Source organism: Nyctereutes procyonoides, unplaced genomic scaffold (assembly GCF_905146905.1).
Source record: "Nyctereutes procyonoides isolate TBG_1078 unplaced genomic scaffold, NYPRO_anot_genome, whole genome shotgun sequence".
NCBI lineage: Eukaryota > Metazoa > Chordata > Mammalia > Carnivora > Canidae > Nyctereutes > Nyctereutes procyonoides.
The window spans coordinates 49,454,608-49,563,232 of record NW_026575131.1 but is presented as its reverse complement, the minus strand read 5'-3'; the positions used below and the strand labels follow the sequence as shown (position 1 = coordinate 49,563,232).

The following is a 108,625-nucleotide window of genomic DNA, read 5'->3' as shown; positions in this document are numbered from 1 at the left end:
GGAAACATCACCCAAACAAATCATAAATCTTCAGAAATCAACGCCAAGGAAACAGGCTTCAGAATTAGTAGACAAAGAATTTAAAATAATACTCATGGGGCACCTGCAGGCCTCAGTTGGTTAAGTGTCCCAACTCTTGATTTTGGCTCAGGGTCATGAGATCAAGCCCTATATCAGGCATGGAGTCTGCTTAAGATATGCTCTGCCCCTGCCCCCACTCACACATGCGCACACTCTAAAGTAAGTAAAATTAAAAATACTCCTAAGTGTTTAAAAGGAAAATAATGTTAAGAGAATAGATGAAAAATTTTGAGAATGGGATTCCTGGGTGGCACAGCGGTTTGGTGCCTGCCTTTGGCCCGGGGCGCGATCCTGGAGACCCGGGATCGAATCCCACGTCGGGCTCCCGGTGCATGGAGCCTGCTTCTCCCTCTGCCTGTGTCTCTGCCTCTCTCTCTCTCACTTGTGCCTATCATAAATAAAAAAATAAAAATTAAAAAAATAATTTTGAGAATATCAAAGAGAAATGATTTTTAAAATAAAAATTGAGGGATGCCTGGGTGGCTCAGCGGTTGAGCATCGGTCTTCTACTTAGGGCGTGATCCCGGAGTCCTGGAATTGAGTCCCACAGCAGGCTCCCTGCAAGAAGCCTGCTTCCCCCTCTGCCTATGTCTCTGCCTCTCTCTGTGTGTGTCTCTCACGAATAAATAAATATTTTTTAAAAATTGAAAATAGTCACTAGGGTGATCAAGAGCAGATTTGAACATGCAGAAGAAACAATCTCTGAACTCAAAAACAGGTCATTTGAAATTATAAGTCTGAAGAGCAGAGAAAAAAAAATAAAGTAAGCCAAGGAACGTCTGGAATACCATTAAGCCAATTAATGTGCACATTATGGGAATCCCAGAGGGTGAAAAGGGAGAGAAAGGGGCAGAGAACTTACTTGAAACAACAATGGTGGAATAACCTCCATTCTCTGTCTTCTCTGTTTGTTATTCCCATTATGCAGATGTGTTCCACATTTTCCAAAGGCTCTTTTCTTTTTTCTTCATTCTTACCTGTTCTCTAGATTGCATAATCTCTATCCATCTATAACTTCTTGTTGCTGATATTTTTTTAAAATTTTTATTTATTTATTATAGCCACACACAGAGAGAGAGAGAGGCAGAGACACAGGGAGAGGGAGAAGCAGGCTCCATGCACCGGGAGCCCAACGTGGGATTCGATCCAGGGTCTTCAGGATCGCGCCCTGGGCCAAAGGCAGGCGCTAAACCGCTGCGCCACCCAGGGATCCTGCTGATACTCTTTAATGTAAATATTATCATACCCTCCTTTAAATATGGTTTCCCTTAGTTCTTTGAACATATTTAAAATGGCTGCCCTGAAGTCTTTGTTAAATCTGTCATCTAGACCATCTCACAGACAGTTGTTTGCCTTTTGTAAGTTAATCCTGCCCATTTATTTACATGTATTGTACATTTTTGGTTGAAAATTTGACATTCTAGATCATATACTTTTCAGGACTGTTGTTTTATTTGTTTAGTGATTAGCTGAATGACATTTTGGTGACATCTTTTTTTCTGCATGTGAGCCCCTGCCCTGTTGCTCTTCGGAGGGCACAGCCTTGGGCTTGCTTACAGTTACAATGGCTTGACTGTTTTTGACAGGGCTCTCATTGACTGTCTCTTTCTCTGATCACACTGTATGGTGGGCTGCTTGCTTTATTAACAGTTCCCTGGGACATAAATTGCTCCAGAGCCTGACCCAATTTCATCCCTACCCCTTTGTAGAAGTAGTTTTTGAGGTCTGTTCTTATCCCAAGAGGGCTTTCCTTATCTGTCTCTTTACCTGGTTCTTTGGTAAACTAACTGGCCTACTTGTTTCATATATTGATCTATGCCTGCCTCCTCTAAGTGGCTTGCCATCAAAACTTTCATCATCTTTGAGTACCCTTAGTCTTGAACTTCCACACATTTGTTTAAAATAAGTTTAACCCCTTTGGAAAGAGCTTTGGAGCTATATGCTCTTAGGGCCCGCTTCTGCCTGTGAACAAAATCTTTGAGCCAGGGTGCTTGAGTGGCTCAGTTGGTTAAGCATCTGCCTTTGGCTCAGATCATGATCCCAAGGTCTCTGCTACACGCTCAGTGAGGAGCCTGCTTCTCCCTCTCCCTCTGTCCCTTCCCCCACTCATGTTTGCTCTCTGTCAAATAAAATCTTAAAAAAAAATCCTTGAGCCACAGCTCTGGAATAATGGGTGGGAATGTTGGCCTGTCTTTCTCTGAATAATCCCCCCTCCTTTGAAAGATATTTTATTCATTCATTCATTCATTCATTCATTCAAGAGACAGCACATGAGCAGTCTGACAAGCAGACTCCATGCTGAGTCGTACAGGTAGCCCAGTGAAGGGCTGGAACCTAAGACCCCAAGATCATGACCTGAGCTGAAGTCTGACACTAAACTGATTACCTGAGCCACCCAGATCCCCCTGAATAACTCCCTTTTATAAAAAAGACACTAGGTGTGGTTGGCAGCCTCTTGACTTGCCTCTTGGCATAGAACTTCTGCCCTATAAATGAGCTAGGAGAGGGCAATTGGGACTCTAGTATTCTTAACATGCCACGTCTGAAGTGGAGTCTCCACCCCTATCATCAGCCAAGTGGAAATGAGCCTCTGCAATATGTAGCTGGGAGAGGATGGCAAATGCTGGGAGGGCACTCCCAGGAAGATAGATCCCTGGACTAGGAGCAGGGTTAGGGGAAGTCTTGTGTTCTTGGCTGCCTGTCTGGACTGGTGTTTGCATCATTGAAATGAGAGGGGCAGAAAGCAAGTTGTGGTTTCAATAACACAGACTCTCACTCCTCTTAGGTTTTATTGAATTTACTTAGGTTTTGTTATATCCTATTATGCTACTTTCCAGAGCCTTAAAATAATTGGAATTTTAAAGTGACTCTTGACATTTCTATTTGTTTTGCTGGGGAGAGAGTCCAAGAGCTAGCTCATGCTGCCATCCCAGAGTAGTGATTTTTGCTTTTGATACTATGGTGAATGGAATTTTCTTAATTTCAGTTTTGGGTTTTCCATTACTAGTATATAGCAATAAGTCAATTCTTAGATATTCTTCTATCCTATGGCCTTGCTATTCTAAGTCTTTTCCCCCCTTAGATTTAGTAGTTATTTTTATAATCAAGATTGTGTCATCTGCAAATAAGTTTTGCTTCTTTCTTTCTAATCTTTCTTCCTTTGAGTTTTCCTCCTTGCCTTGCATTAGCTAGGTGTTCCAGGACAATTTTAAATAGAAATAGTGGAATAGGGCACTTGTTTTGTTTCCAGTCTGAGGGGGAATGCATTCAGTCTTACACCTTTAAGTAGGATATTATCTGTAAGTTTGTCATATATTTCATCAGATTGAAGTTTCCTTCTAGATAACATTCGATGAGAATTTGTATAGTGAATGTATTTTGGATTTTTCTGTTTTTTTTTTTCCCTCTGTGGAGAGTGTCATTACTTTTTCTTTAGTCTTTTATTATCTTTCATTGGTTTTCAGATGTTAAATCCACTCTTCCCTTCTTGGACAAACTCCACTTTGCCATAGTGTGTAAACCTTTATATGCATTGCCATATTTCATTTCCCAATGTTCTGTTAAAAGGTTTTATGTTTGTGAAGGTCATTCATCTAATTGTTGGTTCTTTCCACTCTCTTTTTTTCAGTCTACCCAAAATCACTTCTGTTTCAGTGTTCTTTTTTCCCCTCCAGGTTTATTGAGGTATAATTGACAAAATATATTTTAAATGTACATCAGTGATTTGATACAAGTATACAGTGTGAAAGGATTCCTGCCATTTTTTTTCTTGTAATATCTTTGTCTAGATTTGATAAAATGATTTTTAATGTAGTTCCTCCTCTTTTATTAGTGCAGTACTGGTATTTCTTCATGAAAGTATGTTTGAATTCCACAGTGAGGCTATCTGGCCCATGGCTCTTCTTGGTGTGAAGATTTTTTTTGTGTTCTGTGTGTTTGTGAAGATTTTTACCTACTACTTCAATTTCTTAACTTGATAGACCTATTCATATTTTGTCTTTATTTCTTCTTGAGTTGATTAATAGGTGTGAATATAGCTAGGAATTGTCCATTTCAAATAAATTTTCCAATCTTTTGGCATAAAATAGTTCATATGATTCCTTTATAGCTTTAAAAATCTCAGGTATGTTTGTAGGGTTTGTGATTTTTGTGGGGTTTATGTGGGTTTTTTTGTTTTTGGAGCGGGTATACTTGTTTGTTTTTCTATATATAATTTATGCCTTTTTCTTGGTTAGTGTGGCTTTAATTTAAAAAAAAATTTTTTTTAAGATTTTATTTATTTGTGACAGACACAGAAAGGGAGAGGCAGAGACAGGCAGAGGGAGAAGCAGGCTCCATGCAGGGAGCCTAACAATGGGACTCAATCCTGGGCCAAACCCCTGGGCCATCGGGGCTGCCCTAGTGTGGCTTTAATTTTATCAATTTTCTTGATCTTCTCAGAGAACCAACTTTTTGTTGATTTTCTCTATTGGTATTCTGGTATTGCATTTCATTGATGTCTGCTTCTATATTTTTTCTTCTATATTTTTTTTTTGCTTCTTAATATTTCCTTTTTTGAAAATTTTGCTTTTAATGAGCTTTTTTCTAGTGTACTGAAGTTGAAACTTAGATCATTGATGTTTGATCTTTCTTCCTTTCTAATGTATTTAAAACTATAATTTTGACCCTAAAATTTTTGCATGCCTTTTTAAAAGATTTATGTATGTATTCATGAGAGACAGAGAGAAGAGGCAGAGACTCAGGCAGAGAGAGCAGCAGACTCCATGCAGGGAGCCTGACATGGGACTCAATCCCAGGTCTCCAGGATCACACCCTGGGCTGAAGGCAGTGCTAAACCACTGAGCCACCCGGGCTGCCCTATTCTTTGATTTTAATTCCTTTTTGTGCGTGTGTGGTTTGAATTATTTGATTTCTTCTAGGATCCAAAGCAAGTTTTTAGGGTTAAGTTCTTTTCCTTCCATATAGTTAACATCTTTTCCATGAAAATCACTTACTATTTTGGTAGAAACTTCCATCTTGTTTTCATCAGTGCTGTGCAGCCAGAGATCACCAGGAACACAGTTATAGTAGAACATAGTTGAGTTACTGCCTCCTTATAATGGAGATCAAACACCACGAGGAACCATGATGCATCCCAGTAGAGGGTAATAGGAAGGTGGACTTACTCTGTGATATGGGCTTACTTAGTTGGTTGGCAGGTGGAGGGAGTTTAAGAAATTAGGATTTTGACTAATGATATCATTAGATCTAAAAACGGGGCTAAAACTAATGATGAAAAAATGAAAATCATTTGTGCCAGAAGAGTAAGACATTTGGTAATATTTGTGGCTTGGGCAATTTCCTTGTATAATCCAATTACAGACAAAATAGTGGCCTCATGTTGGTCTTGTTCCATCACAGAGAGTGAACCTGTGTAATTTTGGTTTTCTGTTAAGATAGTTTATGTTCAACATCAGAACAACATAGCCTTGTTACAACAGACAGGCTCACAGTTAGCAACAGCTATCTGGTACTACCTGTCCAGCTCTCGCCTTTTTTTTTTTAAGATTTTATTTATTTATTCATGCGAGACACAGAAGCAGAGACAGAGGCAGGAGAAGCAGGCTCCCACCTGAGCAGGGAGTCTGATGTGGAACTTGATCCCAGGACCCCAGGATCATGACCTGAGCCAAAGGCAGATGCTTAACTGAATGAATCACCAGGCACCCTTCCAGCGAGTGGCTCAGATTATCAAGTGGCCACTGGGGACCACCACCAGGCCTAGTGAGCCCACCCTTGGATCCCTCTATTTGACCCAGGATGGACCCTGCCACCACAGGGAAACATCCAAAGATTTGGGGGAAGTGTCCCAAGAATGGGCCCCACTGGAACTGCAGTGCCCCTGAGGCACAGCCCCCAGACTACCCTCCCTGGCTTTGCTGCCTTTCCCTTCTGAAGGGAAACTTTATTTTATTTTCTAAGATTTTATTTATTTGAGAGATAAAGAGAGATCACAAAAGGAGGGGGAAGGGCAGAGGGAAAAACAGATTCCCTGCTGAACAAGGAGCCTGACTTGGGGCTTGATCCCAGAACTCTGGGATCATGACCTGAGCCAAAGGCAGATGCTTAACCAACTGAGCCACCCAAGTGCCCCTGGAGGGAAACAAACATTTCTGAGAGGTGCATCCAGTAAAGAGACCCCAAGCAGGATGACAACTAGCCTGGGGTTCCCTCCTTGGGCCTCTCTGGTTCATCTCTTAATGGGGAGACTTAGAGAAAATTTCAAGAGGCACATCAAGCACCCAGGCCCCATCTGGGACCTTATCTAGGCTCCTAGTGCCCTCCTGGGGGTTTCCAGCTGCCCAGGGTCATGCCTGCCACCCTAAGCCAGACTTAAACATTTTTTCTCGAGGTGTATCTGACAATCAGGGGGTGCATGCATCCAAATATGGGCTGCAGATCAGCCTAGGATGCCTTCTTGACCATCATACTCCTTTAAGGGACCTGCATATGGCTGTCCTGACTAGAAGGGAAGTCACTTACTTTCAAGTCTAAACCACCAGTTTCATCCCAAAGTGTCCTTCCTCCATAAGAGACCCCAGAGCACACCAGGGCATGCTAGGCTTTCTGCCTGTTTCCTGTGAGCCCAACAGCTCTAGCCCACCTGTCCAAGGCCTCACTTTGGAACCTGGCTCCAATTCCAATCCCCAGTGGACATCCAGGATGTCCTAGTTTCCTTGCCCTCAGGGCCTGGCTCTCCCCCAAGACCAGGTCTGGAAAGGCCCGGGGTATGTCTGGTTCTCTGGGTCCATATCCAATGCAGGCCCACCCCTAGTAGCTTCTAGAGACAGCTGTGCCACAGCCTGAGTGGATGAAGGAGTGAAGTAGGAGTGGAAGGCAGGGTGGTGGGTGAGGGGGGTCTGAAATGTTGTGGTCTCCTGTGAAGATTCAGGCTGGTAAGTGACTTCCGTGAAAGGCCTCAGGTCAGCAGTCAGTGTTTGCTAGGTCATAAGTTAAATCTCCCCCCCCCCCAAAAAAAAACCCCACTCACACCTTGACTCAAGTCTTGGTAGTGGCATTTTAATGGCTTCCATTGGTGGCAACAGCAGCAGGAGGAGGAGAGTCTTCCTGCCCCTGGCATGGCTAGCCATGCTCTGTCCACTGGACCGAGGCCAGGAAAGTGCGGATTTCCATGGGCTCCAGCGTGATGGTGGTGGGGTCCAGCCGAGGGGGAGAGGGCTGGGCTGTAGGGCCTAGGGAGGTGCATGAGAGAAGTGAGGAGGGGTGCAGACTTCCTCTGCTTCACAGCCTCCTCATGCTCCTTCCCCTCAGCCTCCACAAAGCCATACATCCTCAAACCTGTCCCCAGGGCCTTATTCCCACAAGCATTTTAAACTGCCTCCCAGGCCCTGAATACCATCCCCAGATCCCCAAATCTGTCCCCAGTGTCTGGCCATCTCCCTTACGGTCTCAATCCTTACTTTAAAGGCCATCATGCCAATCCCAGGGGTGATGGGCACACTGGTCTCCACAAAACTAGATACCATGGAATTCTACCTCAACTCTCAAGACCACCGCTAGTTTGCTTATACCCACTTAAGACCCTTTATCCCCTAGCCTGGATCGGAACACTACCTCAGACTCTGGAGCTCTATCCCTGGGTCCTGGCCAACATTCCCACGCCTCCCACACAGCCCCCTGCACCCGGCTCCCAGGGCAGGCCCCCACCCGTGTTTGGTGTCCACTTGAGCCTGGAGGCGCTGGCCCGGGGCTGGTTGGCTGCCAGCGTGGTCTCCTGCAGGTACGTGATGGTGAAGGCGGAGAACAGGTCCTGTAGGCAGGGGATAGGCCTGGCTGAGTGGGGACAAAGCAGGGTTTCCCCCTCTCCCTTCTCTCTTTGCCTCCGTATTGTCTCCTCCCCGCTCCTCCCCTCCTCACCTTCAAATCCAAGGTCACCGGGGAGCTCAGGTTGCCAGAACCCTCCCCTACAGCGAACTGGTGCTCCAAGCGCAGCAGCAGCGTCGTCCGGTCCCAGCGGGCCAGTGTGAGCAGGTGTACGGAGGGAGGCAGCTCCCGGCGGAGCCCCGAGAACTGCAGGAAGGGGGCGGGGCTCAGGCGCAGGGGGCGTGGTTTGGCCGGGGGCGGGGCGGAGCCCGGGAGGGGCAGGACTGATCCGGCCTGAGACCCACGGACGGAGGGCGGGGATGAGGCTCAGGGGGTGGGGCGGGGCGGGCCCGAGCGTGGGACTGACTGGAGGTGGAGGGAGGGTGCGGCCCAGTGAGCCCGCCTCCAGGGAAGAAGGAGGTGCAGAGACCTGGTCCCGCGCGGCGCGAAGGGACCGAGCCAGGCGAGGCGACATCGGGGCTGTGCTGAGGGGGTGGGACGAGCTTATGGCCTCCCCAGGACGCGTTAGGGGCGGGCGGAGTGGGTCTCCCTGGGACCAGGAAAACGCTCCGCGGTTCGCCGGGGTCCTACCTGGTGGCCCCACCCCCCTCACCTGCTTGCGCGGGGCGACTCCCAGGTGGTAGGGGGCGCCGCCACCGGGGGCCAGCACCACCTGCGGGGCCAGCACCTCCTTCTCTGCTTGCAGCCGGTGCCCGGTGGCCGCGGTCTGAGCCTTGTCCAGCAGCACGAGGTGGCGCCCTCGCACCCACAGCCCCGACCCCTCCTCCAGCAGCGGCTCCCCCACTCCACGTCCATCGTCTTTCAGAAGCCTCCGGTGCACCTGTGGGGAGTGGCCAGGAGAGGGTAAGGGTCCCTCTGCCGATGTCTGGGCCAGAAATTGGGTACGGACTTGTGAACATTTCCAGGAAGAAACTAAAGAGTGAGAAGAACAGATGCGGAGAAAGACCTGCAGGGACTGCCCCAGGAAGCCGGTCCAGCCTAGCAAGGGGCTAGGACAGAGGGAGGGAGGGATCTAACGGGATAGGGCAGGGCAGGCCCTGGACGAGCTGGGGAGCTGGGGAGGGACTGAAGAAAAGCCTGGAGTAAACTTTCCACATAGGAATGAAGGTCTCAGCTTTGTGGGGACTACCAGCAGGGAACAGAAGCCGGCTTTCAAGGTCCAATAGGAGACCCGGGTGGGAACTGACTTGGAGCTCTGGCCACTCACCATGAGCTCCACGGAGCCGTCCCTCAGGCTGCTGCCCCCCTGGGAGCGGTCGGTCAGCACTGTCAGCTGCACGTGGCCATCCTGGAGGGTAGGGGGTGGCAAGGGGAGAGTGAGGGGCCCCACAGCCAGCAGGGCACCACAGGGCATGGTGGAGCCCACGGAGGGCAGCTGAGAGATGCTAGGAATGAGTGTGACCCCTACTCTGTGGAGGGATGCTAGGAAATGGGAGCAGGACACGGGGCGGGGGGGGGGGGTGTCGGTTACCCTGATGTAAATGCGGCTGTTGACCGGATAGTAGTTTCCTGCCACTGGCTCAGTCTGGTTCAGCTTCCAGGTGGGGCGATAGTCCCGCCTGGGGAGGGGTAGGCTTTGGTCAGGCCTGGGCTCCAGTCCTCCTTTCCTGGCTTATCCATTCCTCACGCCCCCTTCACCCCCTCCCTCCCATGCTACGTGGAGCAGCAGATGCTCCTTGCACACCGCAGACCACCCTTGGCTGCCCCTACGTGCCCCCACCTCCTTTCCAGGATCTCCCGGCCATTGCTGTCCGTGTAGAAAAGTCCTTTTGTCTCCAGCACAGTGTCAAAGCGGCTGATGACCTCCTTCCCCCAGCCGTCACTATACCCGAAGGGATGGCAAGATGGTGAGCTTTACCTACCAACTCTGCCCTTGCCCTCACGCCCCCAAGTCCCAGCTGGTGCTGCTCACCCCACAGGTATTGGTCCCACTGTCCACTCCAGCTCCAGGTGCCGCTGCCCTGGATACAGGCGGACCACCTGGGAACACCAGGCTGAGAAGTTCTGGTGCACTTCCTGCACCAAGGGTGTCTGTGGGCATATGGGGGTGGAGCAAGTCTAAGCCCACACCTGAGCACCCCTGCAGATACCCATCTCTGCTATAAACCTCACACAGGCCTACATCCAGGTCAACCCGACCAATGGCATGGGAAGCTGCTCCCCTACCTGCCTATGTGTGATGCCCACACTTGCCATGTCAAATGTTGCCACATAATTCTTGACTGTAGTATCTATGCTTGCTGCCCACCATTACCCTAACTTCCCTCCTGAGAAGAGGATTCTAGCTTGGCAAGTGGCTACCTGGAATAAAGACTATATTATCCTGTCTTCCCCGAGGCTAGATCAATAGCTGTGCGACCATGGTTTGCTCAATGGAAAATGATCAAAAAGGTGTACACAACATTCCCTGCCTCTTTCCCTCTCCCCCTGGCTCAGATGCAAACATGATGGCTGGAGCTTGCGCAGCCATCTTGGGCCATGAGTTAGAAGCTGAATGTTGAAGAAGGCAGAACAATGAAATAGAAGAGACTCTGAAATCACTCCCTGGATGGCCCAGCCAGACTTTCTGTTAGATGGAAAGCAATGTCTATCTTGTCTTAGGCATGATTAATTTTCACAACTGTTACTGCAGGCAAAACTATCTTAATGCAATGACCCACATATGCAGAAGTTCACCTCAAGGGGAATCATGTCAGATGCGAAATTTGCCATTGCCTGCCCCACCCCGACCCTAAGAGGAAATGTCAATGAGAGGTCCCAAGAAACCCCACAAGGGTGAGCTCCTATTCCCAGCCAGATGTACCCTCAGATATTCTAAGTGAGAATCACCCAAGTCCTATCCAAGTATGAACTCTCAAGTATCCACCTCAGATATAATCCCCTCCTCCCACAGATCCTTGGTGAACTCTTCAAGCAGCTATACCTGGTTCTCCCCATTCATGGACCATGTGGGAACACCTCACCCCCAGTTTCAAAAGCTAAGTATAACCCTGACACCCACAGCAGATGTGAAAAGCCTTCATACTTGCTCCCAAGGCCTGACTGTTACTCAACCAGCCATGAATACCAGCCCAGTGTGAAAATCCTTAATATTCCCCTCAGGCCTTAGCCCTCTTATCTGATGGAGATGTAAACCTGACTGGACATGACTCACCACCCTCCTAGGCTCCACACCTCTCCCGCAACTCCCCCCACCCACTCATCATACAAGGTTCCAGACCTTCACCACGCGGGTTTGAGCCCAGTGGCTCACGATCAATGGTTCCTGGCGGTTGGGTCTGAAGATGTAGGCACCTGAGACCTGGGTACTTAGGTTGTTGCCTATACTGGCGTTGTACCTGGGGCCGGAGCAGGTGAGAGTCAGGTAAGCTCTATTTACACCCCATCCCTGGCCTGACAGTCCCCCACTCACCAGTAAAAGGCTTGGCGAACAGGCAACAGGAGGTTCTGTTCCAGGTTTTCCAACTCCACCAGGAATCCCGTGTCAGGGTCAAACCTAGCCCGGATGTACTGGGTAGAAAAGGACAGACATGTTAATAACCATCATCTCAGCCAAGGATAGCTTCATTCTTCCTGGGGCTCAGGAGAAAACCCAGAAGCTACCTCCGCTCCTCTCTCTCTCTCCCTCTCTCTCTCTCCTCACACCTGGCCCTACTGACAAATCGCAATAGCTCTACCTTACACCTTCTCAATCTGATCACTTCTCACTATTTCCACCGCCTTCTGGGACAAGCACAGCCTACCCCTTCCAGGCTCGCTCCTCCAGTCAATTCCCCCCCACGGCCACCAGAGGGTGCCAGTGACACCCTAATGACCACCCTAAACTGTCCACTTGCCTGTTTGATGAATCCTAGTGCCATAACCCGTAACCCGGGAGACTTCTAAGGACCCACGGAAACATGTAAATTTTAATTTATTTTAGAATCAGAAGAAAATTTAAATGTAATAATAATGAATATATTATAACGAAGACTGCCTGGTTAATTCTCGTCTTTTACACCCACCTGCTCATGAAATACAATTTTTAACTTTTTTTTTTAAGTGGAAAAAAGGGACCTACGAAGGCAAAAGTGCTAGGGCCCATTACAGTCTTAATGCAGCCCTGTTCCTGACATGGCTCCTTCGAAGTAACAGCTGAAGTCTTTCCCTTGGTCCTCAAGTCCTGCAGAGTCTGACCTGTTACCCAACACCTGCCCTTTCAGCCCCAGTGGGCTCCTGGAACATTCAACACCCTTCTGCCTGAGGGCTTTTGTCTCTGCTGCTCCAGGCCTGCCTGGATTACTCTTCCCCCAAGTGGCCACGTGGCTCCCTCCCTCAAGTCTCTGACTTGCTTCATTTAATTTGCAAACCCCTACCACCATCAGCCCTTACATAACTGTCCAATGTCACCCACTGTCCTCACAGTCCAGGAAAAGACAGTGAGGCCCAAAGGGAGGTGGTCACTCACCAGAAGACACATTAACAGGAGACTGGTGACTAGGCCACAAACCTAAGACCCCCTGATCCAGAGTCCATGCAGCTCACCACAACTCAAATTTGTCACGGGGGAAGGGAAGGGAATCTGAACGGAGTCTCACCTCATTTTGGATGTCCAAGACACGGGACCAGGACTTCTGGGATCTCGGCTGGCGGCTGTGGGCATGGGGTCTCCGGCCAGGCACCTGGGTTACTGAGTAGATGCTGAAGCCCAGAGCAGGCACTGAAGCTGAGAAAAGCAGCTCCAAACCATCTGAGCTAGGAAGTATCACCACCTCGGGGAAGAGGGGGCGGAAACTGAGTCAAGAGGCTGTGAGCACACATAGTGAGCTGTATCTAAAGGGACCGGTCAAACTCCAGGAGGGAAAGGAGCCCCGGATGGGGAGGAGAAATGTAGGTGTTGCCCAAGAAGGATGGGGTGTCAAATAATGAGTTAAAAATTACAGAGAAAATGAATGAATGAATAAATAAATAAATATTACAGAGAAGATTCATGAAGTGGAGCGGGGTGGTGGAAATCATTTGGAGGGTGCAGAGGCTATGGGAGAAGGGGAAGTGAGGGAATAAGTGAGGAAGGAGATCCTTGAAGCAGAGGAATGAGGGAAAGGCAGATTCTGGGGGGAGGAGGAGATTCATAGGTAGAAGTCTTCTAGGATGAGGGAAATAAGGTAAACAATTTTTTTAAATTGGGGGCAACTGGTTGGATCAGTCGGTAGAGCATGTGACTCAACCTCGGTGTTGTACGTGGAAACCCCACATTGGACATTGGAGATTACTTTAAAAAATAAACTCTTTAAAAATACAATCTTTCGGAGCACCTGGGTGGCTCAGTTGGTTAAGCATCTGCCTTCCACTCAGGTCATGATCTCAGGGCCCTAGGATCAAGCCCCATATCTGGCTTCCTGCTCAGCAGGGAGCCTGCTTCTCCCTCTGTCTCTCCCCCTGCTCGTGCTTTCTCTCTAAAATAAATAAAATCTTTAAAAAATAAAATCCTAAAAAAAATTCCTGAGGAGACATTAAAAAGGGAGTGATTGCCCGAGAGGCTGGGGGGTGGGGGGTGGGGATAGGGGATGTTTCCAAGGATATATAATGTTAAGGGACAGAAAGAGAAAAGGTACTGGGCACAAGGTATTGATGGAGTGCGAAATATTTATGAAAAAGAATTACCCAAAAGAGGGAGGTATCTATGGGAGGAGGTATCCGTGGAGAGAGATGTATCTACAAGGTGGGGTCGGGTGGGGCAGCGGAGAAATGCCCAGGGGGAGGTGTCCAAGGCAGGAGATAATCATGGGGGGGTGGTTTTCACAGAAGTATTTGTCGAAAGAGCTTACATCGCTGGGCACAATCGTGCCATTCGGGTCCCTCACGTCAAAAACGCGTTTGCTGACCGGCAGCCGCACCATCCAATCCACATTCCGCCCCAAGGGGTTATAAATGGTCACTTGGAACTGGTGTGGGAGGGTCAGATTGGGGATGGGTCACAGTAGGCCTTCGCGAAACCCACCCCCCACACGCAGCAATGTCCTTGGGTGACCCAAGCCCCCTGGGGTGCTGTGGTCTCTGTCCTACCACAGCCTCACTGCCCTCCAAGTGATCGCGCCGCAGACGGATCCTCCAAGCCAATTCCACACCCGGCAGGTACCTGAGAGCCCCTCACCCGGAGCTCCGCCTCCTCCAGACCCCCCTCCTGCCCACCCCAACCTCACCCCCCTGCATCCCGGCCCCGCCCCCCGCCCGGAGGCCAGCTCACACTCTTTGCTGTCTGGGTGAGCGGACAGACACTGATGTTGAGGTCGCGGCAGTACGTGAAGTCCTCCTTGGAGCCGCTGAGCCGCGCCAGCGAATTGCTCAGGAGAACCTGTGGCAGAGGGAGCGTGAAGGTCCGCGGGCCAGCGCTGGGGCCGCCCAGGTCTCCTCTGGGTCCCTTCTCCGGCCCCGCCCCTTGCATGACCCCGCCCCTCGCACCAGGCCCCGCCCAGTAAAGCAATTCTAGACCCCACCCCAAGTCCTTGGCCACGCCTCTTCTGGTCTCCTCCCCTTGGTCCTATACCCGCCTCTCCCAGGCCCCGCCCTCTCCGCCCCACCCCGCGCACCTCGCAGGGCCCCCAGCCGGCCGCGAGCTGGCGCGCGTAGTCGTTGGCCACGTGCTGCCGGGAGGTGCCGCTGACCGCGTCGTGGTGCTGGAGCACGGCCATCGCCTCGTCTGCAGGCAGACGATGAACCGGGTGGGGGCTCTGCAGGACTCTCAGCCCAGACCCCAAGGAGACGGGAAAGGTCATGTGGGGAAGGGCAGGGTCCCCAGGAGCTTTATGAAGGGACAGTTGCCCGAGGGTGTTGTGTCCGGCTTCAGACGCTCCCGTCCCCTCACCGACTCAACACCTACTGAGGGGTGCACTGTCTCCTGAGCCATAGGGTCCCACGTTGGCCGCCGGACCCGCCAGTGCCTCCAGCTGGTTGCACACCTGGGGGACAGAAGGGGTGTAGTGGAGCCCTGCATCTGTTGGGACCCCTGGGTGCCCCCTTGAGCCCAGCGCCCACTCACCTGCAGAAAGTTGTAGCTGAGGCGCTCGTAGCGTTTGAGGGCCGGCCTGCTGGAGAAGTAACCAGTCCAGAACTTGTGAGGGCCGTCAGCATAGGGAAAGAAGTCGTCCTGTTTTACAGACCTGCAGCGGGAGAGTCATTGAGGCCAGGGTCATGACCCAAAGGGCATGCCAAGCCCCCCAAGCTCCCGTTTCCCCCTCAAATACCAGGTGAGGTTGGCCTTGTTCAGCTCCCAGAGGTAACAGGCGGGAGTAGAGTAGAGAACATTGACGCGGCTCCCGTTGGCCTGCTGCTGGGGGGAGGTGTCCTTGTGAGCCCTTGGGAGTCCACACCTTCCCAGGGGGCCCACAGGTGTGCACAGACATCCTCACACACGTGCACACCTTCACACATGCAGTGTGTTCAGATTCTCTTAGTACATATTTTGAGTGCAAAGCAAGGGCCAAGTAGTTATGCAGTAGGTGCTCATTAAACAGTTGAGTGACTGAAGGGAAGTGAGTAGGACTATATGCCCTTATGTGCATACACATGTCTACCCCTGCACACACAATCACATACAGTTAAACACACACACACACAGAGGATTCACTCAGCAAACAATCACTTGATTCTTCAATATACTCAGGATTTTGGACAATCTAGAAGCAGAGGCCAGCTCCACTCTTGTAGAATCCACAGCCAAGTGGGGGAAAGTTATTGAACAGATAGTTTGTTACAATCAGCCTGGATGTGGCCTCACAGATATTTGTGGGGACCTTGTGTACACAGAGGAAAGGCCAAGAGCTCCACCTGCGTTTGGTGAAGCCTTCCTGGAGGAGGCAGCATTGCAGCTTATGTGTTACAGGAAAAGCAGAAGGTTTTCAGCACCAAATAATAGTAATAAGCAACAACCATAATACGTGTTATTTACCTGGCCCTGTTCTATCGATCTGTATAAACGAATTCATTAAACCCTAAAAGCCTCATTAGTTGGGAGCCACCACTACGCCCGCAGAATGCTTAAGATGTCTCAAGGTCACAGAGCCAATAAGTGGCAAGCTACAGATTTGCAGTAAGGGGTCCATTTCCAATAGAATGGAGTGGGCCAAGGAGAGGTCAGGGGCAGGAAAAAAGCCAATGGCAGCCCAGGAACATGATCTTTACAGGAGTGATCAAGGCCTCCAGGGCCCTCAGGGGCACGGGAAGGACTGGGAAATGTCTTTTGGAAGGCTCTTGGTAATGTTTCTGAGAGTGTTTTTGATGAAACAGCAGGGCAGGGAGCAAGTGGAAGGTGAGACCATGGAGACTGCCAGTAGACAACCCTGAGGATGGACTGATGGGAAGGAACATTTCATACGTGAGCTCCAAGGATCCCTGAGTCCTGATTCCCAGAACCTGTCAGGTTACATGGCAAATGGAAATTAAGGTTGCAAATGGAGTTAAGGTTACTGATCAGCTGACCCTAAAATGGATTATCCTGGATGATCGTTAGGGCCCAATGGCATCATAGGTCTTTATTTTTTTTTTTTTTAATTTTTTTTTTTTTAATTTATTTATGATAGTCACACAGTGAGAGAGAGAGAGGCAGAGACACAGGCAGAGGGAGAAGCAGGCTCCATGCACCGGGAGCCCGACGTGGGATTCGATCCCCGGTCTCCAGGATTGCGCCCTGGGCCAAAGGCAAGCGCCAAACCGCTGCGCCACCCGGGGATCCCCGCATCATAGGTCTTTAAAAGTGGAAGAGGGGGGATCCCTGGGTGGCGCAGCGGTTTGGCGCCTGCCTTTGGCCCAGGGCGCGATCCTGGAGACCCCAGATCGAATCCCACGTCGGGCTCCCGGTGCATGGAGCTTGCTTCTCCCTCTGCCTGTGTCTCTGCCTTTCTCTCTCTCTCTCTCTCTCTCTCTCTCTCTCTGACTATCGTAAATAAATAAATAAATAAAAAGTGGAAGAGGGAGAAGGCTCCTGGTGGCTCAGTCGATTAAGCATCTGACTCTTGATTTCAGCTCAGGTCATGATTTCAGGGTTTTGAGATTGAGCCCCACATCTAAGCTAAGCGTGGAGCCTGCTTGAGATTCTCTCCCTCTGCCCCTCCCCACTCTGCTCACATGCACACTCTCTAAATAAATCAATAATTTTAAATAAACAAACAAACAAACAACTGGGCAGCTGGGGTGGCTCAGAGGTTTAGCGCCGCCTTCAGTCCAGGGTGTGATCCTGGAGACCTGGGATTGAGTCCCGCATCGGGCTCCCTGCATGGAACCTGCTTCCCCCTCTGCCTATGTCTCTGCCTCTCTCTGTCTCTGTGTCTCTTATGAATAAAAAAAAAAATTAAAAAAAAAAACCCGAGGGGGATCCCTGGGTGGCTCAGTGGCTTAGCACCTGCCTTCAGCCAAGGGCGTGATCCTGGAGACCCGGGATCGAGTCCCACGTCAGGCTCCCTGCATGGAGCCTGCTTCTTCTCCCTCTGCCTGTGTCTCTGCCTCTCTCTGTATCTCTCATGAATAAATAAATAAAATCTTAAAAAAAAAACTGGGAGAGAGAGTGAAAGTAAGAAAGAGATGTGATGACAGATGCAGGGGCACACAGCTGCTGTGTGACTGGCAAAAATGGGGGCGAGGGGCATGAGCCAAGGAATGTGGGCAGCTTCTAGAAGTTGGAGAAGGCAAGAGAACTCTCCTCGAGAGCTTCCAGAAGGAACCCAGGCCTGCTGACATCTTGATTTTTAACCCAGTGAAATGTTTTAATCCCATGATCCTGGGGTCCTAGGATTGAATCCCACATCAGGCTCCCCACAGGGAGCCTGCTTATCCCTCGGTCTGTGTCTCTGCCTCTCTCTCTGTGTCTCTCATGAATAAAAATAAAATATTTAAATAAACAAAAAACTGTAAGAGAATATATTTCTGTTGTTTTCAGCCACCACATTTGTTGGTAATTTGTTATAGTGGCAAGAGAAAACTATGAGAGCACCCACTGCTGTGCACAGGATCCAAGGCCAGGGACATAAGCACACTCATACACACGAGATGTTACGTTTACCTGAGCGTTGACCAGCTGGATGAGCCGGTCAAGGTTCTTGAACCACATGTTGGCATTCTCGTATTGGAAGTCTGAGCCCATGGTCATTATGGTGTGGTTGGTGCGGTAATGCTTGCTCTGCAGGTAAAATGAAGACTTCCTTGGGCCAGGGTGTCCTGTACACTGTGTACAGCTGTGTCTTGGTATACCCGTGGGTGTGGAGCACCTGCGTAGCTCGGTCAGTTAAGCATCTGACTCTTGGTTTTGGCTCAGGTCATGATCTCAGGTCCTGGGATCAAGCCCCACATTGGGCTCCGCAGCCAGCTGGGAGTCGGCTTGAGGATTCTCTCTCTCCCTCTCCCTCTGCCCCCCCTGCTCGTGTGCACTCACTGTCTCTCAAATAAATAAAATCTTTAAAAGATAATAATAAAATAAATAAATAAAATCTTTTAGAAAAAAGTATGGGTACACATAGAGGAGCTGAGGGGGAAGTGAAAGTGGGTCATGTGGGAGCATAGGGACACGGGTGAAAATAGCCACAAGCTGCTGAGTAACTTCTCTTGGGCCCACCACACAGATGAGGGCACTGAGGCACTGTGCCATGTTGTCTCATGACCTTCGTGAGCATCTGGGGCAGCAAAGGTGGTCTGCAATCTTTTAATTAGAAATGCACACAAATCTGGGAGGGGAGCTTGGTGATGGTGAATAGAATGCTACCTTCCTCTGAAGGTCCTGAGGAGGTCTTAAGGAATGCCCGGGCCGTGCAAAGGGCCCAGTGCATTATGAACACCAGTCTCAGGGGCTCTTAACAGTAGGGTTACCTGGGCAGTGGCCAACTGCAGGAAGTAATTGACCAGCTCCTTGGCATTGTACTCAGGACTGCGTGGGTCCTCCACAAAGGGCTTGTCAGCACACAGCGTGTCCCAGCACAGTTTCTCCGGTGGGTTGTACATATTGGGGAGCACACCTGCATGCCACACCAGGCTCAGTGCCCCAGACCTGCCCTGGGGTCAAAACCTCCCATGCCCACCCCCCAGAGAAGAGACCTCAGAATTTGCAGGGACCAGTGCAAAGTGCAAATGCTGGGTCCTTGTTTGTAAATTATTAAGAGTTTCAGGACAATGACAATAGAGTATAAAACCAAACCCAGGGCCCTGTCAGAGAGGTTCCAGGTCCCGTGCCCCTGGGGCCAGCCCTGCCCCCACCCCAGCCCCTTACTGGTAAAGAGGTCGGCCACTGGGGGCTTCAGGCTGGCGCTAGCCCGCCAAACCTGCTCCATTTGTAGCTTCTCCTGCCGCACACTCTTATCTTGATAATCCAGCCGCCCGAAGAAGAAGCCATCAAAGCCCATCTGGAGGTGGGGAGGGATGAGGACTGGGATCAGAGGGCAGGAGAAGGTGTCCAGTCCTCTCACCACAAACCACAGCCCCCTCAGCATGGGAGTGGTGGGTCAGAACACAGGTAGGAAAACCAGGTCTGAAATCAAGAAGTGTTCTAGTTCATTTTGAAACTTGGGTAAGGGTCAGATCACATGGTGGGAGAGCCAGGAGGAGCGGGTCCAACGGGAGAACAGACGTTCACCTTCCCCAGCTCGGAGAGGGGCCTAAGACTTTCCCACTTAAGCACCCTCAGAATGGAAGGGATCGGGGAATGGAAAGGGGACGGGGTCATGGCAAAGATTTTGAAGCCAGGGGAAAATCAGGGTAGGCCTCTACCTGACACCTGGCTTGGAGAGGAGCCAGGATCATAGCAAATGGATTGGGGCCCAGGAGGAGCCAGCTGGAGCGGGTCAGCCTGGGCTGAGGCAGAGCAGAGAGGCTGGGGGATGGGGGGTGGGGGCAGTAAATGGGATTCACAGTTTACCTAAGGGGCAGGGCCTCAAGGGGCCAGGGGGCCAGAGGGCCAGGGGACAGGGCCCCATCCAGGTGAGCTTAAAGGGAAGGGCGGGGCGTGAGTGGCCAAGGGAGGAGTCAGAGCTAATGGAGTAAGGTTGGGAAATCACCTGTGCAAACAGCGAGGCCTGCTCCCGAGAGTGACCGAAGGGGTCAATGTGCCAAGCCACACGGGGGCGCCCATCTTTGCCAAAGGTGTCTTCCAGAAAGCGCAACCCGAGCGTCATCTGGTCTATGATGGCTCCGTAGTGGGTGGCTGCCTCATCGTTCATCACCCAGCCACCATTGGCAAACTCCAGGCGTCCTGTGCCGGGAAGAGCAAAATCTAGGTCCACTGGAAGGGCCAGGACTGGGGCCAGGAGTGGCAATGCAAGGGATAAGAAGACACGCCTGCAAACCTAGGCCTCGAGGGGGGAAGAGGGGTCACTCCCGGGCCAATGTAGCCAGACATGGAACAGAGGGCCCCCTGAGGATCCCCTGGAGGTGGGGCCTTGTAGGATGCATAGGAGTTCTACACATAAAGGGAAATTCCAGGCAGGTGGAGTCACATGCACATAAAGGATGCACAGGACATGATAAAAATCTCAGAAGCTAGAGTGTCAGAAACAGTTGAGCTAGGCTTCCTCTTTTCACTTCCTTAGGACAGGCTCACCCTGGCGCACCAGGTTCCGCACGACTTCCTGTGTTGCATTTGTCTGCTGATGCCACCAACGGGAGAAGAAAGCAATCTCCACATAGATGAATCGGCGGGTGGGCTCCATCAGCAGGGACAAGATGACTGAATCTAGGATGTACTGCACACCTGCATGCTGGACATCATTCTGGACTGTGGGCACAGGGGTTGGTAGTCAGGGACAAACGAGCCAAGGGGCAACGTTCTCAGACACAGGAGTTTAAGCTGGGCAATGTTCCCACCCTAATGTCCAAGACCCAGAAAAGATCTGAAGGGCTCAAAGGGGCCACGGGAGTCCCGGGGGCAAATCCCCATGCTCTACTCACTGCCATAAAAGTACTGGTCCACAGTCTTGAGCCAGCCCACATCATCATGTGTGTGGGCCACCAGGTGCACGTTGAGCATATCCGGTTGTACTACAGGGCATGTCTGCACAGGGACCCCAAATACACCCATCCTGTCAGTTACCCCAAGGTTAAGAGGCAGTTGGGGGTAGGGGTAGGGGTGGGGCTGGGGGCACAAGGTAAATCTAGAGGTGAATGACAGACAAATGGGGCCAGGCCCTTCCAGAGAGGACACACGCAGAGTTGAGCATACAGATACAACTCCCACTTGACACAACCCGTCAGGGCAGCTCTCACTGACACCCTGGGAAAATGGTAATAGTAGTAGCTAATTTTTATTAAGCATTTGCCAATAGCAAGCAGCCACCCTGGGGGAAAGGGGGTTGGGCAATATTATCTCATTTTCGGATGAGAGCACTGAGGATCAGAGAGCAATTAAGTGACTTGCCCCAAGTCATGCAGCCAGGGAGTCAGAATGGAACTCCAGACTGGAACTCCGGGCAGGCTGACTCCAGAGTCCCAACTCTCAAGCAATCCCCGCTCCCCCCGCCCTCACACACACACCTATGTCCAATCACACAGTTCAGTGCATGCAAAGTCCAGGCAAGCCGACGCACAGAAGCACGGAGGCAGGTACAGAGCCCTATTCTCAGATTCACACAGCCAGACCTTTCAACGACGCAAAGCATGCCTTCGGCTCACACTGTCCTAGTACCAACCACTCCCTGGGCGCCGCAGAACAAACCCACCCATGCCTCCGGACCCTACTCGGGGCTTTCCTCCAGCTTGTGGACATTTCCGCTCGCGGGCCGCTCTCACCTCGTATCCCGCGGCCCGAGCGCCGGGCGCCGCCACCAACAACAAAAAGAGGAAGGAGAGAGGCGGGAGCGGTGGCTGCAGCGCGCGGGAGCTCGTCCCGGGCCCTGCCGAGCCCCGGCCGCCACCGCCAGCGCGGACCCCCGAAGGCCCCGCGTCGGCGCCCATGGCTCCGCCGCCGCCGCCACCGCAGCCGCCTCCAGGGGCTTCCCGGGCCAAGGAAAGGCAGGGCAGAGGCCCCGCCCCCAGAGTCCGACCTAGCCAATGGGTGCTGGCGGGGGCGGGGCTAGGACGGCCTGGCGAGTCACGGGACCGAGGCCTCAGCTCCGGCTAGCCCCTGCGGACACTAGGGGTGTAGGGAGGCGTTGGGCGTGTCCCACCATCGGGGGAGCCTTTAGTGTCTCACTGCCTCCGAATGGACTCGGAGTGTCCCTTTGTCCCCGCGGACGCGGAGACTTCAGATTTTCCTACGGGTGTAAGTTTGCTTAGGAGGTGGGAGTGTGTGCGTGGGATCCAAGGTTGTCCCGTTGATCTTCAGGGCTAGGGCTTGGAGGGACCTGGCTTGGCTAGAGGCAGGGGCTGATGGTGGTCCTGTTCTGTCCTGTGAGGATTATGCATAGAGGAACTGTCTCTGGGGTACTGAGAATGGGAAGTGCCCAGCTTGATTGGAAGAAATACCCCTGGGTACTCAGGTGAGGAGTGACACATGGGGGAGGACTCAGCCTTCCAGGCTTTTCCCAACCCCTATTAGTCCATCCAGTTCAGATATTACACGATTAGTCTGATAAGAAAATCAAAGCCCACATTCCTCAGGTTAGCAGAGCTCATCTGCTGAGTTGCCAGAGGACAAGGATCACTGTCCTGTCTCTGGCAGCTGACTTAAGTCACAAGGCTTGTGAAATAAGCAAGTGAACGACCAGAAGGCTCCAGGCTAGAGCCCCACCATAGGCCTGAATGAGTTGGAGGATCTGAAGCTCTTCCCCCACCAGGAAGAGCACCTACAAATGCACAGAAGAGAGAGGTCGCAAAGAACAGCCAGAATGCAAAATTTTATTATTAACTGGTTTAAACAACAACAAAAAAGACGAGTAGATACACGTAGAAACATAGACAGCATCTCCCCCAGCAGCAGGCAGGGTGGGGAAGGCAGGCAGGAGGGGTAGGCCTAAGGTATTCCCCTCTGCCCAGCAGAAGTAGAATCCCAGGGAAAGGGTCAGGTTCCCTCCATCCAGCTGCAAGCCCGGAGACTACCTCATTCAGGGGAGCCCAGGACAGCAGCTGAGGGCAGAGGCTGAGCAGCCAGGGGCCAGGCCTGGGGGAAGGTGTAGAGAGAAGTCCTAGGCTGACATCACCAGGGAGGTGTCATGGGCTGTGGGTTCTGCAGATATGACATGACCACAGCAGAGATAGACAGCCTGAAAAGGGAAAGAGGTGTCAGTCCAGGTAGGCTTGGGTCCCCCTCTCCAACTACTTAGGAGTCCTCCGTCTCTAGGCCTAGACTCACATGAAGCTACTCATCATTTGTTTAGTGTCCTCAGAGCTCCGGGAGTTGGCAAAGCTGATGAAGGAGCAGTAGACGGCCACCCACGCGCACCACTTCAGCTGGGGAAAGGAAGGTGGATGGGGGTATTTGGTCAGTGACAGGCACACTAATGAGCCTCCAGAGGGGTTCCAACCCCAGGCACAGGTTCCAACCCACTGATTCCGCCGGATGCAGCCTGGACCTCATTCCCAAGAATCCCTCAGTTCTATTCCCCGTAGCCTACTCCAGGTACCCAGTTTCTCGTCCTACTCTCTTGGCCTGCGTCTCTGACCCCAGCACATAACCTCAGGCCTAAGACTGGCCTGTGACATAACTTGTGATGCTAAGAACCCCATCCTTTCTCCAGGAGGCCCCTCCAAATTGCTTTAAAACCTGGCCCCGCCTTCAAACTGACCTCTCGGGTACCCACCCCTACCTTCCTTCCCTCCCGCGCTCCGGCTTTCTCCGCCCAGCAGCACCGAAGCCCCGCCCCCGGCCAGGCCCAAGCCCCGCCCCCTAGCGCCGGCCCCCGCTCGGTTCCGAATCCGCTGCCCCCACGGGCTTCGCTGTCAGGCGAAGCGATGCCGGAGGAAACCCGGTGCCGCCCACCTTGAGCATGAGGCCGCACATGCTGAAGATCATGCCGAGCAGGTTCATGTAGTCCGGCGTCGGGTCGTCCAAGGCAGGGTTACACTCGCTCGGCGGGGGCTTGTACCTGCGGCAGGCTCAAGGGTCAGAGGCACTCGAGTCCCGCCCCCGAAATGGACAAGCGCTTCCCTGGGCCTCGCCCCACAGCCCGAGCCCTGTTCCCATGACGTCGGGGTCCTCACCTGAGCACTTTGTTCGGCCTTCGCGGGTCCGACATGTTGTTAGTGGACATGGCAGGTCGGAGGTCGTGCCTCTTCCGCTGCGGGAGTTGCAGCTTCCGGCGCGGAAACGGAGGGTGGCTTTTGGAGTGACACCCTCGGTCTTCGAGCTTCCGTTCCTGGCGGCGGGGCCCAGGACTCCTCCAAGCCGGGGGACAGAATTAGAAGAGACCAAAAATGTTCCTTGAAAACAAGAAGTGGGGAAAGAAACCTGGGAGCTGGAATCAGACTTCGGTATTCCCAATATTATCCCGAAAAAGCCAAACCTTTGAACCGGAAGTGAGAAATAGGAAGTAGACTACGGAAGACAATAAGGTTACATCCTAGCGTGGGTTCCGAGGGTTCGGAAGCTCCGGGGCAAACCAATGTAAGGCGGCGACGAAGGGGTCCCGAAAACGATGGCTTTCCCTGAGCCAAGACCACGGGGCCCGGAGCTGCCGCAAAAACGGGTGAAGACCCTGGACTGCGGGCAGGGGGCAGTGCGAGCTGTAAGATTTAATGGTGAGCTCGCTCTTCATTCCGGGTTCTCCTGCCTTCTGAGGTCCGCAGCCCTCTGATCCCTTCCTGCTGTTCCCCAGTGGATGGCAATTACTGTCTGACGTGCGGCAGCGACAAGACCCTGAAGCTGTGGAATCCGTTGCGAGGGACGCTGCTGAGGACGTACAGTGGCCACGGCTACGAGGTGCTGGACGCGGCCGGGTGAGCCGTTGTGGCGGTGGGTGGGCGGCCAGGCCGCGTGATCCGGTGGAGAGGTCGGGATCTGAGGTCAGCACTGACCTTCCTTCCTCTGCCCTCTAGCTCCTTTGACAACAGTAGTCTCTGCTCCGGCGGCGGGGACAAGGCCGTGGTGCTGTGGGATGTGGCATCGGGGCAGGTCATTCGCAAGTTCCGGGGCCACGCGGGGGTGAGTACAAACAAGAAGAGCCCTCATTAGAGCCTTGATGGCAGAGAAGACCCGCATTATCGTGTAGGTGATGACAAAGACTCCTTCTACCCTGGGGATCCCTGGGTGGCGCAGCGGTTTGGCGCCTGCCTTTGGCCCAGGGCGCGATCCTGGAGACCGGGATCGAATCCCACGTCGGGCTCCCGGTGCATGGAGCCTGCTTCTCCCTCTGCCTCTGTCTCTGCCTCTCTCTCTCTCTCTCTCTCTCTCTACTATCATAAATAAATAAAAATTAAAAAAAAAAAAAAAGACTCCTTCCACCCCCACCTATTACAGAGCGAGGATCCTTTCCCGGTGGCCCAGCATGCAATTTCCCCAAAACCTTTCACCTCCCCTATCTCTCTCTCTCTCTCTTTTTTTTTTTTTTTTATTTGAGAGAGAACATGAGCAAGGGGGAACAACAGAGGTAAAGGGAGAAGCAGGCTCCCCACTGAGCAGGGAGCCCAACAGGGGACTCGATCCCAGAAACCTGAGCCAGGACCCTAGAAAGTGAGCCGAAGGCAGACACTTAACCAACTGAGCCACCCAGGCACCCCTCCTTTGCCCTTGCTTTATTTTTTATTTTTATTTTTTTTAAGTTTTGGCATTTTTATATCCAACGCCCCCACCCACCCACCCCCCAAGCCCTTGCTTTAACTTGCATCAGGAACCCTGCCTTTATCTCAGTTTTCCAAAGTCCAGCTTCCTCTGAGTGGCAATTCCTGTTTCTCAGAAGGTGAACACGGTCCAGTTTAATGAAGAGGCTACGGTCATCCTGTCTGGTGAGTCTGGGGCCTGGGCAGGGTACTGCCCCTGCTGCCCAAACCTGATTTCTACCTCATGCTGGTCCTCACAGGCTCTATTGATTCCAGCATACGATGCTGGGACTGCCGATCTCGGAGGCCTGAGCCGGTGCAGACACTGGACGAAGCCAGGGATGGCATATCCAGTGTGAAAGTGTCAGACCATGAGGTCCTGGCAGGGTGAGTGGAGCCAGGACCTCACCCCTCTGCTGGTGCCCCCGGAGATCACTGCTGCCTCTCTACTCAGATTAAAAGCAACTCTTCTCACCTTAGCTTACAAGGCCCTGCACAGTCTGGTCTCTGCCGATCTTTTAGCTTTTATTTAATCCAGGTCTCGTTTCTCTTAATATACTAATCATGCTCTCATCTCAGGACCTTTGCAATTGCTCTTCCTATACCTGGACTCCCTTTCTACTGAAAGTGTTTTTGAGCATCTCTTGCACACCACTTTTTTAGTCAGTGAACACACAGCAGTGGATAAAATAGGGAAAAATCTCTGCCCACATAGGGTTAATATTCTGGTTGCAAGAGGCAAATAATTAAAATTTCCAAAAAAGGCTGCCCTTTTGCTGCCACAACGCAAAGGAATGCCATTCCCACTAGTTTGGGCTGCCCAGTCTATTGCCTCATCTGTTCCCACACATCTCCTCCTGGACGAGACATGTTTGTCTCCTTATCAAGTCCCAGTTTAGAGGTCACCTCCTTGGGGTGACCTTCGTAGATGACTCTCAGTCAGCAAGGCTCTTTGATGGAAGAAAGTGTTCCTAGCTTTGTTGCAGCTGTGTCCCAAGGACTAGCACAGAGAGGATACTTAGTACATATCAGAAACAGATGGAGTAGGTCCCGATTGGCCCTGGGTATAAGTCTCAAAGCTAGTTCCCTGGAATTCCACTCATGAATTACTACCAATGCTTATTTTCCACGGCTAAGTCTTGAGTGTGAGCCTGACAGTGAAGAGTGCACCTGAAGGGCAAGCCCAGCACCTCCCCACCCTAAGGGTCCTGGCAGGGTCAGGGAGAGTACGGGGAGCCATGGACCTACTGCCCCCAGTTGATGCTTCAGGTGGATCCATCCTCTTGCAGCTCCGTGGACAGCCGGGTGAGGCGCTATGACCTGAGGATGGGGCAGCTCTTCTCAGACTATGTGGGCAGTGAGTATGGCGGGGTTGTGGGGCAGACAGGGCTGGGAGGGGGGCAACAAAGGGGGCCCCAGCCTCACCCACCTGCACTCCTCCCCACCCCTCAGGTCCTATCACTTGTACCTGCTTTAGCCGGGACGGGCAGTGCACCCTGGTGTCCAGCTTGGACTCCACGTTGCGGCTTCTAGACAAGGACACAGGGGAGCTGCTGGGCGAGTGAGTTCTCAGGGTCGTGGGGTCCCTCTCCAACCCCTGCTGAGATCCAAGCCCTCCTAACTCCACCTACCCACAGGTACACGGGCCACAAGAACCAGGAATACAAGCTGGACTGCTGCCTGAGCGAGCGTGACACACACGTGGTCAGCTGCTCCGAGGATGGAAAGGTGTACTTCTGGGACCTGGTAGAGGTGAGCCTCCTCATCCCAACTCCTCACCAGGGTGCCTGCCCTGTCTTTACCTTCACCACTCCCACACCTGCAAAAGGGAATGCTATTAGCACCAGAGGCTTGGAGGAGTGAGTGAGAGGACAAACAGGAAGGGCATGCCTGGCAGAGGGAACAGTGCGTACTAAGGCCTGGAGGTGTGGTACACTTTGGTCAGGAGACAGAAAGACGCTGGGACTGACCCTGGTGGAACAGGGCCAATAGCCACATTGGACCCCAGCTGAGATGGGGCGGCGGTTCAAGAAACCTAAGCTGCCTCTGAGCATCCCCGTGGTTTCTATTCCCAAGTCCTGTGAGCCCTGTCCTAATGTGTCTCAGCCTGGTGGGGATGTCAGGCTGGGAACAGATACTTCTAGCCTAATGGGGTAGGGCCAGGGCTTGGCCAGGGAAAGTAATCCTCCTAAGAGGATGGAGGAATCTGGGGGGGTGGGGGGGTGGCCTTGGAGACCTGAGGGGCCAGCTCTCTCTGGCAACTAAGAACATGCCAGAGTCCTGCATGCTTCTCAAGAGTCTACTAGACTAGAATCTACCCTGGAGGAGAGGGCACATGAAGGGACATTTTGAAGTGGGAAGAGAAATCTGGGGCCTGCTTGTGGGACAGACCATATGTGCTGAGTGGTGACTGCAAGGTGATGAAAGAGGTGAGCACGGAGGCAGCCCAGTGGCCTGTAGAGCCCGGATGGCAGCAGGTGTAGAGAGAAGCTGGGAACAGACACCACAGGATTGGAGCAAGTAGTGGCTTTGAATGTGGAGTCTGGATATGGTCTAAAGGCAGGGCCAGGGGGCACTTACTGATAAAGGGGTAGGAGGTATAAAAGAGGAAGACTCCCAAGATGATTGGCCTGAGCACCAGGGAGGGTGGAACAACTGCGGGGTTCATTTGGGGGCAGATCAAGTTTGTAGTGCCTGGGAAGCAATTAGAGGTGGGTGGCTAAAGGTCAGGGGAGAGACACACTATAACCACCCCCCACCCCTTCACTCCACAGGGTGCCTTGGCACTGGCCCTTCCTGTGGGTCCCGGCGTGGTACAGTCACTGGCCTACCACCCCACGGAGCCCTGCCTGCTGACTGCCATGGGGGGCAGCGTCCATTGCTGGCGGGAGGAGGCTTATGAGGCTGAGGGTGGCACAGGCTGAAGGTGGAGGACCTGTTGTTACCAAGGACACAGACGCAGACTCAGAAGGATGACTGAGACCATTTATTCTAGACACGCAGCTGACCAAGGAGTGAGGGAGGGACCAGGTGTGCAAGCTAATAAATAGAGGAGGGGAGACTTCCTGGAGCTGTAGCCATTCAGTCTTCATTCTTCTCAGGCATGAAGGCATCTCTTTTCTGGGCAAAGGTTTCAGCCACAAGCAGGGGAAAGACCAGGGTGGCATCGGCATAGACCTGCAGAGGGGTCCTGGGTGAACCACAGGATCTGTTGTTACACTCTGGGAGACCGCACCCTGGCCAGTTGACTGGCCCTCACCTTGACCGGCTGTGCATCCACCCGGATCTTGCCCCAAGAGACAGCTTCGTCAGGCCTGGCACCAGAGTCCGAGCCATCAAACTCCTGGGCCGTGTTGATGTAGACATCATAGTCAGCCCCATTCCGCTGTGGGGAGAGGCATGGTGAGCTGGTCAGCCAGTCACTGGAGACAGGAAAGGGGACAGCACTAGCTAGAGAGGCTGGGGGACGTGTCCTGCATGAACAAAGCTCATAGTGGCCCCTCACTCCATAGGAAGGGGGGCCCCACGCCAATGCAAGAGCAGTGCGAGGCTGGGGGTTGGTAGGGTCAATGGGCAAAGCCGCCCCAAAAGCACCAACCATGTAGCAACAACTCTCCCACATCTGCAGGGGCTGCCACCAAATACAAAGAAGACTCACTATCCTGGCCCCATCATTCCTTACCAAGACCTGCCATTTGTTCCCCCTATAGAAGCCAGGGTGCACCTATAAGCACCCAACTGGCAGCCCTAGAGGCCAGGCTCCTGCTGCTAATTGTCTCGGTCCCCTTCACTGGCCTGCTAACTGTCCCTTGATTTAATTCAGGCACCTCAGAGCCTTTGCACTGGCTGTTTTCTGTTTACAGGCTGTCTTTCCCAGAACTTCCCTTTTCTGAACAGCACTCCTTTCTCTTTCTCTTGTCATCCCTCATTTTTTTTCCCACAGCAGCTAACTGCCCCATGACATGCACATCACTTGTTTGCCACTTATCTCCCTGACTAGAACATCAGTCCAGGAGGACAGGGATCCTGGCCTATCTAGTCTACAGTTGTTGCCCTGGTACATGGCGTAGGCTTAGCACAGGTCTGTATGGCAAGCCCGAGTGCCACCCTCACTAGGAACCGGCTACTCTGTTCCCACTCACCATGAGGTTGGCATTGGCGATATGGTGCTTCACCACACCCCCGCCCAGGATGATCATCCCAGTGCGCTTGGCAAAGATGGCCTGTGTGTTGATGAGTCGCAGGTCTGGGAGAAGAGCATTGTGGTCAGGCAGTGGACACAGCCACCCCACCTCCCCTGCTCCTCTGTGGCCCTAGCACCTCACCCTCAACAATGTCCAGGACCAGGCCTGGGTTCTTGTAGGAATGGAAGAAGATCATGTCGCCCAAGGAGCCATCTGTGAGCGCTGGGCTCAACACGGGGATGTGGTTCTAGGGAACAGCAAGATGAGAGCAACGAGCTCAGAGCCCAGCAGAGGCAGACTGGCCCCCATCCCAGTGGCATCCCCTCCTCTCTGCCTGACTCTAGGCAGAATGCTTACTAAATTCTCTAGGCCTTAGCTTCTTCAACTGTAAAATGGAGACTGCAACAGCATCTCCATCACAGATGAAGCATATGTGATGAAACCAGACAAAATCAGTGGAGAATGGTAGCTCTCATTACTCCCACTGCTGGACCTCAGCCTCTGAGGAGTGTGGGACACTCACACTCAGTGATAACAGGATCACTCTCAGTGGCTGTGCAGCCTCAGACAAACATCTGTGTTGGCTTCCTCACCTAAGAGTGGAGATGATGAAATGGTTCTCCAGGTGTCTATGAAGGTGAAACAAGCTAACATGTGCCAAGGCCTGGTACCCTTGCCCTACCTAGTCCCTCACCTTCTGGGCCCAGTAATACACTGATTCTGGGTTGTTGATCTCCTTGCCCAGTCGGGCAATCATCTTGGAAGGTGTCCACTTCACACCCTAGGAGGAGACATTGACTTCAGCCAGCAGGGCCTCCTCAGTTCCACACCGACCCCCAGGGTGCTCCTGCCCCACCTCCGTGTTCTGCTCCAGCACCATTTGGTCCAGGATGGGCATCAACCAGTCCTCAAACTTACAGTAATTGTCATTGGGCACCAGTAGGTTTCCAATCCTGCGGAACATGAGGCATGTGGGCATCGGGCCCCAGGATCCTCAGCCCAGCTCCCTTGCCCAGCATCACTCAGGGCCCCGAACCTGTTGATCCCGTTCTCACGTAGCTCCTTCCCCCTGAGACTGAAATCGCCCAGGTACGTGGGTGCCAGGCACTTGATAAAATCTTCCTCCACACCGCCAGCTGTGGTTACTAAGACGTCCACCTGCAGCCACAAATCAGGTTGCCCAGGAAGAGGGGCCCTGCCCTCATGCCAGGTAGGGCTCCTCATTCCCAACACTAATCCAGTGACCCTTGGGAAAATCTCTACTGCAAAACAAAAGTAGATCCTGTTCCTCCGCTTAAAACAATCCTGTCTCCCTATGTCATTTAAGTGGCCAATAATTTTTATTGCCCATAAGACCTAGAGAGGCCAAGTCCACAACCCCGCCAGGTACCCACCATGTTGTGCTGCACGAGGTAACGGATGGTCTCACGGATGCCTGAACTGATGAGATTGGATGTGTAGCCCAGAAAAATGGTGCAGCCAGTAAGTGGACGGCGGCTCTGGGTCAGGTCTGCATGCTGGTCTTCATCCTGCGACAGCGGCTCTAGTTTCTTCTCTATCTAGGTGTAAGGGCAGAGTCAAGTTACCCTCTGGCCCCAAACTCTAGCCCGAGGGCTCCAAGTGGGTTTCAAGATCAGACTCCAGCCCCGGGGCCTGCCCACTCAGGGATAAGGAACCACTTCTACCTGGAATACCTGAAGCCAAGGAACGAATGCCCCCTGCACAGGCTCGGCCCCATTCACCGCCCAAATCTCAAGGCACGCGCTCAGGTTTTATCCCCCTTTCAAGGAACTGGAGAGCACTACCTCTGCAGGCCTGGTCACTTTCCCCTTTGGAAAAAGCAAATCTGAGCCCAGACCCCGCCCTGACTGAGGCTCCTCCTCAACCGCACCGTTCAGAACACTTCACTCCTTACCTACGATCCGCCTCCTATCTAGCATCAGTCCCAACCTCATCCTGATGGTAGGATGCTATGGAGATGGGGAGGCACAAGGTCCTCTCCCCAGCACGGAAACCGCTGCCCAGAATGGACCCTGCCTCTCTCCACCTATTGGGCCGCCCGACAAAGGACACGCCTCCTTCTCAAGGGAGCCCCGCCCCCCAATGCCGCATTGCCGCTACTGGAGGCCACACCCCCTCAACCCAGGAAGTTCCGCCCCAGGCTTCACCATGGCGTTGACTTGCTGCACTGCGCGCCCGAAGTTGGTGGCCTGGAAGCCAGTGGTGCCGAAGGCCTCCAGGAGCGCACGGTAGTCCACGCCGCGGCTGAAGTCGTAGCCTCGCACTTGGGAGCTCTCGGAGGGCAGCGCCGAGCTATGCTTCAGCACAGCGGCCAGCGCCGCCGCGGGTGCCTTCCCTTCCGGAAGACCCTCCATGCTCCTGCGGCCGCACTCTCAGATCACAGCCGCCCAGACCAGGCCTCCAGCGGCCTCGAAACGCACTAAGCCCCGGCACGCGCTTCTATATGACAGTGCAGGAAGTAGGGCTCTGGAAAACCTGCAGAAGGGGACGGGAAGTTGCTCAGTCACGTGACTCTCTGAGCCCCAGAATCCAGGGCGCGGCCATGTTTGCGCATGCGTTTCCGTAATATGGAAGCCGCGAGGAGCCGTTATTCCCTGTTTCGCGTCTTGTCAGCCCGAGATGAATGAAGAGTCCTGCTTTCACTGCCGCCTGCTGGAGACCCACCGCGTTGCGCGGCGCTTTCCCATTCGTTTCTGTCCCTTTGGGGAAGGAGGATGGCTTCTTAGATGTCGCCCTAGGACAGGATTCGAGTCATCAGGAAATGTCAGATAGTTTCTGGCCCTGAGCGTCTCTCATCAAATGGTGTAGTGATCGCTGTCCGTACCAGAGCCTCCACATACTGCGTAACCCTCTGGTCTTCCCCTGGTAGTTGCAGCCGTCACTTCTGGGAAGCCTTCCCTGACCGTCCTCTGGGTAAGGGACCTCCTCTGGGATCCAGGACTGACCTCTCTTTCCCTCCAGCAAGACTGTGAGACCCTCGAAGGTGAGGTCTGTATCTCACGGGTCCTCCTAGCCCTGCATAGGGTTTGGTCCAGGGGGAATCTTTTAACCAGGCACTTTATAATTTATGGAGTCTATACCATACGTTGGGCTCTGTGTTTGGCGACTCAGATTTATCAGTGAACAAGATGCAGACCCCGCCCTCCTGGAGTCCACAGTTTGATTGGGGAGCTAGTAAAGCTAACCACAATAGTGATTAGTGCTATTGAGGATTCAAACATGATGTGTTTTTGAGGTAGGGGTGGTTGAAGGGGTTGATGGCCTTATTTGCAGGGACAGGTGGTTAGGGAAGGACACCAAGGAGGTGACATTTGAGCCAAGGCCAGAAAGCCAAGAAAGGCCCCATATGTGCAGATTTGGGGAGGCCTTTCCCCCACCATCCCCCAATGGGAAAGAGAACTGCCAGTGCAAAAGTCCTGAGGTCAGAGATTAGCCCACTTAACTGGAGGAAGAGAACATCCTCCCTGACTTTTGACAGTCCCCACTTGGATCTCAAACTCACCATCTCAGCTCCCACTCCACTTAACGCTGATCTCCCTGAAGTCTTCCACATCTCATCAAAAAGCCCTCAACAAATAAGCCCTCCATGGACCTAGTAGGCCCAACACTGGAGAACTGAGCTTGACGTCTCCCCTTTGTTCTCACCCATCCCTCAGCACCTCCGACAAGTTCTGCCCACAAAATAGGTCCCAATTCCAGGTGTCTTTTTATTATTATTATTGAGATAAAATTAACATATTCTATTAGTTTTAGATGTACAACATTCTGTTTGGGTATTTGTATCCAGATGCTTCTCTCCATTCTCTCAGCCTCCACGCTGGGCTACCTTCCCTCCAATCCATCCCCCAGCTGTGGCCAGAGAGCTCATTAAACAGAAGCCAGATACATCATTCCTTTTAAAACTCTCTTATGGTGGCTTCTCCCTAGGAGTAAAACCTAAGGTCTTCTCCCTGGCCTGTGAAGATGCCTGCTCAATTCCCTCCATTCCCTCATCCCTCTCCACTGGCCCTCACTTCCTCCTCTCCAGCCACACTGGCCTCCTCGCTGTCCTAGAACCCGCCAAGCTCATCTCCTGACCAAGGGATGATGCACCTGCCACTCCCTCTGCCTGGAAACCCTCTTCTCCAGCTCCTTGTCCTCTGAGCCTCTGTCTAAATACTACCTCATCCAAGAGGCCTGCTCCAACCACCTGTTTCCATCCTTACCTTGCTTGTCATTGTCTTTTTTTTTTAAGATTTTATTTATTTATTCATGAGACACAGAGAGAGAGAGAGAGACAGAGACACAGGCAGAGGGAGAAGCAGACTCTATGCAGGGAGTCTGATGTGGGACTGGATCCCGGGTCTCCAGGATCATGCCCTGGGCCAAAGGCAGGCTCTAAACCGCTGAGCCACGCAGGCATCCCTTGTCATTGTCTTTCAAAGCACTTGATACATTTCGTTTGCTTTTGCGTGTCCCTCCCTGATTAGAAGGGCAGCTCCTTGTGGGCAGGATTGTCTGGTTTCACTGCTGTTTCTCTTACTCTATGCAGTGGCAAGCACATACTGTGATCTCAGCACATATGCTGAACAAATGAATGAGCCCACACGAGGGCATGAGGGTGATCCATGAGGAATGAAGGAAGGAAAGAGGTTGATCAATGAATTCGGGGGTGCCTGGCTGGCCCAGTCAGTGAAGCATGTGATTCTTGATCTCGAGGTTGTGACTTCAAGCCCCACATTGGGTGTAGAGGTGACTTAAAAATAAAACCTGTAAAAACAAAAAAGTGAATTCAGAGCAGATAGAAGGTCCTAGAGCAGAGTGCCCTCGGCTGTAGTAAGGAAAATGGCTTATTCTAAGAGGCTGGGAAACCATTGGAGAGTCTTAAAAAGGACTGAGACACTCCGATTTTTTTTCCAATTTTTAAAACTTGTCATTTTTTATTTTTTTAAAATAAAAAATATTTAAAATTAATTTTATTTACATACACATATATACACAATATGTATGTGTATGTGTATTTATATTTATATAAAACATAAAACTTATAACCATTTTATTGTTTTAAAGATTTTATTTATTTATTCATGAGAGAGAGAGAGAGACACACACACAGGGAGGGAGAGGAGAGGAGAGAGAGAAGCAGGCTCCATGCAGGGACCCTGACGTGGGACTTGATCCCAGGCCTCCAGGATCAGGCCCTGGGCCGAAGGTGGCACTAAACCACTGAGCCACCCAGGCTGCCCCATCATTATTTTAAAGTGTACAGTTCTATGGCATTAAGCACACTCATGTTGTTGTACAAACGTTACCACCATCCATCTCTGAAGTGTTTTCATCATCCCAAACTGAAACTGTCCCCATTAAACACTAAATCTCCCTCCCCTCCCTCTCCTAGTGCTGACCACCCCACCATCTACTTTCTGTCTCTCAATTTGACTCCTCTAGGGACTGCACATAGGATCGTAGGTTATTGGTCATTTTGTGGCTGGCTTGTTGTACTTAATATATGACCTCAAGGTTTATCCATGTTGTAAAGTGATTTCTTTTTTACCAGACCCCACTGGCTGCCTTGAGAATGGAGACAGTTGGGAAGGGCAGAGCAGGGGAGACGAGGGCAGAGGCGACTGCACTGGTCCCGGCCACAGAGGTGGGAGCAGGACCTAGGACATGCCAACAGACATGAAGTGACCAGACTGAGAACCTAATTTGAAGTCGATCTGATGGGTCCTGAGAAAGAATCAGACGTTGGGACCCCAGAAAGGGAGGATTGAAGGAGTTCAAGATTTGGGCCTCAGGGCATTTGAGTGGATGGTGATGAATTTGGGGGCGGGGCTGGAAGGGGTAGATAGTCCTGAGTTCAGCTGAGCTACCAGCAAACACCTGAGACACCAGGATGACAGACTGAGCAGGCAGGAAGTTCTTTGGGTGGATCTGAAATCGGGGAAGGTACTGGGATGGGGACAGAGGAAACCATCAGCATAAGCAAGTGGACAGAGTTATCTGTGGATAAGTGTAGATGGAGTGGAGAGGCAGGGCTGCACCTGAGCCAGGGTATACTCTGTATTGGCGGGGGTGGGGGGGCGCAGAGGCTGCCAAAAGGCTTATTGGGGCCCATTAGTTGAGGTTTAACCAGGGCAGTAAGAGGCTGGGGCCCCCTCCACTCCCCCAGCCAAGGTGACATGTGACACCAGGGCAGCCACTGGGCCCCCTGGGGCAGGGACCCCCTCAGCTGAGGCAGCTGCTGCTGCTGGTGACATTTCACTCCATGAGTGTCCTGGCTTCAAAGTCTCTGCGGGGGGAGGGGAGGAGGGAGCAGGAGAGGCCAGGCTGGCAGGGGAGGGAGCCAGAGCCGGGCTGCTGAAGGACTGAGCAGTCAGGAATCAGCCGGAGTCCTTAGCTGAAGTATGTGGTCCTGATGGGTTGGGGAACCACCACCCCTTTCCCACAGTCCCTGGGGGACACAGGAGGCAGTTAAGGGACTCTCAGTTAGCTGTATGGCTCAGGGTCTGGAATTGAACCTCATGCCTCTGACCCTGCTCACTCTCCCCACAGATGTCCAGCAAGGTGGCCATTGGCAGCGACATCGGGCAGGCCCGCCGGGCTGTGGAGCAGCTGCGGATGGAGGCAGGCATTGACCGCGTGAAGGTGAGGGCCAGGGTGGCATGGGCAGGTCCGGGTGAGGGGGCAGGTGGACAGCCCAGGCCCGACTGACCAGGCTGGCCTGCAGGTGTCCAAGGCGGCTGCCGACCTGCTGCAGTTCTGCACGGAGCAGGCCAAGAGTGACCCCTTCCTTGTGGGCATCCCAGCTGCCACCAACCCCTTCAAGGAGAAGAAGCCCTGCACCATCCTGTGACCTTCATGGCCCTGACTACCCAGACGGCCTCAATAAAAATGAAGTGAATGATCCTCAGGACGTGGCTTAGGCAGGCTTCAGTGGGGGCAGAGGGGGCCTGCAGACCCACGGGGGCCACCTGCATGCCTGGCACAGCCTCCCTTCCCCGCCTACCTTAGGGTTGTGGCCCCAGCAGCACACACATCCTGGCCCCCCCGGAGGGAAGAGCATGCACCTTCCCCACCCCTCTTCCTCCCACACCAATGGGGTAGGTTAGTAGATCCCCTGGCCCACTGCACAAACACAGCTAGGGTCAGAGTCCCAGTCTACTCTAGGGTAGAGTTCCGCCACACATCACACACCCCTCCATGTCACATGCAGGTGCCATTGTACAAATGTGCACACATCCTCAAGAGTCTCCTGCTTCCTCACACACACCCCCATCTACCAGCACACAGGGTTACTGTAACACACAGCCACATCCCCTCCCCAGTGAGACACACACGTGACCATGATAGCAGAAAGGCCCTCGAACAGGTACATTACACCTGGATGAAACAGCAGCTGCCACCGAGGTTTTTTTTTTTTCCACCAAGGTTTTTATGACTGTCCCATGGACACACGCCCCGCACATCCCAGTCCCAAGCAAGCACAGGCGGAGTCCTCAGGTGACAGCAGTACATCAGGTTTATTTCTCCTTCGCTCTCAAGGGAAAGCAGGTATCCAAACCTTAACAAAAACAGGGCCCAGGGGAGGGAGCCGTACCCTGGGTGGGCCTGAACAACCTCACCTTCCCTGGCGTGGGGCACAGTCCAAGGACCCTGCCTCACCATGGCCCGGACCCCATGTGCCTCAGGGCTTTGGGAGAAGGCAGAGACAGCACCAGCACAGGGGAAGGTCCCCCGAGAACAGAGGCCGCGGCCCAGCCTGTGGGCCGGCAGATCCACCGCCACCTCCACGTCTGGCAGCTCAGGCCTGCAGCCTCCAGACCTCCAGCGATAGGCCCCCGGAGGCAGCCACCACCAGGTTGCCCTCAGCGCAGATCTGGGAGGGCAGGGACATAGGTAGTCAGGGGCGTTCTGGGCAGCCAGGCGGGGGGCATAGGGCAGGGTCTTACCCCATTCAGCACATTGTTGTGGCTTCGCATGCAGATGGTCCTTGGTGGATCCGTGGGCACGTGCACCTGGCAAGGGCCAACAGGCAAAGGTCACGAGTGTACCTCAGCTGCCAGGGGTAGGGTAGGGTAGGGAGGCGCCTGTCTTAGGGGCCTCACCCGGATGGTCTTGTCAGTGGACGTGGTGTACAAGGCCCCCAGTGAGTGTTTGATCCCTGTGATCTGAGACCTGTGGCCCACGTCAAAAGACTGCAGAAAGGAGGGACAGGTGACACTCAGGTAAGGGCTTTCCCACGGTCAGCCCACCCAGGGGTCACGAGGTAGGGAGGAGGCCCGGGGATGGTCGGGCACGGGCAGGAACCCTGGCAGACCCGGACAAGCTGGAAGCGGCCACTGTGGTTGGCGAAGACGTGCAGCAGGCCCTGGTTGTCACCAGCCCAGAGCTGGGGCTCCCGGTAGGACATGCAGAGCAGGTAGGAGTCCAGCTGTGGGAGGGATGCGGGACAGAGCAGCTGAGGCCAGGCCCAGCCCCAGCCTGGTCCCTCTGGGCCCCAGGGGAGGGCCCACCTGCAGTCGCTGCAGGACACTGTTGGCTCGGCGGTCAAACACCACGAGCGTGTGGTCCTCGCTGCCCGAGATGATGTGCCGGTCGTCCGCCAGCAGCGCCAGCACCGCACTTGAGTGCAGCCGCCTGCTCTTCAGCAGGGCCGGGCCGACTTCGCGAGTGAGGCGGGGAGGAGGGAGACATCAGAGCCCCTCAGAGGCCGCCCGGCCTCCACTGGGCCCCCGGGCCCCTATCCCACCTGGCACGACCCTTGGTCTGCTCTGCCCGCCCACGTCCCTTCCCGCATGTGATCCTGTCTCTCTCCTCTCCTGTCCCTGCAGGGGGTGGGCCGCCCAGGACCCCCAGCCCTCAGCACCCTCTCCCGCCTGCCATCCCAACCCCATCTGCTCTCAGTACAGTGCAGGCCTCAGCAGGTCCCAGCATAAAATGCTTCCGCCTGCAGGCGGGTCTGAGACAAGCCTCCACCATGACCCCCACCCACTCTGGCTCCACCTGGGTGAAGACCCCCAGCCCTTCAATTACAGTACAAATGGATAAAGAAGTAACAGGAAAGGCATGTATGCTGGGCACTGTTTATCCTAGGCTTCTTATGTAAGCTAACGTTTAATCCACTGAGGTTCTTTCTGTCATCTCCTATTAACCCTACGGGACCAGAGTTATTATCCAGATTTTACAGATGGGGAAACTGAGGTTCAAGCTTGACAGGAAGTGGAGAATCAAGGTTCTTAGGGGCTGCTCCACCTCCCACAGTATTGAGACTCAGAGGTCCCTCCTCTGGGAGCCCTCCCATCCCTTGCAACACCCAGGTGGAGGGGGCTGCCTCTGCCTCAACACCCATTCCCCACCAGCTGTTTTTGTTGCCCCAGCACAGGCCACTTGGAGTGGTCAGGAACTATTATGACTGTCACCCCAGCCAGGCAGGAATGAGGTCCAAGTGTCCCCTTCCCCGGCATGACCCTGGAGACCCCAGGCAGCCCTCCTCTCCCCACCTAGGCTCCAGGGCCCCCAGCCCACCTCTGGGGTCGTAGACGGTCACCTTCTTGTCATAGGTGCCAGTCACCAGGATGTCAGGCCGGTAGGACAAGCACAGCACAGCTGCCTTGCCCCTGGGAACACAAGGAGCACAAAGCTCAGGCTGTTAGTAGGCAGGACCCAGCCCTGCCCTGCCTCCCTGCCCAGGACCCCACACACTTTATCTCGCCGAACTGCTGCCCATCTGCTGCCATGTCCCAGAGCTTCACCGTGCTGTCCCAGGAACCAGAGCACACGCGGTGGTCCAGCGCTGCCAGCGACCACACCCAGCCCTGCAGACCGGACCCATGTCATCATCCCTCATTTCAGAGGTAACAAAATTGAGGGTCAGAGGAGGGAGACAACTGACCCAAGAACCCAGAGCAAGTCAGCTCCAAGTAGAGGTTAGGACTTAGGTCTATGGGTCTGTCTGACTTCAGAGTGCAGGACGTGCACATCCACACAGAATAATATTCCTATGTCAGGTCCCTGCGAGGCTCAGCACCAGTGGTGGTCTGAGTCCACCTAACAGTGTGATTACGGATGGGTCCTCCCCTCCATGACCTGGGCAAGGGAAGTGCCCTTCCTCAGGTTCATTGGGAAAATGGGCACAAAAAACAGCCCCTGCCTCAGGAGCTAATAGGCACAAAGCACTGGCTGATGACTAACTTATTCCTCCCCAGACTCTGTGGAGAGAGTACTGTAATGAGGACAGTGGAGCACAGAGAGGTTGAGTCCCTTGCCCAAGGTCACACAGCCAGGGAGTAGCAGAGTGGGGATCTGAACCCAGTGGCCTAGCTCTGAGACCAAGCTCTTGGCCACCGACCTAGACCACCTCAATGATTGGCGGTGGTGGTGGTGTTCCTCCATGGCCACTTCTCATGAGATGACAGCTATGCTCAGAGCTTTGTGATCCCCACGGCAGGCAGCCTCACCATTGCCCTGCCCTGTGCCTCTCAAGGTACACCTGACATCTGCAGCGTGCCTACTGTGTACTCCAGCCTAAGGGAAGCTCTCAGGGCATATTCATCTCATTCGTCCTCCTCCTAACTGACCCCTAGACAGAGAAATAGGGGCCCACAAAAGTCCTACATCTCACCCGATGCCACACTAACAATGGCAGAGCAGGGTTTAATGCCATTACATCTGATGCCAAAACCCATGCCCTTAATCATGGCATCCTCCCCAGGCCTCACCCCCTCCTGCCCTCACCTGGCCCCCTAAGCCCTCACCTTGTGGGTGCTGTTCTTCTCAGTTCCCAGGGCCTTGACTAGAACCTGGCTGGGCTCTACCCCCAACTGCCGCATGTCCCACAGGTTGACATTGCGATCCCGGGAGCCCGACAAACAAAGCGCACCACCCTGAGAAGAGAGGTAGTATTGTCAGAGTCACCCAGGCCCCCCCTGCCTGCTCCCCCTGCCGATCCCCCACCTCACCTGGAGCAGCAGGACCGAGTCAATGGAAGCAAAGTGCCCATCAGCCAAGCAGAAGTACTCAGTCCAGCGCCCATCCTCTGCCCAGCGCGACAGGTGTTGCTCCAACTCAATGCAGGCTGTTGGCCAGTCAAAGTCCTCCTCTGTGGGGCATCAGGAGTGGGGTCCCCAGTGGGCAGGAATCCTGACATCGACGCCAGCTGTCCAAGCCCACCCTTGGCTTCCAGGAAGCCCAGCCTTCCCCAGACTTGGAGAAAACCTCACCTGGATCCCTCACCCCACCCAAGAAGGCCCAGGATCTAGCTTTGGGACCACCAGCCACCCACTTTCAAGGAGGTCTAGGACTACTCACCCCAGTTTCCAAAGGTTGGGTAACTGGAGCCTCGGGATCACCTTTGCAGGCCTCAAACCCCAACGCAAATGTGGAGGATAATAGCCTCAGGGTGTTAAGGTCCAGCCTCAACCCTCAGGCTAGACATCAGAACTAGGACGTTTTGCCTCCGTAATCTTAACCAAACCCAGGGAAGTGTTCTCAAATTAGTATCTGTAAACCTGGGAGCCTTGTCAAGATGTAGAACTCAAGCCCTAGGTGCAGAGATTCAGTGGTATAATGGGGCTCAAGCAACTGTTTGTCATGCTGTTCAGGACAGCCCCATCAATTCAAGGTCACCAAGCTGTCTTATTCCCCAGGGATCTGACCTCAGGGAGAGGAGAAATTACCACCAGCTTCTAGACTAGGCTACACCCTGGGCTAGGGTGTGATTGCTGGTGCCAGGGATCCAAACCTCTAAATTGCAGGTTTGGATCAAAGGTTGGAGGCTCGAGCCTTTGGCCCATGCTTCACCCCTACCTAGGTCAAGACTGTAAGGATGAGGAGCTTTGGCATCACCAGGTTCTAGTTCAGCATCTATACCCAGAGGATTCTTGGCCTTATTCTGAGCCCCAAGAGAGTCCAACAGCTGAGACTTCAAGTCCCTGTGTCAACCCCCAGCCAGCAGTGAGGGCCCTGGTACCACCAGACCCCAATCCTGAGCATCACTGGATCCTGAGTTCAGGGACCCCAGCCCTCCAGGGTGGATTTCCACAGACCCAGGACCCCAAGCGTCTGGCTCATGGTGCACCCAGAGGTCAGGGGCTTTGTCGCCATCGATGACTACCTCAGCGTCCACCCAAGCCAGGACAACCAGGAAGCCTGCTCCAGGCTGTGCTCACAGCACCCCAGCCTAACCTGGGCAGCCGACCCCGGCCCCCAGGCGCGCGCACCTTCCACAACTGGGTAGGGCGCGCGTACGCGGCGCTGCGCGCGTAGCCTCCAGGTGACATGGTCACGCACGAGGTCGCGCAGCGCGTGGCACACGCGCGGGAGGACGTGAAGCACCAGGCGCGCGTCTAGGTAGGCGCAGATCTCGAGCAGCAGCTCCGGAGGAAGGCTGAGCAGTCCCGGGACCCCCACGGGCGGACCCTTGGACGCCGCCCGCGGCTCCAGGGCGCCAGGGGACGCGACTGGCGCGGACAGCAAAGGGGCGCGCAGGGGCGCCTGCCCCGCTTTCGGCGGACTAAGCACGCGGGCCACGTAAGCCTCGGCCTGCGCGTCGGGGTCGGGGTCCGGCTCCGGCTCCGAGTCATCGTCCCAGGCGCGGGGATCGTCTCGTGGCCCAGGGGGCAGCTCCATGGCGACCGGGTGGGCGCGGCCGGCCGGGCAGCGTCAGCCGAGGGCCCCGCGTCCCGTCTCCAAGGCAGCGCGAAGGCACTTCCGGCGCCGCGTGATGACGCGGTGGCGCCGGCCGGAAGCGAGCGGCACGCGGGGAAACCGGCCGGACCCTGGAATCCCGCAGTGTTGAGGCTTCCCGCGGTGCAGCTACGGCGGCCCTGGGCTGGAAAACGCAGATTCCTGCTTCCAGCGCCTGTTAAAGCAGGAGTCCGTGCCGGGGCCGATGCGGAGGACGGCTGGCTGCGGCGCGCCGCTGGCCAAGGCACTCTCGGCGCCGCTGAGCTTAGAGATGCCGCCCCCGAGCTCGCCGCCCGGGCCCTACGCGGATTCCAGCTCCTCTGCTTCCGGAGCCGGAAACGTGCAGCTGGAGCGCAGAGGCCTCAAGTGCTCTTACCTAAAATCGCATTTATCCCTTATTTCCTGAAGCCTCTTTTTGAGCCAGGCCGTGTTAACCGATCCATATAAACGCCCGAGCGCTGGCTGTGCGGCCTCGCCCCGGACATCCTCGTGGCTCCTTGCTCGGGTCCCTCCGCCGAGACCTCACAGTACCCTCCTGTAAAGCCGACCGTTGTCCCAGCGTTCGCTCTCCCCTCCGCGCCGGCTTTTTCTCTGTGGGACGTATCGCTGTTTCGCTCATTATCTCCTGTTCTCTAAAATGCACTCGTTTGTTGAAGGGAAGCTGGGTACACGTGTCAGCTTTTTGTCTTCCCAAGTCGAGGCAGGTGACCTTCAGCCATGTTGAGGTCGCAACAAGGTTTTATTCTGAGGCTGTGTGTCCCCAAGAACTTAGCAATTTCTCATTTGCTTCACCCTTCCTTATTGCACCTCCCACAGGCCAGTGCTCAGCTGAGCTTTCTCGAAAATGTCTAACCTGCCCAGGGACCCAGAGTTTTTAGGTTAGTCAAAGATGAGAGTGCTGCAAGGCTTTGCCCCTTAGTTTAGTCTAAGGCAGATGGGATCTTGAGCCTGGGCTGTAACACTAATGGCTCCCTTTTAAATTGACCTTGATGTTCAAGGAGCTGTAATTAGGTTCAGGGGGACACCGGACACGTGTATATTATCACATTTAATCTTTTGTCATTCACATTAACCTTCCCATTTTACTGGGAAGAAAAATGAGGCTTGGGGTCCCAAGAAATGTGCCTGGTTAATGCTTACTTCCCTGCTCCCAGAATTGAGTCCTGTGCACCCCCATTTCTAAGGCGTCCCAGCCCCCTCCCCCCAACACACAATCTTTTTTCTCTACTGCCAAAGCCAAGGATACAGGAAGCCAGATGGAGACCAAGGGTTTCACAAGAAACTGATCTTTACTCAACAAAGTTCTACACAAGTGGAATCTCACGCCACCTCGGCGCCAATCCCCAGCACAGCACAGTAACAAATGGACAGACCCTGGAGCCCATAGGAGGAAGAGGGGGAGGGGGAGAGAGGAATGTGGGACAAAGAGGGACTGCAGATCCAGGCCAGTCAGGGTCTGCAGCCCTGGGCAGGGGGGAAGGGTTGAGAAGCTGAAACTTCGTTGTGCAAAAATCAACCAAAAATAAATTAAAAAATTAAATAGTTTTCTTTAAAAAAAAAAAAAAAAGAAGAAGAAGAAAAGAAAAAACTAGAACCAGGCTCCCCTTCCCTGAAGGTGGCTGGAGCCCCCCATCCTGGGTGGAGAAGGGGTTACAAATCCCATCAGACACCCAATCCATCCACACACCCCAAGACCCAGCAGAGGATGCTCCAAAGAACTGGATTACCAGAAAATTAAATGGTACCTAATTTTTTTTTTTTCTTTTCTAACAAATGGCTTCCAGAGACCTGCTGGAGTTTCACAGGGTAGGGAAGCCAGCCGAGTTTATGGAATGTGCACCAAGTGTCCCTTGGAATAGAGGCAGGGCTTGACCCTGTCTGGGGAAGACACAGGGCTATGATGGGGTTGGGTTCAGGACCCTGCAGGGATGAATGGAACAAGCCCCAGGATGTAGGAATCCAGTCAAAGCCATGGGGATTTATGGAAATCCCCCAAAAGGGCCCCCAGAAAAGTAAAAGTAGAGAAGGGGGAAAAAAGGGAAACATTAAGGGGGCTACAGGGCCGGATTCAGTTTTGAGGCCAACTGGGAAATAACCACGCCCCCCCTCTAGGGGTGCCTCCCACACTGTGACTGTATCCCCAACCAATCCCAGAAGGTTCCCTAGAACACTGCCCCTATCTGGTGGGGCCTTGTAGCTCACTGGGAGCAGTGATGAACAGGAAGCCCCAGGGACAGAGTGGGGTCAGGGAGCGTTACCAACTTCTCCAAAGCACTTGATTTCCTTCTTGCTGGCAAAGCAGCAGCTTTCATCCTCTGTGCCCCGTCAATTAAATGCCCCGGCCCCAGCCCTCAAGTTAAAATTCAGGCTGGAACCTGAGAGGAGAGCTCTCAGCAGCACAGAGAAACAGACTGCCCTTGAAACAGACTTGCTTATGAAGAGATGCAGGGGGGTAGGGGGTCAGCAGCTCTGGCTGCCCCCAGCTCTCTTCAGGAAAAAGACCCTGGCCCAGTGTCTTCAAAAGTCACTGGAGCACAGTTGGGGTGGGGGTGAAGAATGGGCAACCTCTGGCCAGATCCAGCCACTCTGGCAGTCCCCACTCTTTTGGCTGGGACAGAGCAAGGAGGGGGACACACAGGCTGTGGCTGCCACAGAGCTGGCAGGAAGTGTGCGGAGCAGGTCCGAAGCGTGCGCGTGCTGACTCGGGCGGCCCGGAGATAGCCGTCCTCTTCCCCCGCCCCAGGGTCCCGGCGGAGGCCCCCAACCCACCCAGCCCTCCCCAATCACCAATTCCGGCAAAACAGCAGAAGCTTCTTAAACTCTAGATGCAGGTTACACGGAAGGCCTTACGGGTTAACTCAGGGGTTCACTAATTCTACTGTCTCCATGCAGTCGGGGAAATGGTGGGGCGGCTGGCCCAGCCTGGCTGGCTGCAGCGCCGCACATGCGTGTGTCCACGTGTGTACATGTGAGTGTACGTGTCTCTACAAGGACCCCCCTCCCCGCCTGCTTTCCCCTTGCCTCACCCTAAGCCGGATTCGGTCGGCCGTGTTGAATCTTCCCTCCCACGAGGCTGGCCCAAGTGGGCTGCCTGAGGTGACCCCGACTGAGAGCAAAGGGCCCTTGCTGCCAAGAAGTCCCACCCCCCCTCCCCTGTTTGTAGGATGAGTGTGGAGACCCCACCCACCTGCCCGCTGGCCGGCAGACCACACACACCCATGGCAGGTAGGTGGACGGGGAAGGCGTCTGGATTTGGGTCCCGCTCACTCCTCCCTAACCCCCCTCGACCAGGGCACGGCGACTTCTGGACGCAGCGCGCTCCCCAGCAACCCCTCCAACGACGCAGACAGAAACCTGCGGGGAAAGGCAGGGGTCAGGGCCTGTACCCCTCCCCAACCCGCCCAAAATCAATGGCCCCCCTTGCATGCAGCCTCCTCACCTGACAGTCGTGATGCTCATCTAGACCCCATAGAAGGCAGCCAGCCTCTCCTTGAGCAGAGGCGGGAACTGCTCTGAGAACTGCTGCCAGTTCTCCTCCCCAACTTGGTCTTTGAAGCCGTGGAGAATCTGTGATGAGGCAGGGGGTGAAGGGCGGCCCCGGGGCAGAGCCATCAAGTGCAGCCTCTCTCCCCAGAGGCCCACCCCCACCCTGCTGCTTCCTAGGACAACATCTGCATCAGGCAGGAGCTCACCTTATAAAACATGTCCCGAAGGTCATCCTTCGGGCTCACCCAGGAGGCTACAGCGTCGCAGAAGAAAATAAAGTCCTGAAACATGACAGGGCCTGTGTGAGGGGCTGCACAAGCCCAGCCCCCGCGCCTTACCCAGCGCCTTCCCTCCAAGCCCAGCTGCCCCAACCTGCACAACGCCCCCGGGGTTGACGCCTATCATCATGCAGATGCCTCGGAAGGCTGAATCCTTCTCCTCGTTGTCCCTGATATTCCTGAGGGACGTGCACCTGTGGGGGAGGTGAGCGGCAGGCAGTCAGCTGGCGGGGCTGGGGCAGGATGGGCATCTGTGGGGGGCAGTGGGGAGCAGCAGGTCAGCGGGCAGCGGGGCTGGGGTGGGGCATGTACCTATGTGGGGGGGAGAGAGCGGGGAGTGGGGCAGTGTTCAGCAGGTGACAAGCTGGGACATGCATCTAGGGGTGGACACAGGCAAGGAATGGGTCGGGCCTGCCCCACCCCCGCAGCTGCCCAGCCCACCATATGCAGGCCCCACACAGGGGAGCACACACCAAGGCCGGATGAACTGCTGCAGCATGGGGGCCACCTCCTGGGGGCACACATAGCCCAGGCGGCCGATGGTGATGGCTGGAATGGCAGAGGGACTCGTCAGGCGACCTGCAACCCCGAGCGGCCCCGGGACGGTACGTGGCGGGGCCTCTGGCATGAGGCACCAGCCCCGCCCCGTGGGCCCCAAGGGAATAGGCCCTACCAGGGACTCCCCTGAGGCCAGCAGCTTCCCTGGTGCTCTTCCCAGACACCTTCCCTTGTTCTTTCCCGAGGTCTCTTCACCACCTCTCCCAGATGGGAACCCCAATTCCAGGTAAGGGGACAGCAGCTGCTCAGGCCTGGTGCCCACCTGTGTTTTCCAGCAGCGTCTTGGGTGTGTTGGGCCGGTTGATGATCTCCACCAGGTTGTTGAGGACCATCTGCACGTAGGGCTGCATCTCTGCCCCTGGGGGACCAGTTAGTTAGAGCCCCGCAGGGCCCATACCATCCATGCTGACCCCAGCTGCACCCAGACACTGGCCAACTGAAACCAGTGAGGGAACAAAACCCATTCTCCGGCTGGTGCCCAGCTCTGGACCCATGGCCAACCAGGGACAGGCCCACACCTTCCAGACACCAGAAGCTTCCTTGGAGTCACTGCTCAACAGCAGGGTTAGACCACATTACCCAGATTCCATGGGGGGGGGCGGGGTAGGTGGGGAGGGAGGCGGTTAAATTCTCCCAACCAATCCCAGCGGACCTTTCAGCCAAGTGCATGGCAGGGAGGGGAGTAGGTCAGGAACAATCCAATCTGAACAGGCCTCCTGATTCCACCTCTTTAGAAACCCCTATCCTTGATGCCTTTTCCAGGCATTTGGCAGCATCCCCGCGAAAGTATTCAGAAATGGCTTCTTTGCATCACCAACTGCTGCAATCCTCAAGCAGCACCAGGGCTCTCTTAATGGGACTGGTCAGGCACAGCCAGGGTCTTGCCCCCAGGAAGGAACAGGCGGGGGGCGGGAGGGGGGGGGTGTAGGGCCTGTCAGCTTGCAGGGCACTCACCCATCTGCATGCAGATCTCGCCGATGGCCCAGGTGGCATTGTTGCAAACAGAGATGAACTCAGGGTTCAGGTTGGTGCCCAGGATGGGCATAAACTCGGCTGGTGGGGAGAAAAAGGGAGTGCTGAGCAGGAGGGCAAGCCAGGGTGAGCTCCTGGACCTGGCCGGGCAGACCCCATCAGACAGTACGAATACAATCCAGTTTGGTCATTATCCTCCCAAAGTCATCTTTTTCCATCATTTGAGGCCAGAGCTGGGGTCGCGGGGTGGGGAGAAGATGGGTGCCGTACCGATACAGGGCTTGACGTGGATGAAGCAGGCTTTGGTGAGATCTCCCAGGAGGGCAAAGGAGCTCTGCCGAACCTCTGGCATGGAGTCCTGAGGGGTCAGAGCAGGGTCAGTGTGGCAAGGCTCCCCGCCCCCCAACCAGCTGGGATCCTGAGTAATCCCTCAGGCAGGGCAGCTAGGGGTGCAGGCCCTGGAGCACGGCCTGACCCTGGCACACTACCTGTCATGGGGCCCATTTGTAAACCTGGGACTCGGGGCACAGTGAACTACAGGGCCTTGGTCGGGGTACCACCACAGCAGGGAGCAGGCCTAACTGCGGCCCATCCTGATACACTGGGTGCATGGGTGTGTATAAAGCTGGAGGAGCTTATGCTTTCATATCCACCCCCCCCCCCCGCTTTTTTTAAGTAATCTCTATACCCAGCATGGGGTTAGAACTCACCACCCTGAGATCAAGAGTCCCATGCTCCACCGAGCCAGCCAGGCGCCCCTTGTTTCTCTGTTTAATTTTCTATGTTGTTAGCTCATTTAATGTGACTTTATTCATGTCTTACTGGAATCACTTTTTAAAATAAATATAGGCTCCCCTCCTCCCCCCATGGGTCCCTTTCTCCTGATTTCCTTCAGTCACAACCAGGGCCCTGAGTCATCCCAGGGTGATCTGCACAGGCCGCTATGTCTTCACTGCAACCAGAGAGCTTGCGAGGGGCCCACCCACCTGCATGCACTGGAAGAGCAGCGTCATGATGTTGCTACGGGCCACCAGCTGTTCCACATGGCCGCCCAGGCCCTCAGCCAGGCCGCTGAGCAGGTCCAGTGCCACGATCATGAAGTCCTTGTCAGGGGCCTCATACTGCTCAGGGTGCTGGGTGTACATCTGGGCACAGATGGGGCAGGCAAGCAGGTTAAGGCGAGGGGGCCCAGGTTACGGGCAGCTACAGAGGAGTGGGGCAGCAGGGGTGGGTATTGGTGGTGGGATGCTCACCATGGCCTGGGCCAGAGTCTTCTGCACCAGAGTGACACAGCGCTGGTAGACCGGCTCACAGTAGGGCAGGAAGCCGCTCTGCAGGGCAGTGGCCACCGATGACAGGCACTGGTTGGGAGGAGGGCAGGAGAGGTGAACTCAGGAAGGACGGGGCAGGGCTCTGGGAAAGGGCCTGGAGCCCACCCACCTCCAGCAGAGGGAAAAGGTCCTTGTCTTCATCCTTGAGCTCGTTCCACTTCTGGATCAGCGGAGGCATCAGCTTCTGGATATATTCCTGGAGAGGGAGCAAGAAGTTGGGGCTCCCTGGGTAGGGAGTGGCAGCTTGGCACCAGCAGGGCTCCCCATGACACAGAGGCGCCTACTGCCTGAGTGATGAGGTCTGAGCATCTCGGTGGCTCATGGGGCCCTACAAGGCCTTGCCATCCAGCCGGACCTCCAGGCCCTTCTGGTCCATTCCCTTCTCACCAGTGCCTAGCCCCGCCCCACCCTGCTCCACCCCCTGAGCCTGGGGGTCACACTCCTGGTTCCCGCAGGCCCCTGAGCTTCCCCAGCACAGCACTTACCACGCTGTTTCATAACTGTTTGTCTCCCCCGCTAGACTGGGAGCAGGGCGAGGGCGGGGGCCAGGTCTGTCTGTCTGCCTGTTGAGGTCACGGCCATGTCCCTGGCGTGCGACACGGCGTCGCCGCCAGGTCACTGGATGCAGAGGGGCAGGGGGATCAAGAGAGGGAGATGCTGTGGGGTCTCACCGGCTGGTTGAGGTGGTGGCCCACAGAGTCAGCCAGGGTGCCGATGGCATCGTAGAGGATGAGCAGGTTCTTGTGCTGGTACTTGCCAAAGGCAAAGACAAGGGTGTCCAGGATATAGCTGAGGTAGGGCACTAGCTCTGTGCAGGCCTCCTCCTCCAGGGTGGCGAAGGCACTGGAGTGGGGAAGGGGTTTAGTGGGTGGTCACAAGTGGGGCTGGGCCCTGGGGCGGGGGGTTGAGGGGTGCAGGGAGGACATGCACTTGGGATCAGCCAGTACGAATACGTCAGAAATCAGCAGGATGTCAAGGGTCATGAGTGTCATCACTTCCCAGAAGGCAGCCAGTGGGGGCAGGGGTGGAGGCTGTGGGGGCAGGGGTCGAGAGTCACCTGCAGGCTGCTTCCTGCACCCTCTTGTTGCCATCCAGGATGCGCTTGAGCAGCTCTGTCATCAGAGGCTTGAGGTGCATGTCAGGTGGTTGGCTAACCACCCAGTGGGCATAGCGGCTCAGTGTCCAGCAGGCAATGGAGCGGACCAGGGCCTTCTTGTCCGACAGGCACTGGATGAGGTGCGGGATCAGCTCGGGCAGATAGGGCACCATGCCCTGCATGCAGCCTGCAAGGACCAGGACAAGGGCAAGCCTGAGCCCGGCTGGGCCTGGCCACACCCACCCTCCTGGAGAGAGATCACCCACCTAACATGCGGGACACTGAGGCCGGGAGGCAAAATCACAAAAGCTCAGTACAGAAAAGGTGAAAGGCTGGGCCGGGACAGGAAGCAGCATCAGAACAAGCCTTTCCCCTCCATCGGGTCCACCCCATCCTGGTCACTCATTAATTCACAAACGGCCAGGCAACACAAGTGACCAAAATGGATGGAAAGTACTTTTTTCTTTTTAAAATTTTCTCTATTTTTATTTTTTAAGTAGGCTGCACGTTCAGTGTGGGGCTTAAACTCACGACCCCGAGGTTAAGGCCTGAGCTAAGATCAAGAGTCAGACACTCAACCAACTGAGCTACCTGGGCGCCCCTCTTTTCTTTTTAAACTTAAGCTCGGGGATCCCTGGGTGGCGCAGTGGTTTAGCGCCTGCCTTTGGCCCAGGGCGCGATCCTGGAGACCCGGGATCGAATCCCACATCGGGCTCCCGGTGCATGGAGCCTGCTTCTCCCTCTGCCTGTGTCTCTGCCTCTCTCTCTCTCTCTGTGACTATCATAAATAAATAAAAAAATTAAAAAAAAAAAAAAAAAAGAGAACGCAGATAATAGCACGCCACCTAATAATCCAAAACCCAAGATCTATTTTTACCAGTTGTGGGTCAATTCCTCCAAATCTTTTCCCATTATAATGTTTCCCCAGAACACCTAATGAAGCTTATGAACATATACACACATATTACCGTAACACACACTGCACTTATTATATAAGGAAGTCTTTCCTTGGATAAATTTTAAAAGCTCTCCAGGGCGAAGGTTCCTGCTACCATGTCTGAACTTTTTATGACAGGCCTGGATGCTGAGGTGGTCACGAGTGACACATGTAACACACATACAAAGCCCTCAGGTAATTCAAGCTGTACATCCCATCAGGACGAAGGGAGCTCGAAAGCCGTGCCCAGGACAGAGCATCATGTGAAGTTTGTGTACACACCTCACTGCACATCACTGATCTCACAGGCCAGCCCTGTAGCTGGGAGCCAGCCCAGCTGCACCCCAGGGTGACAGCGCAAGTGGTGTCAATCTCTCTGCCCCACCCCTACTCATTTCCCCATCTACACACCCCACCTCATCGGGCTGTGCTGAGCCTGCGGGACCAGGCTGCCCCTATCATTGTTGTAGTCATCACTGCACTGACCACCTCACAGAATTGCGATCTCTGAGAATTAAAGGGAGGGCTCACATTTTGGGGTCTGGAGGTTCCATTCAGGCCCAGAGGCTGAGCAGACCTCTGAGAGAGAGCCTGCAGATGACATCACCCATGCCGTACAGCTACACAACACAGCCCTGCCTGGGCCAGTTCCATACAGTCTCACACCAGCACGGGATTCGAGGTCGGGCCTTACCAGGGCAGTAGGGCCACTCACCCTCAGCGATGGCGCCCAGCACAAGGATGCCTGACTCTTTGACCACCCACTCAGGGTGGAAGAGGAGGCCCTTGAGCAGGGGGAGTAGGTGAGGCAGCAATTCCTCCCGGAAGACGTTGGCCAAGACGTCCAGCGCAGCTGCCGAGCACTTCCCTGGGACGGGAGGGGAAATGTGGGGGCAGGCTCAGGGAGGCCCTTAGGACAGGCTGCCAAGCTCCTGAGGGGCTTTACCAAGACTCTACCCCCAGGATCAGAGATCATGATTCGAATCTTCACGATCTGCTCTGAGTAAGCTGTCTCATCACCTCCCGAGAGGCAGCCCCTAGGCTTGCTGCCCCCACCTCCCAGCCCCCACAGGCCGGGCCACGCACTCAGGTTCCAGTCGGACAGAGCATCGTCATCATCATCATCCTCTGCGTCCTCCGAGCCATCAGGCCGCTCAGCCTCATGGGGCAGCGTCACTGTGCGTGATTTATGGAATCGTGGCTTGATGTCTTGCTCACTGTCCGGGACTGCCTCGTCTTCCTCCACGTCCCCCTGTGGGGCCGAGCAGATCACTAAACACCACCGGGGCCCCCCAGCCTCAAGGCCCCAGCCCTCATCTGTCCGTTTGTGCCCAGCAGTGGGCCCTGACTGACCTTGAGCAGAATGATGTCAATTTCTGAGTATTTCATCCCATTTACCAGGATGGGGATCAACCTGCGGAGAGAGAGGTTGTTCATCGGATGCAGGGGCCCCCAGTGGGCTCACAGCCTGGGTAATACAGAAGCATCAAGGAGCCAAGGGGCAGCGTATGGACCTGAGGGGTATTATCCCAACTTAGTCGTAGCCACTGTGACCAGGACAAAGGGGACAGTTCTCTGGCTCCACCAGAGGGCTCCTGAACCAGACCTGGCCACTCAGTGGATTCCAGGCCTCTGTTTGAACAATGGCCGATCCCCAGCATACTGTAAGTTAAGGAGGACATGTGGCCCTTTTCTGGGATGAGCCGGGTCAGAGGAACAAATAGGCAAGGCAGCCAGTCCCCCAACCTCCCCCCAGCTGCAGTCAATGCACCTCGGGATTGGGAACTTTGATTCATGATTCAGGGATAGGCAAGTGACCCAAGCTGGCCAAGGAGGGTCAGTCAGCCCTAGCCCTAGCCCTTTTGCTAGACATACTGATTTAATAGAAAATTTCTTTACTCAGGGGTGCCTAAGCTTGAAGGTAGCAGAAAGCCACAGCAGTACCAAGAGGGAAGGTCGTGCCTGACAGTAAAGCCCAACACAGAGGGAATAGATCTGCGACCTCACAAACATCTTTTACGTCCTTTGAGCACCTGCATCCAGCTATGCCTGAAGCCTTTGTCAACTTTTCATTTTTTTCACCTATAACTTACCTAATTATTAAGTCATTAAAAACTATCTTTTTATCGCTTGCTAAATAAACATACAGAACAGAAAGTAAACCGAGATATAGAACACATACTATGGCCAATACAGAAAATAAACAGGAAAACTAGAGCACAGTGAAGGGTGGAGGCTGAGGTAGGGCAGAGGGCAGAAGGCAGGAGGCAGGAGGCAGGAGTGGCACTCACTGGACCAGGTGGGAGGCCAGGACTTCCTTGCAGATGGGCTGCTCGGCCAGCGTCAGCCAGAACTCACAGGCCTCCAGGGCCACGTTCTCATCATGGTCCTGAGTCCTCTGCAGCATGTACTAGGGCAGGGTGGGAGAAGGCTAAGGCCCAGCCCAGCTAGGGGTAGCTCGCCACCTGTCCCCCACCCACAGCACGCCTGGGCCTGCCTTGGCTGTGCACACCTGGATAATGCTGTGCATGTGGGGGATGAGCCTGTCGATCCGCACTTCCAGCAGCATCACCAGGGCACGGCACACGTTCTTCCGCACCTCAGGGTCATCATCCACGGCCAAGGCAAACAAGTGCTGCGGGGAAGGTGGGATCAGCTGCAGCAGGGCCCTCAGCCCTTGCCCTGCTCACCCCTAGGCCGGCAGCCCACCTCGATGAAGGTGTCAATGTTGTCCATCAGCGCCTGGGCCCGGTCCATGATGAACTGGTTCACGCAGGCAATGGCATGGGACCTGGCAAGGAGTGGGCACCTCGGTCAACCCTGACCCACCTACCCCGCCCCCTCCGGGCCCCCTGCAGGCCCCCAGGGAGCCACACCCACCGGATCTTTGGGCTACAGTGCTTGAAGAACTGTAAGAACTTGGGGATCATGATGTTGAGAGGCCTGTTGAGGGCATCACTGTCCAGGAGCTCAGACGAGTCTTCGCAGATCTTCTGCAGGGCTCCAAAGGCTCCCTGAGTGGAGAGGAATAGATAGACGGCTATGAACCCCAGTCCAGTCCCAACTCCCACCCAGGTAGGCCACAGCTGGTCACCTACCTCACAGGTGTTGTAATCCTCTGAGTTGAGCAGGTTACACAGCTGGGGCAGCAGCTCAGGCCACATCTGCAGCTCACCCTTGGAAGCGATGGTGGTGATGAGAATGCCTGGGGCAGCCGGGAAAGGACGCTGCCTCAGGCTGGGTACTAGGTGCGGGCCTGCCTCGCACTCACTCCACTGGCTTGCAGGCTGCCCGTGCGCAGTCCCCTAGAAGCCCTACGCACTCCTTTTGAGATCCTCTGAGCCTTAAGCCAGCACTGTGGTAGGCCCTGGGATGCAGCACAGAACTAAGCACAAAATCGATGCCCTTGGGAGCTGTCTAGTGAGAGAGGCTTCGAGGTAAAAATAAATCAGCAAAAGACCCAGGAGGCTAGATCCCAAAAGCTAAGGGGGAAAATAAAGCAGAGAAGAGAGCTGGAAGAGCAGAGGTTGAGGGCAGCAATTTCATATATTTTTAAGTTTGTTTATTGTTTTTTTTTTTTTTATTAGTCATCTCTACACTTGATGTGGGGCTTGGACTTACGACCCTGAAATCATGAGTCACATGCTCTTCTGATGGAGCCAGCCAGTTGCCCCATTTTTAAATGGGTGGCCATGGGACACCTGGGTAGCTCAGTGGTTAAATGTCTGCCTTTGGCTCAGGGCATGACCCTGCGGTCCTGGGATCGAGTCCCACATCAGGCTCCCTACATGGAGCCTGCTTCTCCCTCTGCCTGTGTCTCTGCCTCCTTCTCTCTCGGTCTCTCATGAATAAATAAAATCTTTAAAAGTAAAAATAAAATAAAATGGGCGGCCAGAGCAGGCTTACCCAGGTGATACCTTGCTATCTGAGCAAAGACCTGAAGGAGATGAAGGAGAAGCTATCCAACTCCCTGGGGCAAGAGCATCCCAGGCAGAGGGAATGGGAGGTGCAAAGGCCTGGGCAGGAGAAAGCCAGGTGTGCTCCAAGATAGATGAGGAGCCAGGGGCTGAGCAGAGCGGGGACCGGGGGTGGGGGAGATGAGTGGGAGATGAGGGCCGAGAGGTGACAAGTGCAGGTTGAGGTGGGCCATACAGCCCTGGGGAGACTTGTACTGCTGCACAGAAGCCCAAGAGCAGCCTGCAATAGGCATGTGCAGTGTGGAAGACAGAGGCGGTGTGGCAGCTGAGCCGAATTCAGGTGAAGGCAGCCAGGGAAGATATTCAAAGCCATTCCCCCCTGCTGGGGAAACGCTGCCACTGCCATGACTCCAGATGACCCTGGCTCCTGCTGCTGGGAAAGGTGTCACCTGCACTAGGGAGACTGTGGGGACTTGGGAATGCAGTCCCAGTCCCATCCCGGTCTGTGCAACCTTGGCCACATGGCCTAACCTCTCTGTAGTTCCACGGGGGGGGGGGGGGGGGGGGCAAAGGGCCCCTTGGGCGACTGGAAGTTTCAATATCTTAATTCAGACAGTCAGAGCTGAACCTGGCTACCTAGCAAACTCGGGAAGTCCAGATCCTTCTGCTGGTCTCACAGGGGGCACTGTCGGGGCTCAGGGTAACACGCCCCAAGACCAGCACTTCTAGCAAGCCCCGTATCTAGTTCAAATTTCATACTACTTTTTTCTTTATTGCATGGTTTTATGGCTACCTTCCCTTTACAGCAAGCAAATTTAAAAGTCATGTACATTTTCCTTCTAAATGCAACTTTTAAGAGTTGATGTTAAAGAATAAAAATATAAATCAGTTACATGTCAACTACATCTCAGTCAAGGTGGGCAAAAAAGCAAGTCGAGGGACGCCTGGGTGGCTCAATGGTTGAGCGTCTGCCTTTGGCTCAGGGCGTGGTCCTGGAGTTCTGGGATTGAGTCCCACATTGGGCTCCCTGCGGGGAGCCTGCTTCTCCCTCTGCCTATGTCTCTGTCTCTCTCTGTGTCTCTCATGAGTAAATAAAATCTTAAAAAAAAAAAAAAAAAAAAAGGCAAGTCGGTAACAAAGAACTGAGTTGGTGTTTCCTTCTTTAACTACTCAGGCAGCCCGTCGGGAGTCAGGAAGGCTCCATACACAAAACACACTCCCATTTCACCTCATCGTTATTGGTGAGTTAGCTGAGGACAACAAACTCCAGAGGACAGGGGGCTGTGGCCTTCTAATGTGCTGCACCGTCAGGACCGAAGCAGAGGTCTGGACGTTGAGTGACTGCCTCCAGAGTGGCAAGAGCTGTGTCAGGAGGGAGTGGTTCAGAGCACAGACCTGCACTGGTGGCTTCTGAGCTCTGCTACTTACCAAGCGGGTCCCTTAACATCTCTGCGTCTCAGTGTCCTCATCTGTAAAATGGCAACACTGACAGTCCTACCATCCACGATACCGGAGCAGTCAGTGACTGACACCCTTAATGTGTCGAAAAGCTCCTTGGCTGAGAGGAAGAACTCAGGGAGTCATCACCAGCCGACTCCCGCTCTCACCTATGGTAGCTCGGATGAGTGAGGAGGCATCGCCAATGTTGTTGAGACACTCCTGTTTGATGAAGTCGGCCACAGGGGGCGGAAAGCTCTGGTAATGTGCCTTCACATTGTTCTTGAGGATGAGACCGCTGAGGGAACGAGTTGGCTCATCTGGGGGAGGAGGGCTGAGGGTCAGGGGAGCACAGGGGAGAAAGCGGGATCTAGCCCGCGCGTGGAGGGGCACCGGGAGCATACCTTCCGACTTGAGTCTGGTCAGGACAAAGATCAGGTAATTGTTGAAGTCCGGAAACTGGTTCAGTTGTTTGAGTTTCTGCCGGGTTGTTAAGGGACTTGGGAGACAAGGGCCTTCCCCTCCCCCAGTGGGTCCCTTCACTGCCATGTAGCTAAAAGTCCCTCTGACCACCGGGACCAGGGGACAGCTCCTGAGACGCCACCTGTCAACCCCCATGCCAGGAAACACAGCGCTGCAGGCACATCAAAGTCCCCCAGTGGGTGGGAGAGCACGCCTGAGCTTTCCATGCACTCTTGAGAGGCCTGGCCGCAGCAGTGAGAACCACTGCTACTCAGTCCTGCTCATAAGTCCCATGTTGCCCTTTTAAAAAGAAAAGAAAAGAAAAGAAAAGAAAAGAAAAGAAAAGAAAAGAAAAGAAAAGAAAAGAAAAGAAAAGAAAAGAAAGAAAAAGAAAGAAAAGAGAATCTACATTTTTAAGTAAAACTTGCTGATAGTTTAAATATCTTCAACTTTAACTTACAGAGTTTTAAGCATCAATTGGGAAAGAGACATTTTAACCATGAACCTAAACAAAAACCACGTGCCAGCTAGTGTTCCCCCCTCCCCCACAGGGCCACATTTCCTCTGGAAATGGGACCCAAAAATTCTAATCCCTAATTCTCTGCCAAAGCTAGCTCCTGCCATAAGAGAATCTGGGAATTAGGGAGCCCCTTCTGCAGACGTCTGCCCTGTTCCCCCTAGGCCCGGAAGGAAGGAAGGAAGGAAGGATACGTCCTGCACGATGCGCTGCGTGGCTGTGTTGGGTGACTGCGAGTCTTTGAGCAGCTGCAGGACCTGCTGCAGGCCCTGCTCATCTGGCTGCCAGTCCATGGCGCAGGATGAGCTGCGGGGTAGGGGCCAGGGTCAGCGCAGGGTCCCAAGGGCCCCATGTGAGATCCGGAGCCCCGGTGGAGGTGGCTGCAGCGGCCACACGGCGGGAGCGCCCTCGGCGGACAGGCGGGGGCCGCCGATCCACACCAGCCCAAGTGCGGGGTCCCCGCCAGCTGCGCCATCCATGTCGGCGCAGTCTCGGAAACACAGGTGAGGGGATATGAGGGATATGGAAGGCCACAGGAGGCAGTGGCAGGGCTCGGCGGGTCCTCACTGGGCCCCGCACGGAGCTTTCATCCCAGGGCGGCCCATGCCGCCTCCCCCGGCTGCAGGCGTTACAGCTTCCGCCAGCCTCACACCCGCTAGGCAAGGCGCCAGCCACCTATCCACCCAGGGGCCCTGCCCCAGACCACGATAGCTCCCCGGCCCCCCGGCCCCCGTGGTCTCCCTGGTCCAGGCACAGTTCCCAACCCCAGAGAACGCTCTTCTTCCGAAATCCAGCCCTCAAGCCCCGCCACAGCCCAGCTGCCTCCTCCTCCTCGGTCTGGCCCCCAAGCCTCCCAGATGCACAGTCCCAAGGTGCTCCAATCGTCCGGATCCCTGCCACCTCCCCTAATCCATCCCTCCAAACTGAGCCGGATGCCAGACGCTCCTCCTTTTTGGCCTAGCCAGACCCCATCCGAGATTCCTCTTCATCCGGTCCGAAGCAATCCCCAGACAGGTCCGAGCTGCCTCTCCAAAGGCTAGCCAGCCAAGCCCGACCACCCTGCTAAATCTGACCCCTGGACGGTCCCCGTCCCTTTCCCCAATCAGGTCTGGCCAAGTCTCCCCCCACCCCCCACCTTCTGCCTCCAGCCCCAGTCAGCATTAACTCCTGCTGGCGGATCTCTGTTGTTTCCCCCAATCAAGTTCGGCCAAGCCCCCCACCACCTCGAGCCGGCAACCCACTTCGTCCGATGTCTGCAGCTTCCCCCAGTTAGGCCTGGACGAACACCCCACGGAGCATTCCCCCCAACGGATCCTAGCGACACCTCGAAGTCAGACCCAGCAAAGCCCTCTAGAACGAAGTCTGACGCCCCTCCCGGTCAGGGTCCAAGAAGACCCCCAACTTTTAAATGCGGCCTCTCCCAACCAGACCCAACCAAAACCCCGCCGAAATATCCCCACACACACACCCGATCCTCGCGACGTTCCCCAATCAGGCCCGAAGGAGTCCCCAGACGCTTCCCCCAGATCCCCTCCAGCCCGATCCCAGCCGCCCCACTGGCCCGATTCTCGAGGCACCGGGGTCTGGCCCGGCTCCGAGGCCCCACCCCCTAAGCCCGGCTCGGTTTCCCCCTCCCCCGCCCCGGCCCGTTCTCGTTGCCTCGCGAATGGGGCCCAAACCAGGTTCTCGGCCTTTCCCGGTCAGGCGCGGCCCCGACGGCCGGGCCGCGCGCGGCGCTGACCCGGAGCCCGGCGGGGGTCAACGCAAGCCCGGGCCGGGCCGGTCGGGCTTCGGGTAAGGCCCACTTACCGGGCCCCGGGTGGCAGCAGCGGCGCCGTGCGCTGCGGCTTCTCCTGAGACTCGCGCGGAAGGAGGGAGCCAAAGAGGGAATAAAAAAAAGAGAGAGAAAAAAACGCGGCCGTGGATGAGCCGCGGCGGCTTCCGTACGCCGTTCAAATTGGCCCAGCAGAGCCAATCGGAAGGCGCAGCCGTAACACGTGGCCCGGCTCCGGGGAGACCCAGGCCCCGCCGAGACCGGGTCACGTGACCGAAGTGTTGGCGGCTCGCCTGGGCTCTCTGGCCGTTCGGTCTTCCCGGCGTCTCGTTTTCTCAGGGTCTCTCACGCCCGCCTGACAGTAGCTCTTTGCTGGGAGCTGAGTTTAGTGGCGCGTAGGGGGACTTTCGGTATGTGGTAGGCCCGGGGACCTCTCGGCCACAGCCAGTTGTGCCTTTCACCCCCTTCTTTACGAATACAACTCTGCCTTTTCCCTCGCATCCGGAAGGTACCTGGAAGAGTACAGGAGGTGTCCTCAAGGAAAGATCGGAGGGGACTGAGCCTAGCGTGGATTTTAGACCCCAGACAAAGGAAGGGCCGAGCCAGACAAAGGGAGTGCCTAAGATAGCCTCTGCCACATTTTGTTTTATTTTCCAGAACAGTTTGATACTTTTTACAAGGATATGAGAGAAACCCACAAGGATATAAAATTCTAAACGAGATGAATAAACGCTGAAACGAAAGGCCTAATCTCTTTCCCTACCTGAAGCTGAGTGAGGTGAAACAGCCCAGGAAATCTAGGCAAGGGCAGGGTCATGATGAAAGACATCTTCGTAATCCTCGCGCCATCTGAGGACAAAGTAGGGCACCTCTTTTAAGAGTGGAGCAGCGGAGGAGGGAGGAGCTGGAGACCTCGGTTCCCCACTTCCTGGCCAGGCTGATAAACAGGTGGACAACCTCCCGCCACTTGGGAGTCTTAGTTTCCCCACTTGCCAAATGGGTATAAAAATAGTTTGTGAGGTTAGAGATCATCAAGTTAAGCATTACCAGGCCTGCCGTAAGTTGTTCTTTAAAAACTTGGCTTTTACCGGCAGAGGCTCAAGGCCATCCTTTCACTGTATTCAGCCACACCCTAAGCCAATATTTACTGAATTTAATCAACGAGGCCTCTAATCCCCAAGGACATCCCAGCCCCGCCCTGAGGGACTTTTTGGCTCCAGTTGTGACAGGTCAATTTTTGCTCCAGCCTGGAGGAAGGGGACAGGTGTCTCAGCCTACTTCGCGTTAGCAGTCCGTCCCCCTCCGTTCATTCATGAAAAACAGGTACCTAAGACCTCTGCTCCCAGCACCGGGGCCTTCCAGACTCGGGAAGGGTCGGCTGGCGCCTAAGGCCACTCGGAGAGTCAGGGAAGACTCGCTAAAGGAATAACCGGGTTTTCCTCCTTTACCAGACCGAACCCGGTTAGAGAGACACGTGCAGAAAGCCGCCGCCTGCGCATGCGCAATGGCCTCCCCTCGCACACCCTGAGGCCCTAAAACTACAAATCCCATCTCACCGTGCGCCCCCGTCACCGCGCTCACAGACTCAGGCTGTGACTCAAAACCCGGGGGTCTGGAGACCCCCAGAGGTGAGCATTGAGCCAAAGGAAGAGTGACATTGAAGGACTGGACTGGAAGTTTCGGGAGGGGGTGCTAACAGTAGAAGTTTTCTTCTCAGGCCTGGGAGTTGCCCCAGATAAGGGTCAGGTGGGGAGAGCTGGAGATGCGCGAAGAATTTAATGCTCACCCTCTCCTTTTAATATGTCCTTTCCAGCGGTCCTTCGCAAGCCTCCGGGGAGAGGAGTCAGCCAGAAGAGAGTGACCCCTGCTGTCTTTGTGGTCCACGGTACTGGCCCTCGTGATTATGGAAGTCTTTCTTCCTGCCCCCAGCCACTGGATTTGAGTACTGAATCCAGGCTTTTTCCCTATTTATTTTTCTTTTTTAAAGTAGACTCCATGTCCAGTGTGAGACTTGAACTCACGGCCCTATGATCAAGAGTCACACTCTTTACGGACTGAGACAACCAGGCACCCCATCTTCCAACTTCCTAAGGACCTACTTTACAGCCTGTCAGGCAGTTTCCAAATGTAGTTCTCATAACAGCCCTGTATACAGCAAACTTACTCCCAACTAGAAGCACCCAGTGCAGAAAACAATTCAAGGAACTGGTGCCCAACCGTGAATCTGAGATGGGAGACAAAGGCCTCTCCCTTTACAACAGCCTCCCTGCTTGAGCATCTCCTCACACAGCACCCCCTTTTAAAGGTCACCCTTTTTCAAACACATCCCCCCCACCAACTCAAGCCAATTACTTCACCCGGAGAAACAATGACGGCTGTTTTGACTTCAATATTGCCATTACTTTAGAACTTGATTCTGGAGATGCTTCCATATTTTATCCCTATTGTATACACAAAGAACTTGAAACACAGAAAGACTAAGTGACTTACCCAAGATCACACAACTAACATGCACCAGAATAGTTTGAAGCCACGGCTATGTGACTCACCAAACCCTGATTTTGATTCTCCCCCTTCAGACTTTCCCCAGGTCAGGACTGGTGAATGCAGTGAAGGGGGATGCTGGGACTCCATCAGCTCCTCCTGCCTCCTGACACTCCAGAAAAGAGGCTGAGCTGCTGCAGGGGCGACCTACTTCTCCCACTTGTGTTTCTTTTTAAAGATCCAGCGGCTTCTGGTGCCTTTGAGGGAGGAGGTAAGGTTGGCACCATTGGCTGCCTATGTCCCCTCCCCCAACACCACATCCCCAAGGCTAAAGTTCCACCTGGGCCAGCTCATCATCCCCAAAGTAGGAGGGAGATAGCTTTGAGCCAATGTGGAAAATAAATCAGACAAGCCTTAGTGTGTTAGCCAGAAGTGAGATGCAAGTCTCCTGTTCCAAAGCCTGCTTAGGCGTTTCTCTTTGACAAGCCAGTCCAGCTTTCAGCTCAGGGTCTTTGTACCTTTCTTTGGCCTTGAACACCTCCAAGGATCATCTTTACTGCTTTCAGAACTTAAGACAAATGTTACCTTCTCAGGGAGGCCATCCCTGATAACTTAAAATTGCCATCTCTCCCACTCATTTCCGTTCTCCTTTCATAATTTTTCCCCCATAGAATGTATAACCATCTGATGTGTTCTGTGTTCCATTTCGTTTCCCATTTGTTTCCTCAACTAGAATGTTAGTCTCACTAGAACAAGGAGTTTTGCCTGTTTCAGTCTCCGTATTTGGAATGCCTACCCCATCCCCCACAGGGTGGATCTGGCTGAGGCCAGGTTAGTACTATACACCTCAGCCCTCTTCCCTCTTCCTACACAGGTCCCAGGCGGCCACCATGGTCCTGGTAAGGAAATGGGAACCAGAACTCTGGGATGGGCAGGGATGCCGAGCAGCTCAGCATTCCTGCATGGGAAAGCCTGAGAGGTAGGCCCATGGCTGGGGGACCCAGATGCTGCTCCTAGGTCTAGCAGGTTTGAGAAGGGAGCTTTGGGAGGCAGGGACATCTTAAAACATTTGCGGCCTCAGTGAGGAACAGGCAGCCAGGCAGTTTCCAGGAAGGCACAAAAGTACAAAGAATACTAAAGGAGTCAGGCTTCCTTTAGGACACCCAGTCCCCAGACATGTCAACAATCATGTTCTGCAGGTGGCGTTTGTGCTACTTCTGATCGTATATACATAAGGGTGGAGTCAACCCAGCCTCACTGGAGGGGCAAGTAGCTGGCAGGACAGAGGAGCCCCACTGGAATCCAGACCCAGCCCTCTTCAACTGCCAACACTCCACCACCTCCCCTCCTCTAATCATGGCCCAGCCTCATCTCCAGGTTCTGCCCCAGGAGCCAGAGGGGGCCTGTTAAGATAGAAAACACAAAACCTGTTGCTCCTCATATCATACTGCCCCCTCAAGGCTTCTTCTAAGAATGAAGTCCCAAATCCAAACCCTAGCATACAATACCCTAGCATATAATCTACACACCGTCCGCACTTTTCAGGTCCAATCATGTGGGCCACCTCAAAGCTCCCCACAAAGGCCGTATGTTCCTCCACCTGTTTTTACACTGGCTGTTCCCTCCACCTGCTTCCTCACCTCCTTCAGGACTCAAATCAGATGTCAAGAGAAATAGACACTCTCCCACTAGCCCCGATCCTGTACTTCTTCCCAGTCATCTCCCAAAATGGCTTCCCCTTTTTGTCTGTTTCCTTCTAGAAGGGCTGAGAGTATACATGGTCTGTACTGTTCACTGTTGGCTCCAGGGCCCAGAACAGCACACTGCAAGCACCCATCAAGTGTGCTGAATGAACAGACAGTTCTGGCCCAGCCAAATGGGGCTGTGATGGAATGCTGAACATGAGGAGCAATCCTGAGGCTCCGTCAGGGGTAGGGAGAAATGGGTCCTGAGGAGAGTCCAGGCTGACAGGAGGGGAGGCACCCCTGTCCTCCCCATGCCCACAAATAACCCCCTCACTGAGCCAGACCCAGGACCAGGTACAGGACCAGGCAATGGGGGGAGGGGGTACTTAAGGTGGAGAATAAAGAAGGCAAACAGCTTTCGGCACTAAGTCAAGTTCTTTACTTCCCAGAAGTGATGGCTAAGGAGGGGTGGGGGGGGTGGGGGGGGGAGGAAGACAGAAAGAGCCAGAGAGAGCAAGGAGGTGGGAGAAGAGGGGACAGTAAACCACTGTTCTATGAAGTCTCAGGAGGCAAGTGCTCAAGGTAAAAAAGAGTCCTGGAGAATCGTCCGCGGCTGCGGGAAGCATCTCGATTTCCTTCTGTGTAGAAGTCCTTGGGGGGGAAAGGCTGCCGCCGCTGCCGCTGCATTAAATAGTTATGTACATCGCAGAGAGTCCCAGGCCGTAGGCAGGCGGGGAAGGGGGTCATTTCACCAGGGGCCGAGTTTTATCGTCATCGCCACACTGATGGGCTTTGTACTTTTTCACCTCTGCCATGTACTTGGCCCATGCGTCACCTTTACTTGTTAATACCTGTGGGTGGGGGCACAGAGGGGTTGCAAGGGGATACCAAGGAGGCCAGGAACTGGGGTCAGGACTGTCCTGAGACAGCTGACACCCCCCACACTCCCCCCCACAGCCCATGTCACCCTTAAGGTCCTGGGTTTGAGGTAAAGATATGCAGACCCAATTTATCTGAGGATCCTGCTGAAAGCCCTCCTCCCCCACCTAGCCCCCCATCCAAGGCCCCGGGTGCTGGACAGGGGGAAAGGGCTCTGCAGCCAGGCACTGAGGTTAGAAGGGAAAGGCACTGCGGGTGGTCCCCCACACCCAGCCTGCTCACCTCATCCTCCGTCTTCTGCTTCTTGGCTACTATTCCCGTCTTGAGGGCTAGTTTGTTTCCGCCTCTGCGCTTGCCCACCTGGGTGAAGGGACAGAAGACTGCAACGGTTACAGGAGCCGGGCCCGCCCTTGGCGGCGCTGAGGCCCACTACACCTTCCTAGCCCGGCCCGGTGGCCCGTCCCGACGCCGCGCCCAGCTCCGCCAGCCGGCCGACCTGCGCAGCAATCAGAGAGGAGCACACGCGACTCTTAGCGCCTGCCCTGGGCCCATGATACCCTGGCATTCCTGGGCCCCTGGGCTGCCCTCCCCAAAAGTGAGAAGAACCCCCACATCAGTGGGGACAGGCTGTCCTCACTCTCCCAGCCAAAGCCTCACCCTCCCCTAGCAGGGACCACACAGGCAGCAACAGCTCCCTTTACTGAGCACTCACTGTATGCTAAGCACTGTGCCAAGTACTTTGGATGTATTATCCTTCACTTTACAGTTGCCCAAGAGGAAGGTCACAGCCATCCCCATTTTATAGATGAGGGAACGCCTCGGTTGGCAGCAAACAATGGAACAAGATCATATATATGGGTCCAAGTCACAGAGCAGCATCCTTGCCCACCAAAGGACACGGTCTCCCCTATACCTAACCTGGCCTCTTTAAGGGTGCCCCTCAATGAAGAGATGAAAAAAACCAGTGACAACTACTGAACTCCCACTCACAAAGAATCACTCAGCCTCCACTTCTGGTTCTTACACCAAGCCAGGAACCCAGGTCCTGATACTCTTCCTTCCTCCAACATAAGTATCGCTCCAGACCTCCCCCTGCTCCTCCACCTTCTCCTACTGACTGAGCACTTTCTGTGCCCATGGGCTGCAACAGGCTTTACAGACATCATTTCATCTCTGCTCCTCAGCCAGGCATCAAGGAACCTGTGCTGCTGGGACTATCCCCACTCTCTTTTAACAAATGAAGAAAATGAGGATTGGAGAGCTTAGATCACTTGCCCCAAATCACACTACTAGATCTAAAACTTGACCACCAGTCTGTTATGCTCAATTCAACACTTTTCTCCACACCACAGGGACTTGATCTCTGAATAAATTGATATCTACGCTGTGAATTAGCTACTTCTTTTCCTTTTTTTTTTCTTTTCCTTTTTTTAAATTTTTGTTTCTTTAAAGAATCTTATTGGGGTTTTTTTGTTGTTGTTTTGTTTGTTTGTTTTTAAGCAAGCTCTACACCCCACCTGGGGCTTGAACTCTAGACCCTGAGATCAAGAGTCCCATGTTCTAACGACTGAGCCAGCCAGGAGCCTCCAGGGACCTGATCTCAATACCAGAAACAAAGCAAGCTCAGAGCTGACCATCAGTATAGTTGCCATTTATTTAGCCTGGAGTTTCTTGAACTTCTACTAGTGATATTTTGAGCTGGATTATTTTTGCAGGGGGTGGGGGTGAGTGGGGCTCTCCTGTGCATTGTAGGATGTTGAGAAGTAGCCTTTACTACTCTAGCCTTTACTCACAGATGTCAACAGCACCCCTCCCCCAGTTCTGACCACCACAAATTTCTCCAGTCTGCCAAATTGAGGGGGTTTGGGGGGCGGGTGTATCACTGGTGGTTTAGTCCTTCCTATAAGACTAACCTGGTAGTAACCTCCCGGATGGTCTCACTAACCCTCATCACCTCAGAAGATGTGATAACAATTTTTGCAAATGGGAAAATTGAGAGCAGGCTAGCCCAGACACTCCAAGAAAGCAACGATTTTGTCATGTTCAACATGGCACATCCAGCACGCAGCACAATGCTCAGCATAAGGTAAGGTGCTCAATAAATGGATACTGGACGAATGAGACTTAGGGAAATGGAGCAAATTTCTTAAGGTCACACAGTAAGCGCGCTGAGTCTCTAATCCACACAACTCAGATTCCAGATTTGAATTTGCCCCCCTTCCCCATGATGGGAGATGGTCCCAGTACCCAAGTTTAATAAGTACCACTCAAATTGGAATCCGGGAATTCTGATTTCCCCATCCCCGGAGCGCTGTTCCGAATGCAATTCTCTGGCTCCCGGTCCCTGCGGGCGGGCTCCAGGGGGGGTGTCCCCCGCCCTCCGCCCCCAGACCTCTCGTTGAGAATCCAGCTTCCAGATCCTCAGCGGGCGACTGGACGACCCCCTCATCGGGGCCGGAGGGTGGACCTGGATCCCGATCCCCTTTCTCGGGCCCCGATTCCCTCTGCCAAGGCAGGCCCTGGCGCCCGCCCCCACCCCCGCGGCTCCTTACGAAGCTGAGCGTGGGGCCCGGGCCGCCCTTCCTCTTCAGATCCCCAGGGCCCGCGGCGGCGGCGGCGGCGGCAGGCTGGTCGGGTCGCTGCGGGCCCGGGGGCGGCTCCTCCTGCCGCTGCCGCTGCTCCTCCTCCATCTTCCGCTTGAACAGCTCCAGGAAGCTGCCGTCGTTGGCGAACAAGTTCACACCGCCCGACACCGGGCTAGAACCCGCGCCCGACGCTTCCTCGTCCCCACTCTCGGGCGACGTCCCGGGCCCCGACTCAGCCCATCGGCTCCCAACGCCGCCGCCGCCCGCGGGGCCCGGCGCCTCCCGGCCCGGAGGCTCCGCCCGTCTCCCTCGGGCAGCCATTTTGTCGCCAGGTGCCGCGCAAAGGACTCCGGGAAGGCGGCTCCGGCCCGGCGCTTGGCGCCCGACTTGCCCCGTCCCGGGCAATGCATGCCGGGAAGAGCGGTCTAGACCTCAAGCGTCCGCAGTAGGGGCGGAGTATAAGGGGCGGGGCGAATAAGGGGTGAGACCTGACTGCACGGGCCCGCCCAGCCGGCCACGCGGATTTTTATAATCCGGCTAGATTTGGGCAGGCGTTACGCGCAGTCTCCCCGGGAATGGAACCATTGTCTGGGACTAGGGCTGCCGCTGGCTCTCCGAAATGAGGTTCCCGCTTGAAACTGGGGGCACATTACCTTTCTGGGGCTAGGATCCCCGTGTGACACCAGGGATATAATCTCTGTGAGGGAAAGGCCCCCTCTGAGACTGTGTGCTCACCTGACATCTCGGAACCGAGGTCCCGAACACGGTCTAGAGGGCATATCTAGCCAAAGGACCCCACCCCCGACTAGAAATGGGAATATCTCTGGTTTGGTTGGGTACCCGTCCCTGGGATGGAGGGAAAGGGAACACAGCTGGCTCCGTTGAGCTGGGATCCCCACCGGAGAATAAGGGCGTCATTACAGGCTGGATTTCTCAAATGAAGTCGCAGGCATCCCTAGGCTATGGTCTATCTAAGGTTAAGTAAGAGTGTCGGACCCCCCCCCAAAAAAAAAAAAATGAGTGTCGGACCCAGCTTGTATTCCTGCCCAGGGCAGAGATTCAAAGAGGGAATTCGCTGGAGTCCCCCCTCAAACTCTTGCAAAGTGCAAGAAGGTTTCCGGGAATAGGGGGAGGGTCCCTTCTGCGACAAGGAGGGCAGTTGCAAGTGCGATCCCTGCCCTCGCCTGCCCAGCATTGGGCTTCAGGGCGCCCTGGACGAAGATGCGCGAACCTTGCCCACAACTGCGGTTGTGTTCCCTCTAACCGCCTTGCAGTCCAGGGACCTGTCTCCAGCCAACTAATAGGTTCCTCTGTGATTGGCTTGCGTCAAGAGCCAGGTGGCTCACCGCCAATTGGATAACAGAAGACACGGACCTGAGGCGATGTTGGGACCCAATTTAAAGAATAAAGACAATGATCGACATGAAGTTGAACCTATGAAGTCAGGCCAGGGCGGACCTCGTATCTAACTTCGTGGAAAGGGCATGGACTGGGTGTTTGGCTGGTTGCTAAGGAGAGGTTGGCGGCTACAGGGACGTGAGAGTGATTGGCGAAAGTGAGAAAAAAGGTAGCCAATGAAAGGAGAGCTGCGAGACTTGGCAGCCAATCAGTGAAGGGGAGTAGTCTGAAAAGTACCAATATGTTAATTCGGCAGGGGGGGTCTCCGAGAAAACATAGACAAGAGGGCGACTAAGTGAACGTTAGAAGCGAAAGACGTTGGAAACATAGCTTCTATTATCGCGTAAAAGTCAGTCCATGAGGAAATTAATGCAGGCTCCTAGACTTGATGGGGATGCGCTAGGCAGTTTCCCCTGTAGGTGCTTTACATGGTGCGCTCCGCTGGATCACGTGAGCCGGTTCCAAGATGGCGGCAGGGGTGGCCGGGTGGGGGGTTGAGGCAGAGGAGTTCGAGGATGCACCTGATGTGGAGCCGCTGGAGCCCACGCTTAGCAACATCATAGAGCAGCGCAGCCTTAAGTGGATCTTCGTCGGGGGCAAGGGTGGCGTCGGCAAGACCACCTGCAGGTAAGGAAGCTGCGGCGGGGGCCGAGAAGACGGGTGGGATGTACCACTGGGCGAAGGGGAGGCTCGGGACTGGCTCTTCCACCCCAAGCCGAGCGAGGGGGCTGGGCCGGGGTCTTCCGGATTGTACTCCCAGGAGTTACCTGGGGCAAATAGAAGAGACTGCCTGAATGCAGGCCCGGGACCCTCTGAGTTGGACCGCCCCCGTTGGGGCTCAAGGGCAGAACCACATTGAACCCAGCGCACGGGAACAGGACAGCACTTAGATGTCCCAGTCAGCTGGACGGTACCAGAGTGAGCTCGGAGTAGGGGGAGGGGCACCGAGGCAAACTCTCCTAGGCTGGCAAACCTTGCCATTCTTTGGCCACGTGGGGGTAGAGGTGGTAGGCGGGAGGGGAGGCACGTGATTAGACTATTCCAGTCAGCTGAGAAGAGGGGGAGGGGTCCCGGGGACAATTATCCTGAACAAGTGGACTGAACCATCCTGAATTTAGCGGGCGATGCAAGGGACCCCTTAGATTAGCGTTTAGGGTCAAACTAGGATGGCTGGAGAGCAGGACCGTGCACATCTGTGCCAGCAAAGAAGCAGCAGGCCAGACTGACTCAGACAGCTGAACCTTACCACTGCGGCCACCCAGAAGGGTCAGCAGGTGAAGTCTGAGAGGGTTCCTATACAGGGATTAAGTCTTGATTCCATAATTACCCATATTCTCTCAATGCTCCTGTTGATGCCGGTCCCCTGCTCCTGGGCCCTGTATAACCCCTTGCAGACCTAGGGAGAAGAGCCTGACCCCTCACTCCCTGCCTTTTGACCTTTCCCTTGCCCAGCTGCAGCCTAGCCGTCCAGCTGTCCAAGGGGCGGGAGAGTGTTCTGATCATCTCCACCGACCCAGCCCACAACATCTCCGATGCATTTGACCAGAAGTTCTCCAAGGTGCCTACCAAGGTCAAAGGCTATGACAACCTCTTCGCCATGGTGAGTGGAGCCGGGCTCAGCTCCCCACTCTGGCAAAGGCCCTTCAGGCCCTCTGTGAACACTGTCAACCACTATACCTTGCCCATTCTGCATCATCCCTCAACATCTCCACAGGAGAATGAGCAAGGAATGTTTGCAGAGCAGCAAGGAGGCGGGAGTGACCAGAGTTGAGTGAACGAGGGGAGGGAAGGTGATATCAGAGAGGTCAATCACTTCTATGTGGTGAACCACCTCTATGTGGCAGAGGACCTTACAGGCCACTGGGAGCAGTTTAATTCCAAGTTTGATAGGAAGCTGTTCATTTTAAGCGGGGCAGTGTCATGGCCAAATTCATTTGGCAAAAAAGTTCCCTGTGGCTGCCATGCAAAGAATAGATGGTAAGTCGAGAATGGAAGCAAGGAAACTAGGGGCAGGGGCAGTGATCAGGCAAGAGATGATAGCAGCCTAAACTCAGAGGGGTTCAGAACATTGGGAAAAGTGGTCAGTGGGATGTATTTTGGAATTAAAGCAACGCAAATGCTTGGTTGTCATGGGCAAGGGAAAAAAGTGAATCGAATACATCTCAGCATTGGTTCCCTGGGCAACTGGAATCGGGGTGGGTAGGAGAGAAGCAGGTTTTGAAGGGACACATCAGGAATTCCACGCCCACTGGATATCCAAGTGGAGACGGCAGGACAGCGGCTGAGTTCCGTGAGTTATGTGAGCTTGGAAGAGGTTGGTGTTGATTTGGGAGTCATCGTCTCAAGGGTAGTATTCAAAGCTGTGTGAGTAGAGGAGAATGAGAACAGAGAAGCCCAGAAACAAACTGAGGTCACGTCGACATTTAGGGTCCAGCTGGGTGGGGGGGGTGCGGGGACCAGTGAGGGAGGCCAAGAAGGAGCCATGAGTGCAATGGGAGGAAAGCCAGGAATTGTGAGCTCCTGAGCCCCAGGAGGACAAAGGGACTTGGCAGGAAAAAGTCGTGGGCTCCAGCAGGCACATCAGATTTAGAGAGAGCGCTCTGGGAGTGGGGGCAGAAGCCTGCCCAGAGTGGGTGAGCTGAGGAGTGGGGACAATGATCGCCAAAATGGGGAGAAATCGCACCATTGCTGGAGGGAGTTTGGGGGGGGGTGTTAAGGAGCTGGTTTTTTTGAGGGAGGAGATGCCAGAGCATGTTTGTTTGCCGATGCAAATGACCCAACAGGGAGGGACAGTGATACTGCGGGAGGGAGCAAGGATGCTGGCAGAGGACAGTCCTCATGCAGGTAGGTGGGTGTGAGTTCCATTCAGCTCACAGACCCAGGACATGGTGGCAGGGTGGGGTGGGATGAGAGGCACAGGAGCATTTCCTAGGGGGAGATGAGGGTGTTGGCAGCTGGTGGCTTCTTTTTCTAATCAGGCACAACACTGGTCTCAGCAGGGAGCAAGGGGTAAATGGGTCAGAGTTTGAGGAAAAAAGAAACTCTCAAGGATTTCTCTGGCTTGAGTGCCTGTTGGAGATTTGTGTTCAGGAATGGGGAGCAATGTGGGAATTATTTGTCAAGTGTGTTCCCGTGGTGTTCACCTTACTGCAGCCATAGCAGAGAGTGGGAAATGACCAGAGTCAGGATGTTGCCAACCACAGAGGGAAAAAGGAATGTTTGTAGAGGCACCCTATGGAGACCAGGCTAGATAAGGGTGCCGGCCATGAGGAACACTGATAGTGAACAATGGGGCAGGCGCGTGGGGACAAGATGGCCCTAAGAGGCTTAAATAACTGAGATAGGGGCAAGGAGGCCCAGGTCAGAGAGTGAGTGTGGAAGTTTAGAGGTGGCCCAGTTACTAGCAATAACCCATCAAGAGTATGACTGCGGGGGGAAAGGGTAGACACGCTTCCTGCAGGGAAATGACCTCTGGAGCCCAGCGAGTTGGGGGCTTCCCATGGGACCCGTGAAGTCACTAAGAGTGACGTGGGAGGAGAATGGAGAGAGAGGCACTGAATCCAGGGCAGACCAGATGCCCAGGGACAGTCCTCCCTTCCTAGATTCCACATACATGTTGAGGATCTACTGTGTACCAGACACTTCCAGGTGCTGGAGACACAGCAATAAACATGACAGAAAAGTCCCTGTCTTCATGGTGCTGACAGGTGATAAAGGTGATGAACAGGGAGACAGGTGAGGGACATGATGAGTAAGGCACATGAGGAGGAGCTAGGTATGCAGGAGACATGAAAGCAGGGCAGGGCAGGGAGAGCTGGGGCTGCATTGTTAGATGGGATGGTCAGGGAGGGCTCCTGTTAGAGAAATGGTCTGGAGGAGGTTAGGGCCCCAGTTGGGGAATAGCCAGTGCAAAGGCCCAGCCACAGGCTTTGACTTCCCCCCGGGGCACTGATCACAGTTTACAGTTTTCTGTTATATTTGTGAAATGGTTTGACCACTCGTGTGACCACATGAGACCTGACGAGCTTAGGGGAGGGCCATGGGACCCCAGGGGTATGCCCGGCTACAACCTGATCAGGGTTGGTATTCAGAGCCCTTCGTGGGTTCTCTCTGGCCTGGCGCCTGGGTGGGAAGGCCTGACAGTAGCAGCAGCCTGAGTCTTGACCTCTCGGCCCTCAGGAGATTGACCCCAGCCTTGGTGTGGCTGAACTGCCCGATGAGTTCTTCGAAGAGGACAACATGCTAAGCATGGGCAAGAAGATGATGCAGGAGGCCATGAGCGCCTTCCCCGGCATTGACGAGGCCATGAGCTACGCAGAGGTCATGAGGTCAGGCCCTGCCAACAGGGACAGGTGTGCCTGGGGCGGGGCAGGAGAGGGCAAACAGGCCTGACGCTCCTCTCCCTGCAGGCTGGTGAAGGGCATGAACTTCTCGGTGGTGGTGTTTGACACGGCGCCCACAGGCCACACGCTGAGGCTGCTCAACTTCCCCACCATCGTGGAGCGGGGCCTAGGCCGCCTCATGCAGATCAAGAACCAGATCAGCCCCTTCATCTCCCAGGCAGGCAGGCCCCAGGGTGGCCAGGCACCCCCTGTTGTCAGAGTGGGCAGACGTGCAGTAACAAAGGCTTTCCCCACCACCGCCCACCCTCTCAGTCCGTGTTCTCAGCCCATGGAATGGATCTTCACCACGGGGGTGGGGGGGCCCTGGCTGTCTACTCCATAGGACCCACACAGAGCTTGAAAACACACGTTCCAGAGCCAGGTGGCCCAGGCTCAAACGCTTTACACTTAAGTGTGGTATCTCTCTCTGACCTCAAGCAAGTCACCTCACTTCTCTGGGCCTTACCTTCCTTGTCTGTCAAACAAAGGCTATACAAGTGCCCCAAGGGTTGTTATTTGCATGACAATATGATCACCTCAATGCCCCCACAGTTACACATACCACCACCACCACCCTCTCCCTGGTGTTGTGTGCCACCCCTCCTCCCCTGCTCCGGGACCTGTACCTCAGTACAACAGTTGTTGGAGGTAAGGTCTACACATGGGGAAACTGAGGCTCTGGGAGGTCAAGCCCCCTGGCCACAGGTCAAGTACCCCAGAAATGGCAGAGCTGGGTTGAGCCCTGTCTCGAGGTCCCCTGCTCGAGGACCTTTAACCGCAAGAGGTGTCAGAGGTGGTCCCCCTGGTGTTAATATTGAGTCCCCAGCCTGAGTGCTATAAGGCACCCCAGGTAAGCTGTGAGCCTCCCATGTCCTCCCCACAGATGTGCAACATGCTGGGCCTGGGCGACATGAACGCAGACCAGCTAGCTTCCAAGCTGGAGGAGACACTGCCCGTCATCCGCTCCGTCAGTGAACAGTTCAAGGACCCTGTGAGTCACGGCCCAGGCAGGTAGTGAGAGGCTTGGGTTGGGGACAGGGCCAGAACTTGCCCCTCGCTGTCCTCTCTCACGCCCTGCAGGAGCAGACCACTTTCATCTGCGTGTGCATCGCTGAGTTCCTGTCCCTGTACGAGACAGAGCGGCTGATCCAGGAGCTAGCCAAATGTAAGATCGATACCCACAACATCATCGTCAACCAGCTCGTCTTCCCTGACCCTGAGAAGCCCTGCAAGATGTGTGAGGCCCGCCACAAGATTCAGGCCAAGTACCTGGACCAGGTGGGCATTGCCCAACTGCCTGCCCAGCCCTCACACCTTAGACCTTGGAAATTGGGGCCTGGCCCAGCCCAACCAAGGCACCATGGATCGTTTACTATATTTTCTCACCTTTTACTCCATCCCATGTTCTGATCCTCTACCCCAGCCTCCTGCTACACCCTAATTCTGGCTCTTGAAGACTAGCTGACCTGGCCTGGGTACCTCTGACCCCAGGCAGGAAGGTGGGGGGTCCAGCCCAGTGATCTCTGACTTCACTGGTCTCTCTCCCACTTATCACCATGTGAATGAAGCCCCTGCCCCACATTCTCCCCTGATCCTGGGAAATGCCTGGCCCGACCCTCCCATTGACCCACATTCTGTCCCTGCCCTGTGACCCCCCTGATCACTGCCATATACACTATGCCCTGGCTACAGATGGAGGACCTGTATGAAGACTTCCACATTGTGAAGCTGCCGCTGCTGCCCCACGAGGTGCGGGGGGCGGACAAGGTCAACACCTTCTCTGCCCTCCTCTTGGAGCCCTACAAGCCCCCCAGTGCCTAGTAGCACTGCTGCCAGCCCCAGTCGCTGCCATTTCACACCCACCCTCCACCCCTCCCCCGGGGCAGAGTTTGCACAAAGTCCCCCCATAGTATAGGGGGAGCCATGTGGGGGGCGGGGGGTGGGGAGGAGGTCTGTTCCCCCTGGTGGGGCTGGGGGGGCTGGAGCTGCCCCCCACCTCTCCCTGCCTCTCGCCCCTCAATAAAATGATCTTAAACTACTGTGGATGTTGATATAGGGGGGCTAGGGGTCAGCGCCTTTGTGTACAGTTGGCATAGGTTGTACACTGCACAAAGATGGCACATCTAGAGGGATTAAGTCACAACAGAGGTCCTTTTTTTTATTATTATTATTCATGAGAGAGAGACACAGAAAGGCAGAGACATAGGCAGAGGGAGAAGCAGGCCCCCCCCACAGGGAGCCCAATGCGGGACTCCTCCTGGACCCCAGATCATATCCCAAGCCAAAGGTAGACGCCCAACCACTGAGCCACCCAGGCATCCCACAACAGAGGTCTAATAGAGATATATGTTCATTATGGTAATTTTGGAAAGAGGGTATCTTCAGTAAGGGGATGTCCTTTCCTAACTCTGTGGGTAGCGGTGTCCCTGCTGGGGCTATAAAGCCTATAGTAGAAGAGGAGCATCTGCCCACTTTGAGGTTCAGAGCGTGGGAACTGGGAGGCCCCTTGGCCGGCCCTAGGCTGGTGGGGAACGGATTAGGCCGGCAGCGGGCCCAGCACTGCCTGCTGTTTGGTTTGGGAATTAGTGGGCGCCCTGGGCAGAGGTTGGGCCTGCCAGACTGAGGATTAGCAGTCTCCACCCCCCAATTCCTGTTCCCATGGGATGGCCTCAACCCTTCCCAGCACAGGGCTGCAACAGGGGGGCTAATTTGGAGGCAGGACAGCAGAGGACACAGGTCAGATGAGCCCCTGAAGTCCTGCTTGCTTCCAGCGTGGCCTCACTGAGTGATAGGTGGCATGCTTCTAGCCATGTGAGCTCCAGTCCCTTTATACCTAAAATGGAACCATAAAGTGTGGCCGTTCAGAGTCCTGGCAAAATTCACGGGACCCTGGAAGGGTTTAGCACACCAGCCTGGAAGGCACTTTGTGGGCTCAGTTCTGCCTTCTCCCTCTGCTACCACTTGGATAGCCAATGTCATCCCCACTTGAGAGACCCAAGCCTGGAGCATGATGTTGAGCATTTGCAAGTTCCAAGCCAGAGCTGGTTAGAGGGCACAGAAAGAGCATGCCTGAGGATATGCATGAGGCAGGAAGTGGTATTCAGGCTGCACACAGGTGTGCCAGGGGTGCATGTAAGAGAAACCCAGCCACAAGCCTAGACATGTCCCCCCTACACACTTCCACTGGGTGTGTGCAGGCAGGTGCAGACAAGTTGGGGGAGCCCTTGTAAGCAAACATAATGATATGACCTGAGACAAAGACCCCAGGTTCCAAGCCAAACCCCCTGGGCCCAAAAACCAGCTGTGTCACAAACCATGTGTCATCTGAGCCTCAGTTTCCCTACCTGGATAGTAGGAATAACAAAAGCACCAATTTCTTAGGCCTGCTTGCGAGGACTTGAGATGAAATAAGCAGCGCCTTTACGACAGCACCAGGCACGTAGCCGCCAGAGTGTCTGTTGTTATTCACTGTAACAATTATTAAGCATGTGAAGTAGCCCGGGCAACCTGCCCCGGGTCCAGCAGGGGTCCAGCAGTCAGAAGTGTGTGGGGACACAAGTGAGTTGGGGGAGGGTGGTTGAGCACAGGGTGAAGGCTAGCTGCAGTGTGTGGAAGGATGCATCCTAGGAAGTGGGGGCCTCTGGTCAGAAACAGAGACCATCAGCTTGAAGCCTGTGCCCTCCCCCAGGCCCTGAGGATTGTAGCACCACTCCCTCACCCCCTTTTATGGGCTGTCCGGCAGCTGGGCAGCGGGGATTTGGGTCTGAGGGTGGCCAGCCCAGGCCAGTTCCTAATTACCCCGGGCAGGGCAGACATCTGCCAGACTTGGGAACATAGTGTCCTGGCAGGCAGGGCTTCAGGGTGGGGCTGCAACGGGCCATCCGCACTTGTAGTGTACATAGTGAATGCAAGGGTACCATTCTTCTAGGGTACCCCTCTTGGGGTTGGAACTCAGCCTCCGCACCTTCCACATGGGGCTATGAGTTTGATGTTGGGGATAAGGGCGCTATTTATGTCAGGCTTGGAGTGCCCCCTGTGAAGGGGGAGCATCTGTCTGCATCCATGCCAAATTGGGGGACAAGGTTTTGTGTCCCCAAGCTGGTGTGTTCGTGTCAATACTGAGAGTATCTGAGACCTGAGGTGTATGTATGGGTGTGCATCCTTGCACACTGCAGTGAGGGAGCACTGGGGGGGTGGAGGTCATAGGCACTGATGTGCCTATGCAGGTAAATTTCATGGGGGATTATGGACAGGACCCCATCCCATTAGAAGGGTCTGTGGGCCTGTTGGGGAGGAGTCTCTGTTGTATGAGTGTGTTGAGGACTCTGCTCTGACCCCAAGACCATGTGCTGCTGTGTTGAGGACAGGTGTACTTGCATCTGGCGTGTGACCACAGGTCAGTCTTTGTGCATTCGGGAATAAATGCACAATACCTTCTGTGTGACCGTGTGTGATTATGTGTGTAAAGGCATCCTGGGGTCTGTGCTTAGCGACTGTGTGACCTTGCATCTGTCTTTGTTACATGGTGTGATCTGAGGGAATGCAGGGTCCCGGGTCCCTGCCCGTGTGCTTCTGAGTGGCTGTTTGGAGTACCATATGGATACCTGAGAGCTGAGAGTCTGGTGGGGTAGGGCCCATCTGTCTATATTTGAATTGGGGGGTGGGTAGAGCTAAGTGTGTCTTGTACGACTTTGTAAGTCTTTGTGACAGTGTATACTGCCCTCTGGTTACTGTGGTGGCGGGAGACTGTGTTAAAAAAAGCCAAATATGTGTGTGGGTCTACCGTGTTTCTATGTGCATCCTTGTGACAAGTGTGTGGTTGGTTACAGGTGGCTGTGGAGCGACACAGCCTCACTGAGCAGTGTGTGTTTGTCTCTGGAACTGAGAAGGAGATAGTCACTGCCCCCTCCCCCAGCTTAGGTCCAAGATCCCTTGGACCTGCCAGTGACTAACTGGGAGAAAGACAGGGAGGAGCAAGGGAGGACAGGGCGGATCGCCCCCCCTGCCCCAGGTAACAAACTGGCAAGACTTCTCCAAACAAAGTTCTGAGGCTGCAGCCAAGGGGGGGCGGGCCAGGGAGGGGCTGCCCACGCCCACTCCCCAGCCCCCTCCCCCCAGGGTCCGGCCTCAGCCCCACCTAACGCTGAAGTCACCAGCGCATTCTGTCCCTGGCACGATTTGTCTCTGCACCCTCCACCAGGTGAGAAGGGCCCAGGCCTGGGGGAACAGAGGATCCTGAAGACAGATGGGTCCTCAGGCAGGAAACCATCAAATTCTTCAGGGTGGGGAGTTGAGGGCTCTGAAGGCTGGAGGGGAATGGACAGATGAAAGGTCAAGGCAGGTCCAGGAGAAGGTGGTAGGGGCAGAAGCAGGACAATTAAGTCAGGGGTAGATAGGGTGGGGGAACTATGCAGGGGAGAGACCAGCCTGAGGCAGAGGGCCTGGGGGATAGGGCCTGGGGAACTGGAAGCTTGGGGGTTGGGCTTCCCAGGGCTTTGGAAGGGAGTGCAGGGGTGATGGAAGGACTGAGACTGGGAGCTGTAGGAGTGGGGGGTGGCGGCGGGCAGAGATGGGACCTGAAGAAGGGCATCCGGGCTGGGGAAGAGCTGGAGTCCTAAGACTCTAGAAACTGAGGCACTGGGGCCTCAGGGAGTGGGGGAGGCTGTAGATGGAGCCCACTTAAGGAGGATGGGATCGCAGAGAGGGCAACTGGGGCTGATCGGTGGACCCAAGAGTCTTGGGGGTGGAGGATGGAGGGAGAGGACCTGGAGAGGTAGACGCGAGGCGCTGAGACCAGGAGTCCTGGGAAGAGGGAGGCCGGCGAGATGGGGCTAGGGCGGGCTGGGCGGGCGGGGGAGGAGACCAGAACCTGGGCCCGGGACGCGACCCCGGAGGCCCGGGCGCGGGAGGCGACGCCAAGCTGAGTTCGCGGGCACCTCTCCGCCCCTGCCCGCAGCCCGGGGGGCCGTTCCTCTGCCCGCAGGCCGGGGTCCGGTTCAGCCCCCTCCCCAGCGCACCCCGCCCGGCGCCGCGATGACCGTCACGTACACGGCCCGCGTGGCCAATGCGCGCTTCGGCGGCTTCTCGCAGCTGCTGCTGCTGTGGCGCGGGAGCATCTACAAACTTCTGTGGCGCGAGCTGCTCTGTTTCCTCGGGCTCTACATGGCGCTGAGTGCCGCCTACCGGTGAGGCGGCCCTGGCCCCCCCGCCCCCCGGGCATGCCAGCGGGGGGGGGGGGGGCTAGGGGGGCCTGGGGGGGTGCGTCCAGGGGAGAGAGAGGCTCTCCTGTGACCCCGTACCCCCTCCCTCGCAGCTTCGTGCTGACCGAAGAGCAGAAGCGCTACTTCGAGAAGCTCGTCATTTACTGTGACCAGTATGCCAGTCTCATCCCGGTCTCTTTCGTGCTGGGTGCGTTCGCTCCTGAGTTCTCCATTCCCCTAATGCTGAGAAACCCATTCCCAGGTTTTTTGGAGACCCCATTCCTCAAAAGACCCCCCCCAACCAAATCCGACCCCAACAGACTCCCATTTCTGCATCTTTCATGCCAGGTGTGGTCCCAATTTCCAGAGACCTTGGATATCACCTGGTTACAGTAAGCCATGAGAGCTCCGTGCCACCCATAGACTTATCCCTGGTCACCTCAGGGTCTCCCACCTGTGTCTGCATGACACTACTAATGCCTCCCTACATGCCCTGGGCCCCCAAGGAGCCCTCCAGTGACCCCATAGGACTCCATCCTCTCAAGTCCAGCCCAGAGGACATTTCTGACAAGTCAGTGACCCCCAGCCTGCTCTTTCAGGTCCCCAGGCTCCCGACGGGGTGGCTCCCTGTGGCCAGGGTGACAACCTGCCGATGCGTCCCTAACATAGGCCCTGTGTCTCCACCTCCATACTGAGATCCGAATCCCACATCCCAGGTGACAGTCAAATAGCCGGGGTGACCCCGCCTGCTCCAGCCTCCCTGACCAGAGCGCTGGACCCGCAAGTTCCCAGCCCAGGTGGCCCCGCCAGGGGGGTGGGTGAGAAGCCTTCCTGGTGTCTCTGATGCAGACCCTCTTATCCTCCCTCTTCCCTCGACCTGGCCCTAGTATCCGCACTTAGTCCCGCATTCCCGACTCTGCCGCAGGTTTCTATGTGACGCTAGTGGTGCATCGCTGGTGGAATCAGTACCTGTGCATGCCGCTGCCCGACTGCGCTCATGTGCGTGGTGGCAGGCACGGTGCACGGACGCGACGAGCGAGGCCGCCTCTACCGGCGCACGCTCATGCGCTATGCGGGGCTGTCAGCTGTGCTGATCCTGCGCTCCGTCAGCACCGCGGTCTTCAAGCGCTTCCCCACCGTAGACCACGTAGTGGAGGCGGGTGAGGTTCCGGCACGAAGCAGGGCGGGGTGAGGCCGGGGGGCGGGAGGGGGTGCGAGTAACCCACCCACCTCCCGCCACCCGACCCCAACAGGGTTTATGACCCGCGAGGAGCGTAAGAAGTTCGAGAACCTGAATTCGTCCTACAACAAGTATTGGGTGCCCTGCGTCTGGTTCTCCAACCTGGCTGCGCAGGCCCGGCGCGAGGGCCGCATCCGCGACAACAGCGCCCTTAAACTGCTGCTCGAGGTGGGCCCGCCAGGAGGTCATTCATACAAAATTTCGGGGAAATTACATGTCCCTGGAATCGTGTCAGATGGTGACCTGCCACACGCCTCCCATGGGGCAGATTCCCAACACCCTTACCAAGCAGCCCCAGGTGCACACTTATCTCTAGGGGGCCGACTCCCAGGCGCCTAGTGCCCCCTACCCCAGATGTACACTCACCACTAAATACTCTCCCTGGAGACCCGGAAGCACACACCCACAGCCCACCAGGTAACCACACACCTCCATCCCAAGTTCCCACACCTAATACCCCAGTGAGAGCTGACCATTCAGGCGCTCTCATGACTTGCATCTGCACCCAGGAGCTGAATGTGTTTCGGGGCAAGTGTGGAATGCTCTTTCACTACGACTGGATCAGCGTACCCCTTGTCTATACCCAGGTAACCCTGCCGTGCCTCCGTTTAAATCTGGCTTCAAAGGCCCTGTGGTGCTGGTCTCAAAGGGAGACTGAGGGCCAGCTAAGACCCCATTTCAATGATGTCCTATCCCAGTCCTGGTCTCTCCAAGGCCTCCTGAGACCGGGAGAACTCTGACCTGGTGACCCATCCCCCAGGTGGTGACCATAGCTGTGTACAGCTACTTCCTGGCCTGCCTCATCGGTCGCCAGTTCCTGGACCCAGCTCAGGGCTACCAAGGTCACAGCCTGGACCTGTGCGTGCCCATCTTCACCCTGCTGCAGTTCTTCTTCTATGCAGGCTGGCTCAAGGTGGGTGGGGCCCGGGCGTAGGGACTTGAGGCGGTGGGGGGAGGGAGGGGGCGGGAGGATAGGCCTCTACCTAATTATCCCCCCCTCCTACTTCAGGTAGCAGAGCAGCTCATCAATCCTTTCGGAGAGGACGACGATGACTTTGAGACCAACTTTCTGATCGACCGCAACTTCCAGGTGAGGCTCGGTGGTGACCACCCCAGGCTCCCAAATCAGCCTTGGCCCTACCCCCGCCAGCACGTGCCCAGGCCTGGACCCTGAACCATCCTTCTTCCTTTGGTCACCATACTCCTAACCCAGCCTGAGGGGCCCACCCCGCGGTGCCCGAGCTTTGCCAAGGTCCACCCTGCACCGCACGTCCACGCCTGCAGGTGTCAATGCTGGCCGTGGACGAGATGTACGACGACCTGGCCATGCTGGAGAAGGATCTGTACTGGGATGCAACCGAGGCTCGCGCCCCCTACACAGCAGCCACTGCGTTCCTGCTGCAGCAGCCCTCCTTCCAGGGCTCCACCTTCGATATCACGTGAGCCGGAGGGATTGGGGGGGCTCCTGGAGGAGGGGCTTATGGCCCTGCGGGGATTATCCGTTGGGAGGGGCTATGGGGATGCTAGGACGGGCTAAAGGCTAACTGACGACTTGGAGCAAAGACCTAAAATCTGAGAGGCCTAGAATGGGGGTAGGGGGCAGGGATCCGGGTCAAGGTCTGGGACAGGGCCACTAATTGGGGGCCAAGCTAAGGGCTAAGGTCTCTGAAGATTGAATGGGCGGCCAGAGGCAGTGCCCGAGACGGAGTCACCACTGAGGCTTGCAGGCCTAAGTTTGAGCTTAGCCAAAGCCAGAGGATAAAAGCAGGCTCTCTGGAGAAGGGCCAAGGTCTTTGGGGATAAATGGGACAAAGGGGTGGGTGGAACCAGGAAAATCAGGGTTTCTCGGTCCCACTCTTGTCAGTCAAGGAGACGGGCGAGGTCGCAACGCTGAACTACTGTCCGTCCGACAGGCTGGCCAAAGAGGACATGCAGTTCCAGCGGCTGGACGGCGTGGACGGGCCGCTGGGCGACGCGCACGGCGACTTTTTGCAGCGCCTCCTGCCGGTGGGGGCGGGCGTGACCGCAGGAGGCCTGCTGGGCCGGCGCCTGTCCTTAATGCGCCGCAAGAACAGCTGCGTGTCCGAGACGTCCACAGCCACCAGCTGCGCGTGCGCAGGCGCCCCCGACGGCACGGCCCCTGAGTGCGGCTGCGGGGACCCGCTGGTGGACGCCGGCCTGCGGGAGCCAGAGCCGGAGCTCCCAGCTGGCCCCGAGCTGCCCGTCCTGGGGCCCGCCGCCGCCGAGCCCTTCACCGCTGTGCCTATGCCCGCGCCCCGGGGGCCGGCTCCACCCTGGCTGCCCAGCCCCATTGGCGAGGAGGAGGAGAGTCTAGCCTGAGGCCCTCAGGCCCAGGACCCCCAAGGACAGGGACACTAACTCGGACAGGGCACGCAGGCAGCAGTACGGGTCTGCATAAGCCGCGTGTGGACTCCACCGGTTCCCGCTTCCTGCGCACCAGCCTTCACGTCTGGCACTGGGGCTTGGAGCGCCCCCCGTGGGGCAGGCACAGGGCTAAGGGGGGGGGGAGTCTTTCAGTTTCTTTAACAGCCCGTCCTCCCCACCAGCTCCACTTCCCTCCCTCAGCCGCCTTGATTCTTTCCTTAAAATGGAGATGTGAGTGCCTACCTCAGTGAGTTGTGGGGATGAAGTAACGGTCTTGAAAGTGTTGATACGAAATAGGTGCTCAATAAAATGTTAGTGGTTTTTATCCAAACATTAGGCTAACTTTTCCTGCCATGGAATCCGGCTAAATAAGATTAGAGAATTCTTCCAGATTCGTTGGTCGAAGCCTGCTCCCTTGTTCCCAAACTCTGCCCTCTGAAGTGACCCCTTCAGTGTCCTTGGCTTTACTCATTCATTAATGTACATGCCAGTCCCCAGACCACAGCCTCCTCCTGTCAGTCTTGTTTTATGATTCTGCAAGCAGCTGCCCTGCCCCAAGTCCCTGCATTCTCCCCTACTGCTTCAGGGTTCTAGGTCTTAATTCAATCATATGCTGCTGACTCCTGAATTTAGAAGTCCAGCCAGGATCCCTCTCCAGATTCTAGAGCCAGAGAGCCACCTGTCTCCTCAATTATCTCCACATGGCACATTGAACAGAACATGCCACCAAACCAGGTCCCTATTGGCTCCCCAACCTGCCCCAACCTGTTAGCTTTTGTCCTAACAGCTGATAGGCCCAAATCTGGGAGTCCTCTCCAACTGTTTCTCTTACCTCTGTATGTCAACCCAGCAGCAAATCCCGTCAGCTCAGCCTTCAAATTGTATCCAGAATCCAACCATTTCCCATTCCTCTAGGGCCCACACCTTAGAGCCCCCTATGTCACCCACCCACCTGGACCAAGGACACTTCCCTGGTGTCCCAGCTCTGGCCATAACCACCCCCAGTCTGTTCCTTTCACAGCAGCCAAAGAGACCCTATGCACACCTGAGTCAGGTAACGTCCCTCCTTTCCTTAGAACCCTGTGTGATGGATGCCTGGTGGCTCAGCAGTTGAGTATCTGCCTTCAGTTCAGGGCATGATCCTGTTCCAGGGATTAAGTCCCATATCAGGATCCCTGCGAGGAGCCTTCTTCTTCCTCTATGTCTCTGCCTCTCTCTGTGTCTCTCATGAATAAATAATACAATCTTAAAAAAAAAAAAAAAACCTTACGTGATGACCACATTCCTTAAAATAAAAGCTAAAGTACTCCCTGCAGTTCACAATCTCCCTGCCCTCATCTCTTCCCTCCTTCCTTCACTCACTCCACACTGGCCTCCTCACTGTCCCTCTAACCCACCCAGCAAAAACCCATCTCAGGGCCTCGTGCATATGCTGTTTCCTCTGCCTGGATCACACTTTCCCAGATACCTCCACGGCCCCTCCCTGACCTCTTTCAGGTCTCTGCTTATGTCACTTCCCTCGTGAGGCCTCTTCTGCTGGCCTTTTTTTTTTTTTTTTAAGATTTTATTTATTCATGAGAGACACAGAGAGAGAGAAGCAGGCTCCTGGCAGGGAGCCTGATGTGGGACTCGATCCTGGGACGGGGATCATGCCCTGAGCCAAACGCAGACACTCAACTGCTGAGCCACCCAGGCGTCCCTTCTGCTGGCCTTTTTTTCAAAATCACCACATCCCAAATGCACATTTTGCATCCCCATGACTTCTGTCTGCTTTATTTTTCTGTGTAGCACTTCCCACATCAAACTTTTACTTTATCTATTTTGTTTATTGTCTGTATCATTAGAAATGATAGCTTCACGGGGCAGGGATTTTTGCCTGAAGCTTCTTCAAAAATGACCACACGCACATACAGTTACAGACACAAAACATGTTTCTTGTCTCCTGGTGGGTGCTCTCACTCACTCATGCTTCAATAAGAACACAAGCTTTCTAAAAGCGATGATCAGAAGATCCCCTGAGGGATCTTCTCTCCCTCCCCTCAGTGCCCAGAGTCCAGCCAGGGCAGATTGAAAATCTTTATTATTTTTCTTCTCAAATATAAAATCACTCTCTTTCCTGGCATCTCATTAACCCGAGGTTGAAAATCAAGGATAAGAATCACATTGCTAGAAAGAATAGGCCCTTCCTGCCTCCTGCCCTATCCTGCGCTCTTCTCCCATCCAAGGGAACAAAGGGCAGAAGTCATGACCTTGAGGCTCTCAGGCAGCAGACTGAGGCCTTCCTGATGCTGGGCCCCAGGTGAGCGGGGGCGGAATCCAGGGTGGATTGAGCCCCCCAGGGCTGGACAGGTGGCAGGATCCTAAGGTCCATCAAGGCTTGTCAGTGGGGCGCAGGTTCAGGGATGCTAGGCGTCCCAGGGGCCCACGGCGCGTGTTGGTGGCCAGCCGCTGCTGTGCCAGGAATGACTGGGCATGGGCTGGTGCCCGCTCCTCCCCAGCTCGCTGCTGCAGAGCCATGCCCTGGAGGGAGGAAGGGGGCAGGGTTGGGTTCAGGTGAGCCCATGGCGCACCCCAGGACTCCAGCCACAGTGACATACACTCACCATATTATACCAGGCACTGATGAGCAGCTTTTCTTCCTGCTCCCGCTGACTTCGACTCTTCTCAAAATCCATCTGCCAAGGAAGGAACAGTCAAGGGCTTGGATATGCTGGGGACAGCGGGAAGTGATGAGGACACCCACCTCCAGGTGCCGGATGCGGACGTCACGCTCCCGGAGCTGTGTCCTCAGGGTGTGAAGTTCTGGGGGCGCCCCTCCAGGTGGCCGTTGTTTGGGTTCCAGGGTCTGTATGACCTAGGGTTTGGGAAAGACACAGAAGGGGTGACCTCGGCCTTGTAGGCCCTCGGACGTGTTGGACTATGTTAAGTGTGGTATAAAAGTCTGTGATGGGGTGGGGTACGACAGATGCAGAAGTGGGGGGAAGGGCAGCCCTGGTGGTGCAGCAGTTTAGTGTTGCCTGCAGCCTGGGGTGTGATCCTAGAGACCTGGGATCAAGTCGCACGTCAGGCTCCCTGCATGCAGCCTGCTTCTCCCTCTGCCTGTGTCTCTGCCTCTCTCTGTGTGTCTCTCATGAATAAATAAATAAAATCTTTAAAAAAAAAAAACTAAAAAAAGTGGGGGGAAAACAGGGACATGCCGGTGTGAGGCACGAGTCACCGGGAGGCAGCAGCCTCAGCAGGAGGCCTGCAGAGCACCCAATGTTCTCACCGTGCGTGCCTTGTCCACATAGCGGCGGTACCGCTCTTCCATGGCCCGCAAGTCCGCATCCTTCTTCTGCAGGCTGTGCTGCAGCTCCTCGATACGCCGGGCGGCTGGGGGAACGAAGGGACCCCTCAGCTCCCCGCCAAGCTTGGGGCCCTTCCTCCCTGCCCAGCCGCTGCGTCCCACTCACTGCCGCTGTCAGCGGGCGGCTCCAGCTCCTCAATGTACTCTCGCTTCCGCTGCAGCTCCAGATCTGCTTCATGCAGCTTCTGCCTGTGGACAGAGGATGGGCAGCAGCAGGCTGAATCTGCGCCCATTGCCCTCCCTCCCACTGGTGGTCATCCCTGGTCATCTCGGCCAACGTGCGCCTGCCCAGCTGCAGAGACCTCTGTGTGCCCGCCCCCTCCACGGCACAGAAGCTGTATGCCTTGGTCCCACCATCTCCTGAGGCATCGGAGCCACAACCTTCCACGCCCTTCGTCAGGTGGCCCCTTGCCTAGCCCCCCGCCCCCCGTGTGTGCACTTCTCTCCATTCCACAGACCACACACTGGTACCATCACCCCTGCCAGCCCCTTCTACACTCAATCTCAGCTCCTTTGTCTAGCCAGCAGCCAGAGATCTTTCTAGCATGCAAACCCCTTATAACAAAAAGAAACACAAGGTGAAACTTTAGTTCTGCCACCTGCAGCAAAACCCCAAAGATCTGAGGACACTCCCTGGAGGTGAGATCATTACCATGCAGTGGGTATGGAACATGGTATAACACCTAACTGTGAAGCGTGGGCTAGGTCTGCTATGGTTATAGAGGCATGTGCCCTCTGAAGCCACCAATTCCACTTTGGTGACCTATCCGCACACAAGCAAAATGATGTATATATAAGCTTTTACTTTGTTGCACTCTTTGAAATTGCAAATACCTAGAGAGAATGATTTAAATACATTATGATATTCACAAAGGGTCAGCCCTTCTGGACCGGAATTTTACAGGAGAATTAAGGCCCTGATATTTCCATATATCCATCCTCTCTAAGGAAATAACTTTTTCTGCACTCTGGGATGGTCATGGCTACACTCCATCCTTAGTGGAAATGAGGAGAGTCAAACAAGTCGTCTTCTGTAAGGGCCACTTTCCCTGTAAAACCCCAGTTGACAAAAGCCGCTGTATTTATAAAAGATATAACTATTCATATGGCAAAATTTCCTAGCCATCTTTTATTTTTTTAAGATTTTTATTTATTTATTCATGAGAGATATATATAGAGAGAAGCAGAGACACAGGCAGAGGGAGAAGCAGGCTCCATGCAGGGAGCCCAACGTGGGACTCGATCCCAGGACTCCAGGATCAGGCCCTAGGCTGAAGGCAGGCGCTAAACCGCTGAGCCACCCAGGGATCCCCTCCAGCCATCTTTTAAAGATTTTATTTATTTATTAGAGTGAGAGCGAGCATGAGTGGGGTGGAGGCGGAGGGAGAAACAGATTCCCCTCTGAGCAGGGAACCGAATGCCAGACGCCAGATTAGATCCCGCTCTGGGATCATGGCCTGAGCTGAAGGCAGATGCTTATCCAACTGAGCCACCCAGGCACCCCCTTAACCATCTTCTTAAGTAGGAGAAGCAAAGTACAGACTAACACATATTATGCTACCTTTCATGTAAATAAGGACTCAGAATAAAAATTTATATTCATTTGCATTTGCTCAAAAAACTTTGTAAGGATTTTTTTCATTTTTATTTTTTTAGAGATTTTATTTATTTATTCATGAGAGACACAGAGAGGCAGGGACACAGGCAGAGGGAGAAGCAGGCTCCCTGCAGGAAGCCTGATTCGGAATCCGATCCTGGCACCCTGGGATCACAACCTGAGCCGAAGGCACATGCTCAAACACTGTGCTACCCAGGCGCCCCATGTAAGGATTTTTATAATAATACGAATGGGGATGGGGTGGAAACTGAGCCAATGGGGGGACTAAGAGGTGTACCCCTTCTCTATGTATTGATTAGTATATATTTTGGTTTTTAAACTATAAATATAGCAGCTATTTAAAATAGCTTCTGGGACGCCTGGGTGGCTCTCTGCCTTTCTCTGTGTCTCTCATGAATAAATAAGTAAAATCTAAAAAATAAAAATAAAAATAGGGACGCCGGAGTGGCTCAGCAGTTGAGTGTCTGCCTTTGGCTTAGGGCATGATCCTGGGGTCCAGGATCAAGTCCCACATCGGGCTCCTTTTTTTTTTTTTTTTATTTTTTTTTTTTATTTATTTATGATAGGCACACAGTGAGAGAGAGAGAGGCAGAGACACAGGCAGAGGGAGAAGCAGGCTCCATGCACCGGGAGCCCGATGTGGGATTCAATCCCGGGTCTCCAGGATCGCGCCCTGGGCCAAAGGCAGGCGCCAAACCACTGCGCCACCCAGGGATCCCTCGGGCTCCTTGCAGGGGAGCCTGCTTCTCCCTCTGCCTATGTTGTTGCCTCTCTTTCTGTGTCTCTCATGAATAAATAAAAATAAAAACATAAATAAATAAATAAATAAATAAATAAATAAATAAATAAATAAATAGTTTCTTTAGGGCTCCTGGGTGGCTCAGTTGGTTGATCATCCACTTTCAGTTCAGGTCTTGGTCCTAGAGTCCTGGGACCAACTCCCATGCAAAGCAGGGAGCCTTTCTCTGTCTCTTTCTCTCAAATAAATAAGAAAAGTTTTATTTTTTAATTTTTTTTAATTTTTATTTATTTATGAAAGTCAGAGAGAGAGAGAGAGAGAGAGAGAGAGAGAGAGAGAGACACAGGCAGAGGGAGAAGCAGGCTCCATGCACCGGGAGCCCGACGTGGGATTCGATCCCGGGTCTCCAGGATTGCGCCCTGGACCAAAGGCAGGCACTAAACCGCTGCACCACCCAGGGATCCCAAGAAAAGTTTTTTTTTGTTTTGTTTTGTTTTTTTTTTTTTAATATGGAACGCTTCACGAATTTGCACATCATCCTTGCGCAGGGGCCATGCTAATCTTCTCTGTATCGTTCCAGTTTTAGTATATGTGCTGCCGAAGCGAGCACCCAAGAAAAGTTTTTAAAAATTACTTTCTTAAAAAAAATAAATAAGGGCAGCCCGGGTGGCTCGGTGGTTTAGCGCTGCCTTCAGCCCAGGGCCTGATCCTGGAGACCTGGGATCGAGTCCCTCATTAGGCTCCCTGCATGGAGCCTGCTTCTCCCTCTGCCTGTGTGTGTTTCTCATGAATAAATAAATAAAATCTTTAAAAAAATAAAAATAAAAATAAATAAAATAAAATAAAATAGGGGCATCTGAGTGGCTCAGTCAGTGGAGTGTCCAACTCTTGATTTCAGCTCAGGTTGTGGGATCAAGTCCTGTGCCAGGCTCTGCACTCAGTGGAGTCAGCTTGTCCTTCTCCCTCTGCTCCTCCCCCTTGTTCATGCTCTCTCTCTCAAATGAATAAATAAAAGTTGTTTTTTTTTAAATAAAAGTTTTTAAAAATAAAATATATTTTTTTAAGTTTACTACTCTTTAGTAATCTCTACACCCAACATGGGGCTCAAATCCATGACCCCGAGATCAGAAGTCACACGCTCTACCAACTGAGCCAGGTGGACTCCCACAAAAAAAATTTTTTTTTAAACAATGTAAAAAGTAGGGATGCCTGGGTGGCTAGATGGTTGAGCATCTGCCTTCGGCTCAGGGCATGGTCCCGGAGTCCCGGGATCAAGTCCTACATCAAGCTCCCCGCATGGAGCTTGCTTCTCCCTCTGTCTGTGTCTCTGCCTCTCTCTGTGTGTCTCTCGTGAATAAATAAATAAAATCTTGGCTGCCTGGGTGGCTCAGCTGATAAGCACCTGCCTTTGGCCCAAGGCGTGATCCTGGAGACCTGGGATCTGAGTTCTACATCGGGATCTCGGCATGGAGCCTGCTTCTCTCTCTGCCTATGTCTCTGCCTTTCTCTGTGTCTTTCATGAATAAATAAATAAAATCTTAAAAAAAAAATTAGGGGATCCCTGGGTGGCTGCTCAGTGGTTTAGCGCCTGCCTTTGGCCTAGGGTGTGATCCTGGAGTGTAGGGATTGAGTCCCACATCAGGCTCCTTGCATAGAGCCTGCTTCTCCCTCTGCCAGTGTCTCTGCCCCCCCCCCTCTCTCTGGGTCTCTCATGAATAAATAAATAAAATCTTTAAAAAAATTAAAAATAAAATCTTGAAGAAAAAAAAGTAGGGGCAGCCCGGTGGCGCAGCGGTTTGGCGCCGCCTGCAGCCTGGGGTGTGATCCTGGAGACCCGGGATCGAGTCCCACATCAGGCTCCCTACATGGAGCCTGCTTCTCCCTCTGCCTGTGTCTCTGCGCCCCTCTCTCTCTGTGTCTATGAATAAATAAATAAAATCTTAAAAAAAAAAAAAAGTAGAGTAAAAGGTGACTGTCACTTTGTCACAGTACCTTACTGAAATCCCTCCATGGCTCCCCATGGTTCCCCCCAAACAGTTCATACTCCTTCCCTTGGCCCATAAGACCCCATAAGATCTGAGCCTTCTAGGTTCTGGCTAACTGGTTCTTCTCATAAATAAATCCGCACAGACAGCAAATATCCCCCACGCCTGTGCCGCAGCCTTTCCCCTCCCCACCCCCAGGTGTGCCCTCCTCTGAGACTCACAGATGTTCCTCTAGCTTCCTCTTCAGCAGGGCGGACTGGGAGAGAAAACAGGCACTGGGTGAATGGGGATCCAGAGGTTCCCAACTCCTTCCCGGGGTGAGGGTAGGGGGCGGTGCCACCCTGGGCTGCGCCATACTTACAATGGACTGCAGGGGGCATCGAGCAGCAGGGGGGAGAGAGAGAAGGGTTACGGGGGGAGGGGCACGAGGGAGGGCCAGGCAGGGAGGAGGTGGGCACTCACATCCTCAGCCTTGCCCCCCTGCTCTTGCAAGGCTTTCTGCAAGTCCTCCACCTGGGCCCGCAGCTCCAACAGCTGCTGCTGGTTCAGCCTGCAGGAGTGCGGGGCCACTCAGTGCCCGCGCCCGCCCTCTGCACCCGCATCTCACGCCCCCTCCACGCGCGCGCTCGGGGGGCCCCCTCCGCGCGGTGGGTCCTCACCGCAGCTGCGTCTCCAGCCCGTGGCGCGCGCGGTTGGCCTCCTCCAGGTGGCGCTGCAGCTCCTCCTGCCGCTCCCGGTAGGCCGCCTCCTGCTGGCACAGCTGCTTGTTCTCCAGCTGAAGCCGCAGGAGCGTCTCCCTGCCGACCGGGCCGAGAGAGCAGGACTGAGACCGGTCCCCCTGCAGGCCTGCCGGGGCTCTGGCAGGGAGACTGGGCGGACGGGCCTGCAGAGGGACAGCGCCCCGGGGAAGGGCCTGGCCAGACCCTGGAGCGGGCTTGGAGTTCTGGGGATCCAGCGCAGTGGGACCCAAAATGGGCGGGGCCTTGAGCTGGGCCTAAGGGCGGAGCCAGGCAAGGGCGGGGCTACGGGAGCGGCTGCCAGAAGGCCTGACTGCAGGAGAGCAAGACGCAGAACTGGCAAGACCTGGGCTGGGAGAGTTCATCTGGGCAAGACACGGGGCACTGAACCCAGCAGGGGCTACAGGGAGGGCAGGGCTACGCCCTGGGGCAGAGTTCGATGTGAGCGGGGCTGGGGGTAGGATTTTTGCTCGGTGAGAGGAGCCGGATGGGTTGAACCCAATTAGTGCACTGAGGATGGATCCTGGAGGAGGCAAGCAACCAACAAGGGCTAGAGCCCTGGGCAGGTAAGGGCAGAATCAGGAGTGCGTGGGCCTAGGACCCAGGCTAGGAACCGGGAGCCCAACACAACAGGCCAGGCTAGCAGGAGGTGCCTGCCCTGGGAGCAGGGCTGAGGATGGGCTCTGGGTGCGGCTACAGCTCTCTCTGAGCGACCCCAGGATACCTCAGCTCCGCAGGTAGGATCTCTGCTGCTAAGTTTTCCACAGCTGGTGAGGTAGGATCCAGTGAGGGGTCTGGAGAAGGTAAGAAATGTCTTCAGGTTGTTGCACAGCTCCTGACCCATCGCTAGGGTTCTCTTTCTAAGAATCATCTTTGGGGACTTTGGTATTCTGGGAGGTCAGCCCCTGACTTCTGTTAGCCCTTGTCACCTCTTTCCATTCTAGCCTGTCTCCAAGGTCACCTAGCTCTGCCCCCACCCTAGACAAGCCCTGGGACACTGCTTTCATGTCTGCCCTAATAATACCTTAGGCCACCCCAGCCCCAGGTCCTTGGGCCAATAGGCCTCCAACTCACCAGCCTGGGTCAGCCCCCGAGGCTGCAGCTGGGCACAGCGCAGTTCCTCATTGGCCTCCCGCAAGGAGTCCCTCTCCGCCAGCAGCCGCTGGAGGGATGGGGTGCAAGACACCATGTGAGGCACAGTTGTCCTCCTAGAGACTGGGCTGAGCTGGGACGGACAGGATGGGGCTTGGATGCAGGACTTCAGTCTCACCTCCTTCTCCTTTGTCACCAGCTCATACTTCTCCTCCAGGTTTCGACACTCAAATAACCATTTCTCGGCCTTCATGGCCTCCTCCTGCCTCTGGCCCTGTAGTTCCTGAACCTGAACAGAGAGGTATGAGGATGCAGGGTTGGAAGGTGAAGGCGTGGGGCCAGAGAGACCACACACAAAGAACATGGAGGAGCTGGGCCACCTCAAGGGTGCTACCTATATATAAATGAGGGTGAGAGGGCTCTAGGTGGAAGGGCTAAGCACCATGCTTAAGATGAGGGGGCAGGGTGGGATCCAGTGGCTTAGAGCACCCAGCCCTCTGGACTCTGCCTTGGTCCTTGCCACACCTGTCGTCGCTGAGCCTCAAGCTGAGCACGCAGTGAGCCGGCCCGGCGTAGCTCATCCTCCAGCTGCCGAGTGCGCTCGGCATGGCCAGCATTGCGCTCCTCCAGCTGCCGCACCTGCCGCCTCAGCTCCCGCAGCTCACCCAGCCGGCGCCGGCAGCTGCTCAGCGTGGCCTCCAGCTGCCCAGCACGCTCAGAGGACTGCCTGGGGGAGGAGGCAAATCAGAGGATGCTTGGGTCTGGGATCAGGGTTCAGCTTGGATTTGGGGTCTTCCCTTCAGGGCAGGGGAAGATGTCATGTTACCTGGGGATGTGTGGGTTCAAGGTGGTGGATTGGGAGGGTCAACCAGGGCCTGGTGTTGTTGGGAGGTCATTGAGGGGCATAGTGGAAGCCCTCAGCACCAATGGTTAGTCCAGGGTCATGATCAAGGATGGGGTAAATTGTGGGGATATAGAATGACTGAGGGATTACAGGGGGAATGATATAATCCAGCCTCCAAGGACACTTCGAGGTAATAAGGTGGCTATGGAATCAACAAGGGCATGGTGGGGTCACGGGGGGCTTGAGGGCAGAGCACTATGTGATCCTTTAAGGTACAGTAGGGATTCACTAGACACTTTAACATTACAGGAGTACTGTGGGATCACAGGGGTGCCTTTTGAGGTTAAAGAAGTAACAGTGAGGTTTAGGAAATGGGTGCTGTGGAGGCCCACCAAGTGCTTTGGGGCTGCAGGAGTGCTATGGAGTCATAAGAAGGTATAGTCCTATCATGAGGGGCACAGAGGGGTCATGGGGGGTGGGGGTGGGGTGCAAAGTTATCGCATTTTGAGTCCTAGAGGGCACAACAGGATCCTGGGGCATGATGGCACCTGGGCAGCACTGGAGCAGGGGAAGGGGGCTGGTAGCTGGGGTCATGGGGACGCTACAAGGTCTGGGGAATATAATGTGGAATCACAAGGGGGCACTGTGGGCTCCTGGGGGCATCATGGATCCAGGAATCTTGGAGGTGTCCAGAGACATGATGGAATCCAGGAGAGTACAGTGCGATTGAGGATCTTACTGAGGAGTCCAGGAGACATTGTGGGGGTTCCCTGGGCATTTTGGAGTTTTCGAGGTACTATGGCCTCAGAGGGACACTGTGGCAATGAGAGTGCACAGCGGAGACCCAGGGACCAGGTACTCACCGCAGCTCGTCCATCTCATCCTTCAGCGCCTGTGCCTCCTGGGCCAGACTGGTCAGTGCCTGGTTCCGCTGTTGCAGCTCAGAGACCTCTCGCTCCAGCTCAGCACAGTGCAGGCGCTCATCTTCCCTGCCGTTCTCCAGCCTGGGGGGGTGGGTGGTAGGGAAGAAAGGAGGTGCTTGAGGAGACCGTACCCATGCTAGCCCCCCTGGCTGACTGGCCCCATCCCGAGATGACCGCACCTGAAGTTCTCCTCCTGCAGCTGCTCCAGCTGAGACTGCAGCAGCAACAGCTTCTTGGCGGTGAGGCCGGCGGCCCCCTCACCCTCTGGCCGGCCCACCCGCTCCCGCAGCACTGCATTTTCCTGGGCCAGGCTCTGCTTCTCCTCCGCCAGGAGCACCAGCTGCCAGCAGGAGGTGCAGAGGAGCTGGAGTTTAGAGGGGGAATGGGAGGGAGGGGCGCGGCAGCAAGCAATTCTGCACCAGGAGCACCTATGCTCCCTCCCTGCCACCCTCAACCTCACCTGCCGCTCCAGGTCCAGACAGCGCTGCCGCAACTCATCCCCTTCATCAGCCTCCTCACTCAGGAAGTAGTACCTTCGGGACTGATGAGGGGGTGGGGGCAAGGAGATCAGGGAGCCACAGGGAGACTGGGGGGAGGCTGGCATCTTGAGTGGCAGAGAGGAGGAGCCAAGAAGACCGAAAGATCTAACAGAGGGCTAGGACCCCAGGGGACAGGCAGAACGGTGATGTGGGAACACCGGGGATCTGGCAAGGGAAGTGGCTAGGACCCTGAGGGATGGAGGTAGTTTATACATTTAAGGACACGTCCCTCCTCCTTAGGCAGCCGGGAGAATCAGTAATGGCCCCACACCTCTTACCTGGTTATCAAAGTTCCCATATGTTTCTGGTGACAGGGAGTCAGGGGTGTCTTTGGTCATGAGCTGAAGCAGGGTGGGAAGGCACTGAGATGAGCTGGGCCCTCTGAGGGTGGCCATGAAAGCTCCCACGATCTACCCCAAGGACCTCTCTCCATCCTCCTGTCCCCAAAGCCAGTTCTCCCCAGTTACCCCAGTCTAGAGGCTGCCCTCCTGCCATGTGTCCCGCAGGGAGGCTGGGTCCTTTGAGGATGCTAAATTGTGACTGAGAGCTGGGAAGACTTGGCAGACACATGAGACAGGGAAATCTGGCCAGCTGAGTTCCAGGAAGAGCCCAGAACTTACCAGGGCAGAGCTGCGCCCAGTTGCCTCTGCTCTGATGTCCCCTCCCCCGAAGCTCCTTGCCACATTGGGCACCCCCACCTACCTCCTGGATGGCTTCCATCACCACATGCTGAACTGATTCCTCCAGCGTCATGATTCTCTGGATGTGTTCTGGGGATCAAGGTGAGGAAGGCTGAAATGTGAGGGTAGGGGGTGAGGAGGATTTGCTCAGGATTTCCCCTGGGGACCCCCTGACCCCCATACCCTGCTTTTTCTCGCAGCTGATGGCACAGCCAAGCACCAGCTGAAGCAGCTTGCCAAGCTCTTCTGGGTCCGAAAACTCGCCAATGAGGCTCACATCTGGAAGGTGTTGCTCCAAAATGGGATGCCCCAAGACCTGAAGATGGGGGGTGGGGGTGGGATTGGGGGATGTTGGGGCTCATGGACACTCACCTTCTCCCAACCTCATCCCCTAAATCCTGGTATGGTTACTCACATCCTGGGAGTACTCCACCAAGCTCTGTAAGATTGTCTTCAGATTGCTGACCTGGGGAAGGTCAAGGAGTTGTGTCCAGGGTCCCTGGAGCCAAACAGCCCCCACTCTGAATCTGCCTACCCCAGCCTTTTCTCTGCCTCATTTCCCAATCCCTGGTCACATCATCCTGTCCAGCACCATTCTCTATCTGAATGTCTTGTCTCAGGGCAACCTGTCTAGTTGCCTGTCCTTGCCCACATGCCCATATTATTAACAGGTCCCCAGAATTCCAATCACTTCTCATCACCTGCCCTGCCACCCTTCGGCCCTAGCCACCTTCATCTCTCACCTGGATTATGCCAACCTGGTCTCAATTTCCACTCTTACACCCCCATTCCTCTCCAAGCAGCCAGAGGGAGCTTTTTAAAGTTCAAGGCAGTTTGTGTCTTTCCTCTTTGCTAAAACCTTCCCTTGACTTTGCACAGCCCCTAAAATAGAATCCATCTCCCTGCCCCAGCCTGCCCTGCTCCTGATGACCTCATCCACCATTCCTGCCCCCTTGTTTTCTGTTCTAATCTCCCTGCTTTTCCTTGATACACCAACCTTATTCCCCACTTTGCATTTGCTGTTCCCTGTGCCTGGAATCCTCTCTCCAAATTTCACACGGAGGTCAGCCCATCTGGAGTAACCACCTCCCCTAGTTGCCCTGTCTCATGGCCCAGCTATTATTGTCTTCATAGAACTTACTGCCATTGGATGTTAGTGTTTATGTGTATGTGTGTGGGGCGGGGGCGGAGGTGTCTGTGTTATCCCTTGCTGCACACCCAGGCCTGCTCCACAGGAGAATGAAAGAACAGAGTTGGCTAGTCACCAGACATCTGTCTCTCTTCCTAGCCAAATCTGTGCATCACCCAGGACATGTGTCTAGCTGACCCATCACCCAGGATATGTCTAGCTTAGCCTTCCCTGATTATCTCTTCACCAAGCTGTCCCCCAGTCATGAGTCCACCTGTCACCTTCAGCCTCCAGTTGCGACCTGGGTCATCTGAGATGCCCTGGAGCCACGCCTCGTTGAACCAGGAAGGGTCTCTGGGGGCGAGAAGGTGGGATGAGCTGCGCGGGGACCCTTTCGGGACCCTCCCCCTCAGCCCCACTCACATCTGGTTCAGCACATAGGCTATGGCGAGGCCACTGCTCAGGTCCTGGGGGCTGGTACAAGGGGATGGGACGTGGAACGTCTGCAACTGCAGAGGGAGAGGAAAGGGCAACGGGCAGTCAGGGCCTGGGAGAACAGAACCATTCCCCCTTTGCAGACTTTCCCGGTCAGCAGGAACCTCACACGGTTGGCGGGGACTGGCCTATCGCTTTCGCACTCCAGCTCCGCGGGGGAGTGGCCTCTGCTCACCTGGGACTGGAGGGGGCGTGGCCTCACTTCACTCCAGCTCAACAAACCCCGCGCGACCGAGCCAGGGCGGAACCACATGTCACCTGGTCCCCACAGGCCCCACGTGACCAGGCCAGCTCACCTGTGCCCTCGCCCTAAGTGACCCAGCCGCGAAGGGGCGGGGCCTCACCTGTTCTTTCCACGCAGACCTGCCACGTGACGGGGGCGGGTGCTCAGGCCGGAGTCCAACCGCCCTGCAAGCCCACCAACCTTTCCTCCTCCCAGCCCCAGAACAGAGGGATAGATTAAGCCAAGGCCAGGGCTCCCGGGCGAGAAGAGCGGGCGCACACCTGTCCCTGGCCCCGCCCCCGACCTACCCAGGTGAGCAGAGACCCGCATAGCTCGGCCTTGTCCACGCTCATGGCTCCCGATCGGATTCGACCCCGACCGCGGAGCCCCGCCACCGCAGCCACCTCCTGATCCGCCACCAGCGAGCGCCCGCAGCCCCGACCTCCCGCTCGGCCTAGAGCGCCGCCCCGCCCCGCCCCCTAGGCGCAGGCCCCGCCCCGGACACGTGATCTCCCGGCGCCCGATCGGCTTTCCAGTTCCGCCATTTTGGATGCGGGCAGCGTTCGGGCGCCCGCCCTGCCGCTAGGGGTCAGTCTGGGCCAAGCTTGCACATCCCAAGTGTGGACCCGCTACCCCTTGCTCCTTGGCTCTTTTGGGGGTAGCCGAGACCTCACGATTATTCCTCATCACGTGAGGCGGAGCCATCCCACCCTGTTATACAGGCTTATTCACGTCCTTCCCCTTCAGCTGGAAGAAATTCGGCTGCCCAGCCACCTTCTGATCGGAGCCATAATCTGCGCGGGGAAAGGGCAGGCCCTTACACGTTCTGTGCACTTGGAAGAGACATCCTAAAGGGGTCTCCCCGGTAGTGGTGACTTGGGAGGCTTGACTCAGGAGTAAACAAGGGGGGACGAGCCGTGGTCCCAGGTCGAGGGCAGGATGAATCAGCCAGGCTCAGGTCTTGGGTGAGGGACAGACACACTTGCCCAGTACGGACGCAGTACCACTAAGCTTCTCCTGCGCGGTGCCCACCTCGCCCCACTCCCCCCACCCACCCCCACCCCGGCCCAGGGCCCTGACGTCCTCCCGCCTCAGACCCCGGGACCAGGCCGCCGTGCCCCCAAGGCCCACCAGGGGGCGCGCACACTGCTGCAGCGCAGCCTGCGGGGAAGCAATGTGCCCTGAGACCCCGCCCAGGCTCTGGAGGGGGCTCAAAGGAAAGTGGTAACAATAGTAGTTAATAAATTTGCAGTCCCCATTTATTGAGTGTCTACAGTATGCAGCTTCTGCGCTAAGCGATTGAAATTATATAGAAATCTCCCCACGGGAAAAAAAAAAAAAAGAAATCTCCCCACGACTCTGGGTGGCAGGTGCTGTTTTAATTCCCGGTCGCAAGAGAGGAAACAGAGATTCTAGTTGGCTTTAGGGGAAGGGGTAAAGCCCCGGCCCGCACCCTTTGGCGCCAGAGTACCCCAGCAGCTCCTCTCCCACGAGGCGGCAAGGTAATGAGCAGTAATTAGAGGTTATTAGCTGTACCTGGAGGGAGGGGCGGGCTCTGCTTTGGGGGTGGGTCTAGATCTGAGGGGAGGGGTGCTGCTCTCCAACCCTGAGTCTGGCTCGGAAGACCCTGCCCCGGAGCGGGTTGAGCGAGATGTCAGCAGCCCCCACGCCGCATCGCAGGAGCACAGTCACGCTACCATCAGAAACCCAGTAACAGCCCACTCAGACGCGCAGCCGCACGCACGCGGAGGCCTCCCAGGCTCGGCTACACCCCCACACCCCCTCCCCGCGTTGTTTTCGGCCTCCAACTCCTGGGAGCGGGGTGAGAGGGAGGAGGAGGGAAGGCGACTGGGGCCGGCAGTGCGGGCTTCCGGACTGGGCTGCCTTCCGGCGGGCGTGGGAACAACTGCCGCTGGCTCCCCTTTCCCGCACCCACTGAGGACAGGGTGCTGCCAATAGGGGGAAATGGGGCCACCCTACCCCCAGGTAAAAGTGGAAAGACGGACCGGGAACTTAGGGCTGTTACAAGCAGAGGTTGCTGGAATATTTGTGGGAGGGTCTGTTTGCCCAGTGTTGGAGGACACGCTGTGACCGGCACGTATTTGGGTTGGGATCCCCAATATTTGCAAAAACTGCAGGGATCTTGATGTGTAGGAAGAATCAGGGAATCCAAATATTTGGAGCATGGACTTAAATTATTCCAGTGTGATGTTAGGGCTTTCTAGATTAGATGTTCAGTGACCTGAGTCCTCAGATTTAAGGGGAAGTCTGAGTACCTTCAGTTTGGGAGAGGAGCCATAACCCTCCATTTGGGGTGGCAGGGATTCTTATGTTTGTGGAGAAAGGAAGCTTCCATGTTTGGTAGGGGAAAGTGGCAATCTGTTAAGGGATGCAGGGAGTCCCACAGGGATCTAGGTACCTTCAATTCGACGAAAGGGTCACAAGCCCTCATTTGGGGCAGGAACCCTATAATTGGGGGAAAGATACAAACCTTTTTTTGTGGAGGGAGCCCCAAAGTTTGGGGGATGCTCCTGAGGCCACCATTAGTAGGGACTGAGAGTGTTGGTGGGGGCCAGCAGCCCCCAGCTGGTTTGGAGACCCCACCCCCTCCTGCCTTTTTCCAGGAACAGCTGGGCCCAGCCTGGGTTGTACTGCTGGGAAGCTGGTGACTCAGCCCCTCCCTGCGGCCACAGCTGGACCCCGGCCCGTCCCCTCCGGCCTTCACATCTGGGCAAAGACCCAGTCATGAGGGCTAGGATGGGGACCCTGGGTGCACACAATTGGAGGATGATGCCCTTTCCTCAGGGATGACCACAGCCACAGGGTAGACACCATGCTCCATACCAGGAGGGACTCTGGCAGGCCTTTTGCACTAAAGACACTAATATCCCACTGGGAACTCTTTCATCCTGTCCTCCTCCCTGTGTCTCTGTGTGTGTCTGAGTCCTTGTAAAGTGTGCTCACATTCATGTAGGTGTGAGGTGGTGGGTCTGTGATTGTGGGTGCACAGGCATTGTGTCCGCATCTGCCCGCGTCTTGGGGCCCTGGAAATTTATGCAACAAACTGTTTGTGATTTGGCCGTGGGGGGGGGGTGCTGATGGCGACTGGGGCACAGTGCTTCCCTATATGCAACCTTGCTGTCTACACCCCTGTGTCACTTTTTGTATGAGAAGTGTGTAACAATCAGTACCTCAATGTGGCTTTAGGTTGTTTTTGTGCGACCATGTCTTTTTTCTCCATGTGGCTTTCTGTGATAGCATGACCCTGACAAGTATGTCCTTGATTTGTTCACATCCCCATGACAATCTTAGTGTCCCTGTGTGTGCCCTTGTGGGTTTGTCTGTGACTCTTTCATGCACCCTATTTGTGATGACCTTCTGTCCCCATCATATGTCTCTGTGACAAGCACGGCTGTGCTGTCCTAGTGTCCCTCCACCCTCCAAGGTTGGAGTCCTGGTGTCCAAGACTTTGTATCTGCGTCTTACTCTGTCTCCATGGTGATGGTGTGGCCTTATCCGGGTACCTACACATACCACCTATCTGTGTATGGACATGGCCCGGTCTCCATACACAAGGAACAACAAGTGTGCCTGTGAACCATCTGGGGCTCCGTGTGTGTCCGCGTGACCCTGTCCGTGTCTGCTGCGGGGCTGGCTGGACTAGTGAAGGTTTGAGCGAACGTATGGCAGGTGTATCCTGTGTCCGTGTGACACTGTGGGTCATCGCAGAGTCTGTGACCTTGTGTATGGGGGTGTCAAAGTCATACCGGACACGGCGCTCCGCCGAGGCGGAGATGTGCGCAGTGGGCACCAGACGCCCCACGTACCGGCTCTAAGCCGCTGCCGCCCGGAGGGGCCCCTCCCCGCGCTGCGGGGGCGCGTGCGTCGTGCGTGACGTGAGACACGACGGGGGTCGCTGCATGCGTGGAGCCCGACGCGGTCGTGCGTGCGAGCGCGCGGGGGGGGATGGGCTGGTGCGTGCGCGTGTGCGTGGGCGGCCGCGGGGGTTGGGCGCGCGGGGGCGCGCAGGGCATAGCCCCGCCCCCTCCCGGGCTTGGAGCGCGGGTGAAACCCGGGAGGGGGCCGCCGTTAACCCCTTCCTGCCCGACCTGAAACTTGTGGCCCCTCGATGGAGCGCGCGGGGGCTTCCCCGGGGCGCGGGGGCCGTCCCTGCCGAGAGAGGAACTCCCCCGCGCCGCGTGGAGCCGAGAGACCCCCCAGTTACCATAGGAACCGGAGCTTCCCGCGCGGCCTGACGCGTGCTTCCCCCCCAGCACTTCGTCCTTCGGCTCCCTAGTCCTCCGGCAGTGCGCTTCCCGCTCCCGGCCTCTGGGGAGGGGGGCTGGGGTCAGCGAGGCTGGAGCACGCGTGACTCAGGCCAGCGCGGGGGTCCCTCGGCCGCAGCCGACCTTGCTCCCCCTTCTCCGCCCCCGTGACTCACCGTTCGCGGCTTTCCCCGAGTGTGAGTCAGGCCCCTGGGGAGGGGGCTGCGGACTCTGAGACCCCCCTCCAGGCAAGGGGGGGCCGAGAACCAAGTTCTAGGGACCTCCCGGTCCGGTGGGGAGGGGCGCCCCTTCCGGGGCTGCCGTGCCGGTGCCTTCCCTTAGCCAGCCCTCGCTGGTGTTTCCCCCCCACCCCAGAATTGGCAGGGCCTCCCCGCCACAGCCCGGGCCTCCGGGAACCCAGCTCCCGCCCCTCCCCCCCAGCCCACAGGAAGTTTTGGCAGAGCCCATCGTGGCGATGAAACGGTTAAAGCCGTTTTCTTATTCATTTCAAACAGGGGCCCCTTTTGACTCAGAGCGAGCTGGGCGCCCCCTTGAGCCAGGCCTCATGGGGGCCAGGGTTTACACTCCACCCTACATGTACCATTTTTAGAGAAGGGAAGGAAGGCGGTTGGTGAGCGGGCTGAGGGTCTTGGGTAGCATTCAGAGCTGAGTTCAAATCCTGCCTCTGCCCTCACTGCTGTCTCGGTCTCAGTTTCCCCATCTGAAAATAGGGGATAATTATACCCGGCCCATTGTGTTGTTGTGGGAATTAGGTGAATAATAGAGGGGACGCTTTGCATCCTGAGCTGGGCACAGGAGTAGGAGGAGGCCTGGCAGGCAGAAGGACCCAGGTTCCTCCTGTCTCTCAGGCCTGGGTGTCAAGGTGCCCAGCAGAAGCCAGTCCTTGCGGGGCGGGCCGAGCCCCACCCAGGAGCTCTGAGGCCATGGGGTTCATCCCATCCACCCCCTGCCCCAGGCGGGCACCCAGGAAGTGAGAGGCGGGGCAGGAATGAGGCGGAACCTGTTGGGCCCGTTGCCTCCCCACCTCCCACCCTCATTCCGGGGCCCTGACAGGCCACCCCCCCCCACGCTGCAGCCCCACCCCCGCTGCCCTGGACGCCTGGGTCCTGACCCAAGGGTGGCCAGAGGGAGGGGATGTCGGCGGAGACAGCGTCTGGGGAACATCCTGTGGACTGCTGGCTGGACAGACTGGAGGGTCAGCCCCTCCCCGGGCAGGGCAGAAATCGGCTGGGGGCAGAGTAAACATGGCCCAGGGTGGCTAGACTTGGGGGAGGGGGCAGCAAGGAGTGTATACACACACAGTCACCCCAAAAGAGACCCAGTCCAGACACACAAACTCCTGTCACCTTGGCCACAGAGACTGCCAACCAGGCACACACAGACGGGGTCAGACACACATCTGGGCAAGCTGACCCAGTGGCAGCTGTCACACATAGGGCAGTGACAGAGCAGACTCCGGAGCAAGATCGAAACGCTGCCAAACTCATGAAGATCTTGGCCATTCCGAAGCATGCAGGTAGGGTGTGTGTGACACAGATAAATCAACTAGGCACACGGGCAAGATGGACACACTGACGTTCAGGTGAGAAGCACACAGCCTAGCGTAGTGCCGTGCTCACACTCACACTGAGACAGATAGGCTAGGCCAGAGACAGGCAGGCAGGAGAGACCAAACCCGGTGTCAGACACAGGCAGGCAACACACACGTGTTCATAGACTCAGAGAGAAGGGACGGTGGTTGCTTTCAACATAGGTACATCTAGTGTTGCACAGGAGACATTCAGACGCACGCACGCACCCTCAGATCCTGATGCACAGGTGTTCAGATACATGCGCATGCGCACACACTAACAAGTGCACCCACTCAGAAAGGCACTCAATGGAGACCATCCTAAACCTACAGAGAGGTGGATGAAGAGGACCCCAGCTTCCCACACACATGGCACACACACTCCAAGGCTTGAAGGGACACCGAGACTCGGGCTTACAGACACACAACATCTCAGCAGTAACACAGCCCAGAGCCACCTACAGACTAGACGATGCAAACAGACAAACGGACATATTTACAGACATGGTCTGGCCAGACAGTCACACCCAGCACAGAGAGGCATGAACAAGCCATAGTCGGACATTCATAAACACATTGGCTCGGAGACACCCTGACAGAACCTGTCGGCTAGTGCACGTGCGCGCATGCACACACACACACACACACACAGAGCCACGGGGCTTACAAAGACGTACAGACCAGCCACACAGACACACACACACAGACCAGCCACAGACCTCACACACAGACCTCACACAGGCAAGCTGTGGACCTCACACACACAAACACACGTACACACCAAACACAAATAGGTGAGCCATATGAACTCCAAAACAACAAACACATGTGGGTCAGCCACGTGCAACTTATTCCACAGGCCACGCACACACTTACCCACCTCCTGCCCCCCAAAGCAGACAGGCCCTACACACCCCTGGAGTGTTGGGCCAAGACACACGCGCGCGCACACACACACACACACACACACACACACACACACCCCTGCACTGAGGAGACAGGCCTCACACGCACTCTCACACGCCCTGACAGGCTAGCCACATGCAAACCCACAGTCAACCAGACACACATACACACACGCTCCTGGACCATGCTGAAGTGCTGTGGGGCTCTGTGCTTCCAGGCCTGTGTCTGCGCACTGCCCCCCCATCCTGGTGCTTCCTCTCTCCAAACATCACCCCCCCCCACTTCCCTCCCTGCTGTTTGTCACTTCCCCTAGGAGGCCCAGCTCATCAGCCTCAGTCCTTGGTGGGGTGTGGGCTTATAGTTTTCACCACATCCCCTGGAAAGGGGGCACCCAGGATTGTCAGCCATGTTTAGGCCCCCCAAGACCTCTCCAGGAGTGGGGAGGGACAGAAGTAGCTTTGTAGGAAACTCCCCTCATGCCCAGCTGAGTCAGCCTGAGGAGACAGCCTCTCCTTCCTGCTTCCAAGGAAACCCAGAGCTTCCTCTCCAGGAGAGGGGGTGAGGGACCCCCAAACCGCAGAGGTGGGGGAGGGAGGTGGCTGGCAGGCTAGGGGTTCCTGGGGGAGGGCCTCTGTGATTCTCAGCCTCTTCCTGCCCAGCTGTCTGTCCACACCCAGGGGCAGGGACGCAGGAGGCTGGGTGCTATGACTTGTGGGTTCTCGCCCTGGCCTGCCCACTAGCTGACTCACGGGCAGCCCCCAGCCCAGTTTCCTGGTGAAGGCCCAGTCGGTCAGTGGGGCTGGGGCAAGGGGGTCACCAGGCTATTTATAAGAAGGAGAAGTCCCTCAAGGCTAAAAGCCCCAGAGAGACCTGTGGGTGGGGGTGGGTGAACTTCCTCCTTATTCCACTCCCCAGGCCCCAGTCCCCTGGGCGTTGGAGAAGTCTGGGCACAGACTCCTCAGCCAGATGCTGATTTGAAGCCCAGGGGCTGGGCAGTTCCCAGCTGCCAGTTTGGGCACCCAGGCTGGGTGGGGGAGGGGGCCATCCTTACACCCTCCTCACAGCCGGCCTTGGCGCCAGTGGGGCGGCGTGAGGGGGTGGTGCCCAGGCCACAAGGGTGAGACTGGCAGGGGCCTGGAACCGGCTGTACCAGCTTGGCTAGGCCCCCGCCCTCCTTTGCCGGCCCAATCCCCACCCCCTGCTCAAACACCCATGCAGAGTACATGGAGCAACCAGACCCCACTTCAACAGGCTAGCCTGCTCCCATCCCCACCCCCACCTCCCTGCCCTGTGCCCAACTCCATTTCTCTGGGGATGAAACAGAGACCCTTCATGAAAGGGCCTGCAGAGCTTGATATACACTTGGTGCAGCATAAATGCCTCTCTGGTTGTGAATCCACTGGGCAGTGGCTAATGCTCTGGAGCCAGACAGCTCAGGTTATATTCTGACTCCAGTCCTTGTAGCTTTGGGATATCAGGCAAGTTCCTTACCTTCCTGCGTCTCAGTTTTCCTGTCTGTTAAATGAGGACACATAGAGCATGCATTTCGCTGGGTTGTTGGAAGCAGGCAATGAGTTACTCTATGTAAACCGCTTAGGAGAGTGCCTGGCCCATGCTAAGAGCCATCTAAGTGTTAGCTATTAAAATAATAATTATTATTTCTCAGTCTGTCTACCTATCTTAAGTGTCTCTGAGTCTCACTGTTAGCCTGCATGACGCTAACACTGCCCCAGGTCTGTCGCTCTGGGCATCTCTCCCTGCCCTGACCCCCGCCCCCATACATCCACTTTTCCTTGTTCCATCTTTGTCGTCCATCTCGACCCTCTCTGGGCCAGCCTCACGTCTGTCCAGGGCTCCCCTGGCCTGGCTAACCTCAGCCCTGGCCAGGGCTGATTCACTGTGCCCTCCTGGCCTGTGGGACCTGCAGGTTGGCTTCCCAAGATGCTGCCCTCAGGCTAGACCTGCCCAGCCCCCCAACGCTGCCCACTGCGCCCCCGCAGGGCCCGGCCAGATGTCAGCTGCAGTTATTAGCATGGGCGGGAGACACAGGCCTGGCAGCTCGCCCGCCAGACTCAGCGGCCAGCCGCTGGAATCTCCCTTGAGCCTGGGGTGGGGTTAGGGGAGCAGTTCAAGCAAGAGGAGGAGGGGAGGGAGCACCCAGGGGTCACAAGGACCCTCCAAAGATGGGGATACCCCCAGCTTCTCATGGGACCTTCCTCCCTAACTTCACTGCTCTGCTGGACTTCCCCAGCCCCCACATGGCTCAGTTTCTTTTTTGCCTCTTTCATTTTCCTTCTCTCCCTGGCACTTAAGTGTGCTCTCTGCCTGTCCCACAAAGGCAGGCTAGCCCCTGTCTCTCAGCCTCTCTCTACGCTAAAGAAACTTTCATCCTCCCAGAAGACAGAGGCATCTCTCTCTGAGAGAGAGAGAGAGAGAGAGAGAGAGAGATTGACACTGAGCTTCCACCAGTTGTTCTAGTGGCTCACATTCTGCTTGGAAGTCCCACCTTAAGTCTAACTAGGAGCCTCACCATCTAAACCTCAGTATAGTGCTGGGAAAGGGGCACAGAGTTCCCTCAGATTCTCCCCCCTTGGATTTTCTGGTCTCCTCTGACGGGATGAAGGAGATACCCTGGAGAGGAAGAGACTGTCCACCCCTCTTTTAGGTATTCTGGATGGCTGAAGGACCCCCAGATTAAAACGGGAATAAGGCCCTTTACCCACTGGTGTGGGGGAGGGAAGGGGCATCCTAGCCCCTCGGGATGTGGGAGGAGAGGCCCAGACCTCCGGGTGGAAAGGTACCCCACCCGAGGAAGGAGGCAGTCGTGCCAGCCCGCCCAGGCGCCGGGGGCGCCTCGAGGCATTGGCCCGCCCCTCCGCGCCCAATCGGGCCGGGGGCGAAGTCCGACCCAGGCCCGCGGGCAGGCGGGGACCTGCCAGGCCGGGCCGGGCCCGGCAGGACGCAGCCCCAGAGCAGCTGGGTGGGGCCCAGCGAGGCGGCCGTGGGGGCCTCGGGGGCGGCGGCGGGGCTGGTCGGGACTAGCCGTCCGGGGGCCCGGGCGCGCCCTGGGACCTGGCAGATACCCGGGCTCCCGGGTCCTGGCTCCGGGCCCCGGGACGGCGCTGGCCCCACCCCTTCCTGTGTCCTTATATGGGCGCGGGGGAGAGCCTCCCGGGGCCGCCCCGCCCCCAGTTCTGCCCGCGGACTCCGGCCTGTTGCCATGGCGACCAAGCCCGCTCCCGGGCGCGTCCCCCTCCGTCGGGCTAATGGAATCGTCCCCGGACCGCCTGCCTCCGCGGTCGCCTGCGGGTGCTGCGGGCTGAACCATTGCTGGGAGAGGGAGACTAGAGTCCTATGCGGCTGGGCGTGTTCTGCGCACCCTGGCCTCCGCCGGGGTCGCACATCCACGTTCCTCTTCTGAGGCGCAGAACCCGACCGGACCCAGGGCGGGGCGCACGGTCCCGTAGGATCCGAGTGACGGAGGCAGGGCCGGGCTCCTTCCCCCGGGGCTGTTGCCACACTTCCTGCCGCGGCGCTCTTTCCCCAGCCTGTTTCTAAGGAAGGAGTGGGGTTGGGCGACCGCGCCCGGGCCGTCGGGGTAGGTTCAGCACCCTGAGTCGGCACGGTGTCGGTCAAGCCCCGGGTCACGGGGGGAGGGCTTGGAGATGGGCAAAGTATACTGGCGCCTAGAAAGCACCCACAAGAAGAGGTGGCCAGTCATGGAAGATCCAGCAGTCCAAATCCCCAGGATCCTCAAAAACCCCTCCTCTCATGTCTCAGCTGGAGACCCTGTGTCATTATCATCTCAGCTCTGAAAGTGTGTCTGGACTCTTAACTCTCCTTCATCAGTGCTTTGCAGATGACCCCAGTGACTCCCAACCTCTGACAGGGTGTCCCCCCCCCCCATATTTTCCCAGACTCGGTATACCCCGGAGCCCTCACTTTCTACATAACTAGATTCCCCTTATGGAGGCCCTCAGTCTCTCCCATGGACTTCAGGACCCCTACTCATTTTTTGCATAATGGATCCTCCATCCCCTCCTTTTGCAGTTTTGATTCCCCGCCCCCTCCTCACTTTTCCTGGGTTCAGTCCCTCTATTAAAATTCAAGTCCTTTAACCCCTCTGTACTCAGGACCCCCACACATTACCTTACCCCTCCCTCATTTACTCTGGTTGATACTCCTGTCTCACCTTTGTGGGGTCTCCCTGTGTATATAATCAGCCCTTCAACCCCCCTCGAATACTCCGAGTCCCTCAGGCCTTTTGTGTACACCCTGGAGACCACCCCCGCCCTCCGCCCCAACACACACACACACACACACCACACACACACACACACACACACACACACTTGCTTTGTAACAGTTCCTCGCATCCAGGGGAATCAATGCCTTCCCTGGAGTCCCTCCTCGTGTATCTCGGACCAGCACCCCTTTCTTCGCGCACCCCGGGGTCCCCTGAGCCCATCCCCCTGCAGCCGCGCCAAGCCACCCAGCCCGTGGCCGCTGTTTACAAGGACACGCGCTTCCTGACAGTGACGCGAGCCGCCTCCTCCCCTTCCCCACGCTGGAGGAGGGGGGCGCGGGGCCCGGCTCGCGCGACGGCCAATCGGAGCGCACTTCCGTAGCTGACAATAGCCGTATAAAGGCGTGTGGCTCAGCCTGAGCTGCCGGGACCTTGAGCGCGGCCAGGCCAGCACCGGAGTCAGCAGGGAGCGGGGAGCAGGGGGAAGCGACACCAGGAAAGCGAGCGCGCCAGACAGGGGCCGAAGGGCTCGAGAAGCCGCACGGAGCTTCCGCGCACCGCCGCCGGCTGGCCTCTCCCGGCCGGTGCCAGCTCCTGGGAACGCGCGTCCAGATACCCAGTCCAGCCACCGTCGCGGACAGAGCGCCGCTCGCCGCAGCGAGGCCCGGGGCGGCCCCGCAGGGACCCCCCCAGACCGCCTGGGCCGCCCGGATGTGCACTAAAATGGAACAGCCCTTCTACCACGACGACTCATACGCAGCGGCGGGATACGGCCGGGCTCCGGG

The 108,625-nt window shown here is 55.5% G+C and overlaps 12 protein-coding genes, 1 long non-coding RNA gene and 3 other non-coding genes across 25 annotated transcripts in view; 5 read left to right on the top strand and 11 right to left on the bottom strand.

Annotated features, from left to right (window-relative positions):
* Positions 1-7,119: 7,119 nt before the first annotated feature.
* MAN2B1 (mannosidase alpha class 2B member 1) lies at positions 7,120-21,920 on the bottom strand. 2 transcript variants are annotated; one of them, XM_055344567.1, is made up of 24 exons: positions 21,706-21,920; positions 20,869-20,971; positions 20,522-20,695; positions 19,980-20,173; positions 19,196-19,328; positions 18,799-18,944; positions 17,999-18,115; positions 15,189-15,274; positions 14,984-15,104; positions 14,825-14,903; positions 14,535-14,644; positions 14,192-14,299; positions 13,773-13,889; positions 12,543-12,716; positions 11,378-11,475; positions 11,186-11,303; positions 9,878-9,996; positions 9,686-9,787; positions 9,437-9,524; positions 9,173-9,253; positions 8,558-8,785; positions 7,999-8,151; positions 7,789-7,891; positions 7,120-7,313 (listed from the first exon to the last, which is right to left on the bottom strand). In XM_055344567.1, the coding sequence occupies exons 1-24, from the start codon at positions 21,868-21,870 to the stop codon at positions 7,204-7,206; spliced, it is 3,027 nt and encodes a 1,008-aa protein (XP_055200542.1). In that variant the 5' UTR covers positions 21,871-21,920; the 3' UTR covers positions 7,120-7,203. The 2 variants fall into 2 exon arrangements, with proteins under 2 accessions (XP_055200542.1, XP_055200543.1); XM_055344568.1 differs by having other exon boundaries at positions 15,189-15,271.
* An 811-nt stretch (positions 21,921-22,731) lies between these two features.
* WDR83OS (WD repeat domain 83 opposite strand) lies at positions 22,732-24,172 on the bottom strand. Its single transcript, XM_055342829.1, has 4 exons — positions 24,055-24,172; positions 23,834-23,939; positions 23,207-23,304; positions 22,732-23,117 (listed from the first exon to the last, which is right to left on the bottom strand). The coding sequence occupies exons 1-4, from the start codon at positions 24,102-24,104 to the stop codon at positions 23,051-23,053; spliced, it is 321 nt and encodes a 106-aa protein (XP_055198804.1). The 5' UTR covers positions 24,105-24,172; the 3' UTR covers positions 22,732-23,050.
* A 297-nt stretch (positions 24,173-24,469) lies between these two features.
* On the top strand, positions 24,470-28,668 carry WDR83 (WD repeat domain 83). Its single transcript, XM_055342828.1, has 9 exons — positions 24,470-24,591; positions 24,669-24,789; positions 24,889-24,994; positions 25,746-25,794; positions 25,869-25,995; positions 26,898-26,965; positions 27,061-27,169; positions 27,246-27,360; positions 28,383-28,668. Exons 1-9 carry the CDS (start codon positions 24,489-24,491, stop codon positions 28,530-28,532), a joined length of 948 nt encoding a protein of 315 aa, XP_055198803.1. The 5' UTR covers positions 24,470-24,488; the 3' UTR covers positions 28,533-28,668.
* On the bottom strand, positions 28,573-32,307 carry DHPS (deoxyhypusine synthase). Of its 3 annotated transcripts, none has more exons than XM_055342824.1 (9): positions 31,961-32,307; positions 31,187-31,351; positions 30,829-30,950; positions 30,649-30,745; positions 30,487-30,573; positions 29,934-30,039; positions 29,751-29,854; positions 28,868-28,993; positions 28,573-28,785 (listed from the first exon to the last, which is right to left on the bottom strand). In XM_055342824.1, the coding sequence occupies exons 1-9, from the start codon at positions 32,165-32,167 to the stop codon at positions 28,690-28,692; spliced, it is 1,110 nt and encodes a 369-aa protein (XP_055198799.1). In that variant the 5' UTR covers positions 32,168-32,307; the 3' UTR covers positions 28,573-28,689. The 3 variants fall into 3 exon arrangements, with proteins under 3 accessions (XP_055198799.1, XP_055198802.1, XP_055198800.1); XM_055342827.1 differs by lacking the exon at positions 31,961-32,307 and adding an exon at positions 31,708-31,835; XM_055342825.1 differs by lacking the exon at positions 31,961-32,307 and adding an exon at positions 31,708-31,808 and having other exon boundaries at positions 31,187-31,347.
* Positions 32,308-32,491: 184 nt separating this feature from the next.
* Positions 32,492-36,705, top strand: GNG14 (G protein subunit gamma 14). Of its 2 annotated transcripts, none has more exons than XM_055342830.1 (3): positions 32,492-32,726; positions 36,348-36,440; positions 36,523-36,705. In XM_055342830.1, the coding sequence occupies exons 2-3, from the start codon at positions 36,348-36,350 to the stop codon at positions 36,646-36,648; spliced, it is 219 nt and encodes a 72-aa protein (XP_055198805.1). In that variant the 5' UTR covers positions 32,492-32,726; the 3' UTR covers positions 36,649-36,705. The 2 variants fall into 2 exon arrangements, with proteins under 2 accessions (XP_055198805.1, XP_055198806.1); XM_055342831.1 differs by having other exon boundaries at positions 32,492-32,801.
* A 591-nt stretch (positions 36,706-37,296) lies between these two features.
* FBXW9 (F-box and WD repeat domain containing 9) lies at positions 37,297-43,642 on the bottom strand. Of its 2 annotated transcripts, XM_055342823.1 has the most exons (10): positions 42,014-43,642; positions 40,754-40,893; positions 40,550-40,678; positions 39,498-39,610; positions 39,321-39,412; positions 38,309-38,457; positions 38,113-38,226; positions 37,901-37,990; positions 37,745-37,810; positions 37,297-37,671 (listed from the first exon to the last, which is right to left on the bottom strand). In XM_055342823.1, exons 1-10 carry the CDS (start codon positions 42,420-42,422, stop codon positions 37,597-37,599), a joined length of 1,377 nt encoding a protein of 458 aa, XP_055198798.1. In that variant the 5' UTR covers positions 42,423-43,642; the 3' UTR covers positions 37,297-37,596. The 2 variants fall into 2 exon arrangements, with proteins under 2 accessions (XP_055198798.1, XP_055198797.1); XM_055342822.1 differs by having other exon boundaries at positions 37,297-37,810.
* A 107-nt stretch (positions 43,643-43,749) lies between these two features.
* TNPO2 (transportin 2) lies at positions 43,750-59,362 on the bottom strand. 3 transcript variants are annotated; one of them, XM_055342819.1, is made up of 25 exons: positions 59,280-59,362; positions 57,665-57,776; positions 56,896-56,971; positions 56,662-56,811; positions 54,236-54,342; positions 54,018-54,151; positions 53,847-53,928; positions 53,650-53,772; positions 53,429-53,547; positions 52,491-52,551; positions 52,224-52,389; positions 51,853-52,005; positions 50,162-50,387; positions 49,776-49,947; positions 49,214-49,300; positions 49,027-49,134; positions 48,760-48,918; positions 48,044-48,131; positions 47,756-47,854; positions 47,064-47,159; positions 46,717-46,822; positions 46,338-46,437; positions 46,172-46,246; positions 45,919-46,046; positions 43,750-45,833 (listed from the first exon to the last, which is right to left on the bottom strand). In XM_055342819.1, the coding sequence occupies exons 2-24, from the start codon at positions 57,761-57,763 to the stop codon at positions 45,939-45,941; spliced, it is 2,694 nt and encodes an 897-aa protein (XP_055198794.1). In that variant the 5' UTR covers positions 57,764-57,776; positions 59,280-59,362; the 3' UTR covers positions 43,750-45,833; positions 45,919-45,938. The 3 variants fall into 3 exon arrangements, with proteins under 3 accessions (XP_055198794.1, XP_055198795.1, XP_055198796.1); XM_055342820.1 differs by having other exon boundaries at positions 46,717-46,792; XM_055342821.1 differs by having other exon boundaries at positions 45,945-46,046; positions 46,717-46,792; positions 59,280-59,353.
* On the bottom strand, positions 47,925-48,002 carry LOC129522617 (small nucleolar RNA ZL2). The gene has a single exon (XR_008666924.1). It is a non-coding gene; the product is annotated as a small nucleolar RNA ZL2 (small nucleolar RNA).
* LOC129522609 (small nucleolar RNA SNORD41) lies at positions 50,036-50,105 on the bottom strand. The gene has a single exon (XR_008666918.1). It is a non-coding gene; the product is annotated as a small nucleolar RNA SNORD41 (small nucleolar RNA).
* Positions 59,363-59,576: 214 nt separating the features above from the next.
* Positions 59,577-60,652, bottom strand: LOC129521487 (uncharacterized). Its single transcript, XR_008666821.1, has 3 exons — positions 60,572-60,652; positions 60,008-60,093; positions 59,577-59,756 (listed from the first exon to the last, which is right to left on the bottom strand). It is a non-coding gene; the product is annotated as an uncharacterized LOC129521487 (long non-coding RNA).
* A 3,177-nt stretch (positions 60,653-63,829) lies between these two features.
* TRIR (telomerase RNA component interacting RNase) lies at positions 63,830-67,274 on the bottom strand. 2 transcript variants are annotated; one of them, XM_055342638.1, is made up of 3 exons: positions 66,845-67,274; positions 64,575-64,652; positions 63,830-64,264 (listed from the first exon to the last, which is right to left on the bottom strand). In XM_055342638.1, exons 1-3 carry the CDS (start codon positions 67,196-67,198, stop codon positions 64,157-64,159), a joined length of 540 nt encoding a protein of 179 aa, XP_055198613.1. In that variant the 5' UTR covers positions 67,199-67,274; the 3' UTR covers positions 63,830-64,156. The 2 variants fall into 2 exon arrangements, with proteins under 2 accessions (XP_055198613.1, XP_055198614.1); XM_055342639.1 differs by lacking the exon at positions 63,830-64,264 and having other exon boundaries at positions 64,576-64,652; positions 66,868-67,274.
* Positions 67,275-68,724: 1,450 nt separating this feature from the next.
* GET3 (guided entry of tail-anchored proteins factor 3, ATPase) lies at positions 68,725-74,696 on the top strand. Its single transcript, XM_055342658.1, has 7 exons — positions 68,725-68,902; positions 69,728-69,875; positions 72,455-72,603; positions 72,685-72,835; positions 73,541-73,648; positions 73,738-73,935; positions 74,350-74,696. The coding sequence occupies exons 1-7, from the start codon at positions 68,742-68,744 to the stop codon at positions 74,476-74,478; spliced, it is 1,044 nt and encodes a 347-aa protein (XP_055198633.1). The 5' UTR covers positions 68,725-68,741; the 3' UTR covers positions 74,479-74,696.
* Positions 74,697-78,690: 3,994 nt separating this feature from the next.
* On the top strand, positions 78,691-82,588 carry BEST2 (bestrophin 2). The gene is given in 10 exon segments (XM_055344406.1): positions 78,691-78,842; positions 78,971-79,065; positions 79,783-79,847; positions 79,849-80,017; positions 80,111-80,265; positions 80,607-80,684; positions 80,858-81,010; positions 81,107-81,187; positions 81,382-81,536; positions 82,011-82,588. Coding segments are annotated over 10 exon segments (1,530 nt in total). The 3' UTR covers positions 82,438-82,588.
* Positions 82,589-84,395: 1,807 nt separating this feature from the next.
* On the bottom strand, positions 84,396-97,304 carry HOOK2 (hook microtubule tethering protein 2). Of its 2 annotated transcripts, none has more exons than XM_055344162.1 (22): positions 97,141-97,304; positions 96,538-96,623; positions 96,396-96,468; positions 95,401-95,451; positions 95,169-95,301; positions 95,008-95,075; positions 94,584-94,646; positions 94,227-94,307; positions 93,946-94,106; positions 93,707-93,847; positions 92,525-92,726; positions 92,178-92,288; positions 91,982-92,069; positions 91,632-91,701; positions 90,830-90,967; positions 90,633-90,720; positions 90,392-90,426; positions 85,935-86,017; positions 85,751-85,854; positions 85,226-85,336; positions 85,086-85,157; positions 84,396-85,002 (listed from the first exon to the last, which is right to left on the bottom strand). In XM_055344162.1, the coding sequence occupies exons 1-22, from the start codon at positions 97,183-97,185 to the stop codon at positions 84,853-84,855; spliced, it is 2,154 nt and encodes a 717-aa protein (XP_055200137.1). In that variant the 5' UTR covers positions 97,186-97,304; the 3' UTR covers positions 84,396-84,852. The 2 variants fall into 2 exon arrangements, with proteins under 2 accessions (XP_055200137.1, XP_055200136.1); XM_055344161.1 differs by lacking the exon at positions 97,141-97,304 and adding an exon at positions 96,785-96,947.
* LOC129522632 (U6 spliceosomal RNA) lies at positions 88,689-88,795 on the bottom strand. The gene has a single exon (XR_008666932.1). It is a non-coding gene; the product is annotated as a U6 spliceosomal RNA (small nuclear RNA).
* A 10,954-nt stretch (positions 97,305-108,258) lies between the features above and the next one.
* The window catches only part of JUNB (JunB proto-oncogene, AP-1 transcription factor subunit), a 1,836-nt gene continuing 1,469 nt past the window's right edge, over positions 108,259-108,625 (top strand). Inside the window, exon 1 of the mRNA XM_055343680.1 lies at positions 108,259-108,625. This exon is cut by the window's right edge and continues 1,469 nt beyond it. Coding sequence (XP_055199655.1) covers positions 108,552-108,625 — 74 coding nt within the window. The 5' untranslated portion in view covers positions 108,259-108,551.

Bases quoted from the DNA above. Each gene is read 5' to 3' on its own strand.
- MAN2B1 (XM_055344567.1), bottom strand. From the start codon at position 21,870: ATGGGCGCCGACGCGGGGCCTTCGGGGGTCCGCGCTGGCGGTGGCGGC. The intron at 20,174-20,521 runs GTGAGCCTGTCC...TTCCCGGCACAG, and splicing joins GCGGAACCTGGTGCGCCAGG to GACGCCTGGAGTTTGCCAAT. The intron at 15,275-17,998 runs GTAAACGTAACA...ACCTCCCCCCAG, and splicing joins TCCAGCTGGTCAACGCTCAG to CAGCAGGCCAACGGGAGCCG.
- WDR83OS (XM_055342829.1), bottom strand. From the start codon at position 24,104: ATGTCCACTAACAACATGTCGGACCCGCGAAGGCCGAACAAAGTGCTC. The intron at 23,940-24,054 runs GTGAGGACCCCG...AGCCTGCCGCAG, and splicing joins AGGCCGAACAAAGTGCTCAG to GTACAAGCCCCCGCCGAGCG. The intron at 23,118-23,206 runs GTGAGTCTAGGC...TTCCCTTTTCAG, and splicing joins CAAATGATGAGTAGCTTCAT to GCTGTCTATCTCTGCTGTGG.
- WDR83 (XM_055342828.1), top strand. From the start codon at position 24,489: ATGGCTTTCCCTGAGCCAAGACCACGGGGCCCGGAGCTGCCGCAAAAA. The intron at 24,995-25,745 runs GTGAGTACAAAC...CCTGTTTCTCAG, and splicing joins AGTTCCGGGGCCACGCGGGG to AAGGTGAACACGGTCCAGTT. The intron at 27,170-27,245 runs GTGAGTTCTCAG...ACCTACCCACAG, and splicing joins ACAGGGGAGCTGCTGGGCGA to GTACACGGGCCACAAGAACC.
- DHPS (XM_055342824.1), bottom strand. From the start codon at position 32,167: ATGGAGGGTCTTCCGGAAGGGAAGGCACCCGCGGCGGCGCTGGCCGCT. The intron at 30,574-30,648 runs GTGGGGCAGGAG...GTCTCCTCCTAG, and splicing joins TGCTGGAGCAGAACACGGAG to GGTGTGAAGTGGACACCTTC. The intron at 28,786-28,867 runs GTGAGGGCCAGT...ACCCCTCTGCAG, and splicing joins TGGATGCACAGCCGGTCAAG to GTCTATGCCGATGCCACCCT.
- GNG14 (XM_055342830.1), top strand. From the start codon at position 36,348: ATGTCCAGCAAGGTGGCCATTGGCAGCGACATCGGGCAGGCCCGCCGG. The intron at 36,441-36,522 runs GTGAGGGCCAGG...GCTGGCCTGCAG, and splicing joins CAGGCATTGACCGCGTGAAG to GTGTCCAAGGCGGCTGCCGA.
- FBXW9 (XM_055342822.1), bottom strand. From the start codon at position 42,422: ATGGAGCTGCCCCCTGGGCCACGAGACGATCCCCGCGCCTGGGACGAT. The intron at 40,894-42,013 runs GTGCGCGCGCCT...GATGCCCCACAG, and splicing joins GCCCTACCCAGTTGTGGAAG to AGGAGGACTTTGACTGGCCA. The intron at 38,458-39,320 runs GTGGGCTGGGGG...TCACTCGCGAAG, and splicing joins GACCGTCTACGACCCCAGAG to TCGGCCCGGCCCTGCTGAAG.
- TNPO2 (XM_055342821.1), bottom strand. From the start codon at position 57,763: ATGGACTGGCAGCCAGATGAGCAGGGCCTGCAGCAGGTCCTGCAGCTG. The intron at 56,972-57,664 runs GTATCCTTCCTT...ACAACCCGGCAG, and splicing joins CGCAGCGCATCGTGCAGGAC to AAACTCAAACAACTGAACCA. The intron at 48,132-48,759 runs GTGGGTGGGCCC...CTGACCCCTCAG, and splicing joins TGCTCTTCCAGTGCATGCAG to GACTCCATGCCAGAGGTTCG.
- TRIR (XM_055342638.1), bottom strand. From the start codon at position 67,198: ATGGCTGCCCGAGGGAGACGGGCGGAGCCTCCGGGCCGGGAGGCGCCG. The intron at 64,653-66,844 runs GTAAGGAGCCGC...CCCTTCACCCAG, and splicing joins CGGGCCCCACGCTCAGCTTC to GTGGGCAAGCGCAGAGGCGG. The intron at 64,265-64,574 runs GTGAGCAGGCTG...CCCCACCCACAG, and splicing joins AGCAGAAGACGGAGGATGAG to GTATTAACAAGTAAAGGTGA.
- GET3 (XM_055342658.1), top strand. From the start codon at position 68,742: ATGGCGGCAGGGGTGGCCGGGTGGGGGGTTGAGGCAGAGGAGTTCGAG. The intron at 72,604-72,684 runs GTCAGGCCCTGC...CTCTCCCTGCAG, and splicing joins AGCTACGCAGAGGTCATGAG to GCTGGTGAAGGGCATGAACT. The intron at 73,936-74,349 runs GTGGGCATTGCC...CCCTGGCTACAG, and splicing joins AGGCCAAGTACCTGGACCAG to ATGGAGGACCTGTATGAAGA.
- HOOK2 (XM_055344161.1), bottom strand. From the start codon at position 96,862: ATGTGGTTCCGCCCTGGCTCGGTCGCGCGGGGTTTGTTGAGCTGGAGT. The intron at 95,452-96,395 runs GTGACAGGTGGA...GACCTTCCCCAG, and splicing joins GTCGCAACTGGAGGCTGAAG to GTCAGCAATCTGAAGACAAT. The intron at 90,427-90,632 runs GTGAGTGCCCAC...TTTCTCTCCCAG, and splicing joins AGGGGGGCAAGGCTGAGGAT to TCCGCCCTGCTGAAGAGGAA.